At 39.9% G+C, this 126835-nt stretch overlaps 2 protein-coding genes across 2 annotated transcripts; both read left to right on the forward strand.

Annotated features, from left to right (window-relative positions):
- The first annotated feature begins 807 nt into the window (after nt 1–807).
- Nucleotides 808–13098, forward strand: LRIT3 (leucine rich repeat, Ig-like and transmembrane domains 3). The gene is made up of 4 exons (XM_053941345.1): nt 808–923; nt 2193–2671; nt 10736–11041; nt 12035–13098. Exons 1-4 carry the CDS (start codon nt 808–810, stop codon nt 13096–13098), a joined length of 1965 nt encoding a protein of 654 aa, XP_053797320.1.
- Nucleotides 13099–30855: 17757 nt separating this feature from the next.
- On the forward strand, nt 30856–89029 carry EGF (epidermal growth factor). Its single transcript, XM_053941852.1, has 25 exons — nt 30856–31278; nt 40643–40774; nt 44169–44368; nt 45332–45513; nt 46918–47148; nt 48736–48938; nt 53120–53245; nt 54251–54373; nt 56571–56693; nt 57834–57959; nt 58944–59080; nt 60969–61117; nt 62754–62858; nt 64562–64785; nt 68084–68251; nt 68968–69117; nt 69574–69720; nt 70367–70483; nt 71492–71617; nt 73782–73901; nt 76023–76173; nt 78732–78899; nt 81642–81744; nt 84684–84786; nt 86219–89029. The coding sequence occupies exons 1-25, from the start codon at nt 31152–31154 to the stop codon at nt 86440–86442; spliced, it is 3765 nt and encodes a 1254-aa protein (XP_053797827.1). The 5' UTR covers nt 30856–31151; the 3' UTR covers nt 86443–89029.
- Nucleotides 89030–126835: the final 37806 nt, after the last annotated feature.

Below are 126835 nucleotides of genomic sequence, written 5' to 3' on the forward strand. Positions count from 1 at the left end.
TAAAAACAGCTTTTTTTTTTTGTGAGTAGCATGTTTCTCGTGCTTGTGACTGCACAGCAGATCCTGAAAATGTGATAAAATGTACCCTAAAGCTTCACACTTGGAATGTGCATAAAACTGAGTAAATATTTATGGTAATTCCTCATAACTTCTAAGTTGATATTATGTTTATGTAGGTCTGATGTTTAATTTTCAAGAAGCACCTTTGTCAGTATGAGCAATGGATTTATTCAGGGTGAAAAAGATGACTGTATAGATTTAGCTTCAACTATTATGTGTGTGTGCATATGCAGTTTGGCTTTGCAGTGTAAAACTTAAACCATATTTGTATTTTTGGCAAAACCCTGTTTTTACGGGATTTTTTAAAAGCTCTGGAATCTAAGCTTCCTATTAATTTGCCATTTGCAGTATTAAAGAAAATGCCATGCAATATCCTCATGGTGTACTAGATTTCCTTCAGGAACCTTGGAACACTTCATAGAGAGTATAATATATGCACTGCCGCTTAAGAGAAAAAAAGAGATATTTTATTACACTAACTTTACAATCTACATATTAAAACAACCTTGGAACATGGTTGGATGTGATTTGAAGCAGAGTGTGTTCTGACAGACTAAAGAGTGAGCTGGTTTAACTGATGGCATTCAGGATACATTTGAAGGTTAAGCAACTACAGATCTGGGCTAATCTGTTGTAATCTGCTGTTACTAAATGGATGGCTACATTCACATTCGTAGCACACTGCTCATGAGTGCCTAGGAATAAAACTTTCACATTTCTTTATGTCAGTTCTTCTGGGAGGAAACAATGTATCTGTTTATTTGCTTTTACCTCCTTATGAGTTTTTTTGAAGAAGTTCATGGCTTTTGTCCTTCACAATGCACTTGCGTTTACCATGGCAGAAGTGATGGCACTGGAACAAGGTATATATTTTATTATTTGTTATATAGGGTGATTTATAAGGAAAAGGGTTGAAGAAATTGGAGATAACATTCTCAGTCATTGCAAATTATTTCTAGCATAGTTGCAATGAAGGCATATTTTACATTAGAGTTCTATGGCTAACAGCAATCCTGAACAGGAGCAGATGGTGATTATGGCTTTGTACTTAACAAATAGCTACTCTAAATCTTCATTTTATGCAGGAGGCCATTTCTTTCTGCTCTATGACATTCCTACTATTGCAATGTCCTTTCTATTTCTACAAACTAGTTAACTAGTGCAAGGTGGTCGTGGTTTAAATAAATACAGTAGTTTCTTTTTTTTTTTTTTTTTTTTAATCTGCAGTAAATAATGTAATTTTTGATAGTAAGGAGGCTAATTTGAAATGTGGTGACCTGATATTGTCATGTCAATTTTAGGAGATACTCTTTGTCATTCCTATTTTTATGTCACAGGCTATCTGGTATAAAGTTGCATAAGAATAAAGCAAAATAGAGGAATACTCTAGAGAAAAGGGGAGAAAATTAAGGAGAGATTTATTGAAGGCAGGGGAATCTTCAAGCTAGTATGTGCAAACAATATACCCCAAAGAAATTTTTTCCTGAAATCAAATAACTGAAAATGCTGAGAAATCCCATTTCAGTGAAATCATTGTAAGCAGAAAGTTCTTTTCATCTCTATAAAGCAAGTAATTTGTACATAGACATCAAAAAGAGGGACAGAAAGCTCTTCTTTACTGAATTTTCTTTGGTATATTTTAAATTTCCAGTCTATTCTGAAAAGTACAGAAAATACTTTGAATTTTCATCATACAGAAAAATTTGAGATTAGTGATCTTAATTTTGAATTTTAATAATTTTAATTAGGGGGTATGCATTTCCCACTTGAGATGCATGCATGTATTATCCCTTGTACAATGGCTTCTGTCTTTCAGTTGTCAGTAGAGTGAGGGGTGGATAGAGGGTGGTCCTTATATATTTTAGGATACAGCAATTCTAGGTTCCATGTGAAAGGATCAGTTCTGGTTTGTATTCTTTTTGTTGTTAGACACTCCATGTTTGTGGAGTTTGTTCAGCTTTTAAATGCAGAGGACTGTTCTTGATTTCCATGTTCTTTGTTCTGGTAGTAGTGTTGCAGAAAGTGACACTATCTGCATTTAAATCAGAAATTCAAATTTCTGGTAAATAAATGCAAATATGTGTCTCTCTCTCTTTTTTTTTTTCTTTTTTTTTTTTCTTCCCTGTTGCTAGGTCTGTACTCTGTAATGACCCTGACATGTATGAGATCCCTGTGAATGTTCCTGTGGATACTGTAAAACTTCGTATAGAGAAAACTGTCATACGAAGGATTCCGACTGAAGCCTTTTACTACCTGGTAGACCTCAAATACCTGTGGGTCACTTACAACTGTGTAGCCAACATTGATATCAGCAGCTTTTATAACTTGAAACAGCTGCATGAGCTGAGGCTGGATGGTAATCTGCTTTCAACTTTCCCTTGGGAATCCCTGGCAGAGATGCCCAATTTACGGACTCTTGATCTCCACAACAACAAGTTGACCAGCATTCCTGCTGATGCTGGCCGCTACCTGAGAAACCTCACCTACCTGGACCTATCCAGCAACAAGCTGACAACCTTGCCATCAGACCTCATGGACATTTGGCCCCCCTTCTCAGGAGCTATCGTGTCCAAGACCACAGACATTCTGGTGACACAGAGAGTAATCTTGGGTATGTGGAACAGCCTATCTCATTCCTTACTAAAATATACCTGAACATAAAATTGCGAGTGGGAACAGTTAGGGGACCAGCCTAGGATTCAGGAGAGGGGGTTTTACCCAGCTCACTATTGTGGTTTGCTCTGTGGTCATTTATATATTTTCTACTGGTAACAGAAAACTATAAAATGATGATAGTGACCTCCACGTGTGTTGTTACGTCAAAGCTATAAAACTGAAGTAAAAGCTATGAGAAGCCAGTTTGCAGGAATACAGGCCATTCAGTAGCTATATAAATACAGGACTTATACATTATGTTTCTGGTGACATTTCCCTCATCTTTGTATATGTTTGCAACTGTAAGCATGTCCATTTGCACCTGCTTTTTTCCAGAGTCTCCCAAGCCAAGGAAGCAGCTAGAGCTGATGCTCTTATAAATCCTGTCCTGTGACACAATGCTGCAGCTAGTGTTGTTGGTGGCTCAGAATAGGGCAGCTCTGGTCTCCCTGGGACCTCTGTTGACCTTGCATTACTCTAAAGCTGGCTGATCATCCTGAAGTTTTTAGTAATTTATGTATTGAATATGAGAGAGAATAGGAGTCTGATCCCTATATATTCACTTTTTATAGTGTTTAAGGTAAGTATTTAAGAATAATTTTGCCAGACTCTGATTTTTTTCATAATTTGATCCCCTTCTCTAGTATGCAATTGCATCAGTTCTGTTTGTGGCATTGTGCTTTATCTGACACTTTATCTCCACTTCCTAGTCTTGCCAGGGTAACCCCTTTCTCTTCTTCAGTCTCGAGCTGGAACAGTTCTATCAATACTGTTCTTTTCTATCCCTGTTTACAGAGAAATGCATATTTTGATGTGCATATTTCGATGTGTTTGTAGTGCAGCAGGTGGAAGGGAGGAAAACCAGCTGGCTGTATCTACTGCAGTAATTCTATAAGCAGTGGTAAAGATCTGTCCTGCATTGTACCGCCCAATATTTCCAATTTCTTGATCTAAACTCCCAGTATTCAGTGTCCATTTGTTCAGCTGCTTTGTTTCACAGCAGAAGCTGCAGCTTGAAACTCTCATTCTCTTATATTTTATATAAGCAACTTAATAGATGCAAGTAGGCTGCATGACTTCATAAGTATGGTTAGGCTTGCATCATTAAAGGTTTTTTGTTTATTCAGGACTAAAAACTGTAAAAGTCCATCTCAGTTCTCCTTTCCCTGTTCCCACACTGAAGACTACAGGAGGCTGTAAAATGGGAGCTGATTGTGCTAGATCCCTTCATGATCTTATGTGGGAGTTCCAGAGGTTAATTGGTTTCCTTGTCTTATATAGCCCTCACCACTTCAGGCAAAACAAAAGGAACTAAGAAAAAAAAATAACCCCCAACACAAAAAAAACACCAAAAAAATCTTAAACCCTCATACACTCTTCTCTCCCCTTAACTCTGGGAATCATCTGCAGGCTTCCTTGGTGCAGGCACTTTCCCAGCCTCCTGTAGTCCTGGCAAACCCTCTGGTGTCAGCATTGAGTTCTTTGAAGGCTTGAGATACAACCTTTGGACCATTTTCTATTATGAACTACAACTGGGTTTTAACACAGCCCTCAATAGAGGAACACACACAGGGTTGAAACAGAACCTTGCTTCTATTTTTTTTTTTAATGTTAGGTGCTAAGGGAGGCTCTGTGCAGCCATTATAGATTTGCACCTGAGAATACAGAATGCCAGGTGGTACTTTCCTTGTGTTATATTGAGTAAATTTACCTTGGGTAAGCTGTGAATGAATTAGCTGAATTCTTTTTTTATTCATGGACATCCTAGTTTTATGATGAGTTTATCCCAATGCAGACAGACAGTGCTTGCTATATGAAAAACTTTATAGTGAATAAGAAAACATCCCCTTTCTCTGGAGATTAGAAAGTGAAATGCTCTTTATGTCTTGGGTTATTTTGACAAGTTTATTTAGACTCCATTGGGTATTCGTGCTTCCTTTATGATGGCCCTCCTTTCTCCTGGGCTTGCTGGAGCCTGAGAAAGAAGTGCATCCCATAGATATTCTCCTCCTCCTCTGAGCTACAGATGGGGATCACAGAGATCTGTGGTCAGGAAGGACCTAGCCTGCAGGGACACAGATCCAGAGGGGCTGAGCCATTCTGGTAAAGTCAGTGCTGTTCTTAAATATGTGGCCAGACCACCCCAGAGCCTTCCATGGTCACCTCCTCCAGTGCTTATCTATCAGGGTAGTGAGAAAGTTTCTCCTAATATCTAACCTCAATCTCCCTTACTGCAAACTAAGCTGATTACCTCTTGTCCTACAGGACATGCACATACAGAAAAACTAATCACCATCTCTTATAGTAAGCTTTCATTGTCTTTCCTTCCCTGTTTGCCATCCTAACTAAGCACACAATTTCTTTCACCTGCTTCTAATATAATGTGAAGGTTTTTGTGGGGTTGTTTGGTTGATTTATGTTTGATTTGGGGTTTTTTGTTTGGTTTGGTTTTGTTGGGTTTTTCATTTGTTTGGTTTGGCATTTCTTTTTTTGCTGTGTGTGGTATTTTAATTTTCTTTTCATTTTCTACAGTAGTTACTGGTTCCCTTTGGACACCTTTAGGTTTAAAAAAATGTTTCACTTAAAATGTGATGCCCACAATTGCACACTTTGATGCTCAAGAGTGTCCTATGTGCTCCAGCCACTCTCTGTGGGAGCATTCAGCCTCACCTGTGTACCTACAGGGAACGATCACTGCAGCCAGAACTCTGCTGGAAGCTGAAACCCAGAGTAAATAAATGCTGGTTTTGTCTAGTCAGGAAAACAGTAGTCAGATTCTAATTAGTGTAATCAATTATGACTTGAGCTGTCTTCTCTCCTGGTTCTGGCAAAACAAGATTGTCATGTGTATGTAATTAACTAGATCAAAACCAGTAAGGTCTTAAACAAATATGTTTGTGCAAATGTATTTTTTAACACCAGGAGGCAATTTTATCTTCGGTGTCTTGACTGAGCATCAAGACAGTTGCTCGTATGAGAAAGTTCAGGTTCCCCATGTTTACTTTAAGGACTCTTGGAGGAGCCAAAGGCTACTTTTGCCAGAGGACTGGCATGTTAACATCTCCCTATTCCAGTTAGTAATCTCTGAAAAAGAGATTTGGGTTTTTTAACTACTTCCCACTGCATGATGTTCCTCTGTTTGTGCCCTATGCTAAATTAAAGAGGGTTAGGGAATGATTCTTGGCCCTTTGGCCACGTGGCTCACTCTGGCTCTCATCCACACAGTTTAGGGCCAGCTCTCTTTAAAGCTGACAGTCTGTTCCACACTTAGTAAGATTTAGCCCTTGGTTCTCTGTGGGCTCTACAGGATGCTACAGTGGCTGTTAAATGTAATTCTGGGAATGGAGGTGTTTTTTCTTCTGTCTAACCTTCCTGAAGTTATGTGAGAATTGCATTGGAAATCATTCATCTGTGCTTTTGCAATATGAAATATCAGGGGTATGTTGTATGCCTGAAGGGCTGACAGACATGCAGAATAATTTGGAGGTACAAAACCTGCTGTACTTGCTTCAGGGGAAACAACAGGCTAGAGAGCCATCCTTGGTGTGGTCTCATCCATAAGCCTTTCAGTGAGCGACCCCTGGAGTGCCAACTGTCCCTGGTCACATCTGGCTTTGTCTTGGAAAGCGGCCTTTGGATCAGCTCAGAACAAAGCTCTGGAGTGAGCTGAAAATTAAACAGTGCAAATGACTGGGGGACCAGTGTGTGAATTCATTGATTCACACACTGATTGATTACCTCTGGAGCCATAGCCTGATATTTCGATCCAAATCACAACTAAATTTCAGCACTGGCTGCTGTACAGAGATTTACATTTCTGGCAGGAATGATGGCAGTAGCATTTTCCATATGGTGGACTCTAGTGAGTCACTGACAGGAACAGAAGAGTCCAGTATTTGACAGAGTGGCAGTTGTGTGAGATCTTGCCTCTGTTGCATGCAGAGGTACCAAAAATTTGGAATACTGTAGGTTCATCAGGCTCCCACCTGTTATGCTGAGCCACTGGGTAGATATTGCTTTTTCTGAAACTGTGGTAGTCTGTTATTTTACAGTTGGTGCTTCTGTAGTAGGTTATAAGTTTGTAATGGTTCAGTCTCTGTACCCCATTTGGCTTCCCTAATGGTTCAGTCCTGAGTTGTTTACCACAGTTTTCCCTGCCAAAATGTGTGTCAATCCACATGTCAATCCACCTGTATACCTCCCTTGTTCCCTTGTCTCACCCTTGTCTGTCAAAGATAGCACACTCCTTTGGTTCTAGAGTGTTCCTGGTCTTTCATCCTTTCCTCAGCGCAGAATTGGGTTGTGGGGCTTGCTCCCTCCCTGTGTTGGCTTCTATTGGGGAGCCCTTACCCTGCACCCCTCCCCTAAAGCCGTTCTATTGGTCAAAGGCTGTGTCCTCCCCGTGTTCCCATCCCTATAAATGTAGCCCCTTCAGGTTCAGATTGGGTTCACTTGCTCTGCCCTGACTTCGACATCAAACGCTTGGAGACTCAGACAAGTGTCCTTCCCTTATTCCTCTGCCTCAGTTTCCTCGTGCCCTGTGCCTCTGCTGTGCTGCCCACACCGCAGCAATCACCGCCACCCACAACAGTCTCGGCAGAGACTCGGGGATGGCCACGTGCGTGTCTGCCCTGCGGCCACCAGCAGGACAGCGAGCTGGCCAACCTCCATCCCATGGCCACCGAGAGCCAGGCACATGAAACTACTCCCTTAGCAATTGCCATGTGGTGAAAATGCTATGACAGTGTTGGATATAGAATTTACCATTTAGAACCATGGGTCAAAATGTGTAGGTTCAGTTGGAAAGAGCCTGGGGTAGGCTGGCCCAAACTGTGGTGAATATTTCTATCAGCCCAAAACTTGAATATTTTACATCTTGCTGTTTTGCAGCAACTGAAAATCAGTGTGTTACATAAGCTATGGTCTGAGTCTGGTTACTGATTTACAAAGGAAATTTTGCTCATAGCTAAAGTTCATATTGACACAGCCTAGGGAGACCCGGCTTACTGAGGAGACTACAAAAATGTGTGTGCACAGACACACATATACATAAGTTTGCCATTGTATGTGCAAGCATACATATAAATGTGTGAGAGTAAATATAAAATATGCTAAATCTAGAAGAAAGGGTTTTAGAGCAATTTATAATTAATAATTTATATTAAAATAGCACTGCATTGGTATTTTACAATGCATAAATATTTATCAATGTTTGTTTTACCTTGGCTAGTATTTCTTTCTCAGATCAACAAGCTGCCTTGATGTTTCTACAAGAGAATCCAGGGTTTATAAAGACATTCTCTGTCCTTAGATACGTGTGCCATCAGAGATTTATCATTAGTTTCATTTTTGCTTCTTAAGAAATTATTTCTTCTATTAAAGTTCCCTAATCTTTTCCATTTTCTAATTTCCCCCTCCCTTTTTAACCTTTTCTTTATTCTTTCACATGTTTGTTTCATTTCTAACATCTTGTCAGCACAAACTCTTGAATGAAGTTCAAAATGTAGTTTGGAAACTAGGTTTACATTCACATTTCTGTTCTCTTCAACACTAACTGAAGTATAATGAAATTCAGTGTTTTATCTTGCTTCCAACTCAATAGCACTTTCATCTTTTCATTTTGAGAATTCACATAACTTGGTGATTTACAACGGCTAGAAAAAAATGTGAATACTGTCAGATATTGGCAAGACACAGATAAACTGAGGGGCTGTGCTGTGGGGACAAGGAAGGAACTCACATAGCTGTATCTATTATATATATTTGTATAAATCCTGCTTCTTCGGGCAGTTTCATTGGGAAACATGATGGATGGGGAAGATGAAGTGGCTGACTGACATAACTCTTCCTTTGCCCTGCACTCAGGTGGTCAAACCTGTGTCCCAGGCTGGACTAAACAACCATCCAATCTAAGTACTGTTCATTGTTGCTTCATCTTCCCTTTTATTTTGTCGATTTCTGGTACCTATTATAATGACTTTGGCTTTTCTTCAGGACACTGGGAGAATATGAAAGCTGTGTAGGTGTAGGTGTATATATATATATATATATATATATATATATGGCTCAGGAAAGTCGTGGAGTCACCATTCCTGGAGGTATTTAAAAGACATGTAAATGTGGCACTTGGGGTCAATGGTTTAGCGCTGGACTTGGCAGTGCTGGGTTAACAGTTGGACTAGATGGATTTAAGGGTCTTTTCTAAAGTTAAAACCAATAATAAACCCCTTCCTTTCCTCCAGTAAATTTCTTAACACAGTGAGGAAAATTGCGAGAAAGTGAGAAGAAAAAGAAAATTAACAGAGTATTGTGTCTGACTACAGAGCTTCCCTAATTGAAAATATGTGCACAAATAGTTACATAGATGTGCTTGATTGAGCAGAATTTTTATAAGCACAAGCAGTTGATGTACCTAGATATAGAAAACACTCGGATAGTACCTTTTCTCCTTAGCAATATGTGTGTGAAGTTCACAGGCAAAATTTTTGTGTTTTGGAAAATTTTTTGAGGAAAAGCAGTTGCTGATACACTTTCCTTTGACTTCTCCTCCTCTGTTCCCACAAACAATAAGTAGTGAATAGATGTGAAATCTCTTCTGTCTGGAAGGGGTGAAATTGGATTGTGATGTCAAAGTCATGGAATCTCTTCAGGTCAAGTCTTGTTTTAAAGAGCAGGGATTAATTGGGGTTTACCATAGTTAACCAATCACTACCATTGTGCTTAAAATAACCTAATCTTGGTCTGGTGATAAAAGGAAAAAGTTGTTAATTATTCATGTATTCTTTCATATGCGGGTTTTTTGAGAACAGCCCATCATTTTTTTCAATAGCTGTTTTGATGATTCTTAACAATACACTCTGAAAAATATTTGCAGGTGTTCAGGGCTCTTTTTTTCTTTCAGTACTGGTTTGAATTACATGACTTGTTTATTGTACTGATCAGTAAATTCAGTAGCAATGGGTCCTTGCATACCATCCCTTGTTTCAGACCATATTTTTTTTTACTTGTAGTACTTTGAGAAAATGAGAAAGGCATATTCAAAAGTATGAGTCCAATAAGAAAGTACTTGAACTCCTGAGTGACATGCTGTGTTGTATTTTACCTGGTGAAGCCACTGTTGCTCTATGAAAGTCAACATAGTGGGGTAATCAATACCAGCTGAAGATTCAGACTGATATTCCTCAGAAATGGCTATCTCTTCCAACATTATAAATTCACAAAGAGGTAAAAGCTTCTAATTCATAGACTGGAAGCAAGAAGCAAATGTTATTGGCTATGACAGAAGAGAGATAGGGTTCTTGTGTGCCATCATAAAAATATTGTAGTCATTATGCTGTTTTGTGGTCCTTCCTATTTTCTACTCTTCTGTTATTCTTCTTGAATATATTTCATAGGCTGTAGTAAAGCCAACTTCTAGCAATACTGGTGTAGTTCAGAGCCAGGTAAATTTTTTTTTGGCCTAAAGCTTTTTCTCCTTAGCCTTTATCCATTTTTCTCAAGGGACAGAGATGTCAGTGCAAGCTCTAAACCCTTAAATCATTGCATTCTCCTCAAGCATTGAAAAAAGGGTCAGGGAAGGTCAAGCTGTAAGAGCCCAAAGAAGGACTAAGAGCAGAGGAGAGTGACATGAAGCAAAGAGAAGCTGTCTTTCCAGGAGGCACAGACGGGTGAAAATGTATCATCAGTCATGGGACATCTTTTTGAAGAGGTTTTAAATGTGGTAGATAAATAGCAAAGTTAAGCACAGGTAATGCCAGCACATCACTATGCTTCCATAAACTTCTGTGAAGAAGTTTAGCTTAATAAACATTCATACTGTTCTCCCTAACCTCTGAAAATATTCCCCCACCAATCAGCTGAACAAAAAACACAAGTTGAAAGATAAAAGATTAACTCAGAATAGGTCCAGGATTGTTCTTGATTGTATTTGGTGTTAGTCATGTGTCATACTGTGACCACAATATCCATATATTGACTGACAACAATTTTTTTTCTTTCCCTGCTTCCTTCCTTGCCTCAGGTTTTCAGGACAACCCATGGTTTTGTGACTGTCGCATTTCAAAGCTGATTGAATTTTCCAAAATTGTGGACACCTCCGTTGTACTTCTTGATCCATTGGTTTCGTGTAGTGGACCTGAGAGCCTGGCAGGAATCTTGTTCCAGAGAGCTGAGTTAGAGCAGTGTCTTAAACCATCTGTGATGACCTCAGCAACAAAAATCACCTCCCCGCTGGGCAGCAACGTCCTGCTACGCTGTGACGCCACGGGGTACCCCACACCACAGCTCACTTGGAATAGGTCAGACAATATTCCAGTGAACTATACAGGTATAACTGCTCTTTTATAGGAAATGGGGGAACCAACAATTGTTGGGTTGCTTGTGCTTTGAGATCGTTGTAACGATTAACAATGGACCATGTGTTGTGTCAAGCTGGCAATCATATCTGTGCAACAGCTGTTATGAAATTCTCTAGTTCTTGGTCTTAACAGGTTCAGCAGACTGTTTTGGTTGTGGATGTGGTCTGTTACAAGAACAATGTGTGTGGAAGGGTGAAATGGATGCAGTGGGGGAAGGATAAAGGGAAATGGAGTTTGGTTAGTTGGACCCTAACTCAGGAGCTTGAAAGTAGAAAGGAGATTTTTTTTCTGAAACCTCTGTTCACAAATGTTCATGTTAAAAAAGCCAGTGAGGCCATAACTGAGCAACTTAAAACTCAGCACTGTAAACATAAAATTTTCCAAAATCATGTTTTCTGTGTGCAAATGATGCAAGGCATCATTGTCTGACATCATTCTAGCTGCTATGACAGATACTTATGTAGTAACTTAAGTGTAAAAAATGCTACTTGCTAATGCCAAGTAGTTGGCAGTTATCATAGGTCTGATGGAGGTAAGAGAACTGAAATATCTTAAGACAAAAGAAATTTCCAATAGCATTTTAAATGGGTAGCATGATAAGTGTCACAGGAAGTCAGTGGATCTTGTATTTAAGAGTCAATAGGAGCTTTAAGACATTCGATTTCAATTTATGTGGTTTTGTTTTTCTTAGTGCAAACTATATTCGAATTACTCTAGACATTTATTTCCATTTTGACCCAAGCTGAGCACTTTTATTTAATAATAGACTATGACTGGGAATTCCATAGTTTGTTTTGGAAATTTGATTTTTTTTTTGTGGTTTTTTGACTGCTTGTGTTTCATTTTTAAAATTTTTAAAACCTGTAATTCCTTCTTGCAGAAAGGTAAGAAGTATTCTCATAATGTTTACTTTCTCTTTACTTCCCATTCATTATGTTTTTACTCTTTGCATTTTCCCATAGTAATTCAAGAAACTCCTGGAGAGGGTGTCAGGTGGTCCATAATGAGCTTGACAGGAATTTCTTACAAGGATGCAGGAGAATACAGATGTAAAGCCAAGAACTTGGCAGGAATGTCAGAAGCTGCCGTGACTGTCACAGTGGTTGGTGTAGTCACTACAACTGTGTCACCGCAGAAGTTTGGGAGGAAGCCAGAGGCTGAGAGGCAGAATACGACTCAGGAGGAATCCAAGCAGGAACCCGAGAGGACAACCACGCCTCTTCCCATCAAACTGACCACCACAGCTCTGGTTAGCACTGAAAGATCAACCAGCATGACTTTTACTGACAGAAAGCAATCTAGGCTCATGTTAGATGGAAAGAAAGTTTCAAAGGCAGTGACAAATGGAAACAAAAAGCAGATTGGAGATTTAAGCAAAAAACGTGAGGATACTTCATTGAATACAGCAGGTACGGCTGAGCAAAATGTTACTGTGAAGAACCTAAGAGTGATCAGTGAATCTGATGAAAGAGTGACCTTAACTTGGAAAACTGTCAATGCCACAGGCAATTCTGCTGTGACTGTGTTATACTCCAAGTATGGTGAGAAAGATATGTTGCCTCTCAGCACTGATTCTAACAAAAACAAAGTCACAATCGATGGTCTGCAACCTAGTACTCAATATATGGCATGTGTCTCACCCAAAGGCGTGCCACCGACAAAAGAGCAGTGTGTTGTTTTCTCCACTGATGGGTTAAATGATGAAAGCAGCTCTGAGTTTTCTATTCTGATAGTGGCCAGCAGTGCAGCATGTGTGGTTGTTTTACCTTTGATATTTTTCTTACTCTACAAAGTTTTAAAACTTCATTTGAAACCAAAATCTGCAAAGGAAGCTGAACTTGCAAAAGAGACTTATGTGCAATTTGAAACACTGTCGCTGAAGCCTCGAACACTGGGTGCAGGAGATCAGCTCTGGGCACGAAGGTACACAGATGAGTCAGAAAGACTTCTCCTTTGCTCAAGGTCAAGCATGGATTCTCAAATGACCTTCAAAAGTGAGGGCTCCAGGTCTGAGTATCTGTGCTGAACATGGGTGAGGGTGGAGATGAAATAAATAATAGGTAAAATTAATGCAAAATGGTGATGCTGCATCTGGAAGCAGGTTGACACTAGATGTTGGTCAGAACACATTATCTGGTGTAATAGAGTCTTACTGGATGGTGGTGGATAGGAGGGAGAACAGAGGAAAAATGTTGCCTGTTTGTTTTCGTGATTTTGGATGTGAAGGAATGATGTTCTTCCAAAGAAAAATACAGCATGAAATGGCTGCATGGTTAAAGATATTTTTTGGTTTTACTAAAACATTCTGTTTTCTCTTCTCTCATTTTACCACATGATGTGCTAGTGGCATGTATCAAACATGAATCACAATCTCCTTGAAAGCCATGTAGTTCAATGTAATAGGAAAACAGTTTTAACTACTTCTATTGTGATCAAAACTTTATTTGAATATACAAGTTCTCTTCTGACATCAGCTTGTTCTTCAAGGTATCATACAGCTGTTTGTATAGTATCTTGGGTTGAAGTATTCTCAGGCCAGTCAAGACAAAAGTCACAGTTTATGGGCTCTGGAGAGGTACAATACACATCATACTGTCACTTTGCAGATGTTATTGCAAAGGGCAAAGAAGCTTCTTTAGTGTCCTAAAGCTCAGGTAAGCTGAGTAAATCTGAGAGACACTAGATAATTATATTAACTTAAATCACATGATCTTATTGCAAAATCTCAGCCTTAGAATTTACTTGGATATGTCTGTCTATATACCTCAATTTCAGAAATCTCTGTACAGAAAATTCTGGTACTGTGTAATACAACACACGCTCTTATATTTAAATATATTACACAGATGTTGCACAGTATTATGTACTACATTGCAGTAATATAATACCTTTTGATGTTGAGAGCATGTTGAATGTGAAGTTTAATGAGCATAGTGAAAGTTAATTGTGAGTGTGCTTCCCCATGTTTAAATATCAGGAATTAATATTAACAATGAATTCAGAATTGCCTGTTAATGGTAATAATGAATAGTCTATTTTGAGGCTGCTTTTTTTAATGCCTGAAGTAAATAAGAGAACTTTTATTGTTCTAGGTTCAGATATTATGTTTAGAAGTATGTATGAATTGTGAGCCACAGTTTTTCCTGAAAATTACAATTGTGTTGTTTTCTTGGACCCTTCTATACCTAGAGGAACTCTTTGTTTTGCTAGGAAATTGGGAATTGACATTTTCCAGAGGGAGAAATATTACTTAAAGCTGCAAACCAAAGCTTGGTTTGTCAACTTTAAAACAGTAGCAGTTCTCATTGTCACTAATGTAGGATGAAATTTTGCCTACATCAGCTGGAATGCTAATGAGCTTATCTTGTAAGGCATAGTTTGGTGAGAGGTGTCAAAAAGCCTCTGATGCAAAATCATGTCAGGAAATGAACTACACCATGGTGTCCAGTGGCCAGGATTAGTAGAGTGAGTATTTGAGACTATGGGAGCTGTAATAAAGAAGCAGGTGGGATGTTCAAAAGTGCAAAATTAGCTTGCCTGCTTAGAATTATCCTTGGTATTCTTTTCTGTGTTGCAAGTATGTGTGGCTAAAAATCAGTCTTCTTTTTCCATGAATAATTTTGATTGTAATGAAAATGGTTTTAGCTTTCTAAGCTATTTTACTTCAGCAGTTTTTTTTTTTTTTTTTTTTTTTTTTTTTTTTTTTTTAATTTTAGGATTTTTTAGGGAAAAAAGATTCTCTGTGTCTCAAAACCAAGGTTCATCTGACACATTAATAACAAACCAAGTCTGAGCAGGACCTGAAGTGTTACAATATTTGCCTTCTATTTTCCTGATAGACAGTGTAGTTGGTAGTTGTTTAAGGTGTTTCCAACTAAAAACACCATGTTTTTTGTTAATGAGAACAATTGTTTTAACTTTTCTTTTTTTGTGTGGAGAGTATTTGATTTCAGGTTTCAAAGCTCTAAATCTAGTTCTGGAGTTCAAAAGTGATATCACCTGACTTATAGGTGATATATCAATAGATTGAACTGAGGTGGTGCACAGCTCATTGAAGAGAGCTCACTTGTGAATGTTAAACCTTTGGGTTTGACTAATCCTTTTGGAATTAGCATGTCCTAAAGTTAGAAATTAATCTCTGGCCACATGGGCTATCAGTGTGTCAAAGATGAAATTTACTATCAAGAGCATGTTCTTTCAAGAAAACATGTTATACATTCTTTTTTCCATGATTCCTGACACAAAAGAGTTACATAATCCAGACATGCTTCTGTAACTCATGTCAAAACACCAAATGTGCTGGGGAATTTTGGCAGAAATTTCACACAAAGGGCAAATCACACAATAAAGACATTTGTATCACCCAGAATTGGTTTAATTAAAGTGCTGAAGAAATACTTTGCTAACAGATGTAATTTTTATATTGTCAATTGTTAATGATGGAACCACTGTAAGATAGATCTTGTCACCCATAATCATTTGTATAATGTCTTCTGAAATGCAGTACTGGATCAAGCATCGGTATGAACAGTGAGGATATAATCTGTGTAGGAAAATTCTGAGAGATTTTAGCCTGTGTTTATGTGTCGCCTTTCATACATTTTGCACTTTGTTTTCTGAATTCATCCTGCTTTTCTCAAAAAGGTTAGACATCTTTTTATACATTACCTACAATAGGTGTGTCCAAACTGGATGGTTAATGAAATAACTGAGTAATGTGAGATGAATTCTAAGTAAAGGTCATTTTTACTTAGAGTTTTAGTGAGCATGGTTCTTATCATAATACTTTTTCATACTTATCATATTAAACCATAATATTGGCTTCAATGTGCACTTACTAAGCCAAACTTAAGGCATCTGTGCACCTATTTTAGTCCTTGCCATTGCTCACAGTGGGCTTTATATTCCTTGCACCATCATCAGATCATCATACTTTTCTCAGGGAGGGAATTAAGAGAAAAAACACTTTAATGTGTAACATGAGAATGTCTGTAATAGCAAAAGCATTCACACTTGGACTATGCCTAGGGGGCTAAACGAAGGACATTTCAAACTCAATACCTTTTCAAAGAAGTAAGTAAAACAGAAGTTGTTTTCATGTGAAAATAAAAAATTGTTTTTATACAAGGCAGTGTGTTTGCCTGACCCTTTCGTCTTTGTTTATAGCTTTAGAAAACATGTGATGAGTGTAGCTGTGGGGACAAAAGGAAGTCTGAAAGGAAATGAGAGAAAGAAGGCTGAGAAACCACAGAAGAGTGATATCCTAGAGAATTCTGTGACTGTGTGCCACAATGTCCTTACTTGCAATTCTGCCACTTATGTGGCAAGCGTGCTGGGGCACCTGCAGACAGGTAAATGTAAAATGATGCATGAAGATACTGCTAGATTATTACAATATTTGGAGCTCTACATGTGCCCAGTTTTGACAAGGTGGGGGAGCTATAAAACTGGAGTGTGGAACAATGGAACTGGGGGAATTTGAAGAATGCACTTGAAGCTGGTCTTGTAGTCTGCTTGTGCCCCAGTGCAAGTTGTGAGAGGTTTTTGTAGACCACTGCCTTTAAACTGAAAAGGGATGAGCAGGTAGCTTATGAGTCTATTGCAAAAAAAGAGGGGTATGCATCAGCAACAGTTCTGGAGAGGCTCTGAAGCCAAGATATAATATATTACAATCATCCATCTTGATCTATGCTTTTTTAAAAAACAACCAGTTTGTTAGATTTGTGGCTGGGAGGTAAACACAAACTTGAATCTGCTTCATGGCCAGAGATGAAATTTCAAAATGAACCTTTTTAAAATTATCTGTGTGTAGATTGGAAACCTGCTGACCTGGATGCCTTCTCTCACGGAATTCATTACACTGTTCTAGGTGTTATAGGAAGCCACAGAAGCTCCAGGTCAGCATCGTCACGTTCCTTTGTTGAAAATGAGAAATTCTCCATAGAACAGTTGCTTTCTTCTTTATTTACAAATCACTGAAATTTTTTTACTCTGAATTTCAAGATATCAGAGTTCCCTTCAGAATGGAGGCACAAATAATGTGTCATTTTGATATATCTGAAAGATTCCCTTGATAAACAGAGGAAAATCAAGCTGAAATATCAGTCTGAAACAGCCGGTATGAAGGAGATTTTTTTTTTAACAAAGCTGTATTTTTCATAAGTGTTCAAGATGAGATACATTTCAAGCAAAAAGGCAGAAAGCAGCTATGAACAAAAGGATATAATATTTTCAAATATAGAAATAACTGCACTTTTCTCCATTTTCTGTTTTTTTATGAAATAACATCCTAACCTAATGTTTAAAAAAAAAAAGAATGTAGAATTGCTGCAGCAAGATCAATAGCACCTGCCAGGTATATATTTTAAGTATATTTGTTCTAACTTCAGGTCTGGTATTTCTGAAAGACCCTTGATTGACTTAAGAGTATTATGAAAGGAGCTGACTGTGCAAACAACTACAACTAACCTCTCATAATAATGGAATATCAGTTTACTGACAGTGTATGAATGTCTACATTTTGCAGAAGAGGCTCTGAGAAGAAAATACTTTATTCTAAAGCATGATGAGCTATCAAATATATCTTCTTTTTTAAGGAGGAGGCAAAGGAATTTAGTAGTGGTGTGGTTTCTTTTTTTTTTTTTGTGTCTTTTTTTTTTTTTTTTTATTTTCCTTATGATATTTGAAAAGTTCAGGCATTTTCTTCCAAGGCCTCTGGTATGGGCTGCTGGCACTTGAGAATGCTACTGGACTAGATGGAAAGTAAGAACAATCCAAAATGACAATTACTAGTCTATTTGGTGCAACTCTAGTTTAAATTCAATATGTTGCTTGTTTGGTCAAGTAAATGAATATTTTGTTGGCTTTATCTTTTTTTAGTATTTTTATTCCTTTAGACATACAGTTGAAGAAAACTCAAATAAATTTCTCTAATACTTCAAAAAGTAAATTCATGAACAAATCTCTAGATCAGGTTCTTGCTTGTCTCTCATTTATTCTTTCTAGTTTAGTATTGTTTTGGAAAAGAGGAACAAAACACTATGTATAGTCTACTTTGTATTATTTTCCAGTCTCTAAAACAGTCACACCTTTGTTGAAGAAAAAGGAAATTAAATCCAATACTCATAAGTACTAGTTTTTGTAAGAACCTGATTTAATTAATGATGATGAAATCTAATGCCATGGACTGATTGGATGGACTACTGAGTCATGTGTCTTGAATTTTTTCCTGCTAATATTTGGCCAAATGTTTGAGACTCCAAAAATAACTTGGACCAATTATATTTTTTGTTTTATAGCCCAGTTCCTTGTGTTTAAGATCATGTGGAAGTTAAATCACAGAGAGAGAAAGAAGACAATATAAGCGTACAGTAAACAGGCAGCTGCATAGCATGGCAAACTAAATTCAGAATAACATTACTCTCTTTTAATGTTATTTTTCTCTTTGCATAGAGCCTTCTTCAATGTTAACTAATCCTGCAGTGTATTGCTTGCTTCAGATTGCACATGAATGACATTACCTGTGGGTATTTTTCCACAGCATGCTCACAGGTCTTCAGTGACCTGTTCTGATTTCTCACTGATTCTCCAAAAAAGAATACTGCTTAGTGTTTCTTGTTCTCTGGCATAGAATGGTAGAGTAATTTCCTCCTATTGAAGCATGAATGTGAAAACAGGAATCATAACACTCCTGTTCTGAGCATCATGTTTCATAGCTGAGGATTAGAGAAAGTAATATTATTCTAAATTTAATTTGCCATTCTCTATAGCTGGCTGCTTACTGTACTATTATCTTGCCCTCTTTCTCCCTCTGTGATTTAACTTCCACATGAACTTAGGCACAGCACCTTGCAATTTTACTGTTTGATGTTGTGTCTGGATCAATATCTCCAAAGCTCTTGGTTCCTGGAGTTCTGTGTCAATCATTCTGGGTTCAGCCTAAAATCTGAGCATAGCATTTTTCAGTAGAAGATTGTGCTAAATTACTTCTCAACATGAGGAAAGGAACTCTCTAGAATGGCGGAGGCATATTTTCATACACAAAAGTGCTGTTTATTTTTTCCTTGCTTGAGCATTTTTTACTCTTTGACAGAGGAGCAGACATTCCCTTTGGATAGAGTAATCAGCAGCAAAAACAAGGAAAGACACATTTTTCACAAGCCAGAAAAATAATGGTCTTTGTTCTGGTCAGGAAAAATGATTGAATAGACATTATATCCAGTAGCTATATGAACTATTTCTTTCAAACTGTAACAGGAATTCATGAGGAGAGGTAAGTAATAAAGTCCCTTGTTTATTGATAGAAAAGTGACATTTTCTTGTGCCTTTGATAATGACCTAACACTAGAGAATGCCTGAATGTGGACTGGCAGAGACAAGAGTTTGGCTGGTCACAAGGTGATTAAGTTTTTTGTTTCTCACTACTGAAGATTCAGAGATTTAGAAATGAAATCTGAATCAAATTATATGAGAGGAAAAAAGGATGATTCTTAAAGCTCATTGAACTGCATAAAGAAGCTAAAAGAACAGTCATGAAAATTCTTTGAAGGGGTGATCAGCCTGAAGTTGTGCCAAAAAAAGGAATAATGTTAAATAATTGCTCTTTTTAAAATAAAAGACTGGACAAGCCCAGGAACATTTAGAAAGGTGATCAGTATAAGCAAAACACATAAATTATAATTTTGTGGCTGGAACAGGAAACAAGAATTTTTATTGTAACTATGTGCAAGTCTGCCTTGAAGTTGAGTACTAAATTGGCACCTGATCAAACACACATTCTAAAATAACAAAAAGGCCATGGTGAAGGGGAATGCATGAGAAGCAAGGGACAGTCCTACAGAAAACACACAAGTAAGATGGAATAAAGAATAAAAACACTCTGCTGAACAATATGCAGTTCCCTGAGTGGAAGGATCTCATCCTCCAATTGTTTGGCTTATAAAGACATGGGCAAGAACTGAGAGGAGAACAAATAATAACAATTCACCAGTTCCAGTAATGAATCCAGGAAAGATCTTCAGTAGAGTTTAGAGAAATCTGACCTGGGGGATAAAAGACTCTATTGTTGTACATGGTTTTTTCACTAAATTTGATGTCAATTCAGAAGCTGAGGTAACTGCTTTGCAACAAGACTTTTGATGGGGAAAAACCTAGGCTGAAGGACAGAAGAAGAGTCTGCATAGGAAAGGAACTGCGAGATTGACACCTTTGTCATCAGTAGAATCTAACTGAACTGTAAAAATTAGGTGGGCCACATGTTAAGTGGGAAAAGCTAGACCAGTATTTGATAACAGCTGGCAGCTAGAAAGATAGTTGAAGTGAACTTGGACAGTGCTTCCTGAATGATTGTCAGTCTCATTGTGTAGAATGCTGAAACTGAAGAGAGAAATAAGTTATGTAGGTGATGTACTTTTATTGGATCTGTTACACTCAAAACATACCTTGCATATCTTTCTAATCCTTCCCAGTTATAGTTCTGGGCAGAATGAATTGACAAAACTTTAACTATAGGAAACCCATTACAGTACAAATAACTTTTGATTCATGAAAAGGGCGGGGGACAGGCCTGGAGGAAGTTGAAATCAAATGTCACCACCTAAAAATATAGCTGAAATGATGAGATTTCTTCCTCTGATGAATGTTTGGAGTAAATTCCACAAAAGGTCATGTTCTTTGTGAACTTATGATGCCAGCCTTGTGTGGGCTGGGGAGAAAACATAGGAATAGGTTCTGAAAAGATGCTCTAAATGATTTATTGACAGCATCCTGGGAACTGACATTTGACAATGTTTCTGAGCCCACAGCCATTTCAGCAAATGCCAGTAGTGCAAGATTTAGGGGGGCGGTGCTCCAGTTACAGTGAGATGAATACTGTCCCACGTTGTTTCAGGCAGTGTTCAGACACCAAGAATAAGTAGGCATAAATAGCAGGAGTGTCTGGTGAGAGGTTGGGACGTGTGAGAAGTTCAGAATATGCTTCCGCATCTTGATAACTTCAGCCATGGGTCAGGTAGAGGGAAAGCCTCTTGCAGTATTGATAAAAAAGTAGCAGATAAAATGTTCTTTATTAATGTATTTTGAACCTATCCCAAAAAATGATATACCAAAAAAGTCTCTGAGGCTGACTGACTGTTTATTGAGGAGACCACAGATGCCTGGGATTTTGAGCAGGGTAAAGGAGCCCATGGAGGTGCAACTGAATGGTCTCCTTTTGTCACTGTATGAACCTGGTGTGGATAAATAATCACTGCTGACTGCAGACAAATGAAAATTCTCCATGATTTTTTGAATTGGCCTTACTAGCCATCAGCAACCTCTGTTCTGCCCAGCACGTTTCTGCAAGAGGGCTTTTTTTGTTTATGTGCAGATGTTTCATAGCAGTTCCACCATCCTCAAAGTTCAGCAGTTTATGAGAAACAGTGCTTCCAGCTGCCATTAAGTTGCCACTCACAGAATTTAGCACATCCACTGTGTAAGTAATGATGCTGCAGAAAGGAAAAGTGACTGCCAGTCACAATGTAGCACACCAAGTCCTGATTTAGTGTAGGCTGAATTCTCTTTCTAGTTGTGGAAATGCTGCTTCTCAGTAATTCTGCAATCCACCTGGGCACAGAAAACTGCTTTGAGTCCAGCACTGCAGTCTCCAGAGTATTATTTCAAGCCCTAACAACATTGCCTGAGCACTGACTGCCAAGAACTTTGCTGCATCAGGAAGACTTTACTTATTCAACTGCTGAATAGGTACTATGTTATTTCTATGAAGAATCCAGTTGGTTAGTGAAGAGAAATCCTGGCAATTTTGGAGGTAAGTTTTCATGGTAAATCTGTCTATGTTAAACACATGAAGCTAAGATATGGCAGTATTTTCCTCTCTGTACATTAGTCTGTACAACACGTTTAATCTGATGAGTCCTGGTAAAACCAGAGGGATGTGAAAGACAAAGATTGTCATTTATTCATTTGGGTGCAGCAGTAGCAAGAGTTCTCAATAGCCAAGTATCAGTACAGGCAAACCACTGAGCATTAAATGCTTGTAAGACTTCCCTCTATTGAAGGGTTCTGCACTCAATAGGTTGTTCTTCATCTTATTACAAAAGCATTAGTAGTAGCTACATGCTTGATCCACAGAACACTATGCCTTGAATAATCTTTAATAACTGATAATTTCTGAAGGTATTATTTTTTTATTGATATAAGTGAAGAGTTTTTGGCAGTAGAGGAAAAGGAATATTGATGCCAATTGCTAGCTAGTGTTTGTTGGTGGAATCTCCTATAAACTTTAGATTGGGAAAAGGAGGGTCCACGTTGTATTCTCATGCAGTGGCACCGTGTTATTTGGGACGGGTGTAAAAGGGATATGAAAACCATATCCTGAGGCCTAAATCAGATTGTCCTCTTTTTGCTGTTATGCTTGCTAATATTTTCCAATTTTTCACCTGTTTCTCAGTGTCAGGCCTAATTTAAACTATACATGTTCAATTAAAAAAAAAAAAAAATTAGGTGGGCTCTGGAGAGCACATGATAATGATATTCTCTTACCAAAGGACGTATTAGTTTTTGATTTCTGAGGGATAAAATAGAAATGTACTTCTTTAAGCTGTGTTGATGGTTAAGACAAGAACCAGTCAGTAGGTACAAGAACCAGTAAGGTAGGCCTGGTCCAATGTTTTTTATGTAATCAATGGGAATTTATCATCAATGAGATCAGGATCAATTTCTCCTTCATGTCTGAAAGCAAAGAGCTGTCACTCTGGGAATTTCATCCTGGAATGTTAAGGTAAGCCTGTGATCCAGCAACATTTGAGAAGAGTCCATACATTTTGCAGCTATGAATGGCTGTGAGCACAGGGAATGTAAGCAGGAATGAGTGTCAGTCTTTGACTTCTGTGCCAACACACACAAGGTAGGCCCTTCTATAAGTCTCTCAATATATAGATTGCAACAGAATTTTAGTGTTTGCCCCAGATATTTTAGGTGTGATTGGGTTTCTTCTGACACGTCTTGCCTTGCCTGCCAGCCCAGCTCTAAATAAGGCAGCCAAACGCAAACGCACAAATGGAGAAGTCTCTTCACTGCTGGGAACGCAGACTCCCAGAATAGATTTCCTGTGCCCCTCTCCGCTTACTGGAGTCTTATTTCATTTTGGAAAACTGGGCACCTATGGCTAATTTGCAAAGCACTGCCCAAGAGGTACACCAAACCTTCTCCATGCACATTGCTGAGGAGGATTTGAGTGGGGGCTCCTTTTTAGAGCCTTTTCCTAATGCCCACTTGTAATATGATACAGAATGACCTTGAAATACTCTATTTTAAAATAAAGATGCTTTGAATAAAGGTTGGGTTGCATCTTATAGATGGTGTTCTTGGGTTAGATACCATGTTCATTATTATAGCAATTTTTAGTTTGGTAGCTTGTAAAATGACTTGAGAGTGTGGAGCATTTTTTATATAGTGTATGGAGCAGTGGCCCTCAAAAATGCTTTCATAGCACTAATAGGAACTTTATTATAATAAACTTAGCTTGCACTTTGAAGAAGATAAGTTTCTATAATACACTGCAATGATTTTTGGTATAAAAGCACTACAAACATTAACATACCTTCTTTGAAGGAAACATATTTTTACTGTGCTTTTCCATATAGAAATAAACATATATTGCATTCTGAGAATAACAAGTGATATTTAGAAGTTTTCAGTGCTTTCCAATACCGTATTTCTGATACAACTCATGTACAAATCCAAGTAATTTTTCTCTTTTACCTTGTATTTTATGGCCTAATTTTTTCTTTGTATGTGATTTTAGCAGAAATAAATGAACAACTACTTTGCAATTTTGAGTACAACCTTACATGCAACAGTCTCAGTGTACTTTTTAACAGCTGTTAAATTAAATAACCTTTCTTCATGTAAAAGGAAGTATAGGACCATTTGCACAGTATGCCAGGATCACTCAGGAAGCCTGTGGCAAGGATGTAGGTGAAATGAAGGAACCTTTTAATATGCTGTGCATAGAGTTATAGCACATATCCACATCTCCATGCATCTATAGACATTTTATTTTGTAAAGCCTAACTATGATGGATTTCACTGTTGCTTTTCCTAGCCTGGTGTGAGGTAAAGGCTACGCCAGCCAACAGACACTGGGGATTCTAAAGGAGGTAGCTGTAGCTTCCAGGGATCTGTTCATTCAACCTTCAGCTAGACAGACATTGCTTGTTGTGTGAGCCAAGGAGACATTCTGTGAGTATGTGTGTGAATGTTAGTGAGCACTTTGCTTGCTGTTTATTTGTTGCTTACACAATTATTTTATGCTACTCTATTGCAAAATGATTTCTCCCCATTCCTAATACAGTTCTTAGTACTTGCCTGATCAGTCCTTGAGACCAAGCCTTTGTTGGGTCATTTCAATTTCTTCAAAACTACTGTAGAAATAATACAATTTCTGACTCCTGCAGGCAGTCTCCAGGGATTCCAGTAGTGCAGTAGTGTTTTATAGGACTCCAGAGGGAAAATGACTGCTGCAAGGAATGGTTTCTCCCATTTATGAAATCACCACTGTCAGCTGAGTCTGACCTGGAGCTTCCATATTCATGCTCCAACCAGCAATATGGAATCTGTTCAAAGCTTTGAAGTACAGAACCATTATCTAAAAGCTAAATATAATGTGGGTTTTGCTTGTGTTTAATGCCCCAGCTTTTTCCCCTATTGCTCTTCTCTCCTTGTCCCTGTTTAGATGGAGAGCTGGCAGCTGTGGCCTCAAGCAGGGTGTGTTTGGTAGCTGCAGGATTTGGATGCCAAGTCCTGGGATATCATGCTCACAGAGGCATTTGGGTCTGTGATAGGCTCTGGCACTGCACTGCCTGCAGCTGTGAGGCTCCCTGAGGTGGTGTCAGGTCAAGCTGTATCCCGCATGGCAGAGCCCTTGCTGATCACTCCGTGCCAACTGCTTCCCAATTTGGTATAAGAAATCCACTCTGGCCACTGTGGGTAAGGTCTGACCCCTATTTATTATTTTGCTTTTGTTCTATGTTGCACCTGTAAAATTGTCTGACACAAGAAATAACATTACATCAAAAACTTGTACTTCCAAGTGCAAGTTTACTTTCAGCAGGCTCTGAGCAAATATTTCAGGACATGCTCAATGCTCAAATATCTACTAATCAGGAAAAAGTTTCTTCCAGAGATCTCTTGAATCTATTCTGTGAATTGTAGGAAAACTGAACATTCCCAGCAGCTAGAAGTGTATTTTACTATACCTGCTCTTGGTTGCCCACCAATTCATCAGTGAATCCCTCTGACACCAGCTGCATGGACATTTGTAGGAAAATAATGAACTTCCACAAAGAGGATGTGGCTTGCAACGTGCTCAGGATGTCATTGCCTTCTTCAGGGTGTTTGAGTACGGCAGCAGCTGGGAGAATCCTGCAACCTGCTTGCAGGAGCTCAGTACTGGACACTGGCAAGGTCTCAATTCTCTCTTGAATTCCAGTTCAAGACTGGAATTGTCTTGAATCCAAGACAATTCCAGTCTTGGATTCACCTCAGGTGCTTTTGCTGTGGAAAGCTGACTACAACAATGCCTGTTTCTATGTCTACTCCTATTTATTGTCCATCTAGTTTGATTCTGTGTTTAAGGCATGCTAGACAGATGTAAGTTTATGCAGATGTGGGTTTGTGTAGATGTGCCAAACTGGTGTTATAGATGCACCAGGTGAAATGGAGTTAATTGGACAAAGTGAACTGGATTGGTAAGTGCAGTGATTCTGTTCCACATTGCCAGCATGGCAACTATGAAACAAAACTATAAAATATTCCCTGCTCTTTATTCTCAGTGGTCATAAGAAGAATAAACCATCTGAAAAGGTCTGTAATGAGGTGGGAAAAGTTGACTAAAAAAGTAAATTTAATTATTCACCTCCCCAGGCCAGAACTTATGGGATAAAAACCATAAAAGTAGCATTATCTGTGATAGATGGACTTCAAATAAGAGCCTATGGACTGACAGATAAATTCCTAATCTCTTACTGGTATCAGTGTAAATGGTGAGTCCTCAGGAACTCTAAAACTTAGTGAAATTAGACTTCAGCCAGTGCCTTTGTTCTGAGAGCTCTGTTCTGAGAACAGCTGTTCTAGTATGTGTACTAGAAATAATTTTGCTTTGAAGGAAACTGAGCTATCCTTGGGATGGAAATAGCAAAACACACAGAGAGGATACATTTTTTAGTCTGGTAGTGAACTAATGCCATACCTGTTACTAAGATCCTTTGTTCTCACATAGCAAGCTGCATAGATCTTATTCATGGTAAAAAATGACTTGCTTTATCTTCAGTTTTTTCCACCTCAGAGAGCCAGCTGACTGTTTCAACATGCTATTTTAACTACTCCTTCATGTCTGTTAACATAGAGGCCTGAATTAGTCAACTAACATTGATAAATGTCATAAGTCAGTAATGTGCTATGTGGCTTCCCCAGAATGTTTCACTCTTGTTCTGGCTGTCAGGATAGGAGAGAGAGCATATTTAACTTTCTGGATCCTTCTGTGATTTCCAGTGTGGTCTGCCTGATGAAATAAGTATTTACTATATAGCAGCTGGTGAAAGTTTAAATGAAACTGCTTTTAAAAAGATAGTATTGGCTATAGTTAACAGTATGCTTTAAACACAGATTATTTAAACTTTTTCTTTTGCTTAAGATCAGTTTGTAGTAGGAAAAAAATGTAACCATAGCAGAAAAATTATGGTACTCAAACTTCCAAAAAAATCCAGTGGATGTTTGTCATAATTGCTGCAGTGCAACAGACAACTGGAAAGAGATTACTTACAATAACACTTGGTTTTCAAAAAGCTTTCGTGATTTAAAGCCCCACTATTAATTAATTTTATCAGTAAATTAAATTAAAACATCCTGCCAGCCAAATATAATCTCCATACTGTTGAAGTGATGAGTGACATGCTTGAGGACAAAGCCAGGATGGCCATCATACCTCAGGAGGAGATTTCAGGCATTCTTGCTTTAGGAGATCGCTGGAATATGCCAATCTCTCATGCTGTGCCTCTCTCTGCTCGGACAGGCAATTTAGTATTGCATAATGTCCCTTTTGTCAGAATTATGGATGATGCAGGCTGAACCTGCTGAAATGACATTAACAGTACTGAATCAAGCACTGTCATGTCAGAGAAAATACAGTGATCAGTCAGCTAGCCCCACACTGACCCTCAGGTCAGGCTTCAGCAAGTAGGTGTAAGGCAGGCTTAGGCAATTGTTGGGTGTTTTTTTCTGAAGACTATGAGAAATCCCCAGTACCGTCATGAAAGTTGCTTGTGTCAATCAGCTGCTTCTCTGGTGGCAATACCTTTCCTGACAGAATGACACGCATGTGAGCATCTTGTCCCAGGGGCTGGCAGATTTTCTGGGGCCATTGGAGAGGTTCTGCAATCTGTTTTGTGGGATCTGAATGTTCCTCACTGCTCTGTGCTATTTGTACTAGAGATAGCTGCTACACATTTCCTATGATACATCAGTGAATTCATATTTAATAATTAACCTGTGTTCGTGGTAATTTGGATTATTTTGATTATAAAATATAACTTTAACAACATTGGAATATGCCTAAGGCCAGAATTAGCCTTTCAGAGGCTGACAGAAAAAGTCCAATTGCTGACAAGCTAGTGCAATGTGTAGAAAGAAAGAATAAAAGCCAATATATGATTTAAACTATGTGTTTATTAATACAATGGGAAGCTGAGGGAGGGCTGTTTCCTCCACAGTTTAGAAACAGTCAGAATATACTGTCCTTGAACTAGAGCAGCTGTTTGCCTAGAAGCCCCCCTGTATTTGAATTGCTAGCTGATCTTTCCCAACTTTGGTAAAAAAAGCCTTCCAAAGCCAAAAAAGATAGTAAGAATTCAAGAGAAAGGGTTAAAATATTTATTTGCTGTTAGTTCATAAATGTCTTGAGTCAGCAGGTCAAATTCAACTAAATTCTTCACATTTGATGAACGGGGATGATTTTAAGATCATTGGGACTGATTCTGCAGTGACCCCTGCAAATTAGACTGTTGAACTATTTTGGCCTCATTTATCATAAGAGTGCCAGACTAATGTAGATTGCTGTACTTAATACCTGAAGGTGAGCACTATAGTTGGCTTTTTAGAAACTCATTTGAACAACTTCTGAAATGCTAAATGACTTCAGGTGTAAAGGAATTATTGTGAGCAGTATGCTCAACCACTTGGTGAAAAAGAATATGTCTTAAAAGTGCAGGTGTGGCACAGCCTGATGCATTTAATACTTTATTGAGCACTTTCTGGTTTGTTTAAGGGGAGGTGATTGGTTCTATCTACTTCCGAATGGATAGTTACCTTCTTTGGCCTAGATCACATCATATAATACTGTGGGTTTGGTAGCTAGTTCTGGTCCAAGTTAAATTTGGGGTTTAAGGGTAAAAAAAAATATTTCCACTATTAAGATGTTTTTTCTTCCTGTTTTTAAGCCATTCCTATACTTCTAGGATGGTAAAATGAACAATTTTATTACCGGGTCTCTACCTGGCTAAAGTGAAGAGTTCTCTTCCTTCAAAAAGAGTTGTTGGAGTATTGACATGCCAGAGAATTCTACATTTACATTTGATTTAGAGGGGAAAAAAATGAAATTCTGGGATGTGCTGTGTTTTGTGTAAAGGCAAATGTGGAAATGGAGCAGTGGGGGAAGATTGAAGGAGATGTTCAGAAAAGACAATGTGTGTAAATGAGAGACAAAAAGAATGTGAGACAGAAATTGTTTCTGGGTTTTAAAAGGAAAGAGAGAGCTTATTCACTTTGTCTCCTTCAATAAGTTTGTCTGAGTCTGCCCTGGAAGAGGTCAGGGATGTGCTGGGACGACCACCCTCACTGTCTGGCAAATATTCTGCTGGTGGCTGCTCACAAAGAAGTGACACATTCCTTTTAAACTCTTACAGTTGCTTGCTCCTAGCTTGAACAGTGAAGAAAATTGTGTGAGGAAGAATTGATGACTGCAGAATTAGTAAAAGAGGTTCATGTGGAACATCCCACAGTTCCTGAGCAGGATCCTGTAATCCTAGATGGGATGGCATTATACTGTGCTTTCACATTGTTTGCCCTTTTGTATTCCTGGGTACTATTTGGAGAAGCAAATGCTCTTTGGCATGAGTCTGGTCCTGCATAATTTACATTACTGTTATTGTATTTTATAGCATAGCATGTGGGATAAAGACTGGCTTCTGAACAGAGTATATGGAAATGTGGCTGCCATTTGTCAGTCTAGATTTAATTGCAGTGGCTGTAGCAGTGAAGACTGAGAGACTGGAATGTGCCTGCACACAGACAGAAACATCAGGAAACAATTAACTTTTAATGGAGAGTGGCCCAATTTATAGTCAGGTTTTAATCCTGTTTTCTGACAGTACAAGTCTGGACTCTTATCGATTCGGACAAATTTGAGGAGAGGAGAGGAGAGGAGAGGAGAGGAGAGGAGAGGAGAGGAGAGGAGAGGAGAGGAGAGGAGAGGAGAGGAGAGGAGAGGAGAGGAAGAATTCCAAGAGACAGAGCTTTTACAGCTGTAGGTACCTTCTGATGCTGCAGCTCTATCCAGCTGTTGTGTTAGTATTCATTCCAGCACAACACTCCAGAAATAAAATTTTAAAAAATCAAAGGAAATAAAAAAAGTGACAGAACCAGATTGCCTCACAGTAGTCAGCTCAACAAAGCCTGGCACAGTCAACCATTTAAACGCATGCTTAAATCTCAGCACTTTCAAAATTCAGTAAATCTTAGAAGCACAAACTTATGCTTGTACTTTAGAGCTTTGCTGGTCTGGGCTGGACTGGGAAAAAGGAGGTTTTTTTCAATGCTGAAGAATTATGAGCATCTGGAATTTGTCTAGTTTTTATACCTCAGTGGAACAGGTGTAAATGAGCATTGCACCCAGCATCAGCCTTGTGCAGGATCAGTGTACATATAAATGTCTGCAACATCTCTGGGTGATGCAGGCTCAGAATGTGTTACCCCAGTATCTGACTACAGATATTCTTCTGGAAATGCAAAAGGGCCAAATTCAGACCTGAGAGAGAGAGTTTTAGTTCAAAATTGCAAACACAAACCCTGGATCTGAACTTGACCTTAAGCTGATTTGGATTTCCAGTAAAAATATATCAGAGAAACCAGAGGGATTTTCCCCCCTGATTTTTGCATGAAATGTTTTGGTGACAAAATTTGTTTCTGGTTGTAAAACACATGATGATATTAAGAGGAATGCAACTAATCATGACTGAACAGGAATTGAATAAATTTGCCTACAATCTCTGTGGAAAAAAACTTAGCTGGCAAGCTGCAGGTACTTCTCAAGCAGGAGGCGTTGCTTTTCTAAAGAGACTGTATTTATTATGGGTGGCTGGGTATCTGCATGCTGGCTCAGTTCCCTGTAGTAAGGAACTGACCACATTACTATGTGCAAACACAGTGTTCACTCAAGTGGTACTAAAAAGAGAAGAGGTGGGGCAAGCAGAGCTTTAAAAAGAAAAGGGGAGTCCATCCAAGTCTGGATGTAAAAAACAACTGCGTTTCGGAGAGGGACGGTACCTGGAGATTTTGCTCCCTGCACTCCACTGAGAGCTGTGCTGAAGAGTTTTCTGAATTCTCTGCTTTAAAGATTTAAACAGCAGCTTTGTTGCAAGGAAATTTGAAGAGATCCTTGTGAGCATGGCTTTTGAGCTGTGTTAAATTTGTGGCAAGAGTGTCAGGCATTTCATACTTGGCTTCTAAAAGAGGGAAAAAAAAAAAAAAAAACCAAACAAAAACGAAAGAGAGAGAGAAAAAAAGCCCTGATGTGTGTGGGGAAGAAATCTCCCAGGAATTTCTTCAAGGTTGTAGTCAGACACAGTAAGGTCTAAAGTGACAAGAAAAGCAAGGCAAAGATAAAACTTGAAATTGTGATAAGATGTCTGAGCCTAAAGTGACAGATTGCAGAAAACTTTTGGGATTACACATGCTCATCTTGTCCTGGATATGACTGAATACAAGCTAGTTTTTCTCTAGTGACAGCTCAAAAACCCCCTCAAGATTATGTTTCTCTTCCTTGTTGCTTTTTTGCCAGTGGTTTTTAAAATTGGTTTTGTCAGCCTCTCAGCTCTGCAGCACTGGAACTGTCCTAATGGATACAGATTAAAGCCTGAAAACTCTGCTTGTGTAGGTAAGTTGCTGAACATTCCCAGAAAGAAAAACTGCATTTATATTCTCTTAATTTAGCTTTATAATTTTTGAAAAGATTTTTTACAGATTGCTTGTGTGTTGTACTGGCAGATCTGGTAAAACAGCTTCTCAATATCTGTTGCATTTAAAAATGAATAGAACCTTTTTTTCTTTCAGAAATCAGCACTTGTCTGTTGGTTTAACTATCAGAAAGCAGAATAGGTTTTCATATGATCATTAAGAGATATGAACTGTTCTCCAGTTACCAAAAGTCCTTGCCATAGCTTTAGTGTCTCCATAGTTTCAGTACATGAGCATGCATGTATTCATGCTTCAATATATGTAAAGCTTGAGTACAGATGTATTTTTATATTTCTGTATACATATTGAAGACTGTTTTAATGATTCTGTATTAGTATTCATTTAGATGTGGGCTAGATAACTTTAAAAGCTATTTTTTCTATGCTCATTATTACAGGTAGATGTGTGTTTTCATGCTAATAATGCATCTCATGAATAGCAGGTGTCCTTAATACTGTGGTAGGGAGGTCTGGGAGAAATGTGCAACACTAACATTCCTGTAATAATCTCCAGTGATTTGGAGCATGTAAAACAGATTCCAATTATTTATGAAGTGTAAGACAAAGGAAGACAGAACCCTTCTCCCTCCCCTGCTACCATGAGGTCCAGTTTTTTCATGAAATCCAGAGCCAATAAAGTTGTGAGCTTTGCAGTTAGGAGATGAGGAAATGCTCTGAAAGGATTCAAGCAGCTCATCATACTTGGAGTTAATGCTTTTGCCTTAGATTCCTTGGGCTTCAGAGGCTCTGATTCAGTTCTTGTCATGATTCTACTGATGCAGTAACAGGTGCTTCCTCTGTGCTGTCTGCTAAGAAATACCATCTTGTAAGCACAAAATAGAAGCCTGCATGTTAAATGCTGTCAAATTGAGGGGAGAGGGACTGGGTATTTTTTATGTGTACAAATTGTGAACCTGACTGAAGGTTTATCTGAGAGCTAAACACACCTTGAGTGCTCCTACCCTGATGCTTCAGTTCAAACAACAAGCACACTTCTGAAATTAATCTCCATATTGCCACCTCTTACTATGTTTGCTTCAGCTTGAAAAGCACTCTCAAGGTGCACAGACTGGACTCCCTTTAGGCAGACTTAAACCAGAGGATGTCCCTGTAGGAATCATCTTCCCTCTCTGCTGTTGGTGGCCATTTGGTCCATGGGACCAACCAGCCTAGGCCTGGTTCTCTGTAAGCTCAGGCTGAAATACATGCAGTGGGTGTGCCATATCCTTAGCAGCTGTTGCTGTTTACACAGCCTTTCCTATAGATCCATACCATTTGCTAGCATGTACTTAGCTTCCAAGAGCTTATTAGGATGTCCATTAGCTATGGCTTTTGCATTACTGGTTTCCCAGTTAAGAGCTTGTGTATAATGGGAGAATCCTATTGAGAAGAAGGGAATTGCTTGGCTACTGTTCAATGAGTCAAAAACCCACTCTAAATATTAATATGTAAAAGGCTGCAAAGGCTTTTTTTTCCCCAGTGGACATATTTTGCACATTGACTCATATTGCTCTTCCATTAATGAAGACATAACCTGCTCCGCATAAAGTATCTTCTGTTGAAAATTACCTGCTGTATAAATGAAGAACTCTAGCACTGCAACAGATTGGCCAATAGCTCAGCAAACTCTCCAAGAAATAGCAGCAGAAGAAATCTCCTGCATAAGAGTTGATGTTACTGTGACATACTCTCAGCAATTCCATATGACACAGAGTAAGTGAAAAATGAGATACATTATGGTAATTTTCTACTTACAGGCCACTGGATTGCAGGGGATTAAGCAAAGGTGAAATTTTGACATGAAATGTAGGACTGCAGGATGCTTTGGTGTAAAGGATTTCCCTTTCTCTTTCCTCCGTGTCCCGGACACACAAGTGGTGCTCTGAGCAGAAGACCGGACGTGTGAGATTCTAGTTCAGTAATTATGTGAGATAGAGGGTGCAGTGGAAGCAAGTGGCAGGAAGCTGGAGGCAGGCTTTGAAGGTAATACTGGAGATAAAAGTGGTGAGTGGGAGATGTGATTCATACCACTGAACTGTGAACAATGACAGCGTGCTGAATTGTGGCTTGGCCGCCATTCTTAGCAAACTGTAATAGATACACCAATTGCAAAATGTTCGTAATCATCTGAGGCTGTGGTGGCAACCTGACAGCCATAAGGATTCCCCTGAACTGAGAAGGTGTCTGCTCTTTGTTAGTGAACTGTTACAAGTGATACTTGCCAGAATGTGTGTAGGCTTTTCTAGATCTGTTTTCCACACTGCGGCTTAAGACAAAGGTCTAGGTCATCTTCTTACATTGCTAAATAGCTCACTCCTTGGTTAGTTCCTTTAATTTCTACAGATACTCAAAGATCAAAGCCCGCCTCATCCTGTGGAAGTATGATGAAATCTAACCCTAAATGTCTCACATAATTTTATACAGTTATTTTAAGAGAGATTTTTTGGATCCTGACTTTTTATGACAAGAGAGAAGGGGCCTTTCTGAAGCGCTGTTTGTCCCAAACCAGCAAGGCTTATAGGAAAGAAAGTATGGGAGAAGAAATCACAAGGTCAGAGCAAAACTAGTCTGATGAATGAACGCATAAAGATATTGACAAGTTGCGGTAGCATTGGAAGCACTTGTGCAATTTTTGACATGCCATCTTGAATTAATAGCTTATTTTAAGATGCTATGAGGACTGTGGATCAGTCACCTTCAATAACTCCTGTTTTGTGGACCCCAATGGAAACACAGAACTTTCTACCTCTGCAAAAAATTAATCTGGCCTACAAAGGTACTATTATTGCGACAAAGAAAAAATATATGCATAGCTGGTCCCAGGTGTAAGCATAACACAGTGTACCAGAGGATGTGCCTATGCCTGCTGGAATCAGTTGCCTTGTGCCCTTCTGAAGAACCATGTTAACAACAGCATTTTTTATTCTCTCATGGTGCATAGATGCTTTCCCTACTCAAGACTGAAAACGTTTTCCACATGTTTGTCTGAGAAAGGCCCTAGAGAAGCCTCTTGCATTATTAATTTTAGAGTAGATATTAATGTCTGTTAGTCTGGGGCTACCCTAGGCAAATATATTATCTTCTGGATACTGCAAGACTGGAAGTGTACTTTGGTTTCAGGGCTGGCTTTAAATACTGTGTAAGTTTGAAAAATGAAGAAAGATAATAATTTTTAAGATACCAAACAGTATTGTAAAAAAATCTTGGAAGAAGGCAAAACAAAACCCATATTACTGAAGTTTTGACTAATCATAGCTTCTTAAACTCAGCACATCTCTACCAAATTCTGACATTAACTGCTGAGCCCTTGTCACTTCTACAGGGGTAACATGCTGCTCATTCCTACAGAGCTACCGCCTGCAATTGAAGGTGACAACTGCAGCTATCTAGGTCAGCTCTTTTGGTCAGCTGCTTCCTTCTGTGTGTCAAGCTTTACTCTTTTCTTTCTTCCTGTTCACCTCTCTCCTACCATAGAGATGAGGAACATTAAGTTATTACTTTTTGTTTTACATCTTTAAATTCCCCTAATTATCTAAATCCTGTCTTCACTTTACTCCATACTTCTGAAGACAAGCTGTTAAAATTTCTTGTGTGTATTCTGAGAAATATGAAATGCCAAAACTTTTTAAACTCTCCTTTCCTTCTATGCAAACATCTCATAAGGAGCAGTAAGAGCCAATGAAATGGGCAACTGTTCCATACCCCTGTCATGACGAGGATAAACCTGATAAGATGCCTCTGCTTCCCTCTGTATTTCAGAAGAGCTGCAGTGGAGGTGTGTTTTTTCCTTGTTTTCAGTAGCTGTCTTCCAGCTAGCTCACTTCTTATTATACGGAATTGGAGAAAGGAGCTTGTAAATATTTTTACCAAATAGCAGTCAGGAATTCTTGAACATGGGTCTGAACCACAGACCAATTAATGAGAAGATTCACATTCAGCTGGATCCAGCTGAATGTGGAGAAAAACTATCTTCAGCTGTAAAAACTTGGATCAAAATAGGAAAGAGGCAAATATGTTACAAGAAAAGACAGAAATGGCATCACACATCACATGACACCTAATACTAAAGAGGGCTAAGGGGCAGGCTCCCGACCCAGTGACTAATATTAAAAAAGTCATTGTTTTGCCCAGTGTAAAATAGCAGTTACTAATTTCATATTCTGTTCTAAAAAAAAAAAAAAAACCCACCTGACAACTTTTTAGTACTGAATTTGAAATCTGATTTTAAAGGGAGCTGGATGACAGTATTTGATGATGGCCTCCATCTTTGAAAGGCAAGCCAGTAATAATATGTTGGAATTTGCATGATCTGGGAAGTAGAGGTGTATTTTGTAGCTACTAATTTATACAGAGACTTTATTTCACACTTGAGATCGGAGTCCAAAAAAAAAAAAAAAAAAAAAAAAAAAAAAAAAGATGGGGTTCTTCCTGGGGATTTTTTGCTCTTTCTGTACAAGATGCCTACAACTTTTTTTTCATTTTATACTTGATAAATCATATGTTCTCACTTGCTGTCATATCTGTGACATGATCATCTCTGGGCTGCAAGACACCAGGAGTTGTAATGCCCTCATTGTGTTCATATTGTATTTCTCACCATCGTACGTGAGCATTTCACAACCTCTACCCTCTCAAAAATTGTGAGTGATCAGGTTGTATTTTAAGCCTCATTTAAAATTGGACATAAAAGATACTGAACTGTGCATAATCTGTTTCATTTTGACCTGCTGATAGCTGGAGTGTCTTCTTCCATTTCTAACTATCTTCTGTTCTTGGAGCTGGATGCTTTAATCACAATAGATAAAAGAGATGGGCTGCTTTCTTTGTCACCCAGATGAATGTTCATGTTCGGCCTTGTTGAAAAGATTATGGTGGTGGTTGGATACAGCGGATTGAATTAATCATGAGTCCAACTCACCAGGAACTAGATTTGCATGAGGTTATTTGAGTGTATGCATCTGCCTGTATACTTTATGTATATAACGTATGTGTTTGGGGCCATAATGAAATTCAAGTTCTGGCTCACTGTGGTTTCTCTGTGTCCTTGCCAGGCATACTAATACTTCAACCTTCTGCAACCAGAGTCTTTCTCAGGACTCTCAATAAAGTAGTATATTTGTATGCAAAGTCTTTGAGAGCTGCCAACATCGTGATGACATGATTCATCGTTTTTGCTGATTCTCAAGGCATTTTTTGCATAAAGAAGTCTTTGAGAACTAAGCAGAAACTCATTCTTCCTTTCAGGGCTGGCTGTCAGGGCACTGCAGACAGCTTTTGTGTTCACTAAGCCGATTTCTTTCACAGGGTAAAGTTCCCACTGGGGGATGTGGTTGCCAGGACACGTAAAACAGCTTCAACAGGATGCAACTCCATGCTCTCCTTTGGCTCTAAAAGTGCGGATGAAGGCACTGCTAGTTACACCTGATGGATGGTTTTGTGATTGAGTTCTCCTAAACCTTAAAAACCAACCTTTTTTTTGTTTATTTTGCTTTGGTTGATTGGTTGGTGGTTTGACTGGTTATTGGTTGGTTCAGTTTGGGTTTTTTGGTTGGATTTTTTTTTGTACTTTAAACAACAAAGAGAGGGTGTTAAGCATAGGATCCTCTTCCATTGTTAAAGCCATAAAAGCTAAACATTCACAGCTGTGGCCTGTTCCACAATAACACTTGGCTCTTCCCAGTTACCACTGGAAGGGCACTGTCCAGTGGCTAAGCTGCCTGTGGCCCTGTGCCCCAGCTCTTTTATTGGGCAGCTCTCCTTCCATGAGAGCCATTCTTCAGCTGGAGTCACGGCTTACTTTTCAGTATGTGTGGGATTTGCTTTTACTGTGTGAATTTTGGTGGTGATGAAAATGGACAGGCTGATAAACCTGAAATCTTCTCTTCCCATTTACTTGGGAAAGAGTGTAAATTCCTGTAGCCTGATCAATCAGTGTTCTCATTCTTGGACAGTCAGTTTTGTACACTCATATAAATCTGGAAAATCCCCCCTAGAAATAAAGGGTCATTGTCCTTTTACCTTGGTCTGTTGCTCAGTAACATGTATTTCGTAAAGCGTGTCTTCCCAGTCTGACCTTGATTTAGAATATTCACTACCTTCAGGGTTTTCCCTCATACCTAGTTCCCTTAGTGATTCACCCTTCCTGTTAAAATGTGAATTTAATGTCTGGATGTGAATTCCCTGGCTTTAGTTCTCAGCTATCAGTGCTTGATAAATTGTTCCTGAACGAGATTATAGTGTCTTTTAGAAAATCTGCTACATTTTTCTTTGTGAAGAAGTTAATTTGTGGTGCTTAATCCTTCTTCCAAACTTCTTTCTGATAATTTAAGCATTCTGAGCTCTTGAATTTCTCACAGAAAGGCACTTTTCTTTAGCTTTAAATCAGGCTTTCTATCCTTGTTGTATACAGTGTCTAATTTTTCATGATCCTTTAACAACCTTTATCAGAGAAATACAAACAGCATGCTGTGGCAAGCACATTTCTCTCTCGCTCAGGATTTTTCATAGAGGTGCACAAAGAGAAAGAAAGAGAAAACAATTTCTATTTCTGCTCATTGTTTTTCTCTTGTGGAATGTGTTTGGAGAATTGTTTACCCAGAGTGAGCGCTTGGTTGGATCATGGTGGATTGTTTGGGCCTGATGGCCAATCGGATCCACCTGTGTCTGGACTCTCGCGAGAAGGTCATGAGTTGTGAGTTAGATATAGTAGGTCGAAAAAGTAAGTATGTCATTTTAGTATCTCCTTTAAATAGTATATTAATGTATTATAGTATAGTTATAATAAAAAATCATTCAGCCTTCTTAACTGGAGTCAGACATCATCATTTCTTCCCACCGGGTTCACCTGCATTTACAACAGCATGCCAATATAGTCTGACTACTGCCGTATAGAAAAGCACTTTTTTTTCCTCACAGTCATTAATTTCTCCTGTGTTTATTTGTGTTGTGATTTGAATTTTCTTGCCCAGTAACATGCTAAGAGGTCAGCTTTTTGTCCATTATGAACACAAATCCTTCTCAGAGAAAGCAGTCTTTCAGATCCAATCTATAGGCCAGGCCTATTTTTTTTACTCTTAGTTAATGTGTTCTTTATTGTGATTGAATAATGGCTTATGAGATTAAGCTTCACATTGCTTAATCAAACAACCTCTCTCTTTAGCAATCCTATATCTACATGTTTGCCTTTTTCACCCATACTTGTAATTTCCACAGAGAAATAACTTCAGGCTCATTTAGAAAGCTATTACTGTCATAAAAGTTATTGACAAACATAAACTACATTATCAGCATTCTCACACCTGCTGTGGTGCTGGTGGCTGGATCATGTCAAGTGTCCAGCTTAGTCAGTTCCTTGATTTTATAAGCAGTGCATCAGAGAGAGAGTGGCAAACAGCGTTCATGTTTGACACTGACAGCAGCTGGACAAAGAGCTGAAGTCCTCAAAGCCCTCCCCCTTGGGCTATTGAAGAGCCCTTTAGCTTCAGTGACATCCAGGCAGTGTTTGCCAGGAGTATCTAGTTTTAGTGGTGACCTGGGGCCCATGGTGTCTGTAGCACATTAACACACTTCTAAGCCCATCAAACCTTCCTAGAGGGGATTTGGAAGAGTTTCTCTTTTAATGCCGTGGAGAATGGAATGTACAATCCTACAACATGTGGGAAAATATGCTCCTGAAAGCTGATTGTTTGGAGAAAATTGTGGGTTAGAATTAGAGTACTTTATGGAATTACATTGCTGAAAACACTTCTGCTTTATCTTTTTAATCAAACAGGAATCAGTTGCACGTGCTCTGATTACATTTCATATGTTGTCAAATGAGTTCATCTTCTGCTCTTCGGAGCACAAACTTGTGGGAAAACTCTGTAAACAATATGGAAGCTTTCCCTACTTGGTACAGACACATTAGGTGTCTGAAAAGCATTGACATTCTTTTTGAACACCTTTGATACTTGGGCATGGAAGAAAACCCTTTGAACACTTCTTTTTAATAGTTTCTTAAAGCAGCTAAGGAAACGGGTTTGCAGAGCCACAGGGTATCAGTGATCTGCTTGTTTAGGTCTCCCTGAGTTGCTGAGAAAACTTCTTTCAAAGTCTTTTGTGAGTTGGTTAAATTGCTGTTCCTTGTAACCAAGGTGCCATTCTTTAAGGGAATTCTCACATAACACTCACAGACCTAGTTTTGGTTGTGAATTCACAATCCCACTTATTTAAATGTATCTATTTAAAACAAAATGTGTTGATTCCTTTATTCCTGCATGTGCTGAGTCACATGGTAAAGTACAGAACAAAAGCCACCGATATCAATGAGAATTTGGGCAAGAAAAAAGCTGCTCCTTAGAGCAACCATCACACAGTAGTTGAAGAAGGAAAATATACAATAAATATAGCAGCATATGGTGCTGTCAGACGTCAAGTACCTTGGGAAGTTAATATTAGATGTGTTTGTTTTCAACAGGAAGTAAAACTTATCTCAGTTTTGTGGGACAATTATCCATGGTACTGTGGATTTCTTTTCCCCTTAGTATAAACTACAGTCCTCAGTGGTAATCTTTTTTTAAAATAGATTCCTTTGATTAGGACTTTCTTAATAGTCACTTCTTCAAGCCCTGATAAAACAACACAAATACTTCAAATATCTTTCAATTCCTAAAGGTTCTAGCCTAACCTACCAGTTAAAAGCCTAGTTTCTAATTAATTTGCTAAGTGCCTTGGTTTGGGCTTGTGTCTGACAGAATACAGTGGGAATTTTGTCTTTTGAAATTTGACTCAAACAAAAATGAGCTCAATGTTGAGCTCAGTGTTGTGACAGTCTGTTTTCTGCTTTTGTTTTGCAAAGTCTGTTAATTTGTTGGCAAAATTATTACTGTTGAAAAAGGGACAAAGATAGAAGCAAGCAGCTGCAAGCTGCATTTGTATAGCAAATAATAACACAAATCAAGACAAGTCTGTTCCCTGTGTTTGACCAAGTAGAGACCAGTGCTCAGACACCAGGGAGAAGGATAATTTCCCTTGACAGTCAAAAAAACCCCAAAATAAAAACCCAACACCCTCCAAAATCACTGTGAATGTGAAAATGATAAATTACCCACCCCCCCAATAATTTTGAAACCAATGCATGAAGGATTTATTCCTCCACAGCCATTCTCATTCCATTTTTTAATGATGGGATATTAAATTTTGTGACAATTTATTATTAGATAAGTTTGTCAAAGGTATTCTTTCTCCTTGTTCTTTACTGCTTTTGCTAGCTGAATTTTCCTGATCTTTTTCAAATACCTATTTCAGATATTGATGAATGCCTTGAAGGTGGTTTGGGAACCTGTGGCCAAACCTGTATCAATATTCCAGGGTCATACATCTGCTCCTGTTTGCCTGGCTACTCCTTGGGTGTTGACAAGCAGTCTTGCTATGTGAACGGTAAGGACATTTTCTTTTTTGATAAGTGAAAAAGGGCTTTAGAGATTCAGTTAGCATTCCTTTTCAAAGTGAGCCAGGCCTGCTGGTCCCTACTGGTCAGTGACTGGGGTTCTCTGGTTTGCTGACAAAAAAAAAGCTTCTGCTACTGTGTGGGTAATTGGCAAGGCCAAAAGTGGATGCCAGAGAAGAATGATGGTGAAGAATGTAAACTCTGGTGGTGGAAAGATGAATGAACATATGAAAACAAACCACTAGACTTAACAATTACTTCCTGTTTGCCCTCTTTGCCAGTTTAAAACTGTAGACTTTCTTATCCCATCCTTACTTCCAAGAAGTCATGGCAGTACACAAGATTCTGCTACCTTGGCTGCTTTCAGTCTGTTGGCCTTGTTGTCTTCCCAGTATGTTTAGGTTCTAGGGACAGTGCTGTAAGATTAGAAGCAGGAAGTCCTTATTTTTGCTTTCATCCATTGGCAGTTTAAACATGAGTGCTCCTGTGAGTTATTTCTCTCCCTTCCTCTGACATGAGTATATAAATTGATATTTAAATGTGGGAGATGCATTTAAATTTACAAGATTTTAGCTCTTCTAAGAGGAAAATATTTGCAGTTACAGCCTTTGATTAAGCCTCATTTTGTCCTCAACTACTGCTACCCAGGGAAAAAAAAATGAGTTGGATTTTATTGATTAGCTTAATCCTATATTGCATCTAGATTATGTGGTGGGAGCACTCTGAAGTTCATCTCTTACCTCTCCACTTTGACTTCCTGAATGCTTGGCTTTGGTTCCTGTCTCGGATACACCATAGCTCCCTTCTGATCCAGGACCCAAAGTTTTCTATTTTTTGGCTGTTTACCTGTGACTATCTTGCTAATGCAGAGATGGGATGTGACAAGGCATGTTTCTGACCTGAGAAGTGGGAGCTGTACTTGAGTACCTGTGTCGATTTTGGGATCACGAACATAACCAAAATTATTCTGTAGAGCTCCCAAACTGTCATCAACACAATTATTTTAGTCCAGGCCCTAGAATCATCATAATTATCAGCAACATGTAACTCACAAAGACCCAAACTGGATTTTTTGTGGTCCTGCCTAAACATCCATAATTCCTTTGCAAGCTCTCCACTTCTGAACTGAAGTGAAAACCAGCGTGTTGTTTCCCAGTGATATTTGTGCACAGGTATCTTTCAAAGAACAATCTTTCCTTCATATTGGAGTACTTCAATTTTTTAACATGCTATTACTAACATTTATAGTAACAGCAGAAAGTGACAGATGGAGCTACTGTGATGGATAAGGAACCCTTAAGTCAGGTATAAACCCTTCTGTGGGGGATACACCAGGTGAAATACCCTCATGTTATAAAGACAGGAAGATCTTTGGTGCAGATATGGTTTACCTGCTAATTAAACCCCTGATAAAATTGAGTCCTAAATCTGACTGGTGCCTCTGTAGCAAAAGTTAGATTTGTTCAGTTCTTGTTCCATGTGGAGCCCTCATTCACAGGTTCCTGGAAGGGAATTCAGAGAGTGGAAAGGACAAAACCAAAGTGTATAAATATTCTTGGTCAACTAATTGGCAAAACTGCAGGCAGTAGCTGTCAAATCCCTTAAATAAATCACCCTGGCCACTCTTCAACTTTCATTTAACATTCACATGAAGCAAGTCTTCATTGTTCAAATATGGGGTTGGTCAGTTCAAGTAGCAGCAGGAAAAGAAAGTAATTAAAATCTCGTAAGCAGCTGCTATAATTAGGTGATAGCTTTAAAAATTGATATACAAAACATTCTGCTAACATAGAAAAAGTGTACTGACCATCTTCCCTGTGAACAAGACAAAATTACATCTTGGATGCTCATTAGAACTTTCTTCACTTGGAGAAATCAAAATTTGTCTCTTTCCTCTGCTTTGAAAGGAGAATTAAACATCCTTGCAACTATGAAGGTGAAGCATCTGTCTCAATTTTGTAGAAGAGCTTTTTGTTGAGTTTAAAGCCTCGGTTTTCATGCTAATGGTAAAGATATTTAGTTAAAAAAAGATGTGAACCTTGTCAATAAAACCAGTTTAATTTTCAAAAGTGTATGTGTAAGAAAACTGGCGGTAGTGCATCTTTGATGGCATCTATTCCAAATAAATAGAGTTGCTTCTTCATTGTGGAATAATTCAGCAATTGATTTCAGAGGCTTGAAGACTGTCATTCTGTTGGATCTATAGCAATAATTGCATTTCAAAGTCAGTCAGGTTAAGGACTACTTGTATGCCAGTATCTGTTGTTTCAGGCAACTACGTTCTAAAATTCCAACATTACTGACACAATGGGATTTATGTTTTGTATGTTTTTTTAGTAGTAAATTAAAGAATAGACTCGATGCCCACAAATATTTGTATATATATGAACAAACAAAATAGCAAACAACATACCCATGTTTATTTTCAAAATTAAAGTTAAAATGTGTTGGTTACATAAGAGCTGCTTTGCTATATGCACTTGACAGAGAGCCTGAATGAAAATCCATGTGGTTTGGAAAGGTAGTTAAGGTTCCTTGTACAATCTTTATTGTGCTCTACAGTGATACCCTAAAAATAACAAAGAAGACTTGATAAAACTGGATCAGTTTATGCCATACCAATTGTACTTCCATACTTATAACCTTGTTTTAAGGTTGCACCAAGGCTATTGGAATCATCCTAGCTGCTCATCATTTTCAGCCTTAATTGGTTTTCTGGAGTATGGGGCATAAGTGGATAAAATAATAACATAACATAAAATATGTTAAGTTACTATTATACTCTTACCCTTTGCTCATTACAAATAGAGATTTTGTCTGGAAGAAGTTGTTGCTTTTGAGCTGTTAGAGTTTTAAGTATGGGTCTTTTGTTTTCCTTCAGCCTTCTGCAGCACAAGAAACCTCCCCAATCTTCAGTTTCTTCCTTTTTCCTGTCTTGGGATCTTTAATTTCCCTTTTTGTATAGTTAAAGGAAGGTTCCAGGCTACCTCTCTGTGATAAATTCTTGCTAAAGCACAATAGTTTGAGTGATCTTCAACTTGGAGGCACATCTATGGCAAACTTCTTTCAGCCTCAGTTGGCAAGCATGCAGCAGTTGTTCTGACCTCTGACTGGGCTGTAGGATTTGGGGTAAGTGGTAACAACCACTGTCGTTGCAGTTTCCTAACTCAGATTTTGCCATAATTTTCAGCATTGGATGTGAAAGGACCACTACATTTATATATTACTGGTTGTCTGTGATACACCTAGAAAGTTGCTATTAAGAAATGAGACATCTAAATCTTGAACTTCCTCTTTGACTAGTATGCGACTGATGGGAATTTAATGCAGCAAAAATGTAATTATTATCAATTAATTGGTCTCATTTTGTTTTCTCCACACCAGACCCAGCACCATTCCTGCTTTTTAGTCATGGAAATGCCATCTTTAGAATTGACACTGAAGGGACAAATCACGAAAGATTGGTTTCTGATACTGGCCCATCAACACTTATGGATTTTCATTATGTAGAAGAGAAAGTGTATTGGGTAGATTCTGAAAGGCGACTACTTCAAAGAATTAATCTAAATGGTACAAAACGAGAGGTAAAGTAATCAGTTCTTTGGAATTCTCCTAGTTAAAGGTGTAAACCCCTCTGTAGAAACCACCTGCTCTTAGGGTACAGTTCTGCCTTTACTGTTCATACATAAGCACTTTACTTTTGCTTTTTTAATAGTTCTGATCCTGAGCCCAGGCTGTTTTACTGGCATTCACATTCAGTACATATGGTATTTTCTGTGGATCAGGTGAATGCAGGAGAGAATTGAGTAAAAAATGCAGGAGAGGAAATTCAAACAAACTAAAGCTTTGTAGTCTTTAATGCTTCTATCAGTTATAGATTATTCTCTGGTATTAGGTTTTCTTCAAGATTATCGTAACACAAGCTGACACAAATGCTATGAGAAGAATGTGCTTGAATTCATACTCATTTTTTTCTCAAACCTTTTATTGGTTTCTATGGTTGCAAAAATGCTATTAGCATTTTATTCTTTGTTCAGAAAGAAACGGTGCAGTTCATTGCATCTGGCTGATTAAGAAGGGCAGACAGGCTGTTCTGGATGAACTTTATTGCTGTGAGAGTGTTCTTTTGTTTGAGAGAGATTGCCAGTATCATTTACCTATGTGAAGTTTTCACTCATGTATTTTCCCCTGATTTTTAAGGGATCAGGGTCCAGCAACAGTGTGTTAGAATACTTCCAACTGGGTGCTTTGTAGTGTGCCAAATGCAAAAAATTGTAGCTAAATATTAATCCAGTATATTTCTTGTGCAGAATAGTTTCTTTTTTCAGGGAGTCACTGAGCTCAGAGGGGGTACGTATAAGCACAAAGAACAAATGAAAGTGATGAAAGAGAAAGCAAGAGGAATAGCTACAGGTCAGAAAGAAAATGAAGCAGGCAAAGGAATGAACTGGAAAGTTCCATCTGGGTCTTCTATTCCCTGTAATGAAAGCCAAGTTTAGAGTAGTTATTAGGATTCCTCTTGTCAACTCATTTTTTCTTGTTTACAGAGACTGTGTTACATAGACAAAGGCATTTCAGGATTTGCTATTGACTGGATAAATCAAGACATTCTCTGGGCCAACAGACAGAAAGGAACCATAGAAGCAACTGACATGAATGGGAAGAAACGCCGCGTTCTTCTACGAGCTGTTGGTCGTCCCACAAGGATTACCATTGATGCTGAACAAAGGTAATTTTAAAGGAGTTAGTAATTTCATTGAAATGGACTCCAAATATGTAAAGTAGTATGATTGTGGTTTCATGGAATCATAGAAATGGATTAGAAGAGACCGTAAAGGTCACCTAGTTCCAACCCACTCACCTTGGATAGGGCATCTTCCACTAGACCAGGTTGCACAAAGTCCCATCTGACCTGCCTTGAACAATTCCAGGGGTAAGGCATCTACAACTTCTCTGGGCAACCTATTCCTCCGCCTCACAACCCTCACAGTAAAGAATTTCTTCCTAATATCCAATCTCAATCTACCCTCTTTCAGCAAAGTTTCTGGGTAGGAAAGCAGTATTGGAGAAACAAAGGGAATGATGCCTGCAACTGCTGGGAGTCACTTGTGCTCCAGACCCAGCACACTTAGAACAGAAATTGGTATGTTTTCTGAAAAAAGAAAGGTCAAAACTGACAGTTTGATGCTGTTTCCCTTGTTTCTTTATCAGCGTCTCTGAATGGTGGCTCTGAATCCACTGCTGCTGCTTAGCATCACTAGTAGTTTGTCCTTCATAGAGATGCTTCTTTCACCTTCAAGTAATTTACATGGAGAACCATGTTTACATGAAAGACCTGGCTCCTCAAGTTATACCAGTATGAATTACCACAGTGGTCTCTCCATGCTAATTTCCCCTTACACAAAAACCCAAAAACCTCTTGCATAAAAATTGCAAAAAAATTGGGGAAAAAAAAAAAAACCCAAACAAACAAACAAAAAAACCACACACACAAAAAAAAAAAAAACCAAAAAAAAAAACCAACAAAAAAACCCCAAAAAAAGCTTAAGCAGAATTGGAAATGCTTCTGTTTTGTTTAGCAAGAACATATCTTAGTTGCCACTTTTGATTTGCAGTAAAGCTGCTCAGCAGCGTGTGCAACTAATTTAATATTAAGGTTCATGTGTCTATTCCTACCACATTTGAACATAAACCAAACTTCTGATTATAGTAGCATTGCTAATACTCTTTGGAATTTTGCCATCTCAGAGGGCTTTAGGGTGTGGACATCAGACCTGCCTTTCCTCAAATTTGCAGGAGCTCCCCATAGATTTGAGAAGGAATTGCAGTTTCCTTGACTGCACGGCTGAACAAAGTAGAGAGACAGACAATAGTGCTTTGTGGTTAAGCTGGGCTGATTCCTGCTTGACCTACTTGAGGGAAATTGCTGCTACCTCTAGTAATACTAGCTTCTAGTATCTCCAGAAGTATTTGTAGTTCTAGTATCACACTGAGAAATTTTGTATACAGAAGCAACTAAATAACTTAATAAAGAGTATGTAGCTGTGATGTGATTTTGAAAATGTAGGGTTTGTTTGTTGTGGGTTTTTTTTGTTTTGTGTTGTTTTTTTAAACATGCCCCTCTTGCCTGCAGGCTGTTGTTTTTGTCTTCAGATGGTACAGTTTCCAGCATACACCGAGCGTCCCTCAGTGGAAGTGATATGATAAATATTTTAAAAACTACAGAAAAAATAAAGACCATCTCACTAGATTTGGTTGACACAAGGCTCTACTGGATCCAGCATGACCACGGAAAAGAGATTTCCCATATTGGATCATGTGACTATGATGGTGGAGGTGTTAGTTTCCTCAGAAATTCTGTCCGGTGAGTTTTCCTCAGCTTGTCAGAGATGAAACATTCATTTCAGGGATGCAATTAAGTTCCCTCCCTCATCCTCCCTTTTATTGGGTCAGTTCACAATATGAGGAGTATAAAGTGTAATGCACATGGCCTGTGACTGTAAATGTAATATTAATGATAGGAAATTGGAAAAATGTCACTGTTATAAGGATAATACTGCCACTCAGCACTCTCCATCTTCCAAGCTTTCAGCAAATTATAACTAATTAATCCGTAGAAATCCTCTCTGAGTGTTTATTAGTGGCCTTTTTCTGCAGATAGAGGAGCCAAAAGGAGAGATTAAATGATTTATCCAAGGTCACAGTGGGTGAGCTCAGGTGTCTGAGCTGTGCTCAGGAGACTGAAGTCCATCCTCATCTAAGCCTGTTGTCCTCCTTAGCTGCTGGCTGCGGAGGCTCGGCGCTGTGCTCAGCCTCCCATCAGAAGCATCAGCAGATGTGGTGAAAACTGCGCTGTGCAAGAGAATTGTCCTGCCCCAGTGCCAGTGCTAAGCATGGCTGAGGGGGCTCTTAGACCCATGTCCTTTTGATCTTCATGCTGTGCAGGGGTACAGGTGGCCAGTGGTGGCCATGGGGTCAGTGAGGGGATCAGGAAAAGTTATCACTGCAGTGTCTCAGTATGGTTGGGTCGCCATGTGTGGAAAAGGGATTTCTGACAGTAAACTGAGAAAAATACAGTTTTGCTGGCCTGCTTGTTTAAATATGTGGTCCACCCTTTTCATGTGGTGAACACAAAGTTGGATTCTTCCTGCATTTGCATTACCAGCAGTCAGTTTGGATTTTTCCTTACTTTTTTCTCCCTTTCTCCCTTGGGTTGGTTGCTGTTCACTGGGGTATTAATCCTTTAGCCTGGATGATCTGGATTCTGTTTTCCACCTGGATTATGTTTTCCTGGAAAGTAGAAGACAAAAATACCCTTTTCAGTATTTTTTCTGATTTCTCCCTTATTTAAAACTTGGCCCTTTTGTGATTTCTGCTAGCTGCTATAACTGACTAGTGAATGGAACCTACGTTCCTGAGATAGGAGAAGCAGCAGAAGATGGATTTTAGGAGTGCCCTACTCCTGCCACTCCATCTCCACCCTGATTTCCTCAGACAGTCAGAATTGTCAGAGCAGGCACTGGATATTGACAAACAGTGGGACTTATCTGACCTACATCCTTCAACAGACCAAGTTTCCATTTTGGTTGCTGGATTCACCAGAAGCAGGGTCACACCTAGGCTTTCTCTCCCAGTTACGTCAGTCCTGACCAATAGATCATTAAACCTGTGAGAAATGCAGGTTATCGATTTTGTGTCTATTTCTTAAAAAATTGCAGGATTGAGTGCTGAATTATTTTGGGAATGTCTCTGCACCTCTTTTGATTCTCTGATTCTCATATATAGAAGATACTATAGTGTGTGTATATACACACACACACACACACACACACACAATGTCAAAAGAAGGTAATTTTCAGTGAACTTGACTGAACTAGGCACTCAGAAAATGTTTAAGTGAGTAAATATGTAGGGATCAAGTAATGTGCCACTTTGCTCTCTTCTCTTGCAGACATCAGTTGCTTGGTATGTCTCTCTTTGCTGAGCACCTGTACTACTCAGACTTGAAGTCTGGCATGATATGGAGAGCCAACAAATATACTGGAAATGTTGTAGTCACAATTAGCCTGAAGCCATCATTTTTCCCACCAGTGGAGATAAAAATAGTACATCCATTTAAGCAGCCAGGTGCAAGGATTGATTCTCAGGATTTGGGTAAGTAAATGTAATGCTGCTATGTGTAAGAATAATAATGTCATACACTCTGGTTCTCTGCAGTAAGAATTTTCTTTGGCAAAATTCCAGGCCTTAGTAAAATAAAGGAAAAACTTTTTTTTTACTTCAGTGGTCCACAGTTCCACTTGGTGTGTGCAGCTCCAGCTGAGTATCGGGGTAGAAGCATACTGAGCATGAACTGCTTGTTTCATTAATTAATATACACATGCAGATAAATGTGACACTCTCATTCTCTTGCCTTTCTTTACACAATGATATTTTTATGCTTTCTTGCTAAATGCACAAAGCATACAGATTTTTAACCCTCTGCCTACGTTAGCCTCACCAAATGTCTGCTTCATTCTGGAAGTTTTAGTCTAAGGCGTATCTAAACAACTCTGATTATTACAGCAGCGAAGGATTTTAAGCACACAGTACTACAGTTCTACAAGTGGATGTCTCAGCTTTGCTGTGAAATGATTCAATTAAAAGTCAGCAGGTCTTAGACAGTCTTGAAGCTGCTATAACAACTATATGATAAGAGACTCCTGCCTCTTTAATTGATACCAATTGCAGCTCACAGTATGAATTGTCATCTCACTGCCTTTCACTGTGGATCCAAAAATGAAGGTAATTGACTTGCAATAGTTCACCTTCCTTGGGGATTCCTGCTGAGGCAGTAGGAAGTGGGGGATGTCCAGGGAAATAATGTCTTGTCCTCTAGTCTCTGGGGAACGGAGCATTCTTGCTTTAATGGAATAGCTTTTGTCACCAGTTTTTCTTGGATAAGAGCAATGGGGCAAAGAGCATGGAGGCATTTGTGTGCCAAGCTGTGGTTGCACAGCTCCCAAGGGAAAAAGGCCATTGATTCCCAGAGGTATAAAGACATGGGGAGAATGTAGTGTTTGTTTTAGTTCATATGAGCAAAAATCAAACTGTAAATATATCTTTGAACTATTCCTAAATAGCTACTATAAAATAGGCTTTGTCTTTCTTCATGACAACCAACAGCTCTACCATGCAGTCTGTGCCCTCTGAAGACTGGTCTGAGTGGGAAAATCAAAACCTTCAAAGGAACTTCCCCTTCAAATTCTTTGCTTACAGTGCCAAGATGTGTTGAGATGCAGAAGATAGTGTTCCTGGAAATCAAGCTTACCCTTGTAAGCACAGGGAGTCTCTATTCAGAGACAATGCTTGATCTGTCCTTACTTTGGGGAAAATGGTTGTCCTGGCAAATGGAAGCACTTTTTTCTACTGACACATTTGGTGCCCTCACATAGAGGAACTAGGGCAAGAATGTGCAGCTTAATTTCAGTGACCATGGGCCTTTAGCCTTTATTCTTCTCTCAGAAGATTTACTCCACTTCTTCCACCCAAGCATTCTGCTTTCTGGCATTTCTCTTTCCATGGAAAAGGGCTTTCCCTGCTTTTATTAATATATAACCTACCAATGTTTTCAAATGTATGTATATTTCCAACATATTTAGTAACTTTTTGTATGATAGTAAGTGCTGTCAGTAGTAGGCTTTAAAAAAAAAAAATTCCAAATAACTTCTTGTAAAATGTCTGGGACGTGATGGAGTAGAAAGAAGCTTAACAGGCTGAATCCAGATGAACCTTTTGGACTTTGTATGTGCATTGCTTGGCTTATCCAATGCAAGAACGGGGATGAAAGGAGGACTAATGAGCCTGGAGTTCAAATGAGATTTATAGCTGATCTTACAACAGAGAAACCTGAAGATAAAAGCATACCTAGACTAATTGCATGCTCTGTACAAGCTAAGAAAATGTACATTGCAATGCAGTGTCAGCTGTGAATTATCAAGCCTTATATAAAGCAGATAACTACTGAGTTCCTTCAGATGAAACTTAGGAGAAGTGTGCAACTGATATGATTTGATTTTTTACTGGAATTTGAATTACTTACTTTGTTAAATTCCTCAGGTTCCCTCTTCCCTTACTCTTTCAAATTACTTCCTTGGACTGGTCAGGGCCAATTAGTAGAGAGAAGAGCATTAATTCATCTACGGGTTTGTTGTAACCCCACAGAACAACTTTGGTGTGTCACTTTTAATAACAGCTCATAAAATATCTGAAATACCTTAAAATCTCAAATACTGCCTCTGGAATTCTTTGAAGGAATCTTTCCTAACATATTGATGATATACAGTACTCTTGTAATTTTTTAATTTTTTTTTTTTTTTGAGAAATTATGTTGTGTTTCTTTCCAGTGTAAGATACAAGCATCAGGCTAATATCTGAGTATATGTACTTCCATGTAAAACAGGTGATGGGAGGGCAAAAAACCCTGCAAAACACAAATAAGTTAGTAAGAGTGGTTTATAATGGTGCTCTTCTAGAAAATATTACATTATAAACTTTGTGATTCATAACTTAATCACCATTAAGCTTTGAAATGTGATTTGGGTTTTATGTATTGATATGGCTACATAGAGTTCTAATACTTATTCAGTTAAGAATTATTATCTTCTAGAGATTGTCCAGATGGCAAAACTATAGCTTCTATTATTTATTCTGTAACTCCCAGGTGTCTTGGTTCTTTTTAGACCACTTAGATCAATAATGGTACAACCATGTGGAGAAAAATCAGAAGCAATGATAAGCATATGATGCAGCCTTGAATGTGGTCTTGTTTTTGGATTCTGTTGTTTTGTGGTTCCATGCACTTGCAATTTTGTCATTCTAATGAGTTCTTTATTTGAAGATTAGACTCTCCACTACTGTATGTTCCTGATTCAGTTGCAATAGAAAAAGATTGTCTCCAATTCAAAATTAATTCTACAAAACAAGAGGCTCACCTAAACCCACACAAAATTCTAGTCTCTTAAAAGATAACATACTAAATAACATAGATAATCTCTACCTAGTCATCCATTCATAATTTTGCATTTACTGGTATGACCTTTGCTAGAGAAGACTTAACCTGTTAACCAAATATGTGCAAGGTGTCTGTGCCTGTAGCCAAGCTGCAGTGTCTGTCTGGGAAATTATATATTATTACTTTTATAGATGTGATCTGTCTTTCCACCAAGGGGCCAACGTTTTCTCTGTTGTAGCTGGCAGAAGAATAAATTTGGAGCTTAAATATTATGCAGTTATCCATCTCTTGGAGTTTATATTGTGAATGGGAAACAGCAGAAGAAAGTTGGTCACATATGTGTTTATTTGCCTGTATGAGCCCATGATGTCTTACACACACAGCCCAGGGCAAAGACAGCATTTTGTGTGGCTGCACACCCATATTCAGTAGCATCAGTTCAAATAAAAATAACCATTTTGGAGACAAAAATAAAATCATGAGTGCTACATATCTGTGAAAGCACCAGCTCTGAAAGATAGCTGAGCACAGACATGAGGCTCTGCAAATTCTTCCCATGAGAAAAGTTACTGGAGTAGCTTTTCCTGCGAAGCAGGAGAAATAGGAAGGCTCCTGGGGACCAATAAAAAATGTTGGGCATATTATTTCTTCTTTCTTTGAAGAAAGGTTCCGAGTTTGAAATTTGAGCTCAACATTTGTAATGCTGAATTTCTCATAGAGCTACACAGACACAAAGATTCTCTAGAATGCACTAATATCTTTTGCCCAAATGAAACACATGGTCATTATAACCTCCCGTTATATTTTTTGTTAAATAATATGAGCAGTAATGTGGTACTGATACTCCAACAACAACAACAACAACAGTCTTTGTATGCTGTGTCTTAAAAATGTCCCTTCTCTCTCTTTTTTGCATGCGTGCTCCCTCTCTGTTGCTCTTATTTCTGAGTGTTTTACAAAGTAATATATAATACTGTGCAGAACTGGGGGTGTAGGAAACTTGAATTTTCCCTTTCATAGTCACTCTAGGTATGGACCCAAACCAAACCATCCCCTAGTTCATGCTTTCTCTAAATCTTCTTGTGCTGGAATAGAGCTCGAAATGATTGTTTGCACACACCTACTCCTAGTATTCCAAGTACTTTAACTTTTACAGTGACTGTTTTTTTGCCTGATTTTACCAATGGAAAAAAAATATGAAGTTATTTTATATTAAAAAGAAATTCCTCAGCTTGGTTGAACAAGCAGATGTTGAGAAGAAAATACATCTCTTATCATCTTTCTACTGGAAGGTTAATATGATAAGAATTCCATTCTACTTACATTGTAATTGTTCTTTCAGAAAAAGGAATCTGTGATTTGAACAGAGAAAAGTGCAGAAGAAGAATCTGCAGGCCAGATTCAAGGATTCATCGGTGTAAATGTTCTAGTGGCTTTATTTTAAGTCGAAATAAACAGTTTTGTGAAGGTAATACGTTAATTTCTCATCAGCTTTATTCCATCACATGAAAAAATTAATCAGTTCTTTTACTTAGTATCTTGAGTTTGAAAAATTACTATGAGCTTTTAAAAATTTCAGTGTGCCATTTCAGTTTTGTGTCCTTCCAAGTCTGAAATAGTTTAAAAAGAGACCTATGAAAGTGTTATTGGTGCTATTCTTGTGACAAAATTTGGTCTTAGTCTGAGTAGATAAAGGAGCTTCAGATAGGTAGAAATGCTTATGTGTGCTAATTTAGTTTTAGTAATAAGGATGAAACTGGATATATCACCAAAGGTGAAACTTGCAATAATCCAGCAACAAGATGTCTGTCTGAAGTATCATTTCAAAAAAAGACAGAAATTCTTAACATGCTTCTAAATACTTTTATCTGGATTGTTTTATTAAAAATCTAAAATTGCTATTAATAACATAATACTTTTTAAAGCATCTCTTTCCCTACATGACCAGATTTTATAAGACATAATGGCATCAGATTTCCTAGACTGGAGGATTTACAAACTTGCCTGAGCATCAGTATTCCAATTCTCAGGAAATTCTCAGGTTTGATTCCTGAATTTCAACTTCTACTACACTTGTGTTTTGAGGCTTTTATTTAAGTCATGTTGAATCCAAATTTTAAAAAAGAATCTTTGTTTTAAGAAGGTGTCTAATGTATGTGTTTTGGTTGTGCACAGTATTTAAATGGCACTGGAATCTGTATGGAAAGGCATCTTTTTCAAAGTCCTCTAGGCACCTATGCTGGACATACAGATCACGAGTATGTTTTGCTAGAAGGTTTTTAACACTGATTTGAATGAGGTCCGCAAACTTGTTTTCTTATAGTTCATTAGGAAAAACACATTTTTGTGAAATGAATGCAAAAATGTATGTACTTTTTCAGACTGTTACTTTGTTCTATTAATCTATTCCCTAGCATTGGCTGATGAGGTTATTCTGACACAAGAAGTTCTTTTTTTTTTTTTTTTTTTGCAGATATTAATGAATGTGGCTTCTGGAATCATGGCTGCACTTTAGGCTGTGTGAACATCCCTGGTTCCTATTACTGCACCTGCCCGAGAGGCTTTGTTTTGCTGCCTGATAGGAAAACATGTCATGGTAAGGAGCTGTAATGGACAAACACTTGGAGTATCTTATTGGAGAGAGACCTCATTTCACACTGGAACTGCTGAAAGTTTTGTGGATTGCATTGCTTGCTTCCAATCCCATGTTATGTAAGCAGGATCGGCTTAAAGTGAGTGAACTGATTTCAGGTATCATGTTTAAGGAAGCGTAAGTTACACGTGAGAAATTGTATATGCTTCTTCAGAGGAGCAAAAAATAAACAAGTCATGTTTCCAGAGAGACCTCTTCTCAGATTGGGCCCGGTGACACATTCCAGGTGGATGTGCATTTATGTATTTTTAAATGTGGTCTCTGAATTTGGCTCACTTTCTAAGGATTTGCCCAGTCTCTGAAAGAGCAGCTCACAGCATCATGTATTTTCTTTTTAGATCAGGGCTGACAGCATTGCTAATATGTATGACATTAGTGAATTAAATGTGTATGCTCAGCCTACAAATGAATTAAGCCTTTCCGGAATAAGTCTAGAACATAAAATGTGAAAAGCTTCCAAGTTTTGAGGTCTTAGAATATTGTCAGTCACTTTTGAAGTGAAACTTATGCATAGACAAAGGTCCTTCTACTTTGTTTCTGTGGAAATAAAACACTGGTATAAGGCCCAAGCAGGAGTGCCAGTGCACACCTATGAATTTTGTGTGGATCATGGCAGGATAAGGATCTAGGGTATATTAAATATCACTACTGGAGGGTAAATATAGCCATAGAATCTAACAGACTCTAGCAGTTAGTCTATTTTAGACTCCAAGAGTCCTGGGCAGGGCCAGGAGCTGGACTCGATGATCTCTGTGGGTCCTTCCAACTCAGGATATTTTGTGATTCTGTAAGAGCCTCTTTATTAAGAGGGAGCCAGAAGCAGGACTCAGTGACCCCAGCGTGGGGGTCCAGGGTGTGTGTGACAGCTGCATAAGGCAGCCAACTGCAGCAGAAGAGATATGGGAGGGCTGCAGCCAGAGGTTACTGGGAGATGAGATGTCATTTTGCATCCAAAACAACATTTAGACACTGTGCAACTCAGTCCTACTTTGGATGACCAGCTTGAACTGTATGCCTGCATTTTGAGTGGCTCAAATTAGATAGAAAATAACGTTTTTCTAGCACAGGCTAGGAATGCAGGATGGACAGTGTGGCCTGCAGCACAAGGCAGATGCTCACCAACTATGCAGCTTGAGAGAGAGACACACAGAAGATGAGAAGTTCAAATGCTGGCCAGAGATTTTGATACTTTGTCTTCCAAGTCCTTTATGAAGCTCTTAATCTAAAGCCACAAGCTCTGGTCAGAAAGAATTTTCTGGACCCTATTCTCTGTGCTGAAGTGGTTAGCACAGTCCAGTCCAGAATGTTGTTGCCCTGCAGAGGCAATATTTGCAAGAGGTACGCACCATTTAGGCCAATGTGTGCAGCTGATTCATAGAAGAAGCTCTGGAAATCTTGCATTAGTTCCAGTCATATGGCACTAGAACTGGGACAAAGAGATGGAGTACTGCAATGCAGAACGTGGAAGGAGCACATCTTGTGAAACTGCACTAAAAAAAAAATATGTTGGCACTGCAATATTTCTAATAGCAAGTAAAGGAAAGATATTGCCAAGTCATCAGATAATTTTGCCCTTATAACTTCTAAAATTGACACTAAGGAACGTAGTTTTGTTTCTGGAAGGTTCATCTCCGGTTTTGATTGATCTTAAGTATACTCTTTTATACTTGGAGTAGTAGGAAAGTAGTTCTTCCTTATTCTCTTTGTCTTTTATATTTATTCTATCAGTATAGATTCCTTGTAGTTTTAAAACCTGATCTATTCTTGATGAAATATAAGAAAGAAAGATTTCAAAATTACTCCTATTTTGATAACATATCTTCAGAGAATTTTGGAAAACTTAAGGCTGGTAAGCATAATGGCTTCAGGACTCGGCAATTTTGGCTTTCTCCTTGGCTGTAATTAGGAGAAGGTGTGGAAAAAATTTGGAAAAGTAAAACAGAAACACAGTATAACAAACCACAGAAAGACTGCAGAAGTGTTTTACTCTAAATATCACACTTCCATTTATTGATATATTTATTTTCCCTATTTTTTTTTCTTCTTTTCTTATTTAAGAAGGTGTTAACATCTCTTACTGGGGGCTTAGTAAAAAATTTTATCATAATTTAGGATTTTTTTCCTCCTTAAATTACTGTAGAGCTAATTACCTGTACAAGTAATGACACTGGATGCAGTCACGGTTGCCTTCAGACATCTAAAGGCCCTGTTTGCTTTTGCCCTGAAGGATCTGTACTCAAAGTGGATGGCAAAACATGCACAGGTAAGTAACATTTTTCTTAGCTGAAGTGACTGCCAGGCTCTGTTTAGTCTTGGCACCAAGAGCCAGAAGAGCCAGAAGTGAATGAAGGTGTTTTACACTCGTTTTGAACAGCTGTAAATGATTGTACAATAGAATGTAAGGTGATTTGAGTGCCGACATGAGCAGTATTCATCTTCATTTTTTAATAGATTTTAGTAGCAGCAACATCCACTATTTGCTGGCCAAGTTCTTTCGTTGTCAGCACAGATCAAGGCATGTCTCAGATTTTTGCTGTGGGAGACATCTAAAATTTATATTTGAGAGGACATATATGTACAAAATTAAGGCTTGGGTGATAATTTTATTGGCATCATGCACTCCAGATTCAGACTCTAACTTACTCACAAATGGAATTTTTGCAGTCACAATACTTGAAGCTGCTACACTCAGTCTGTAATTCCCCACTTCAGCAATTTTCCAAATTCAGGGGACTGTAGCTTCTCAACTGCATCTTTTCAGTCTTAGGGGTCAAGATAGCTCCATTACTGACAGCCTTCTGCTGTGAAAAATCCTCTTTCACTTTTAATCCCTTTCATACTGTGGACTGTACTTTATACATAGATTCAGTCATTATTTCTGTTTTGCTAGCTCGTGTTGGTATTGAGAATATAACAGAAAAAATAACAAAAGAATGGTTTATTTTTACATGTAATCTTGTTTTTTCTTAGAAAGTATCAATTTGTCATCCTAGCTTAATTAACTTCTGGGGAGACAATGGCATTAATTTGCTGTTTCTTTGCATGGAGTGAAAAGTCTCATAAAATTTATTACTCTGATGTAGATGAGATTTGCATGGGAGAAGAGTTCTCTGAAACACATGAAAGACCCTCTCTCTTTATGTATCCCACCCTCCCACTTTGTGTTACAACACAACATCTTGTGTTGTAAGTTTTCAGGAAAACTCTGGAACAAGTTACTACTAATTTGCTTTCACTTCACTAGGCTTCTGCTTTCAGATTTTGGTAAATCTACCAGTCACTGAGATGATTTGCACTGTAGAAATCCTGAGCAGAGTGAACCATTCTCTTATACCTCTGATTTTGTTGTATTTTATTTTTTTTTAGAACGGCACAGTAAAATTTTACAAATGCTCTGTTTAAGGTTGCACATCTCCAGATAATGGTGGCTGCAGTCAGATATGCTCTTCTTTAAGCCCATCCTCCTGGGAGTGTGCTTGTTTTCCTGGATATAAGCTTCAGCGAGACAGAAAGCACTGCACTGCTATAGGTTGGTGTCTTGGTATGTTTGCATATTTTTGCCAATAAACGCAAACTTTTTTGAATTCTTTAAGGTGGATCAACTGGGATCCCTTTTGGCACTGATTTTAGGTTACTCTGTGAAACTTGGGAAGTATTAGATTTTAGGAAAGACAAGCTATTTTGGAAATAAACCAGAACAAGCGCCAGTATATGGTTCTGTCTCCTTCACAGAAAGTTCAATCTGCGACCCATCTTCAGCATTTCACTCCAGGCTGCCATATTGTGGATGCCTGTCCTGCAGTACACAAGGTTTTGTGCCTTCACATAAATATGGACATAGTTCCTGCCCAGTGTTACAGAACTGGGGCTGAAATCTCTGTATTTGGTGAATGGGATAGGGAATAGTCTGTTAAAGGACTTTCCATACAAGGACCACTCCCCCACTGGCCCCAGGAAGCTGAGATGTTTGATGTGCACTTTTGGATTCCAGACCCTTCTGTTCCTTCTGAGAAAAGGGCAGAGTCTGGTGATCAGCAAGGTATAAGCAATTGCCAAAGAGAGAGGAGGAAAAGAAGTTTTTGATTTGTGCCTGAAATAAGGGGAAAGCGGTGTATTTTTTTTTTTTTTTAATTTGGAGGACAGTATCTTTCTTGCTTTTATTACAAAATACTTCTCCATATGCAAAATTCAAGTTATTCTGGCATTTATGGTGATGCTGTGAAATGTAGGGAGATGATTGCCTCCAAGCTAAGGCACTCAGTTTGAAATGCAGCAGGACTAGTGACTCCTTTTGTCAAAAATGTCGAGGCTGATGCTGTAAACTTATATTCATATTTTTCTTTAATTTCTTAGGCAAGTGGAGTGTAGGAAAATTGTCGTAATTTCTTTTTGCCTTTGTTTCTCATTTTGTCTTTTACTGTTACTTATTTACAACGCTACTTATGTAGTAATGCAAGTTAGAGATCACTTTGAAATTAGTGCAACTAACATACTGGCAAATTTTAATTAACAGGTCCTAAGCCATTTCTGTTATTTGCAAATGGCCAAGATATCCGCCAGATCAGTTTTGATGGAACAGATTACACAAGTTTACTTGACTGGCAGATGGGAGTAGTCTTAGCACTGGACTCTGACCCAGTGGAAAATAAGGTAAGGCATTAAAAATGAGAGGATTCTGGAGTGTTGCAAGGACAAAAGGATTGAACTTTCATGTGCCTTAACCTTTCCTCTGTCAGTGATCTGGATTACGCATTATGCTGCTCGTTGTTCTGTCGCCTGTTTAGGAGCACAACTGGTATAGGCTGCCAAACATTAGCTGAAGAGTTTCATCCTTTAAGTATTCCTTTTTTGTACATTGAAAATGATAGTTCACAAAGAATTTGGATGTGTAAATTCACGTCAGGCATGATTTCAATTTCAAAGAACTTTTGTGTGAGTTTTCTCCATTAAGACTGCAGCGTTGTTTTCTGGGAATATATTGTGGGGTTTTCCCACTGTGTAGTGGTACAAGCAAAAGTATCTTTTTTCCTATCCAGCTAAATCTGTATGTTCCCTACTAAATGTTGGAGTAATCTTAACAAGAATTATTTCCCATGTCCTGATATTCTTGACCAAAACTGCTGAATGCTCACAGAGTCTATTGCTCTTCCAAAATTTGCTCATATCACATACTAGATAGTGCTGTTGGAAACAGGAATCTTCTCTGTATAAAGACCTGTTTGTCTGTGTGGCCACATCCTAATGTCCTACTCCTTGCCTGCAGAGTTGGGAAGAATAGGAGTTCAGCTGTGCTTTGCTAAACCTTCTGTGGCAGAAAGTTATCTTTTCCCATAGAGAGACTTATGTACACTGTAAAAGTGTTGCAAAGAAATACTGGATGGTACAGTGAAAGCTGATGAGGAGCTCAGTTAAGTTGTTGGAAGCATCTCAAGGCCCAGATGGATCCAGCTAAACAAATATGAATGTTACCAGATCTGCATTTACAGGAGGAGCACTTCAGGCACTTCTGGAACATCTCCACTTGCTCCCAAAATAGGGTTCTGCTGGAGAGGCAGCAGTTGCCCTGTACTGTGCCAAGTGTGAATCAGCTGTGCAGGTGACTCTGGTGTGCACCTGGGATCCCCTCCTGTGCTGTTAGGTAGCAGTACAGAGGTGGGGGGACATGCAGGGGGCCAGCCAGGCTGCAGGAGCCTGGTCGTGTCAGCTGAGTGGCAAGGCAGCACCCCTCTGTGCTCCCAGAGTGTTGAATTAGCTGGGCTAAGGCTAGAGGCTCCCTCCTGTTTTGTTTGACCTCATGGCCAGCATCAAGGCAAAGTCATTTGTTTTGCTGTTACAATTTCCAAAGAAAGCCTCAGCACTACTTTTGATATGGTTGTGCCATACTGTGTTTGTATCCTCTGGTATTGGGATGCAAGTCAAAGTTTACACATCCTTGGAAAATGCAAACCTAGTTTCCCTATCAGCAAAGAACTTTTCTTTTGACCCCAAACTAAGAAACCTCTTCTGGAAATGTTGGAGCCTTACAGAATAGACATCTAGTAAAAAATTAAGATAGCTGCACAATAAAAGAGTGGAAAGAAATACAAGTAAATTTTATAACTCCTTTTCCCCTTCCCAGCTCCTTGATATACATAAAGTGCTACTATCTTCTCCACACTTCTTCCTTTTCAATGTGAGCAGCCAGTGAAATGACAATGTGCTTTTTTCTGCCTGTTCCAACTTTTGATTCCTCAGCTGTGCTTCATGTGAAGTAGCTGCTGGCTGGAACAAAACTACAGGATATTCAGTGGGCTGTATGTAGGGCAACCAGGATTTACAGCTAAGCACAAGCTGCCTGTAGAAGTCATCCTGGTTGAAGGATAAGTGCCTTTTTATTTGATCAGGGATCACGGGTTACCTGTGCAGCCTTTTGTGAATAAGCAGTTTAGGGAATTTTCCAGATGAAAAAGGTGTTTTAGAAATGGAGTTACTAGACAGAGGAGGTAGAGTAGAAAGTGAGATGAGAACTAATGGCACCTTGCCTGTTATTTATTCACAGGTCTACTTTGCCCACACTGCCTTGAAATGGATAGAACGAGCTAATCTGGATGGTTCAGATCGTGAAAAGGTTGTTCATGGAGCTATAGATACACCCGAAGGCCTTGCTGTGGACTGGATTAACCGTAAATTGTACTGGACGGACAGAGGGTACATGCTCCACAGTACATTTATGTTGAAGCATGCCATAAAATATTTGGAATAAATGACTGGTGATGCAGAAATAGCTGAGATATCATTCTAATTCTGTAGTGCTTCACATTCTGATTGGGTAGTTTTAGTTTCAAGTATATATGTTGGAAGGTTCTTTAAAGCTAAAATGCTGGAAGTTCACTTGCAGTCTGATACTGTATTTTTATCTTTGTCTTTCCAAGAAGCAAGGGTTTGGACTCAGTTGCAAGGAATCTAAAGTATGCACTGCATATGTACATATAGGTATGTGCACATGTGCATGTGAATATATTTCCTTACACTGTTTATTACATACATACGCTGCATGTGAGTATGTGTGTATAGGTTTATCTTTGTGTATCTATATCTATATCTATATATACATACACACATATATACATATAAGAAAGAATATTACTGTATTGATTACATCATGGGCAGAAGTCAGTGCTGTTGGCAGCTAGAATCATGTTATTGGAGAGTCTTTGTCAATTATCTCTGATAAAAGAGGAATGACTACTGCCAGACAATGTGACCACCTTTCAGCTGATACCTAAGCTTATATGTAGAGGGAAACAAAACTGACCTTTGATGAAAAGGCAGTTTCAGATCACAACAGATAGCGAAGACTCCTTGAAGAGTGGTCATGAGCTTTCAATATGATCCATAATTCATTAGTAAATAGAAAGTAATTTTGAGTGTTTAGACCACCCTCCTTCTCCATTTAAAATATTCTGCTAGTCTACTTCCTTGCTTTTGGGTACAATATTGTCACATGATTGAGGTGCTGTAGAAATATGCCAGTGTTTCTTGTGAAATGGGAGATTATGGTACTTCTCTCCATAAGTCAGGAGATCCAGGGGGAATATGAGACTTTGAACCTGCAACTTCCTTCTCACCCACTGCATTTACCTGATTATATTTCACATTTGCAGGAATATATTTCTCCTTCCATCTCTGTGGGGCCTCTTTTTGAAGGTTCAAAGAGGCATGGAAGGCTGTAGGCTTGCTTGCAGGTAGAGGCTGATATTTGTTTGGCAAGATGAATATTGCAGCAATAAAATCAGTTTTCTGGAAAAAAGGTGAATTGAAAGATTGGCAATGTGGATTCTATACTTGACTTGGTCACAGATTTTATGAGTAATCTTTAGAACCCTAGCCTCAGTCTTTCCTGCAAAATAGATGTAATATGTAAAATGACCAGTGATTTCTGGATGAAAAATGCTATGTAAAAGTACTGTTTAAAAAAATTCTTTACACATTTGATAATGGTATTCAGTTAGGAGTGTTTTTCTCCTGACTCCTTTTAAAGCTAGCATTTATCTATTAGTGATCATACTTGCAATTCATTATTCACCCAAAGAAGGAGAACTTCATGTCTTCTGCAGACCAGCAGGTATTTTATCATCATGCCCTGGAGCAGATAATGAAGCTGTAACATGAATTACTTGTTGATAAAACAACTAGACATCCCACATCAGCAGGATTACTTCCTGTCACTGTGGAATTATTTATTACAGCTAAACTAAAGCAATGCAAAGTCATAGTACATTCAGCCCAAGAAGGTAATTAAAAAGATGGCAGGGAGGACCTAACAGTGCTCTGTGTGTTGCAGGAAGGTGTGCATTGAAAGGAGCAATCTGAATGGAATGCAAAGAAAAATGATCATCTGGGAGGATCTCTCCCAGCCCCGAGGGATTGCCATTCACCCATTTGCTAAGTAAGGAGTGATAAACACAATAAATCATGTAATTCTTGTGGATGATTTTTAAAAATGAGTGTGCAAGCTTTGCCCTTTTGGCAGTCAAAATATGCATTAGCCTTATGCTGGGTTAGTCATTGCCTTGCAGAGCTGTGTGAAGTGTAATGTTTTATTGCAAGGTTTCTTTCATGAGCTGGGTCATGTTCATTTCTCATATAGATTTTAGAAGAAAGTAATTGGAGCATTAATGATACTGTATGCAGTTTAAGCCAAAGATAAGCATGAGCAACTGAGGTCACTGACAGCTGTAGGTGCCACACTACAAATTTGGATGGTTCCATATCCAGTAGTGTGAAGAAGGTAATTACTTTTAACCAGCTGTGCTTACAAAACTGCCTTTTTTATTTTTGGTCCATGTTTCAGTTTCAGAGGAAACTAAACCTAATTTACTGTTCTGGAGATTTTTTGTTTTAAATGCACCTTGTAGCTTCCTAACTAGTGTTGAAATGATCCCATGTGTTTAAACTCTTGATGAAATTCTGGCTGTTTCAATCAATGGCAAAGTCTCATGGATTTTTAATCAATATGCTTGTAGCAGGAGCATTTTAAATCTGGTTCTTTAAATTTTGTTTTGATGCTTGTATCCTGCTATAACTAACTACTGATGAATAAGAAAGAAGCAGGTTTGGGGAGGGTGTTTTGCTAGCTTGCCTCTGCCCATAAAAGACCAGAAAGAATATTTCAGTAGAGCTTGAATGCTATAGAAACATTTTGCAGGAAAACTCTGAAGAAAGGTAGGTGCTGCCAGATTGTTTAGTAGCATTATTGGTAGAGGCAAAGCATGCAAGGGGAAAGGGAGGAGGAAAGATCATTAAAAGCTTCTTCCTTTTTAGAAAGTTAAGGGTGAAAGGATGAACAAACATTATGGCAATGTCCATTGTTGTAATATTAAAGAGGAATGTGAAACACATTCGTTAGAGCAAAACTGCTCTAGTTAGAGCAAAACTGCTTGTGTAACTAAAGCTAAGTGAATCCCTGGGTTATTTCAGTAAACCTGACAGAGGCAACTTATGCCTGGGAAGATGAGCCCAAACTTCAGACATTATTTGCAATTATAGCTATCCCTGTTTTGAGTTGCCTTCTAGCACTCTCTGTTCATTGAAAACTGCTAAACACTCAGTGAGTAACACACAGGACTCTAGAGGGAGACCCTGAGAATCATGATTTTATTAAAGGAAGAAGGATTCTGGACCTGATATTGGTGTATTTGTTTTAAACAACATGCCTACTCTTGCTTGTTTTCCATGGGTAATGGGTAATTTTAGTTTTGTTTATTGTTGTATCCCTCTTTAGACAAGGGTCTGGCTAATGCATCATTTTCTCTTGTCTGGATTTGCTAAAACACCATCAGTTGTCACATGGAAAATCAAAAAGCAGGTATGAAGAGCTGAGGCAGTTAACATAGTCAGGAGTAGTTTTCCAGAGGTTTCATGCCAGTGAACAGGGTGAGGATTCTGCATAAGTCCCAGTGCAATCACCTGGAGTCTTATGGCAGGCGTGAAAAGATCAGCAGCCAATATGTTTGCTTGAAGCGTGCACTTTTTCTCCTATGGGCCAGGGCTCTATTGCTCTGATCTGACCTTTCTGCTTTGAAATAACTTCATGCAGAGAAGAACAAACATTTACTTACTGACTTCCTGTATTCATTTTGTTTTCTGAAGGAGATTATTCTGGACTGAGATGGGGGTCAATCCACGGATTGACAGCTCTTCATTAGATGGCTTCGATCGCCGGGTCGTAGCCAGCACTGGCCTGGTGTGGCCCAGTGGGATAGCTCTCGACTACTTGGCTGACAAGTTGTACTGGTGTGATGCTAAACAGGCTGTGGTTGAGAGTGCAAACCTGGATGGTTCTGGTCGTCGAATTCTTGCACAGAATGATGTAGGTGAGGCTTTGGGGTTGATAATTACCTGCCGCTGTTGGTCCATGTGTATGTGTATCTGCGTATGTGCATGAAAACTACCGGCCAGCTGCTGTGCTATATATCCCATGCTATGTTCAGGTTAATGACAGCACTTAAGTTCTTCATTCTATTACCCAGCTGACTTTTATTCGTTTTAGCAAAAGCACGTCTTTCTAACACTCTCTGCTTTTACGAAATAATCACTTTGCATTGCACAGAGAACTTCTCTGCCTTCACAAAAAAATGAAAAGAATCAAAAAAATTTAAAATGTGGTTTGCTTTTCCCATGCATGGCTGCTTAGTTAATTCAGGTTTTGCAGTGTTGATTGCATCAGTGAGTTATACTGACATAAGAAGAAAGGGAATTAATCTGGGTTTTTAAGGTCCTTGAAGAGCAAACCTGTATCTGCAATGTTGAGCACCAGAAGGATTCTAAACACACAACAGATACCAAATGAAAAATGATTTTACAATGTGCTGGTAGTTTTTATGGCTAAGATTTCTACTGCTTGACACATAACTGTGTTGTTCTGGAGCAAGAGAACAGAGGTGTTAGCAACAAGGAACTGATGATGTACCACGTCCAAAGTAAACCATGTGTTTAAGAATCTTGTACATGGCAAATTAGTTTCTGGAGAGGACAATTCCTTTTGATCATGGGATCTCTCTGGGGACCATTTTGTAGGTGAGCATACAAGACATGGGCAGAGTGAGGACTCATAGCTCAATACCATGACTGCTGTGGGTAACTTTAAGGTTACTCTGTTGAGCAGCCTCTGTTCTAGTCTGCGCTCTGGGAAGGCTTGTGTTCATCACCTAAGCCAGATACCCTCCCAGTCCTTTGGAGGTGAGTGAAGTGAGGTCCTGGAGGAATCAGTGTTCTTCAGTTTATAAGACATCAAAAGGCCCAAGGAGAGACACTTTCCAGCCTTCTCTCTTCCCTTTGCTCCCGTGGCAACTGCTCCACCAGGAATGGGGCAGATCTGCAAAGGAGGACCTTGAAATCTGATCAAAGTTTCATTTTGCTTCTCCACAAGGAGTAAGACAGTGCCTTACAGGGAGAAAACAGAGAAGGAGAGCTAGGGGCACTATAGGAACATGGATTATGAGAAAGGAGCAGTGATACAGCTGTTTGGAGGTGAGAGAAAAGGATATGAACATCTGTATTTGAGAAGGTGAAAGAGCTGAAGACCTGTAGGGGGATGAATTTAGAGAAGCATGTTCTGATAATTTGCTAATGCTGTTAGTGAAGACTGGAATTCAGTTTTTGTTGTTGAACAGCTGTACACTGGAGGACGGGAAGGTGGCACCTCTTCATAGGTGCTCTGCTGTAACATGAATTTTTATAACAGCAGCTCCCTCTAGTGCCCCTGTACTGAGAGCTCATTCAGTAGAGCTGCGTGCCAAACAGGTAAATTATTTCTGCTCTTCCACCTAATCCCATTTTCAGCTGTAAGTAACACAGCCCATAATAAGCTGCCTAAGGCAACGAAGAACACAACTATCCCTTTTGTTTAGGCACTGGGTCGCATTTATACTGTTCCTGCTGTCTCCATTGACTGACACTATGCTTCTGATTTTAATCCTTAATGTATTTGCAAAATAAGAGGTGAATAAATTGCTGGTCAAAGCAGAATGCTGTTTATGAATAGAGCAAACTACAGATCCTAAAACTGTGAGGAAATGTTTGGTTGGGGACAGTATCTAGATCTTGGTCTAGTAGTTCAAATTTAATGGAAAGAAAAGGTAAGAATCAAGATCAGTGATTAAGCATGGGTCAGTGGAGGTAGTTAGCTGCCAATAATACACTCTTCAAATAACACTAAAGAACACTTACACAGTGTCTTAGAATTTTTTTTTTTGTCCAGGACTGTTTTTTTTCAGTTTATTTGTGAGGTGAATTTATCCATACATACTCCTTTCCCAAGGTTCTAATTGTTATCTGTATTGGTTATCTGCTGTTTTATTTTCTTGCCTTTGATTTTTAACTTTTTTTTTTAAGAAAATACATGTTGAGATCCCAATTTCATTACTGAAATCAAACACTACCTAGTTGAGGTCTACACCAAGAAGCAAAAGCACAGACCATAAAAATCATGTGCTTAAAATAACATACTTTCTGAGGGGCTCAGACTGCAGTAGTAGAGTGCAGTGCCACAGAGGCTCTAAGGATCACAGCAAAGCAAACCTTCTTCAGCCAGGAAGCATCCACTCTGAAGCCAGGTGTACATCCATGGAAGAATAGCGTCCATGGAAGAATAGCACCTTCCATTGATTGCAAAAAGCTTGCCCAAAGGCTACCTTGAAAGCAGGAAATTCCTATGCATAGTCCCATATGGACTAATGACAATTTTCTATCATGAGAGATTAGAAAGAGTCAGAATCATTTTGTAAAGATCTTTATGTCTGCCATTATTTATATGAAATTGTCCTTTGGATTCTGAATTGCTGAGCTTATCTCTGAAAGTCAAACGAGGGATCTGAGTTTTCCTAGTGCAGATAATGTTATGCTACCAAGGAAAAGTTCCTGTGCTCTGAACTTGGGGTGGAATTTCTTGCAGCTACTGTTAGTCCTGTAATTGTTAGGTGCCTGGTTGAAGCTGATGTCTAGGATCCTGTTGTCATCAGTGAAAAGAGAAGAAGTTACCTGGATGACCTATTGCCTCCTGTGGTTTATGTTAGCTGGTCATATGCCCCTCTGCATTGCACTTGCACGTACTCTGGGCACATGCAGAGGCTGCACACTGGCTTTGGGGCCCTACCAGGAGTCAGTGGCTGCAGGGTCTGTAGCTCCCAGGCTGCCCCGTGCCAGGATGCTTATGCAGGATGACACATGCCATGAGCTCCTTTCCTCCTTTTATTGTGAAGACTGCAAAAGGGGCTGTGGCACCTCAGCAGCTCTCTGCCCAGGCCATGCAGTGGCAGAGGAGGGAGGTACTCTAATTCTGAAAGGCTGGTCCCAAGGTTGCCTCAAGAAATGATGATGTGTGAGGTAGAAGCATCTTGTGAGCTAGATCTGGTTGGAAGTCACCAGAAGTATAGAGTGTGTACTGAGCCAGGCAAGTGTCACAGCCTCCTTTGCTAAGAGCACAAGTAACCTGTGCCCTTGGTCCATTGTCCACAGACACAAATCCCTCTCCGTGGGAAATCAAAGTGGTGTGCTGGCTATGGTTAGGCCCCTGTGTTAGAAGTTGATCTATGTGCAGACAATGCTTTCCTTTACAGGGTTTCTTGTGTGTGTTCTACAGATGTGGAAATGATAAACCTAATGTCTTTGTAGGCCACCCTTTTGCTGTAACGGTGTTTGAGGACCACCTGTGGTTTTCTGACTGGGCTAGGCCATCACTAGTGAGGGTGGACAAGAAGACCGGCCAAAACAGGGTACGTCTTCGAGGCAGCATGCTGAGACCCTCATCAGTGGTTGTAGTTCATCCTTTGGCGAAACCAGGTACACTGCAAAAAATCAAGCAGTCATTCCCTTCCAGCCTCCTCTTGTTCACTGATACCAGTAGAATAGATGTCCTTGGATAGAAGATTATCTTCTCAGAAATAGGCTCTTTAAAAAGCCTTGCATAGTCAGACTGGCATTTATTGAAAACATCATCTGGGCATGTGTCCCAGGAATGCTGACAGATTTATGTTCATGCTCAGGAATAGATGCTGATCAATTGCCATGAGGCTACCACAGTCTTCTAATTCCTATTTATCCTAGTCTATTAGCACCCCATACACACCAATAATAACAAATGACATGAGGAAAGATTTTTTGAGATTTTTTAGTTTTTGATCAAATAATTTGATTTTCTGTTGGGAACAATCTCCCTGTAAGCATAAATGAATAATGCAATAGACCAGGATTGAGAGAAGGTAATCACAGGTTCCTTATGTCCTTGAAATATTAGGACTCTAAATATCAAAGGAGAAACAATAAAGGAAATTAAAAAATCCGGTACCTGCGTTAAATACATAGTACATGAATCTCTTTTCCTGACAGGGGCTAGGTAATAATATCTATGCTTTACTATATGCATTTGTTGTTACAAAAAAAAAAATCCTAGTTTTTGTCAGTCCTTATTCTTTCTCCAGCTGCTTCAACTCTGCATGTCTAAACAGAGATGTTGACTGAAGGAGCAGCTTGTTAATTTTCCTATTTTTCTTCATTAGGGGCAAATCCTTGCCTTTATGAGAATGGAGGCTGTGATCAGATCTGTGAAAACAGTTTTGGAATTGTCCACTGCAAATGCCATCCAGGATTTGGGAAAACTCAAGATGGAAAATCCTGTCATGCTCTGGATTCTTCCAACTCAACAGCAGGTACAGTCCTCCAGTTCCCAAAAAGACTCCCCTCAAACCCTCGAGGATCGTGAGAGGTAGCACTGGAAAAATTCACCTTGCTCTAACATAGAAATTATGATTTCTCTGAAGAATGAAAATGCTGGAATGCTGTCCTTGGGACAACAAGACAACAGACATGTTGTCTGACCACTGTAATTTTTCCCTTGGCATTTTAGCAGTGAAAAAAGAGTGCGCAGTGCTGATAAGTATTGTGAGCAACAAGTCACATTCTTTGTCTTCTGTATTTGAGAAAACTCACCAGTGAGTGCTTTTAGGAATAATTTGATGTCAGAAACAGGTTCGTCTGGGAGGATACTGATTGTTATTTTAAAAGGAAACCACCATGATTATTGGAAAATAGACAAGTATTTGAAAATCAGATGGCTATTTCAGTAGATTTAAATAGTCCATGTCATTTTTTCTTGTCTTTTTCAGGAAGTGTCTCTGTGCACAAGGAGGTAATGCCAATGCCACCACCAGAGACTGTACTCCAGAGCACACGGAGCACTGGGATTTTTAAGGGTGCAGACAGTGGGGAAAAGCAGAAAATAATTTTTTTTACATCTGAAATCATGGTATCAGGTATAGTCTGATGGTTATCTCCCTTATGCTTACTCTGAGGCTCTGAACAGCCTCAGAGCCTCAGGTTTATAGAGCAGAAAGAAGTAACAGACCTTAAAGAAAGAGAGGTTCATTGTTGAGACTGGTGGTATTCATGCTCTTAATCTTCTAACAAGAACTTGGGTCTGTGCAATTATTCCAGGTAGGACTGCTTGTTTTGTTTGTGTCTATATTCCTTGGCTACATCAACAAAAATTGATAATCTTATCCTGGTCTAGAGAACAAGCATTTCTAATTTGGAACACTTGAGAAAGTCTCTCCTTTAGGTCTTTAAGTATATTGCATTCCTCTAAAAAAAGTTAAAACAAACCCATTGAATTCTACATATGTCTGATGACATTAGAGCATTAACTTTTGCAATAGGTTTTGAATAAAATATTCAGAAATCCTGAGACTGAATGAAATGTCAACTCCATCTAGACAAGGAACAGCTGCACTGATTGTATTGGCTTGTCATTATTAATCCTGGAGAGCTGTTTCAAACTTTGACTGTATGTTCTGGTTTTCTTATTTTGTTTATCTGTAATATAGATATACACTACCTCCTTTGATATTTGCAAATACATCTACTGGTTTGTTTTTTGTTTTTGTTTTGCTTATGCTATAGATGAAGATGACTGCACTGCACTAGAATGTTATGTCAATGCAGAGTGTGTTTTACTGGAAGATGGTGCTATGTGCCAGTGTTTGAAAGGATTTACCAGGAAGGGGAAATCATGCTATGGTAATAAAAACCATTATTATAACTTTTGAAAAATTGTAGACTGGGAGGGAGGGTGAAAATCGATCTCCTTTCATATTGGCAGCTCTGCTGTGTGAGGCATCAGAGAAGGGTCAATAGTATGAAAGGAATAATGATCTGAACGCATGTGAGATGAAATGGCTAATTATCACATGCCTTTTTTTCCCCCTTGAGCCATGAGTGTTAATCCTATTAACAAGCAATAACATGGATAATAGACATATAATGTATTTATTTGTAAAAATTGGCTAATTATAAAAGCTCAGTCCATAGACATGATAGTTAGTGTATAATTTAGACATAAGGAATCTCTTCAACATTAGTATTCCTGATGTAATATTTATATAAAAATGCTGCTCTAGATTCTTTCAAGCACTAGAAAGACTCTAACAGCCATGCAAAACATTGCTAAGGATGCTCTTAAGTTTCTGGACTTGTTTGCAACATAAATGGATTAACTGTTTTGCTCTCAGAAAGGTCAAGAGAGTTAGAAACAGAAAAAGAATACCATTTGGTGGCTAAACATGAAGAGACTCAGAAGAATCTGTGTTACTATGGAAAGGGAAAAAATTGTAAGCTGAATTGGGCATACATTTTTTCCACTGTAGTACTTTTTCTTTTTTTAAGCCTGTGTGTTCTTTTATAAAACCAAGTTGCTAAATGCTCTTAGAGGTCTTCTTCAACTTAATGGATTATCTGATTCTATAACATAAAGCTATTTTTGAATCAGATCATTTCCTCTGAACAGGTTTTTTTTAAGCAAATGATATTTGTGATATCATTTTGTTGATTCTCTTGGATTTTAGAACACCCCCGTCAAATTTCATACCAAAAAAGACCGCAAAGTCCTCCTCTTCCCATTTGCTTCACACGCACAAATGCCAAGTGACTGCAGAGTCTGAGGGAGATCCATGGTGCAGGTGTCTCAGGGTATCGACTGAGGCAATGGTTTCGTGACCCAAGTGTCCTGTCCCTTGCTGTGTCCCACAGACGTGGACGAGTGCGCTGTGCACATGGACCGCTGCAATCGAAGCGTGTCCGACTGCATCAACACGGAAGGGGGCTACGTCTGCCAGTGCCTGCAAGGCTACGCTGGAGATGGAGTCCATTGCTATGGTATGGGCATGTGTGAGGGCTCGGCCCGGGCTGGAAGGCTGGGGCATTTCTGCCTTTGTGGTTCCTTCTCCCTGTTTGAAATGCGGTAACCTCAGCAATTGATCAATATGCAAAGCTTGTAGTTGTCAGGGAATATCTCCTCTCAGTGTTTGCACTCTTTTTAGTGGCTATAAAAGGAGAGAGAGGAAGAGTGAAGGGGAGGAGGGAAGGGGAGGTGAAGCAGTAGAGCTCTATTGGAAATCGTTGCCATGAATATAAACGAAAGCAGGTATTGAGTGTGTCATAATACTCATCAAATAATTCCAGGTCTGTTTAATAGGCATGAGGATCAAGGTGTGACACTGACAACTTGAGTACATTTACAGTCTTGTTAATAATCAGACCCACTGATTTTCCCATTCAGCTGTAATGCCAGGTCTTTAGTTCATTCCCTACATCTCCTAAATTCTTAATCTATTTTAGTGGTAAACATGAACAGGAAGCTTTTCCTCTCCAGTATTTGACTAGCACACAGTTTTTTTCAGAGCTTTATGAGAGTCTTGCCTTCTCTTTTGTCCTTTTCTTTTACTTTTTTCCTTTCTAGCCTAATTCAAAGCCCAATAAGTTTGAACCAATTCTTACATAATCCTTACTGGACTTGGTTCTTCAACACTGATTAGGATGACTGAAAAATTAAGAACAATATAATTGTTATGGGTACAGCGTGAAAAGTATCAGAGGCAGAAGAATCTAGAAGGTCTTTTGCCTGCAGGGGTGAGAGACAGAGATCATGTCTTTGAGGGTGTTTGGAAGTGCAGATGGAAGTGCACACAGAAGTGCCAAGGTCCTCTTGCTGACCCAGCACAATGTAGAAGGCAAGTCCTCAAGCAGCCCTAGGCTCTTACTGTCTTACTTACCACTATACTGTGGTATAGTTGTTCAGGATGTAGTACCTTCCACTGTCATTGAAAAACAGTCCATTATCTTCCTGAAGTCTTTAAGTCCAGAAAACAGATTCTCAGCATTTTATAAATGATGTAGTATTATTAAGATGTAAACATAACTGAATCTAATTTTGTGTTCAATTACTTGAAATGTACTATGAAAGCCAGAAACTGGTAAGTGATTTTGTGCTTCAGTTGTAAGCGCCTGCATGCATGCACAGTGTCCAGGAATGTGATGGTATGTTCAGTGATAGCACACAATGAGTTCATGTGGTGTTGGTGAAATCACATTTCATGAAATATGCTGCAGCAGTTGTGTTCCCCTCCCCCCCATTTTTTTTTAAGTGCTCTGAATTTTCTATACTGTTTTGAGCTAGATCCAGTTAATTTTACTGTAGAAAAATTCCCAGCAGTTTAAGCAATCATTTCACAAAAATTGGAGTAGCAGATCTGTGATTCCCCAAAGCAGACCCAGCACATGCATTCTGCTGACAGTTCATAAAGTGAATCAGAGGCTCCCAAACTCTGCAGTGTGAACCAAAGTTTTCACCTTTGTGGGGGGGTGCTTTGGCGCTTAGCAAGGTGGAGGTGGCCAGCCTGGCAGGGGCTGCTGCCATGGGCTTTGGAGAGAAGGTGTGGGGGTGGGAGGAGGGTGTGCAGCAGAATGGGGATGAGAAATGTGTATGAACCTAACACGGTCTCTGGGCCTGGAAACTCTTGTAGTCAGGGAGCCTCTTCACAGTCCTTCAAAACCTCACAGGTGTTTGAGGTGTTTGCACAAACTGAATAATCCTAGACACTTTTCTTCTGCCTAAACTCTTGTTGGGCTGAACTAGGTGGGTGGTACAGGGGTGGGCAGCTCTCCGCTCCCAACTCTTCTGCTGTGTTACTGCAAGAATGCCGGCGTATGGATCCAGGCTGCAAGCTAGGACTAGCAATGCCAGGACAATACATCTGATACAAACAAGTCTCCTCTTCAACTCTGCTGTACTTGTTACATTTCATGGGGAAGCCTTGCCCTCCCTCTCCCTGTGGAGAGTTTCTGCAGCACAGCATGCTCTTGCTATAGGAAGTGTGCTGGTTGCTTTTCCATTAGGCTTTCCATGAAGGCATATTTGCAGAGGAAGAGGTCTCTGGTGTTTTTCCCCACTGCCTGGGGAGCGCAGTGCTGCTACTGCTGCCCTTTTAGCAGGTGCTCTCAGGCATTTCATTCCTCTAACTGCAGCCTGTTTGGGTGACAGATATTGATGAGTGCAAGACGGGGTCCCACACCTGTGGAGAAAACATGACCTGCACAAATACAGAAGGAAACTTCACTTGCTCGTGTGCTGATCATGCTTCTGGAACTGGCGTCGGTTGCAGTGAGTAAACGGAGTGAGCAAATAAAACAAAGTGGCCCTAAATTAAGAGCTGTGTCCTTGGATAAATTGTTATGCCTGGAAACTAAAGGATTCCTGTATAGTAACATCCTGAGCAGATTGTGGATCCATTTAGCATTGCCTTTAGGAGGCTGTTTTGTGGTGGACTAAGGAGAACCAATCCAAATTTAGTAAGGAAATATCTACATTAAGGTTCAATGTAAATTTTTTACTGTCTAAATGTACCAACAAATTTATCAAATGTCATTTACAATCTACAGCAGAAGTAAATGCTCCTTGAAAGTAACATTTTTTGAGGGTAATTTCAGTCTGTGCCATTTTCCAAACTTCCTGTGCCTTCTGTTACTTTGCAGAAGGCTAGCACAGGAAATGTACATGATTTAAGTGCCATTTGATTCTTCAGTACAAGCTTGTCTTTCAGTTCCAGTCACTAATTGTTCAAAAGGGCTCTGAAAATCCTTAGAAAATCTGATTATCAATTTACTGAAGGGAACTGCTAAAAGTTCAGCACTAGTGACTATCTGACCTTCATTTTGGTGCCTCAATGAGGTAGCAGCATTCTCTGGAAATGAGAGTGACTCATTCTTTTACTCTGTGTCAACCCTGTTGGTCAGGGTGAATTTTACTCCAGATTGAGTGATTTTCTGATGATGGAGGGACATTGTGTGATTGTCACAGAGCTGTTTCTTCAGAAAAACAAGGAAATTACAGCTTTCTTAAATAGAGCACCTATCAGGATTCCCACTCCCATTTCAGTCACTTAATCTTTCAGTAGTTTCAGGTGTCACTCAGGAAATGATGATTTTAAATGATGCATGACTTGGAAATAATGTTTCCTAGGTCCCTCATGTGTCAGTCTGATCCCATGTCTTTATAGATGTTAACACACTGTTTTAGCTCTTTGCCTAATAAGTTCTTTTAGCAAGATGATTTTCTTTGCTGAATGCATGCACACCTGGGGTTCACTATAATCACTCATCCCTTTCCATTCAGGCTCTTTGCCATGGCAGTTCTCCTGCAAATGAAATTTTAAAACCCAAATGTCATTGAAGGTCATGTTGCAATAAAACTGGTGTGAGTCATAGAACTGACCCCATAATTGTATGAGAATGATTAGGCGTGTCTCTGCTAATCCATACTGCCAGATATTCTTTGCCATGATGCTGTTTTGTTCTGACCTATAGATTTGTTGTAGCATCAAAGTAGGCATGAAAACACTCTTTTTCTTTAAGGGCATGTCTGCACTGTGGTCACGCTGTGCAGAGATATCAGTGCTACCTTTAAAACTAGCTAGTTTGGATAGGTGTGTAGGTGGCAGCATGTGTGATTCAGAGCAGGCTGCAGAGCCCTTAACCATAGGGCTCCCTGCTCCCCCAGTGATGCTCTTATCTGTACCTGAACTAACCTGAAAAAGTAAAAAATGTGATCTGCCATCTCACATAGAGGCAATTAATTGAATGGCAGCAGAGTAGAAACAATCTGCATAAGAATGACATATTGCTTGTGAAAGCTTCTGAGTCTGAGGTCCAAGTGCATGAAATACAGTCATCCTTCACCTCTGCCTTTCACCCTGGTAATTTATGCATGGTAGAGATGTACCATATATCAAAGCTGCGTAAGTTGCAAAAATAATTTCAGACTAAGCACCTAGAAAGTTGGTGCAGTTTTTTTTCAGGGCTGGGCTCATACATCTAAACACACAGAACTCAGTCAATCACTGTAGGTCTTTCACTGTAAATTGAAAATATTTAGATATTTAAATATTATATTAATATATGAATATATTATTGTATCACACTAATAATAGGATATATTTATATTTGTATATTTTTGACTAGTATTTATAAATAATAAATTATAATAAATAAAAATATATTGAGACATAATATTTACATATCAACATATCATATTTAGTAATTTTATCTATATTTCTGCTTGCCTAAATTTGATAACAACATAAGAAAATAGGTGAAACCAAGTCATTAATAGAAATTGGATATTTTTATCTAGTTTAGTACCTTGAAGTTCTGGAACTCTTTCATAAGATTATGTTGCCAATGAGGCCAAAGGTTTGAGATGTCCTTGTGAAACCATCTGTTTCAGAATCTACCGTTCCCCCAGCTGCTGCCAGCAATGAGTACACTACAAAGGCTGTGCAAGGTGATGTTGTAGGATGTCCTCCTTCGTACGAGTCATACTGCCTCCATGGTGGAGTGTGCAATTATGTTTCTGACCTACAAGACTATGCCTGCAAGTAAGTACAGAAATTTGTATTTTCTCTGCTGAAGAATGGCACCCTTGGAATGGTACCTTCAGTTTACTGCAGGCAGTGAAGATTTTGTCCATGAATGATCTGTTCATCCCTCATGTCACACATTAGCATTCTTATTTCCTCTTTCCTGTAAGTGATCAGTGTAATTTTCGGTGCATGGTCACTCCAGTCACACATGTTGCAATTAATGGTAGGATTGGATTTGTTCCCTGAGCACTTGATTCTTTGGAAATGGGAGGTAAGTTGTTAAATGACTTGAAAGAGGTGCCTTCTCTCTCTCCTGTACATGTTCTGCTGACTTGCACCTCCCTCTTGGCCTTGCTGTTCATGTGTAGCATTCACTGGGATGGAAGAGGACACCTCTGTCTTGTCTTCTCTTACTGGGGCCAGGGAGTATTCTTCCGGTGTCAGCATCTCCCATTACAGAAAGGCAGAAATGGGTAGGATATAATTGCCCTCTTAAAAACAGGGAGAGTTACAATAGGACCTCAAAATTGAGACCTACTTCCCCTGTTGATATTTTTAACCCTGTCAATATTTTTGTGAAGCCTAATTCTGGGTTCCCCAAATGCAGGTACTGATAAAAACAAGGAGACTCTCATCTCCCAAGAAGTCAGCCTTGGCTTGATCAATGTGACAACCTAGTCCCCTGGGGTAATCATTTCTTCAAAACATTTAGTGCTGGCATTTAAGTGTGTAACCTGATTATATTTGAAGCTGTACTCAAAATCTTTCTTCAAAATCAAGCATAAAATCTTCGCAATGGGACAAATCCAATGCCTGCCTCCTCCCCCAGGGTCATAGGTGGTAAGTGAGGACCTGTACAGGGGGTGGATGCTGTCCCAGGGTAGGCAAATCTCTCTCTGTGTCTCAGGCTTTCTTATTTCGAAATGTGAGAGGTCTCCCCTGCCTAAAGACCTCTGTACCTGTAAGAATAGGAAAGGAATGTGTCTCGTGTGCATATATGGGAATGAAGTTGATGCTTTGTGCTGTGGATCTCCTGAGCTCAGCAAAGCTCTTGGGCAAAGACATTATGGGAGACAGACTCATGGTCATCTCTGGTACTTGTTTTGAATTTTTAGTGTAACTTTTAGAGGGACAGTAAGCTATCTATTTTCACCTCAGAAATTTCTTCTCTCAAAACTGAAGAGTCTAAACCTGCAGAACTTTCAAATTGGATCAGATTTTTTTTTCTTTTAATTGTTAGGTGTTAGTGCATAATGAGAATTCAAATCTACATATTTTTCAGTTTTGGAAGTGGAAGCAGTTAAAAAATTTAAGAGCAGCCATGCTGTTGGGGTTTGTGTGTGGGCGTTGCTGGATTCTGTCCCCGCTGAATCCTCACTAGATGGCAGCATTCATTCACGTAGGCTCTAATGTATTAACTACCGAAGGGAAGGAATGGAAAAACGTTATCCAGCAAAAATCACATACCAAATGTGATTTGTATTTTAATTAGTGAAAGATCATATACTAGAAAGTAGATCTGCCAGAATGTTTGAAATTCATTGTAATTTAACCTTTAAAAATTAGCATTTTTTCCGCCTTCCAGCACACACACATTCTAAATTTTAACAGAATGAGAGTGCTTGTGCCTGACTAAATAATGAATGCTGATATAACGTTTTCATGACATTAAGTAAAAGCTGCTGCAGTTCAAATCCTGCTTCTTTTTCTCATTTGACTAGCTCTTGGACTTGAATAAAATTAGACCAGTTAGAATTGTGATGAATTGAGCCTACATTGCTGAGGGATTGTTATAAACTGAGCAAACTTTTCATTTTTTTCCATTTATTATTTATGTCTTGCCTTGCATAGTAAAACCAGTCTGGGATTATTTCTTGATGTATTTTTCACTTTCTAGTAATTTTGATTTGAGGGTTTCATGCATTGATGGAATATTTCTATATTGGGTTTTACAATGGTAAAACCAAACAAATAAACAAAAACTGGCTACAGAAGAAGATTATATTAAAAGTATTAAAAGTTTTGAAGATATTTCTAAATCTTATGCATGGTTTTTAAATACACTTTAATTAATCTTTAATTTTACAGTAAATATTCAGATTTAAATTTGATTCTCTTAATCAACTCAGTCTGAAAATATGAGTCAGTCCTGTCCTGCCTACTTTAAAGAAAGGGAAGCTTGCTGCTGAAAGAAGTTAAGTGGAAAATCCTAGGGAAACACTAATCACACAGCAGGATTTACAGGACTTAAGAAACTTTTTTCCCTACTTTTTAATCCATTGGAATCTGGTAATGACAACCTCTCTGTATAATTCTATAGGCGATTCAATACCAGTAAAAAAATAACAGTACAGAAAAAAAAAAAGAAAAGAAAAGAAAAGAAAAATACTTTTAGTACTGGATTCTACAGGTTTCAGCAGCATACCATGAAAATTATTTTGTCTTCCCCACTGCTAAAGTGAACCGGATGCTTCTGTAGCGGCGACCACTGGTCAATCAATGCAAGGTGGCGGAGGTGGCGGTCTGGGGCTGTGCCCTCCGCCGCTGCAGCGTGTGCCCTCTTTCCTTGGCAGCTGTGTGACGGGCTACGTGGGGGAGCGCTGCCAGTTCAGCGACCTGGAGTGGTGGGAGCAGCAGCGCGCCGGGCGGGCGAAGGTGCGGAGCATCGCCATCACCGCGGGCGCCGCCGGGCTGGCCCTACTGCTGCTGCTGCTGGGCGTCCTGGCTGCCTACTGCCGCAGGTACTGCTGCCAAACACGGGCCCAGCTGCTGCTGCTGCTTTCACAGGGTGTTTGGGGCTGAGAACGTGAGCTGCTCCTCAGCTGATGGGAGTTCCTGTTCTTTTGCTTTTCAGTAACTGGATCTGTGAATAATACAGAAAGTTCTGGCGTGTCCCTTGCCTGCAGAGCTCACATTGGTGCTAGGGAGCAAACATATCTGGAGGGAAGGAGAACAGACCTTTTAGAGCTCAGGAACATGCCATTTACTTCTTCCTGCGTTTCCCTTCACAGCTCTAGATGTCTGAAATTCATGGTAGGGGTTGGCTCTTCTCTGCCAGCTATTCAATGAGTTGGCTTTTGTTTCCCATTGAGTGTAGAATTCCACCTGAAAATTTCTTTGCCTACTAACCTTCCCAAGGCAAATTTACAGAGTGATGCTTCCAGCAATGAACATGGAAACCGCTTTCCTGGCAGTAGAGAGAGTAAAATCAGGGAAGTGAGTCTAAGCACATCTGCTGTAAAAGTACTCCCTGGCATTTTCTGTGGCTATAATGAATTGCGCAGATTTGGGATTCTTCCTGTGGCAAAAAGAATTCCAAGGGTCACTATTTAAGAACCCAGTCTGATGTGAAATTAAATGTCATTGGTGTCCCTTAGACTGGAAAGTATTAAGCATTTAAGCTAGAGTCTTTTGGCCATGACCTTGGCAGACAGCTGTTCTCAGAGGCTGATTTAAATGCAGGATTTTTGTTTGTGGTTTAGGTTAATTTTAAAATTAGACTCTCCTAGATATAAAAAGTTAAGCTACAAAAGAAGTTAACTATGCAAGCTAGCATTTTTCATTCTTATTTAATGGTTCTTGGCATATTTAGTCTACAAGAGTAGGGGAGCAGCAACATTTCTTATTTTTAATTAATAGTAATAGGAGTCCAGAATTAAAGCTAAGTGCAGCCTGTTTTTTTCTCATAACCTGGGGTTCAGATTTTGATCAGTGGATATAAAAAGAACAGAAAAATTGTGAGATTCTTATATTTCTTATATATTTCGTATGTTCTCTTATGAAAAATAGACAGAATACAATTTGTTTAAAGGTATGAAAGCATTCAATTTCTTCCCTTCCTCTCTCTTTTGTAATTTCTCCCAGATTTATGTTTCTTTCTTGCCAAATGCTTTTGATCAATATAACTATTTACCACAACAACAGGTTTTCAATTACACACTTGACTGAATTTGAACTGCAGCAATTACTAGAATAACTAGATCAAAATTAAACCGCTGATCTAAAATCCCTATTTAACTGGAGTCTGGGAACCAGTATTTGGGTTGAAATTGCTATACCACTTTTTCAGATAATCTGCTGTATTTCAAAATGTACCGATTAAGTCTTTGATAGTCCTGTTCCTTCCCCTGCAAAATGGAGATGCCAATCTCCTTTTAATTGAAGGAAATGAAGCTGTAGGTCTACACCTGTCAATTTGAAAATGTGTCAACTGAAGGCCGAGCATGCTGAAATATTGTGTTGGTTTGTTCAATGACGGTTCAATGATCTGTTCAATGGTTTGTCTGCTGAAGAGCACTGTGTTATTCTTAATGTTAGGTTTATGCAGTCTGACTGTATAGTATGCCAAGTTTCTTATCTTTCTTGGAAAGAAAAGAAATAACTCTTTTCCACAAAAAAAAAAGACAAACCTGAATCATAGATTCAACACCAACCATTCCTCCACCTCAATTGGCCAAAGCCACACAGAGCAAAATTCATTTACATTGTATTTTCATGAAGGGAGCAATATATGATAATTATGCCATGTGACCTTTCTCAGTTAGTATATAAAAGCTATGTAGAAATAAAAGGAAAGTTCCTAAATAAAAGGAAAATTCCTATTTTCATTGGTAAATATCTACTGAATTTTATTTAAAATAGATCAAGCAAAAAGATGTTATAACCTCAGACTTCCAGAATTTGAAGACTATAACATTTATTTTTTTAGTTTTTTAGAAGGGCAAAAATGTATTTGTAAAGTGAATAAAGATGTACTGATTTCGATCTCAAGAGAAGTAAAATAAAATGTTTTCTTTGGGCCTATATGGGCTTTTAATACTGCTCTTTAACTGCAAAAGTAAGTCTTTGAATTTATGGAACTAGCTTCTTAGAACTGATTATTCATACCTTTTCTAGCTCCAGATTGTACTCATAGCTTTTTCCCCTAAAGCCAGTTCTGTGGGTCATGCATTTTTCCTGGAAGATCTTATTTCTAAGCTTTTTGAGACTGTCAGTTCGTTTATTTCATAGTAACTTCTGAAACTGTTGCTTTGCAAAAATGATGCAGATGAATACAAAAGTGACTTTCATAATTGCAGCTACCAACAGTGTACAAAAATATAGTCAGCTTTTTATTTCTGAGCTTCACCCATAAACGCTCTTCATTGCATTGGCTGAAATAAATCTTTGTAAGATAAATGTATTATAACTAGAATAATGTAAGAAAATGGAAGGGTCTAGTTAAAATTATGAGGCCTATTGTTCATTCCAATGAATGACCCTTTACAGATGGCACATTGGAACAAGTATTTGTACACTTACTGACTTCTTTTTCTGACAAGCTATTTGTTTTAACTGCTGTGTGGTGATGGATAGCAATACACAAACCAGTGAGAGAAAACAAAATATATGTACTTCTGAAAATACTGATAGAATAATATGTGAAAAAAGCATCTGTTCCTCTCAAAGCAAAATAATTTGCTTCAGCTTTTGTTCTGTTGCAGAAGTCAGAATTTGTATAAGAAGAATCTCTGTGCAGAAGCGATAAGAGCTGCCAGCAGCCGCGCTGACAACGAGAGCGTAACACCTACTGGCAACAAGTCTCTGGTAACCATATTAATGTGGAGTGGAGAGGGAATCAAGAAGGATCAAAGAGTGTTAGGGATCCACTTGAGATTATCCATCAAATAATTCACATCTTAAATGCATTAAATAACTGCTAGAGTCATCAAGTGCTTTGCTATGAACCCTAGTTCATCTTACCTCATTGTTATCCCTCAAAGTTCACAGCTGCCTGGATGTATTGCAACCATTAGCCAGTGTTATTGTTAGCTTTGAACACAACAGTTGGGGAACTGTGTTCTAAATTAAGGAAATGGCAATGTGATGACATGGCATATCACACAGTTATTTTCACAGGAAAGTATGCCCTCTGTAAAAAAGCCTTCTTGGAAGCCAAGTATTGTGTGTGCTACATGAGATGTTGAACTCTATTTTGAGGCTTGATGAAATTAAATGTCTTGTATTAGAAGCTGCTGCCTTGTAAAGAAAAACAACCAGGATTTTATCAGGCAGCTTGGTAGGATATATAAAGTTCCGGTTTTACACTGGTGTAGGTAAGAATGCCAACATGGTCTGGTTGTATAGGCCTGTGGCTGTTGTCATTTTTGAAGCTGTATTTAGCCCTATAAAATCAGGTTTAAGGATCTGGTTCTGATTGGCATTAGAATAACATTACACTGCTGGGTGATTGCAATTGGAACTTGAAGTTGTCAAGTAACATAATTGGCATTCGTGGCTGCTTCTGTGCTCAGTCTGGGACTCTTAGAATGGCCTTGCAAATGATTTAGTGAGAGTGGCTGGCAGGACTTGTGAGTGGGTAGCCACTGAAACACACTGTCAAACATACGTTGGTAGTACTGAATCAACTTGACCCTGGTTATGGCATATTGTTCCTTAGCTGGTCAACTGCATGCTCTTATGCATGTTTAATTATCAGCACCTTTCCTTCAGGTATTGGACAGCAAATGAGCTGTCATGTCAATGCCATAATTTGTCCACAGCAGAAATAAAATCCACAGTTTGTAAAATACCCGAAGTTGAGAAAAGCAGAAACATTTGTTGGGACTGAGAGCAGTTCACTGCTTGGGAGCGGTGCTCAAGGAGGCCTGCAGCCCATCAGCTCTGTTCCCACCTTCTGCTGACCCTGCAGTTAATGCTGGTCACCAGTGACATTTTTGCTGAATATAAGGTAACTAAGCAGCTAAGCAATGGACTGGATCAACAAAAATAAATCACGCTTTTACACCTATTATACATTTGTGTTATGTTTCACTATGCACCAGGAGACATTGAATACATTAATAAAGTAGTTTATTGCAATGGCTTGTTGCACACTGGAAGAGGAAATCACTGACCCTTTGCTAATTACTGGTGCTTACTCAGTAACGATTGCTGTGGTTTCATGCGTGTGATTTCCTCTGTGCTGATGTAGCCATTGATCGTTAAGTTCACCAGGGCTTCCTGTATGCATGCACTCAGGCTAGAACATCTAGAGTTGCCAAAAAGCTGTGGGAAGTTGTCCATTTGTACTATTCACTTCAAGTAGGTTATTGGAGAGCTTTCTGTAAAAAAAAAGGTTATACTACATCAGGGACAGAAAACTACAGCTGCTCAACTTGTAAGGTTTTTGGCTACTATTGATCTACACAATGTTAATGATCTTAACAAAGGACTTCATATTGGGACTGTTTCTTGTATATGCAGTAACTGTAAGGAGCTCATGAATTTCACTCATTTGGTAGTCCTCACTGCCACTGCTCATTTGTGAGGCTGATGAGAGAGTGCAAAGACTTGCTTGTTCTTGCCTGTCTGGGTTGATGCAGAGGATAACAAGATTTTGTGCTATCACACACATCAAAAGTTAGGTATCATGATACTGAAACTATACCTACCAATTGACCAAGCATCATTCACTTTTCCCTTTACTTATTTTCTGCCAGGCAAGGGTGCAATTAGTTGAGGGTACATTAGCTGAGGGTATGCCTGCATATTTTTTTACATTCATATTAGAGTTCCATAAGTCAGCCTGGGTTAGTCCTACTGATATGTAAGCCTTGGTAAACTTCTGCATGTGCCTGCATTTTGATGCTATTCAGAGACTTCTCATCCACCAAGTGTTTTACTTTGCACAGTCAAATATATTTTGCAGAACTGTGTGTAGCCGAAAATCTACTGGGGGTCGGTCACGTGTAGGGTAGCAGCTGTAAGAGTACAGATTTTATATAAATGAATGGATACCTAAATAGGTGCACCTGCTACATGTGTATTCTATCCACATAAATTCACCAGTTATCCACCTGGACCCCTGAATCTGTCAGTCCTTTGGCTGGAACATCTTATTTACAGATGTTTTCTCTTCTTCCCTGTCTCTGCTCTTTAAACCTCCCGCCTTTAAGGGCTTTTCGTCTTTCCCTCTGTACAACTTCATCATAGTGCTTCACATTGCTTTCCTCTGCCCCTGTTTTTTCTGTTTTCCCCCTGGTGCTTTTAGCATGTTCCCCCAGAGGGTCTCATCTTCTGACTTCCACTGTCACTGTGGCATGATGGAGCCACATCCTGCAGGAGATGCTGAGAGCCAGGAAGGGAGGTTTGTTTTCTTCTTTGTGTTTGACAGTTTCCTGCTGTCTGGATTCCTACAGAGATCCTTAATACTTTAAAAATGGCCCTCAGTACTATGGAGAGGGTTGATTTTCATGAACTTTTGTCCTTGCCATTGGAAATGTTGATTTGCAAAGCAAGAGAGTTGGTAGTTCTTAGCTGGACTGAGACTGCACTTTCCAAAGAAAAGACTGGGGCTGTCATCAACTCAAATGTTTAATTACCTGCAGGGGGAAGGGTCATCCCAGAAGCCAGAACGACCTTTTTCCCTATTCTGTGGTTGGTGTGTGTGGCCCTTTTAGTTTGCCTCTTGGGTTTCAGAAAACCAATTCATTTTTTATTAATTTGGACTCTGCATATTTTGTGCATATTGTATCTATTTGCAGTTTGCGGTTTTTAAGGAGGGTAACAGTTCTCTGGAGACTAAAGCAGTTGATCTAATTGAATGTGAGGCAGCAGATCCTCATCTTGCCGTTCCATCAGAATTGGGTGAGTAGGATGTCCTTCCTTATTAGATCTCTCTTCACTTTGTACCAGCAGGAGCAGTGGCTGGTAGAGGAGACAGAGAAATCCTGATTTTATTTCTGGCAGATCTCATGTTTGTATTGATGTGAAGAGACCATTCAGTCTTACATTTTGCAGATTAGTCAGGAGAAACTACCCTACAACAGTGCTTTCACACAGAACAAGCCAGAGGCTTCTTGTGATAGAATAATATGAGATGTTTGCATTAATATAGACCTTATACTGTTGGGGAATGGATGTCCATGGAGCAGTACACTTTGACAGTCCTTATTCGTTCAGGCAGGATAACTGGAAAGGTGTGAGGAGTCCGGGTTTCACACCGTGGCAGCAACTGCAGTTCTGCTTTTTGTGTTAAACAAGATGTTTGACTGCTTGAGGAGTGTTTGGTGCTTAATCAAAGATGAGGTGAATGGAGGAGATGCACCTCTCATCACTGGTCCAAAGGCAGCAGGTGGCACAGAAGCACAGAATGGGCTTCCGAGGCCCTCAAATTACAAGCTGAACCACTCTGAATTTTAGGAAATACTGCCTTCTAGGTGGCAACTGGATCTGTTAATTGCTCAGATGGTGAGAACTGATGGAGAAAGACTAATACCCTAAGACATTCGTTTTATTTACCATATATACTTCCTAACTGCAGAAGTTACTAGAGAAGCCAGTTTGCCCCAGCCACTTAGAAATATGCAAATACAAATGTTTGAGGATACAAACATCCAGGCATCTTGCAAGATTTTCAAAATTGCCAGTCCTGTCCTTAGATATACACTGAGTAGTCACTTTATTCATCAGTAGAAAATGTGCCTCACATTTATTTAGATGCACTAATATTGGGAGCATGTGTAGAACCTCACTGTCCAGCAAAGGAAGACTGATGTTTCCCATTAGGAGACTCTGTTTCCATTTACAGCTTTATCAGATGCAGGTATTGGATCAGAAATTTCCTATGACAAGTGTCTGATTTTTTCATAAAAATTTTAGCAGAAGTGGTTCCACCCTCTTAGACAACAAGATCAGTAAATAATCTGGTATTTTTTTTAACATGTTAAAGGAAGTTCTTATGCCATGCCAGTGAATTTGAACTTTTGACTTTAAAGCAGAGACTTTAATTTTGCCAGGCAGGTAATCTTGGCATGCCTTTCTTTATTATGTATTAAAAGAGAAAACCATGAATCTAGCCTAGGACAAGTAATTTCTTAAAATCTGAAGCAGTTCTTGACTTTACCTGTTGTTTTTTTTTTTTTTTTTTTGTTCTTTTGTCATGCACTGGTATTGAATCTGATTCCGTGCATTCTTTCACAGCTTTCTTCTCTCAAAGCTGCCATTACATTTCTTTTACCTTAGCTGCTGTGAATCTTTTCACATGTAATTTTCAGTAATACATATCTGTTTTCTCCAGAGGAAGAGAAGCCTGTAACATATGACAAAGCAGCAGAGACTTTGGCAAAAGAGGAGAAAGAACAAGGCCACCAAAAAGAGGGTCCTGTTGGTGAGAAATCGCGCCAGTCCACGGCAGCAGTGAAGGTCCCTCCCCAGGCTCCCTGGAGCATCCATCCCAATCCCCTGCCAGAAAGGGAGCCTTGCAATCTTGCCCCAGCTAGCTTGCTGATGCAGCCAGACTAGAAGCAGTCTGTGTTTGAATGGGAAAAGGAGGAAGTCAGCAACGGATGGGAACTCACAAACACTGAAGCAACACTCTTTTTTTTTTTTTTTTTTTTTTCATTAAAGTCTGCTTTAGAAAAAACCCACCATTGTTCAGAACAAAACAGTCCTTGCCACTCTTTCCCTGTCATCTCTGCTTGGAAGAATTAGTGTGAGCAAAGTGTTGGCAGTGAGTACTTTATAAGTTTCACTGCTGCTAACTTCATTAAGTGCCCACTAAAAGGTCACTGGGAGGAAGATAGTCAAGTGGGTGATTTATCAGTGATAAGTATTTTCTAAGGAAGCTTGTTGCAAGTAGTGATCTTTATACACACAGGGTTTAGAAACTGCCTAGAAAATGGAACACAAGGACAGCTGCAGAGAAATAGAAATGGAGGATAGCGCAGAAAAATCAATTCAAAATGCTCTTACTATTAAAAGATTTTTATGTAAAGTGTAAAGTTACACTGAAAGACCAGTGTAACTTCTTGGATTCCACTTGAGATGTTCTTGTGTCTAGCAAGCACCAAATAGGATCTTGCATTTCTCAGGTTTTGTGTACAGGAGGATGGTTTGCAGGCATATGTTATTAATGATGGGCAGCATTTGAGGGGAAAGGTGATACCTCCATTTTTTTTTTTTTTCCTAGCCTACACTGGTCCTTCAGAGCATAGCAGGATTATTTTTGGGCTGAGGAAGTGGGACTGTGTCTGCTTTCAGCCCTGCAGAGAGGCGTGTGCTGGAGCTGTCCTTGTCTTACAGAGGTGTGCCTGGCACCAAAACCTGGTCCATTATATAGGACTCAGTGTGAGGACAGAAGTTCAGCCAATTGCTGTTCCAAAAGACCAGGAGGAGTGGGACAAAAACACAAAAAAGCCACCTCAGTTTGGACTGACTTCCACTCAACTGATTTGTGCTGCCTGTTGAATGTGAGGGAACAATTGGAAAACGGAACCAATTTTTCTTGTAACTGGATTTCTAACACCTATCAGGTTATTTACTCTCTTGTAAAGCAAGATGCAGACATGAGGTCAGTTGATGAGAGCATGGTGCTGGTAACACCAAGGTTGTGGGTTCAACCCTGTGCGGGCCTTTCACTTTAGAGTTAACTTGATGATCCTTGTGTGTCGCTTCCAACTCAGAACTTTCTGTGATATCAAGTGATTTTCACCAACTTGTCTTGACTTCCTTTTCTTTTCAGAATGTTTTAGAAGATACCTGAACATCAGCTAAAATACTAATAATGATTTTATTATTTGTATGGGATCTCTCAGACCTCTGTTTTTGAAGCCTGCTGTTGTAACCTTTAAACTCTGCTATGGTGCCCACCACTTATGTTCCTTGTAATTCATAAGATGGATAATAGTGGCAAATATTACTAATTTGTGCGTTTACTATTCTGCTTTTCTGGGTTCTTTTGAATCCTGCCAGAAAGGTATGGAATGTTGTCTTTTTTTTTTTTTTTTTTTTTTACCTGCTCTGTAGGCCAATATGGGTAAGAGTATTGAAAGGCTCTTACCTCTTATCCAAAATAGTTACACACTGGAGTAACTTTGTGAAGTCAGTTTTGTTTTATGTTATTGAAACAGTAATGACACTGAGTCCTGGTTTTGTAAAGGGTTGTCACTTATTTAACTTCTAAAGTGATTTGGAATTGTTGAGTCTGTTTTCTAACCATATCAATTCTGGATTCAGAACAAACTTGTAAAATACTCATTTCCAAAGCTTAGTTGGAACTACTAGCAGTGAAGACTCATTCTCTTGTGTGAATGGTAACAAGATTACTTACACAGAAAGAGAAATAGTTGAGAGGTGTTGGCATATTAAACTGTGTTCAGGAGCAGGCAACAACTGTGTTGAATCATTAAGATTTGATAGATTTGATTTTAAGTTCAGTATTGTTTAATTTCACTAACATTGTTCAAAGCATCTAGTTTGGACTCCCTGGTCTTTCAGTCACTTATCTTCTGTATTTTAACGTAAAGAGAGTCCAGGTCTAAAGGCCCCAGCTCAAAAAAGCATTTTGTTACCCATGAGAGCTACCCAGTAAAAAGACTTTGATCCCTGCACTTTGAGTTTCTGTGGTGAACTATGTTTGTGTACTTGAAATGCAAGTGTTGTGTCAAATGACAGTCAACATTTCATTGGAAGCTTCCCCAGTCAAAAGAAATAAAGATTTGTAATTTTGAATCTTGCCTGAATAAAGATGTTTCAGACTCCTTAAAAATTAGTTTGCTATTCTATCCTTTCTATCCTGGTTTTTTTTTTTTTGTTTGGTTTTTTTTTTTTTTTGGTTTTTTTTTTTTTTGTTTGTTTGTTTACTTTGCTTTCCTTCCAAGGATCTAACTTTAAATTTGATAGTATCCTTTACAGAATAAGATAGGGAAACCAAGCTGATATGGTTTTGTAATTAGAGTGTTTGGAGTTTTAAATGTTTCCTAAACTCCGCTCTAAACTCAAAATAATCTTTAGTGTAAAAACTTGAAATGATGTTTCGATACAAATATAATATATTTGGTTTATTTGTATGTTTATAAAGTTATTGATTTATAAAATAAAATTTAAAAAATGCCAGACAAAAATCCCTGGTGTCCCTCTTGTTTGAAGAGATGAGAGTGCACAATTCTGGTTTCAGTTGACTCACGTCAGGTAAACTGAAAGCTCCACTGGTTTCATGCAGCCACAGTCTATAACGTGTTGGTGCAGCACGTGCAGGTATCGTGGGTTTCTTGCTCTCTGCTCAGAGAATCTAGACTAATGAGGATTATCTGCTGGAGCTCACACCTTGATCCCACCTTGAATATGGTAAGTTTTCATTTATATTTTATTTATATCTTCCCATAAACCAATAAAATCCATATAATCCTTTTTGTTCACATCTAAATGACTCTTAGGAATGCTGCTACTTATTCATCTGGAAATATTATCCATGGCTTCAGCATATGTTTTCAAATTGGTTGCCAAGATGTCCTTTTCAGGCTTTACATGCAGGTCAGTTGAAGTAAAATAGTTGAATCCTGGAGGTTGCTCAGTTTTTTTGGCTAAACTTTCTTCATCGAAAATGCTTCTTAAAATTATTAGAATTTCTGTGTATGTAAAAAACTTAGTATTGATCTTAAATCCTACTGGTGTACTCTGAGTTTTTAAAATGAAATTACCCTGTGTACAGCTTACATTAAGCTGTAAAAGAGGAATTTAGAAGCACATTGGATTAAAAGCTTGGCAAGTCCAAAGTGAGAAATCCATGGGCCATTTTAAAGAACAAAGTGACTCTGCTTAGTTCAGTAAATCTTGACTTTATTGAAATTAGCATTTCAATCCTCTAAAGCTATATTTTCATTATAAGCAAGCGAGGAATGATTCATTCATAAGGGACAGAGGAGATGCAATGGTTCCTAGTCATGGAGTCATAGAACTGCATGACACATCTACTTTTACATCCCTTTTTCAGTCACTTGCAGGTTTGTGGAGGTTTATCTGTTCAGGCAAAAATTTTTCATCTTCCTGATCTCTTCCAGAATGAAAACCCCTCAACATCCCCCCTGCCCCCCCCCCCAAAAAAAAGAAAAATCCATGGAAAAAGTAGAAATTTATTCAGAATGGGATTAATTAGGGGAAGCATATATACCTTCTCAATACATATAGTGTTTTTGTCATATTGAGAGTAATTTTATCTCATGTTACTTCAGGGTGATGCCTGCAGAGTTCCATTAGTCTTCAGGACACACTTGGTGTTATTGCTTCACTCTCTGATAACTGGCCATCTTTATCTCTGTGCATGTGAAAAGGAAAGAAGTTAGTGGCATTAGAAGCCTCCCCCAGAGCCCAGGAATGCACCCCAAACACAATCTGCAAGGATGATAACCTAATTTGGCTTAAGTTTCTCTGATCTTTTATTGAGACTGCTGTTTAATGCCAGTTTTGATGTGGACCAGAACCAGCTAACTTTGTGAAGACCATTCATCATGGGATTAACTTTCAGACACTCCTCAGTACCGAGGTGGACTAGGTTCAGACCGGTGGAAAGCCTTAGTCCCTTCTAACCAGACCTAGGGATCCTTAATACCCTGCAACTCCAAGACTTTGGAACTTGACTTTTGAGGCAACTGCTGCAATAAACATGTATAAAGGTGCAGAAGTCCTTTTGTAGTGGGTCTGTGGCCACTGCCACCTCTTCCTCCTCAAGGTTAACACTTGTAGGTGTTACAACCAAAATGTCTTCTCCTTGCCCATTTTCTCTTTGGAGAGGATGGTTGTAGCTCTTCCATTCTTTTAGGTGCAAGCTGAAGCTAGTCCAAAGCCTAGAAGGAATATCTACACTTCATAGATCAAGACCCTGTAGTCTGGCAGCTGTCTGTTTTCCAGGTGAGAAGTTAGGATACAATCTCCAAGAATAATTTTAAGAACATCTGAGTGCTAGAACTGTTTTTGCTCACACTCACTGCTGCATACACTGTTACCTTTCCAAGTACCCAGTTTTATACCACATACATTGCTGGAGCTTCAGTTCACAGAGAATCTTGTCCGTGTTACCCCTAATCTGTCCCTATCAACCTGACCCTCACTGTATGCTCACTGTGAATTTTGGGATCCTGTCTGACAGCCAGTTTTCAGTCCACGTTAAAATATTGACCTCACCCATGTGGTCTTTATCCAAACCAATTTGGATTGGTTATAAAAGAAAGTCAAAAGACACCATGTAAGGGAATTACTCACTTTTAAGTGAGCAGATGCTGGAAACAGAACAGCTGGAGTCCTGGTCCAGTAATAAGTTCCCTAGGTATTATTGGGATGCAGAAAATGAAAAGAATACTTAATAATTTATAGAACAATTAGCTGCTCTGGGATTTCTATTGATTAAAGACAACAAGTTTTATGTGCTACATTCAGTCTACAAAACAGTGTGCACACATAAGTGGGCATGATCTTTGTTAATATCGATTGCACAAAATAATACATTTGATTGTGATGTAATAAACTGAAAGAATGCACAGTTGATATTTCATGAGTCTATTAACAGCAGTTAACCATAATGTAGTAAATGTAGTGGAAGTGTACTATGTGTAAATTTATAATTTCTTCACTAAAGAAAGAAATAGAAATATTTACACTAAGATTATAAAGACCATTTTGCTGTTTACTTCTTCTTTACAAAAGAAAGTTGGACCTGGTTCTGTGCAGCCTTTGTTCAGTGCGTGTGCCTGTAAATAAGTTAAGAAGAAACGTGTATTTTAAATGGCTCTTAAAAGACAACCATTTAAATAAAGAAATCAATAAACTAATACAGCCAGATGCCGAACATCTCACTGGAGACCAAAATAACTAATAACTGTGGGAGATTCAGGGATCCCTACAGCATTTGTATGAAATAATAATAAAGTTCAAACATTTCCGCTGACCTCAGTGTTGCTCATTAAAGCTTTTAGCAGAAACCTGGATACAGTTGCATTTAAGCGAGGTGTTTGGAATTAAAATACAGATAAAAGGAAAAAGGTTAATCCAGGTCAAGGGAACAGACCAAAACTGGGATTGCATAAGATTATAGTATCTTTCCTCATTTCTTCAGTGGTCAACAGCAGTTAGTTTTAAGTAACACTCTTCTCTGCAAAATCTCTTAAATGAGAGCTTAAACATGGTATTAACTGTCCATTTTTCTGGGAGTTGTCAATGTCTTCAATCACTGTACAATGGTTTTTTACCTCTAAGAGAGTTTTGTTGGCCTAAACACAGAAATGTTCTAAACACCACCTTCAGCAGACAGAGATATATAAAAAAACACCCCTTACTGCTTGTTATATGTTGTAATCATAATAGTTCTTTTCTCTTTTCTCATACCTAATAATCTGTATGAATTGTAGGAAGTACATCAAAACACACTCTGAGCCCACGTTCATAATAGAGAGGCAACCTTGACCCCAGAGCTGAACACTACCAAATGCTGAGGCAGCTGGATCTGGATCTTGCCTTGTGGCTGAATGTAAAATTAAACCAAGCCTAAAGTCTTCGTCCAGCCAGTGGTTCACTACTCTTCTTCTGCATCCCATATAATGTTCCCTCAAAATGCAAATGCAGGGCTGTGTGGCTGAGGATACTGCTGCCTTAGAGAGTGGTTGTGGGCACTCAGGAGCTCTTAGTTCTCTTCCTTGCTCCACTGCTCATGGGATGACATCAGACAAACAACTCAGCAGGTCCTTGCAAGCTTCCATGAGAAGAAAAAATGGCATGGGAGGAGAAAGAGACAGAAAGAGAGGGGAGGGAGGGATGGATGGAGGGAGAGAAAGCAGGATACAAGAATTGTTGCCTATATTGTAATAGCTCTTGGTATGATAGTTGTTTTTTTTTTTATCTTCGAAAGAAATTCCAACAGAAGGACTGCTCTTATAAACAAAGCTAACATTCAAATCAGTGTACTTGGAATCAAGCTGACTGAGGATTACATTTCTTTCTTCTCCAGGAACAGACTAAAATGTGTTTGAAGTGGATGCAGCTTTGGCAATGTTGTGTTGACACATTTTACATCAGATTCGAATCTTACCCCTTCCCACATTATTATGTGCAAAGAGAGAGTACTGTACACCCTAACCTACTCAATATTTTATTTTTTAATTATGTTAATTAATCTCTCTTGGTAAAAACTCAGCCCTTTGTTTAGAGCCTTAGAGTCCAAGTCAAATCTTAAAACTGTGCTAAACTGTAGTGTAGGGGTGAATTCAGCCTCTGTTTATATATGTAATGCTAAGCAGATCCAGGTCTAAGATTTTAGAAATGCTTTACAGAACAGAAGTCCTGGAGGCCTGCACGAGCAGCTTCAATAAGCAAAGCACAGGTATGTTTCCCTCAGTGTGTCCTTTGGGACAAAGGGAGCCTTAGAAGAATTTGGATGTATTGGTGAGAGGTCTTCTGATCTCTGGTGACACAAGGCACACACTGCGGAGTCTGGGTCAGGAGCCTTTCCAGTCGAGGTCCCAGCCAGACCCAAGCATGTCAGCTGGGGGATGTGCATGCCTGTGAACCACCCAGCTTGCTCCAAGCAGAGGAGGGAAGGGCAGCTGGGTCCTTTAAACAATTGCACCTAACAAATGGCTCATTTTTGAAGCCTTAGGAAAGAATGTGTGCTACAGTGCACTAATACTGGCAAACAACAGAGGAGAACCAGATATGGCCAGAATTTGGCAGATCTTCTCTTGGAATGTAAAGGAGGTGGTGGGGGGAAGCCAAGAATAAAAAAGGCTAGGTGTTATTCTTTCCACATGTGTTTATAGAAAAGGGATAGATTTCACATTTCACCTTTTTCCCGTTTAATGTGTATTTTTTCTTCTGGTTTGGTTTTTGTTACTATTTTTTCACCACTTATTGTTCTGTTACAGGTCACTCAGCCTTACATTTAGATGGCTTAGGAACTCGGGTAGTATTCCTCTGCTTCCCATCTGCAAAATCAAAGGGTCATATTTGGTACACCGCTAAGTATTTGCATTTATCCTGCATGTTGTGCACAGATAACAGGCGTCCACAGTCTGCTTCTCCAAAAACATAAAAGCCAAACAAATGCCCACAAGGACTGGAAACAAATAACCATGACTAGCAGGTTTTGAATCTCCTCACCATAAAAATTAAACAGGAGGTTTTTTTTTATTCTGTAAATGCTCTCAAAGAGACAGAGGGGATGAAGAAACAGTAGTTAAAGGCAGTGGTTAATCAAAACAGACTTTCCTGAGGCAAACCTAGATCATATCTCATGTGACATAAATTAATGTAAACTTTCCTTTACAGGTCTTTCCTGTTATCTCCATTTGTGAAACTACCATTTCTAGTACAATGTTTTGAGGCTCTTCTGTATGTTTGTGTGTTTCTATGTTTACATTACCACACTGTGAGTTAGTTTAAATGTGTAACTTACTATTTTCTGTCCTATCAGGTGAAAGGGGCACAGCAGTGTATTGCTTCAGTGTTTGAGATGTTAGATGAAAGCATCATCCAACTTACCAGTGTTCTGAGCAGTATGATACATATTTCTTTAAAACTCTAAGAAGTAAATATAATTGTGAGTGTATGACTTGCCTTCTTGGCTGCTGGACTGAGGAGTGATAGTGAGCTTGAGGTAGCATCTCCGTCTTGATAAACAACTATAATCAAAAAAAATGGAGAGGCTAGCTAATTCTCTGCAAGATTTCCAGTCACAGCTCCAGTCCTGCAGCATATGAGATGTTCAGGGGGGTTTGCAGGGGTTTTTTTGGCCCTTCAGGCTTTTCCAAAAAGTTTTTTCTCTCAAGAGTTTGGCTAAGCTTCAGAGAAGAGTTATGTGAATGTGTAGCATCACAGCTGAAAGGAACCTTTGAAGGTTCAACTACACTTAGATGCTCCATTTATTTTCTTAGGAAGTTTTTGGGGCCCAATTTTTAATCAAATGTGTAGCTGACAGCATGACTTAGCTGTAGGAGAAGAGAAAGCCTCAAGAACAAGGACTGAAATGAATGAGAGAATGCCAGATATATTGCAGGACACTTACAAAAACCCCATAAATGAAAATTCATTTATTCACTAGAAAAGCTGATCAATTGAAAATTATTAAATGGTGCAGTCAAAACTCTTTGCCCAACATTATTTCTACCACTTTATTTATGGGCATTGGACTCTTTATTTTCTTTCCGTCTATGGATTTTTGAGTCACTCATGAACAAAATGATTTAGAATAGATTTGTATTAAAAAAAGATTATTTTGGTTCTCAATCCTGATTGTATTTTATTGGGAAAATCCCTAATGAGATTTCAGAGAAAGGAAGCATTAAATTAATTTAAGCAGAATCTTTAAAAGTAATAAACCATTTTCAGATAGTGTTTAGATTTGAAAGTTGACTTCAAATGTGCCTGCTTCACAACATTAACACGTGTAGACTATTAGCAATGATGTTCCATGTGGTCTTTTTGTTCTGCTTTACTACCACTGTTCAAGCTGCTCCATCAGAAAGACCCAGAAAGCAGAAATGTCCCTGATAGTGTAATTTCATTCCAAAACCTTATGCCTGTTGTGCTTATCTTTCTTTAGGGGCAGCGAGACTTTTAAAGAACCTGTTCACATCTGAGTTGCAGAAGTTAAATACAACGAGTTGGAGTTCCAGCTAGAACAGTGAATTTCCTGACTTCTGATTCAAACCAGATGCTCAATACTGTTATAACATAGAGTTTTATGGGTGAGTACAGAAATATTTTGTTTCATAAATGTGTGCTTTACACCAAATCTAATGGGAATTGTAAAGTAGTGCCTCACAATGTCAATGTTTAAATGTCCCAGCATAGCATATTGAAACAATTGCAATTTTTGCTCATGACACAGCTGAGGTGCAAATCCCTAGGCTGATACCCTCTGTAAAATGTGTCAAATGGAAGACAGAAACACAGTCTCCCAGGACAGTATTTCAGGGCCAAATGCAGTCTCTCGTGGGATGTCCTTAGAGATCGATTTCTTTGGCCTATGAAAAATAAATGTAAACATTCTTGCAAATGTCTGTCAGCATTTAGGGATTTACATTATGTATAACTTCTGTCCATTCATGTCAGAAAGAAACACCACAGTGTGTCATTCAGACTTTCCTATATTGCATGCTCAGTGTTGTGTTGGTGTTTTAATGGGGTTTAGAATAAAGTCTTGTCTATCTCAGCGTTTGCCTTCTTGGAAAGAACTAGTTGTACATCCACATCCTTCTCCAATGAAAAAAATCTCATGTAAAGCACTCTTTTTCCCCCTTTATTTTTTTCTCCCACTATTTCCTTGTTCTGGAAACCTGTCCAGTCATGTAGCAATAAAAACAAAGGTATTGAGAGATGCACTCCCAGCCAGTGAGTGGTGGAGCCAGCTGGGCAGCTGTCAATCCAGCTGCTCCTTGCCCCGCCTCACCTGTCCATGCCAGTGCCAGACCCAATAGCTCATACTGGAAACAAGGAGACTTTGGTTGCTTCCAGACTGCCTGAGCTTGCTGCTTCAAGTTTTAACCCTGTTATATTTTATAGCACAGGAAACTTTTGCCTCTGGGGTAAGGCAAAGGCTGGACCTACTGTATGAACAGTGGCCAGAGTGCCAAAAGATGTGATTTGTGACTGAAACAGCCCTACAAGTAAAAATTCCAGAAGTGAAGACTAAGCTTTCCTTTAACTGGGGATGGAGGTGTGGTATGGTGCAAACATGGCTTTCTATGTCCACCTTTTCTTTTTACCTTTTTGCTGGAGCCACTCCCTTTGCTTTCATGGATATTGCCCCAAATCCAGTGGGAACATGAGCACATGAAGGCAGATTTCAAACCCACAAGGTTAATGTGAGCAGGAGATGTTAGAGCTATAGTGTTTATTCTGTAGTGCTTTCTCCAAAATATTGGAGGAAGAGAGCTGGCACAAAACATTTAGCACCGTTTTTCTCTAGGGATGAGAGTCAGGACAAAACAACAACAACAATTAAGTGTCTACCTCATTTTAGAGTTACAGTGATCAAAATGTTGCAGTGGTTCACCTGTAAGGATCAATTCCTAAATTTGGCATAATGCTTTTGTTCCAGTAATTGCTGATATGGCTGAGGTCAGTAGTGCTGGAATGGTTGGTATCTTCAATCTTTCTCCTAATTTCTGTTCCAGGGAGTCTATATTTCTATAGGGAGTGAAAATTGAGGCATTATTTGGAAGAAAGTCTGGATCATCCTGGGCGAGGTCCATCACTTTAACCTTTTGATCTGTGGAGGGAAAAACCTGTCCTTTTACTTTAGATCGATTTGGTGTTTGTGAAGACATATGGAGTGAGAACAGTGGAAACCACATGCCCACATTTATCTGAAGGTTGGGGATTACCTTCCTGACAGGTGAGAAAGAAGTTGTCTCAAATCTCATTCAAATGTTTCCTTTGTTTCAGTAAGTCTTGGAAGAATGACAAAGTATAGCAAACATGTAATTTTGACGTGAAAAACAGTCCAAAAGGGCCTGAAATGAAACCACAAATTCCTCTCAGCTAGGCACAGAGATTGAGTGTGACTCTTTTGCAAATTATCATTTCTCATATGTTGAAATTCCAGAGATTGGTTTCTCTTCTTATTTTTCTCTTTTTAATTGAAAAAAAGGATCATTGCTCCTCCATCTCATTCACTCTGCTAGTCTCTAAGGGTATTAAGTCTCTCCTCCTAGTAATTTAAAGCAACCTTTTTACATTAACTTAAACATATACCGCTGTCAGCTTTTTGAGGGTCTTGTATCCAGGTATCAAGTTGAGGTGGTCTTAAGAGCAGGACCTCAAGGAGAGGATCTTCATGTTCTGTCAAATTCTTTCTGACTTTGACCTTAACAGTGCAAAAATGACCTGAGGGACTGCATGAATCAATGTGATCTAGCAACTCTCTGTTTTGGTTCCAGGTTCACCTCTTGACTGCTCTTTGATGTTGGTCAATGAGGTGTTTTATTTCTGTGTCTCTTGTTTGTACCTCTCAAGATGATCAGCTCTGGTGCAAAGTCTGCCTATGCCATGCCCTGCAGTCCTGTGCCCAGAGACTTGCCCATGTCAACCAAAGCCAGGGTTGGAGGGAAATCACCCAGCTGCTGTAGCAAGCAGGGCATGAGGCTGGACCATGCCTTTTCTGGGCTGAAAGCAGAACAGAAGGATCTGAATGCAAGAGGGTACGGCCTAATAATTCCCTTGCTGATCCACAAATGGTAATAATAAAAATTATTGCTGTAGGATGGGCACAGGAGGGGTTGCTGTAGGATGCAGCACGAATGTTTATGTAGAAAAGAGATCATGTGGGGTTTTTTATCTCTCACTGAAACTGACAGATATGTTCTTGCTAGGAAAGAAGTGTACCACTGAAATACCTACAAAATGATCATTTGCACCAGCTCACCAGTCATTTTGCAAGTTCTAATGTTAAACATTAATATATTTCAGAGAGTGTCAGCTGTCAGCATATTTTTCATTAGTTTATAGGCTGTCACATTATTGCACTCAACACTAGAAAGTGATGGCATTCTGAGACCCATGGAAAGCTGTCATCCTGTCCTTCCCCACAGAAGGTCCTTTTCCATTACATTGTACCATTTGAACTTGGGAGCAGTGTTTTACCTTGCTATGGATTTACTTAAGGCAGACATTGGTGTGATGGGCATAAGTGACAGACTCTGCTCATAACTGTGATGTCACAGCAACTTTGTCACCACTTCACTTCTCTTTTCAACTTCTCTGGTATCACCCTTTAGGATATACTGGGGAACAATAAACCAAATCCAACCACAAAGTTATTGTGTAAGCAAAATAAGATGCTGGGTTAAACTGTCTGCTAGAGCTGACTGAAAGCTTTGAGTAAGGGGCAAGCTGCTTGTTAGAGGAGGTTGGAAATGGTGCGAGGAGGAATTTGCAGAATGAGACTGTACATCTGTGAGCTCTGTGCAGGCCTCTGGAGGGAGGGAAGGAGGGAAGTCTCCTCTTTTATTATCTGATGAACATCAGTCCCTTTGGTCAGACTGCTAGGCGCCTCCTGGAGCTTAACCTCAGATTAGCATCTGCTTCATTTCAGTGTCTGCCTGATAGTGATATCAATAAACATCATCATCTTACAGTAAAAACTGATAATTAAATCTGTGCCTGCTGACTCACTATCTATTGTACCCTGAGGAATAATTACAGATAGTGAAGATTTAATAGATAAAGAAATGTATTTTATATATCACTGAGTAATGAATATGAAGCTCTTGTAAGCATGATTAACTGCATATAATGTGTATCTATAGATCATACGAAATACAGCCAGAGGCAGGCTGAATATCCTTGTGCTGGTGTAGACCTGCGGTAAGCGGGTAATTCCTGTTAACCAGATTTGGACCGGTTACACCAGGATGGTACCTTCAGGTCTGATCCAGATCCTTCCTGCTTTGCAAAGATCCATGGTAACTAAAAGCAGTATTGGAGGAAAACCACAGGTGAACCCCCTGTCACATTGCATGTACATTTGCAATGATGGGCTCTTGCCCTCTCTAGTAGGGCAAATCTACCATCAGGCTTTAGTTGGACAGACCTGCTCTTGAGCTACAAAAATCAAATTTTCATGATTTTCCTCTAGCCTGCCCCATGGTGTCTGGTAAACAGTCTCTTGAAGTGATGCAGCTGCACCTCCCACCAGTGACGAGGAGTAAGAAACATCCTGAAGGAAAGTGTGAGGCATGAAATGCTGTGAGCAAGGAGAGGGCTGACCAGCACTTTCTAGGGTTACATGTGAGGCCCTGTTAAAAACTGAGCATGGTTCAGCTGGGAGACTCCTGGCTGGCAGAAACAGCTCTCCAAGGGCCTCGTGCACAGTAGTGCTGAGCATCCTGCTGAAAGCAGGGCTCAGCCCCCACGAGAGTGACGGGGCCGTGCTGCTGTCAGCCTCCATCCATCACTCGCCGTCTCCTACGGCCAGTGCTAGGCTGAACTGAGGAAGACAGGAGCTGGAGAGTGCTCAGCCCCCAGCCTTGCAGAGATGGGTGTTCAGCTCTGTGTGCTGCCAGCAACTTCTTCAGTGGTGCTGCAGGCAGGTTCGGGGTCTTAAGTTGAGGGTTTTGGTCAGCCTATTGAGACGAAAGAACAGGAAAAAGAGAGAGAAAGGCAAAAACTGATTCAAACTCAGTTTATTCTATGATTCTTTGATTTTGTTTCTCTAAACAGACATATTTGTACCTTCAGAAAATGCCACTCTCAAGAAATTAAAAATTGAAGAATGAATTGGAAGGAGAATAAAACAATATAACTCTGCCATAAACAAAAGAAAATGAAACCTCTTTCTTGTGTTTCAAATCAAGTTCTTCCCTGCTGGTTTGGAGAGAAAAAAAAAAAGAGCAGGGAATGTAAAACTTTTTGCATAAACACTAATTTAGAAAGAAATTTTTAGTAAGTAAAAGAGTAAAAACCAGTTAAAATATTTCAATAGTGTGAACATTTATCTTCAGTCTATCTGTTCAAAAGCAGTCGGTGTAACCCACCTAAGGTCATTTCTTCTGGAGATGGACCAAAGGACACAGTTTAATCTTTCTGTGATTGGGCACCATGTCATCAAACCTACATGAGGATTTGGCTCACTTCTGAAATAGTGTGTGCAAGGTATTTGGGGTGTTGCTACCAGCTGGTGTACTGGGGAACACAGAACCTGTACCTCTGAGTTTGGGATCCGCTCTGCAGAATAGGTCACAGAGCCAGTCAGAACTGAAACTCTCCCTGGAATCTTCCAGGATTTAATCTGAAGGTCTGAATTCAGTGCAGCTTGAGTTGTTTATGAACAAGGATATTTAAATAACTTTTCTAGACATTCCTAGATTGCAATACATTAAAAGCTTATTTATATTTAATTAAAAAGCCCAAACACTGACAACCCCTTCACCCCAAAACCTCACAGTACTACATTACACTGACTGTCAGAAGATTAAAACAGAGGGAGGTGAAATAGCACAGTGCTCTTTATGTGAGAACACATAAAATAGGGATCTAGGGACCCATATTTAAGGAATCTTCAGAGAGCAGAGATAAGCTGTTACTACTTTAGCTGATCTCTTTCATTAAAACATGCACCTTTATCACAGATTAACACATATCATCATATCATGAAGCCACAATCCTGTTAATATCAAAGGTTGGCCCTTGATGGCTATCAATTCAGTTGTTGAAATAATTTGTATTAAAAAAAATTCTGCAGCTCTTTGTGTGTATTTAATGCAGAGATACAGAGATCAGTGACTTGCACCAGTATTTTATGCAGTGCTTCAAACTGATGCTAATTTGGCAGTGAAATGAGGGACTGAGAAAAGACAGTAGGACACACTCAAAGTTTTCACTGGCAGGAAAAAACCTCCTTTGCCAAGGTTTATGCTAAAAGCTTTTGCTTTCACTTTTCCCACGTGGATGGTCCCTGTGGTTCAGCCATGTGCATTAACCCACTTAGCAGTCCAAAGGTGTCTGCTTGATGAAAGAAGGGAGAACCTTGTACCCTCTCCACAGAGGACAGGAGGGGCACTTGAGCTTTGTTTGGCTTAACCTCTTTATCACACTATTTTGCATTAGGAAAAGAAACTTTGTGTTCAGTGGTAGGTGACAGTGGCAAAAGCTTTGGGGAGACTGTGGGTGGTCTCAGAGGGTCTGAATTTCGAATTGTGCCTTACTGCAGGTTCATCCCACAGCGAGGTCCTGGGTCACTTGGAGGGAACCAAGAGTTCCTCCAGTGTTTTGAGCACATGGAGGTACCTTCAGTGCTGGCTGTCACGAGCATCCTCACCTATAATCTGGGGTTAGGGCACCAGGGGATACAAGACCCCATCCTGCCCTATTTGCTTTCTCTTTGATGCTTGGACAAGGGTTTGCCCTTTCTCTGGGTCCTGCAAACTGATGTTGAGTTTTGCTACAGAGCTGCTTTGCAGCCCAGAGAGGGGCAGCTTCTGGTAAGTGGCCATGCTTGGAGAAACCTGCTAGGAAAGGTGGTCTTGACATGGTGGAACACCATGGGGGACCAGGTGGGCTCGAGGCAGCTGGGCAGCATAGTCAGGGTTGTACCATCCATCCTCTTCTTGGCAGGCATGGCTGAGCCATGCAGGCAGGCATGGAGCTGGCCAGTGCAGTGGGGCAAGAGAATCCCAAGGAGCTGGGATTAATTGGGTAACTTGTGCAAATTGCTTTGAACATAAGAAGACATGTAAAATGGTAATTATTTTTATGAGGTCTCTAAGAACCCTTTTTAATTTGCTGGTTGTTGTTTTCTATACAATGCAATAATAAAGGAGCTTCAGGCAAAAGGGACTGTTATTGTTAAAATTCAGAAAGTAAAATCTTGGGTTGTCCAGTGCTATCTTGGAAAAATTATATAATTGCCCAACAAAAGTGAGACCAAAATTAACGGAGCAGGACTTACATGAATGGAGCAGAGCCATCTCATAGCCTTTGCTCTCTGAGCCATTCTGAAGTTCCTGGAGATATACAGATCATCCAGAAGCCTTTCTACATCACTAAATGTATTTCAGATGTGTTTCTTAGAAGAACAATAGCCCAGTGTGTAACATTATTTGCCATATTTATAGAGAAAGACTTCCACCCAAATCCTTAAGCGTTTCACTGATCTTAATTAATCCTGGCTGGAGAGAAACATTATTTGTATTTTTGAACAGGGCACCTGAGGCATTTGGAGAGTGAGTAATTTTTGACGGATGCAGAAAGTCACTTACATCCATCTGTGCAACCTGCTCTTCTCTGTGGCTGCATTTACTAAAGCTGGGTGGATTCTGACACTTGGGGCTTGGTAGCACCCTTGTGGATGGTGCCAGCATCAGCCCTCCTCTGTCCTTCTCTCCTTGTCCTCAGCGTCCTCCACCTAAAGCTAAAATGCCAAACACTTTCAAAGATCTGGCTGCTTCTGCTGACTTCCTGGTGCACTTTTTCATTGCTTTCAGTATTTTCCGGTTGTGCAGGAGCTTCCACAAATTGACACAGTGGAAAAAAATAACGCATGATACCAGGATTTGTATCTAAATCAATCAAAACCTGGGATCAATTCCCAGGTCCCAGGTCACCTGCTTGCCTTGGCCAAACGTGTCACCATCACTCAATGACACCTGCACCTATTGCTACTGCTGGCACCTCGTTTCCAAGTGATGGAAACCTCAATGCACAGGAGAGAAAGGAGCTGTGACAGCCTCCACCAGGTCACTGCATGAATCACCAGGACAACACGATCCTGGACTGTGCCAGGGGATGTGTGCCAGAGAGCATGAGCAAAGTCGGAGTTCAGCAGCAGCTCCCTGAATCTGAGTGGAGCCCACCTGGTCTCCAACTCTTTTCAACTTCTCAAAGCGTACAAAGGAGCTGACTGGGGCAGGATCGCAGCCTATGGAACTGTTGGGCAAGGGAACGGTACAGGCTCTCTGCCAGCAGGTGGTTTTCCATGTGGGGAATCAGAAAGAAAATAATTTGTAAACCACTGTTATTGAGATGATGTCTATTTGTTTTCTAGCTCCTGGTAGACAGCTTGAGCATGAGAAACTTTGTGCCAAGGCAGCAGATGGATGGATCATCATAAAATCTGGGGCATCTCAGGTGAGCTCCCCATTGGCTTTACACTACACACTGTTTTGTCCCTTATTTTCACTTTCACTTTTCCTAATTCCTGGTGTTGGCAACAATCATGTCAAAATGCACAAGTGCAAGTTGCCAACCCAGGGAGCTTATATTTCCTTTGGAACTGTAAAATAAGACATTATTAAAAGCCCAACCTCTACTGCTGCCTGACAGTGCCACTAAACAAAGATGTGAACTGATTTTTTTGTACTTAAAAACCTGTTCGGTGTTTCTCCTAAAGGTCATATCAAACCTTTCTGGGGACATGTTGGGAAAATTTGACAATAACGACTATATATTAGAGAAAATGCATAGCAACAGCATTGAATATGTTAGGGGATTTGAGCATTTTTTTTTTTCCTTTTTGGGAAAGGAAGTATCTGCAGTACATTGCTTTGCTTTATATTCCCCCCAAACTATCAATTGGGAAGAAGTTTCCCAAAATATGCATTTAAGGAATGGAAACGAGAACTATTATTTTAATATGGCAGGCATGAAGGTAAAGAGATAAAGAACTGATTTAATTTCTGTACAGGAATGTGTAACTGGAGGAAAAAAAAGGGAATTTGGAGAGTTTGATTCAGAAAGAGGTTCTTTTTCCTGCAGGAAAAGTTGAAGATTCGTGCTGGGCTCTGTGTGGCAGCCAAAGAACTTTTTCAGGAAAGCAGGAGCCCACTGAGCTGCAACCTGGATAATCTGTCCATGAACAACCAGAAGCTAACTGTAACTCTGATAAAACAAGCTTTAAATTGCCAAGGGGTTCAGTGTCTCTGGGTTTCAGAATATCTTGCAGGAAGATCAGGAACGAGGCTCTAAACTCCACTGGAGGCTTGTCATATAGTTTTTATTTGTAAGATAATTGTGTGCTGGAGTCTGGTTATAGGCGTTTGTACTCAGTATTAACATCGCCTTTCATTTTATTGTCCAACCCTTTTAGATGAGAGGTTTTACATGGATTAAATTAGGATATAACAGCTGTTTAGTCTTCTGTTCAAAGTAAGTGCATTTAAAGAAAAGAAGCTGTAGCATTTAAATGAAGGGCAGCAAGGAGAGCATACCCAGAGGGGCTGCCACTTCAGGTAAGTGTGAAGGCAAGTTCTGTAGCAAGCTAACACAGAGAGCTGGTTTCTTCATGTGTTAGTTCTGCTCACCACTCAGTATAATCAGGAATCCAGGAACTGTTCAACCTGACCCAGAAGCTTTTATTCTTCTGAAGCTTTTCAGGATTTTTTATACATCCCGTAATATAAAGGGAAAAGATTACTCCAATTTGCATTCAGCACATAGCAGTAAGCACTAATGTTGTTATTTGCCATCTTCCAAAAACATATACATTCAGTAATGACATATAGGCCTGGATGACTGGGTTAATCTTTACACCTGGATTTATGAACCTGTTAATAAGCTTTCCTACTCTCTCTGAAGGAGGGGGACATAAACACTGTAATTTAATCATAAAGCTTTTGACCTTAGCACTATCTATGGGATTCCTTGTTGCTTGCTGAGGGTGTATAGGAGTATGCTTGAAAGTCAGTATTGCAAAAATATGTTTGCTATGAATGAACATTTGAGTGAATTTTGGCAGCTACTTTATGTCTGGTTTTGTCTGTTCTCTGGTACAAAACTTTATCTGGAGTATCTGAGAGGAGCTACATTCAAACTCTAATTGCAAAAGCATTCCATGAAACAGAAATACATATAAGCTACACAGTTATTTTTGCTCTCTCAGCCAAGGGCTGGAAGCAGTCCCAAACATGGCCAATAACAGCTGAGCAAACCTCTGTCTGGAACATTAAGTATTTCTTTGCACTCTGACTTGGTAGATAATTGTAAATTTACTTATTGAAGTAATTGGTTAATTAAACAGTTGCATAGATGTTTGCAGAATGCTGTTTGCAACTAGAGTTTTACAGAACAAAATAATTCTTTTGGTAGATGCAGAAAACAAAATATATTTGAGAAAATTACAATTGGTCTCAGATATTCTGCAGAGGAAAAGAGACTCTTACATCATGGGATGTGTTATTTGTTGAGAATCAGTTTTTCCCAGTTGTGGATGAAAGAGAAAATTTAAACTGATCAAAAATTACACAGAGCTGTAACTGTGAGGTTTAAACCTCAAGTAGGTGGAAGCTCAGGAATCAAAAAGCCATTTCCCTTGGCTGAATTGAGGTAATGACTAGGGAGGAGATCCCTTTGACACAACCTTGGTCCAAGCAAGGAATTGCTTGGAGGAGTTGAAAGAGCCAAATTTGTGGAGTGCATAGGGAGAAGGAGAAGACAAAAGGGTAAAGTTAACTGCACTGTTTCAGACCTTAGCAAAACCTCTGGATGTCAAGGAGATGTGTTGTGAAAGCTTTGGTCATACCCTTTTCTGCCAGACATTTCTATTGTCTCCTGTTTCAAGAGATTTAAAGAGGAAACTTTGGAAATACTGTGTTAGCTAGCACTGCTGACCAAGAGTTGGGGGACTTTTTTTTTTCTGTCAAAAATTTGGTGAACTTTAAAAGTGAACTTTGAAGTGGGTTTTACTGACCTGTTTGATTTCCAGATGAGTTCAAAGACTGGCCATCAGGGACAGACTGTGACTACACCACCAAAGCAGCAAACACTGCCTCTTTTTTTGTCTCAGAGGGGTAAGATATTCATGTTTGGAGCAGAAGACTGCTCTGTGTTCATCTCTTTCAGGACACCACTGTACCTGAGCCCTTGCAATAGCAGAGTATTTATCTTTGAGAAGGTCTGATAGAGCAGGATAGTACTACTATTCTCATTTTACAGGTGGTGGAATCAGGAAGAGAATGTACTATGGCAGAAGCGTGTTTGAGGCAGGAAGGTGAGTGTCATAATCTCACCGTTTGCCCACATGGAACACATGTTCCAGACAATAAGTCATTTGGTGGCTCAGATTAATATACTGATTTAAAATGTGTTTTCCAAAAGAAATGAACATTATTTATTTTCATTGCTTTCCAGGTGTGCTGATTCACAGTGAGTAGTTTGGACAGCTTTATGGACTGCTCCTTCTCCTGCCCTGTGATACTCTTCCATGAAACTATGCCACCTCACCCACACTTATGTCACTCTCTTCTACCACCTCTTAATGTCTCTCTGCCATTTTTATCTGCACTGAAAATGTTGGTTACATTTATTGCTCTATTGATTACTCCACTTGGAAAAATTTAATTGTGAGCCTTTCCTTGAGTATCTTGCCTCACATGCTTTTCACTTGAGTCCTCACAAAATTACAGGGCTTCTTTCCCCTCAGTCACGTGCTTCAGCTGCTTTTTACTCTCACCTCTCAGTGGTTTATGGACCTTTCCCCTCCAGTTCTTCCTTCTGCTCACTGGGATGCTTTCTCTTTGTCTTTGTGAGATGCTGTCACACCACCCCAGCAAGCCATGTGTGAGAGAGATTCATTGCAAACTGGTGATAGTTCCCCTGTTTATTTGAGTTGCTGTCATGTTTAGTCTCCATCAAGGCAGAGCGAGTGGCTGCATCACTGCCTCTCACTTACAAGCTTGTGTTAAATGTCATTTTCAGCATGTGTTATAAAACACCACATGGTGAAGATAATCCATTTTGTTAGTTCTGAAACTTGAAACCCCTGTCACCAGACACCAGAAGGAACCCCACATAGGTTGTATAAATGACTTTGTTATAGCCAGGCTAGATGTTGAACCCACAGATTTGTGCTGTTGTTAACTGCTTAAGCAGAAGTGCCTGGCAGGAAAATTCATGCTGACAGTACAGCATAACTTGGTTTATTATGAGGTCAGGTGGTAACAGCGTCCAATTTTGTCCAGCAAGCACTCACAGCTCTTTGCCCTTCTGCATGTTAAAAGGCACTCCTGCTGCAGACAGCAGCTCATTGACAAAAGCCATATTGACTGATGTCCTAATGCATTATTGACCCTGGATAGGGTCATCGCTGTGTGCAGCTCAGATATAGGGTGTGGCAATAGTAAGGAGAAGGGGCAGTTGGGAAGCTTTTGTTGGAGTCAAGATCAAGCTGAAAGTGGACAGCTCGTAAAGATGGTGCTTGTCCAAAGAATCAGATAGTCATGAGAATATATCAGAGGTAGCTGTGGAGTTCCTTTGACTTCAGTGGCTCATGAGTGAAGGGGACATAGACAACAGTCAGCTAAATTAGAGCAGGGAAGCTGGAGTGTGACACATTCATTTCTTTGTTGCTCTCTCTGTACAGAGTAAATAACTCTTTAACACCATGTTCAGGAAAATAAAAATCTTTACTTTTGCTCCAGGACTTCTCTGATGCTGAGTGATTTCAAGGTGTCAGAGTAGCCTGCTCAACTCAGTGGGACACTTTGGTTTCACTCTTCAACCTTCTGACATCTCTCCCAGTTTAGACGTTCCTCAGTATTAAGAGGACTCTCTCCATAAAGATGAAAGGATTGGCAGCCCAAAATATCTCTTGGGGAATGGCATTGCCCTCTACCAGGTAAGAACTACCTTGACAGGATATCAGGAAACAGCCTGCCGCTTAGGAGTCCTCCATGCTTGGGACAAAAGGCCTTCTGTGCACCTCACATGTGGGACAGGTATGGTGTGTGTTCATCCAAGCACGCTGTATTTTAGAAAACCAGTCCTGTGACTCGCATGGCATCAGTCAGGGAAAGGGTTCCCCACAGAAGGGACAGCTGATGGAGAATTGCTTTGCTGACTTGTCCATTTTTGGGGAGAAAGTAGAATGATCTGCTGGTTTAATGTTGCATTGTTTCCATGTCCGGCTGGTCCAGCAGAGGGGGCTTTTACACAGAGGACAGGCAGCCTGGCGTGTGCAGTTCCCAACACGCAGGTGCGAGTGCTGCTGCAGCAGGAAACAGCAGTCTGACCGGAATCCACTCACAGATCTCGTATGTAAACACAGGCCTGGGCTTGGCGCATTGAATTTGCCACGCAGGAGTCATTTCCCATTTTTATTTGTGCCTGGACCAGTCACTTGGTGCAGTATTGTTATGTCTGTTGCCTAAATATTCCCCTGTCATCACTCTGCCTTCCCAGTCATAGGATGTTTAAAAAATTGCTATAAAGTATGCTCACACTAATGAAAAGTAGGAGCAGTGATATGATCTTAGAAAAAGTAATTATATAAAACCTCAAAATGTTTTAGAATTACATTTATGCAGCACCTAGAATTGGCCCATTATAACAAAGCAAAAGCTCTATTTGTGGCTCTGACATGTCTTGTTTGATTGTTAAGTTAGATTCCTACACATGGAAATTGAAACCCCATGAAATAAAAATTGGTCATTTGTGCAAGCAGGGCTTCAGTGAATAAACAAAGCTTATGGCCTCATTTTTGACCTCTAAGCCCCAGTCCTTGCTATTGAAAATCCATGTAAATTCTGCCACCATCACTGGCCAAGGGTGACCACTGGGAAAAAAGCAGTTGATTTTTAGAGAGTTACAGTTTTTCTATAATTTGCTGTATATGACAGAAAGATTGATTATGCTTTTAATACCATTTTGCCTAGTAGCTGCTTGAGGACTTCTTTTGGCCGTTTTCTGCAAGTTAAGTACACTTTCTTGGTCATATATAATCCTCTGGAATAAAACCCATCTGTTCCTGTTTAGAAAGTGAACTCTTACAGCTTTACTACTGACCATACAACTTGGTAATTGTGAGTTTTATGTTTCTTAGCAAATACTTTGTACAGCTCTAGCTTGGGAAAAATAATTGAGGAAAACCCATTGAGGGTTGCAATAAAAATCATAGCAGAACAGGGTTGAAAAGAAATCTAGCAGCTTGCCTAATTCTTTCTGCTTGAGAAAGAATCTTTATAGAACCTTTATAGAAATATTGTATTCTGTTCTCATATTGTATCTTCTTAATACACTCTTCAATACTTCCAGTGATGGAAACACCACACCACAGTACACACTGCAGTACTTGTCTCTTCTTCCCACTACCCTATGTCTCACCTTGAGACAGTGTAAGCTGTAAATCCTTCGCTCAGTCTGTGGATGCTTTGAAATATTCTAGATAAGCCCCAAAAGTCAAGCCACACATCTGTTTTTGAACAAAATTTTCTGACTGACCTTCCTCAAAATGGTGGCTGGGCAAACCAGCATCACTGAAACTATGGGACTTTCTGATTTATGAAGAATCAGGAGTCTGATCAAGAAACATTATTTCATTTTAGCTTATGAGGGTGAGTGGAGAAAAATGTCTCCCCCCCAAAAGCCTTTGTACATGCCATGAAATTAATAGCAAAATGGCAACTTGTGTATATGTTCATGTTTGTGTCTGAAAACAGGTTTAGTTTCCTCCAGAGAAGGAGAGGCTCTGTGGTTTGCATGCTTCAGAAAAAGCTCTGTGAGTGATATTTCACAAAGTTTTGAAATTACGTTACAGCACAGAACAAGATGTTCTGCTGTGCCCAATCATTTTGAGTGAAAGACACTGGAATATTAAAAGTTATTGCTACCCCTGAAAATTCCTGCCTATCCCCAGAACGAGTATGTAAAGAATTAAAGGAAGTGGTTCACTATTAAAAAAAAAAAAAAAAAAAAACCAAAAAAACCAACAAAATTCAAATCTCAGCTGATACATAAATAGTTAATCATACAGAGTTAATCTGTAACCTAGGGAGAGCAACAAACCACTGATCCTTGTTTGGTCTTTATCACATTGAGTAGTGACTGCCTTTGGACAAATAACTATGCCAAGATTTCCTATAAGCTGTTTTTGTGGTTTGATACTCTAAGTGAAAAATTATACAGTGAATTAAGAGAAGAGCTCAGGCTGTGTTATGTCTTGGTGTGCTGACAAGGGGTAAAAAAAAAAAAAAAGTGTTGAAAGGATGCAACTGTGAGAATGGCCTACCCTCAAAGTTTTATGTAAAACCAGACAGCCTACATTTGGGCAACTAAAGACCTCACCACCTTGTAGCAAAGCCCAACCAGCCCTACATCTTAGATGAGGCTTGCAAATGCTACTTCAATGCAGTCACAAGGCATCTTCAGCAACTCAAGGTGGTGCAGAAATGGGCAGAGTGTGCCTAGGGCCAGAAAGTCCCTGCTAACTAATCCACCCCAGCCTGGCACTGAGAGCAAAGACACTGGCAGAGGAAGAACTGAGGAATACATGCCCAGAGCCTGGCTGAGCTGGTGCAGCCCTGTAGTATGGTGTTGCTGTGTGCTGCCTGGCTGGATTAAAATTGAAGCCCCATTACCACTGCCCCAGATTACCCACCAAACTCCCACACCAGTGTGCTGCAATACCCATCTGCTAGGAGTAATAGCAGGGGAGTGAACAGGCCTAGGAATCAGATCTCCTCCTCTTTCTCACTCTTCCTTTCTGGATTAAAAATAAAAGGATAACAAACCATCTAATTTGCTGTGATTTACACATAGATACTCTAGTTTATGCTGTGAATTTAATTCTAGCGATGCTCTTTGATCTTTCTCCGTTGGCAAGATTTTTACAGTCTAAACTGCCATTGAGTGAATTGGCATAGAATAAGGATTCTTTTGACACTTTTTAGCATTGCCATTTAAAGCAATTTTTTTTGGATCAATAATATAGTGCTTTGGTGTTTTTTGTTTTTTTTTTTTTTTAGTGTAGCTGCTGAAAATCTCTGTGATAGTCAGGCTGTTAGGAAAGATATATTTGCTTCAATATACTTTATGTCAGATTCCTGGAAAATAAGTAACTGCATCATAAGAAAGAAAAAAGTGGCTTCTATTCCCAAACAAGAGTCTGTCTTGTTGAAAGCTCTGAGCATCCACTTTGGTTTGATTGTGTATGTTCATTCTTCTTTGATCACCTCATTAAAGATGAAGAAATGATTGATTTGCTCTACTTTGTTCTGGCCTTAACAACACTGCAAGATGTGTGAGACAAACAAAGACTCCTCAGAAAGGAGAAGAAGGAAAATGAGAAGGAAAGAAAACTCTGAAAGGTCTCCTGGCTTTGTGAGTTGAAGCAAAAAAAATTGATACTGACAGTTCTTCTTGTGGCAAAGCATAGACCTTCAGAAATTAAGTGTTTAACTTCTCAGGAGGTTGGTCTCCTGGCTGATGTATTGCCTAACAGCAATGCAAGCCATTCATATTAGTCCACGTGCTCACCATGCTTGTACAGATCCTTTCTGCAGAGGGAAAGATCAAAGATCACTCTCTCAATTAAAAAAAAAATTACTTAATCCTGCTAAAATTCCTTACATCATTGCATAACTGCTTGCCTCTGCTATGGAAAGCAATGGAAACATGGGACAGCAATTTGTGCTAGTTGGTTCCCTGCTGTGAGATGAACTCATGCTCACTTGGAGGCCAAGTTCTAGTCAGAGCCGATGTTTGCTCCTCACCCTGCCCATCCCCACATTTATTCCCATCTCAGTGTATCTGTCTTCCCACTGGGTGTGCAGGATAACAGTCCTAGAGGATTAGACCACTTCTGTCTTCACCATTTCCTAAGGGCTGGTCTGTCCTTTTGGGCTGCTGACTTTCTGTGTGGCTCCTTCAAGGACAAAGTTTCACAAGGCCTTATTAACAGCTGTATGTAACATTGATTGATGAAATATCAAGAAGTCTTTAAAATTTTCTTAAGAGAGGAAGTGACACTGGAGCACTTAGTCCTAGAGAATGGAAACAAGATTGGCTTTTTGCCTCAATTTAATTTTCTGAGTCTTCTCAAGGGGATGCTGCCATCTTTGCCAATTTGCATTGGTAATTATTTCCCCACTGACTTTCTGGCTGGCTTGTATTATTTATGTGAACACCTTCTACTCTGTCAAATATTCCCCCAAATCACATAAGCACTGCATTTAATGTAGAGAAAACCCTGGGGCTAATTCATGGTTTGCAGGTTTGGAAGATTAACTCAAAAGCATGAGTGATGTCTGAAATGTTGTTTCATACATCTGATGAAAGAAGAGAACTGCTGGGTTGACCCATCTTCCATCCACATGCAATCATCCCCTGCCCTGCTTGCCTGGACCAATGGCTAGGAGGAGTGAGAAGGGAGTTAGGAGGAAAGGCATAACAGGTGGGAGTAAGAATGTGCATCTGAAATGCACAGATTTAGTAGGAGTCATGGAGGGACCTGACTGACACACCTGAGAATGTTTCACCATCCCCTTATGGGCAATCAGGTCACACTTTTTCCATATCCCACTGCCCTTCTCCTTAATGGGCCAAGGATGCTGGTCGGGGCAGCATCAGGCATGTTTCCCACTGCCAGAGCTCTGCCAGGTGATCCAGCTCCTCAGGGGCACCAGCAGAGAGGAATTGTTGGTACTCCCACCTGTCTGATCTGTCTGTCAAAGAAAGGCAACACTGGGCTGTTGGTGTGAATGAGCAGGGTGAGAGCGTGACTGTTGGGCGGAGCTTTCCCAAAGTTGTGGGAAGTGCTGCTTCCACACCCTGCTCTGCTTGATTTATATCAGGATTGATAAGGGAAGGCATCTCTTATCATCTGTTCATCAATCAGACAAGGTCTACTACTTGAAGAGACAGTGAACAGAGCAGGTTTTCTTCACAGCTCCTGCATTCCCTTTTATATACAAAATATTTTTATGGGAGCAGGAATGTGAACTATGGCCATTTACACAGGAAAACCAGATCCACCAGACTACTGAGTGAGGTTCTCCATTGCAAATTCTCTCTGGTTTTCCTAGAAGCAAATTAAACTATCCAGCAGGAAGCAGTTAGTTAATGTGTGTAAAAGAATGGAAATCCAAAGTGCTTAGGGAAACTGTGGGACAAGTAGCACTGAACCAGCCCTTACCTGGTTCTGTTCTCTGAATTTGCCATGTTCAGCGCTTGTCACCTTGAACTGTTACATGAGGATTTAGAGAGGGAAATCAGTTTAGTTAGCCATTTTTTTCCAGCAGAAATCTGAAAACTCCATTAAAAGAAGTGTGCAAAAAGGAGGAGTAACATGACTTTTTTAAAAATTTGAAGGCTGTAAATTTTTATTCAAGGGACTGATGTTTTACTAGGTAGTGAAGCAGCCTGATTAGCAATCTCAGGAATCTTGCACTTGTGGAAAACAAAAACAGTGCAGCTGTCATTTTTCAGACCCACGTTACTTTTAACAGGATCTCTACACTCAGGCTGGTGTCCCACAGAGTATCCAAATTGCTTTTGTGCTTTCTTTTGCATTTCAGACAGGTCAGACATGGCATGACTGATAGTGCTGCTATAACAGAGCAGGACTGTGGCTGCACTGCAGCTCAGATAGATGCTTCCTACCTTTCCTGGGGAGAGCCTTCAGGTGGCTACCAGGCTGTGTAAGGCAGGAGTCCACAACTGCAGCATACATCATCTACTGGTTTTCAATTTTAATTTCCATGGCAGAGTAAAATAAAGATTCCTTCACCTGAAATGTCCCCTGTGCTCCTCTTGAGGGCTACCTATGTGGATGATTAAAGAAAGTCCCAGAGACATTCACTTTCTTCCCATGATATATGTCTTGGCAGAGATATTTGTTATTCACTCATTTGCAGTCACTTTCTAGTTCCTGCCTGATCTCAGCTCTCTTGTTTAGAAAGCAGGAGTTTTTGGGAATGGAAGGTTTTTCCCCTTATTAGAGCAACTGAGAGAGTTGTCAAACAGGTATTTTTCCCCTGGAAGCTATGCAGCATTAAGCAGTCAGGTACACTGCCAGTCATGTTCTCTCCCAGTTTTTGCACATGCCTTACAGTGAGCTTTACTCATGGGTCACAGAGAGCCGTGGCTGCATGGTGGACATGTGCTCAGAATTACATCTCACCCACACCCTCACAGGACAGCTTCATCAAGACACAGTCCTGGTGGAAACTTGTTTCTTTTCCTTTCCTTCAGATTCTCTCCAGAAAACCTCAGATAGGCTTACATGTGAAGGAAGAAAAGGAACATATGAGAGAAAACAGTCCTTCTTCCCTGCTCTGCTCCCAGGGAATATCCATATTTTCTTCCATCAGGACTGACTTTTCACATGAATATTCCTTTGCCTACTTGAAAGCTTGTACAAATGCAAACATACAATCCCTTTCCAGATCCCGAGGAAGTCTTCTTTCCTCCACCCTGTAACTGAGTATGATGAGACAAGAGTAAGAAATTACATCAGGGCAGGCAAACGAAAGCCCATTTGATACCTACTCCAGAGGCTTCTGCACAGGCTTGCTTATCTCCCCTTGCAAGGCTGGCCTGCCCAAGCTACTCAATTTCCCTCTCTATCTACAAACCCTGGCCTCCTGACTCCTCCACAGTAACTACCTCCAGAGCTTGGCTGGAGCACTCACTTCCTCTTCTCCTGAGCTGCAATAGCAAAAGCCCAGGCACAATTTGATTTTAGGATTGGTGCTCTCTGCTTTTAGCCTGGAGTTTAGTAGCAAAATGTATTTATAGGGAGAAAAAGTACTGGCTGGTAAAACCAAGGGCTGCTGGTCCAGCCCACGGTGATCTTCACAGCTGTGAGGTGCCCAGCTGCTGCTGCTCCTGCCCTCCCTGCCCAGGGACTTGGTGACACAGGCTCTGCTTGCAGGCAGTGCACCAAGAAGCAAAGCTTTCCAAGCACCAAGGCACATACTCATGTTGACCTGCTCATCCAGGTCAACACAATCCATGTGCTGCCAGCTGATGATGGAAGGCTGGCCCAGAGGCTGCACCTTCATGCTGTGTGCCAAAAAGGAAGCTGAAGTTGGGAAGAGCATGGCATTTCTCAGCTGGAAAGCAACTCAGGGAAAAAAAAATCTTGGAGGCCAACTTCTTCCACATACTTTATGTTTGAAGTGAGTCCTTTGTCTACAGATCTGTCACCCCTCTGGTTAGCTGATCACCCAGTCATGCTCTTTTGGCAAGGAAATCCCAGGAGCTACTTGATGACTTCCTTCATAGGAATAAAGTTTGTTCCAAGCAGGAGTAGAGACAGTTTTTCCTTGAATTTTAAGCAAAGATAATTTTTTTTTAAGTTTCCTTTAAATCCGGGTGCCAGAGGAAGGGGAAGAAGAGTTACCACAAGGACAAAACTAAGCTTCTCATAAAATTCAAGCTGAGAAAGTTGAAAACCTACTAGCTTAGGATCCAAGCTTGTGATGAAAGCTGGGAAGTATTTTTTCTGAAATGGCAGATTCCAAGAAATTTTAAGGTGAAAAAAAAATTCCTTTATATTTTCCAGGTCCAGCTGGTAGAAGGAAAGCAAATAATCTCTCATCCCTCAAAACACCATCTCTGGAGAGAAGGAACTTGTGAAGAGCAACAGTCACTGGTCAGCCAGGTGCAATCCAAATGTAGGATCACAGGCCATCACTGCACCCACTGCCCTCTTGTCTAAACATGTGAACAGGCAGATTGTAACAGGCACAGTGCCTTTGATCCTCAAATCCTATCTTTGGGAGGAGTGGAAGAAACAGAGAAAGGCAGAGCAGTAGAGGGTCTGCAGATGGACAGTGCACCTGTGGTAATTTTGTACTGCAGAGCAGAGACTGGTAACACCAGCACGGCCTCTCATAAATCAGGAGAGGTTCTTTGAGGCATTTTTTGTGCACATCTTCTAACTCATCTCCAAATGGAGAGCTGTCAGGCTAAGTGAGGGCATCTGTATCTATGTGAAACATGAGTAAAGTAGTGAGTACCAAGAACTTTGTTAAAAGATGGTTCATGCCTAGAGAGTAGGTCACACAAATCTCCTGTCCTCTAATTATGACAAGATTTTCATTTTGTGTCTTTGAAAATGTTTTCAAGGCTCAAGGGTCCTGATGCAATAATTACCCAAAAGCATAGAATTTATAACAGTCCTGTTGGTGAAATATCTATTTTTAAGAAAAACACTGGCTCCCATTCTACCATTGACATGACCAATGAAGAGATTAGCTTTAGCTAAAATACAAAAAATATGTTTGTCTGGATCTTTATATTTGTTTTGGAAGCTTTCCTGTTTAATTATAGCAGTATTTAGCTCAAGCTGTAAATGTGGACATAAAGAAAGACTGATGAGTCACTCTTTACTGCATGCTACTTTCTAAAGTTAAAGATCTATAGTTTAACTTGATTTTTTTTATTCTAACTATTCCACCTTCTACAGAGCTGTAATCCCTGTAAAGTATACATTGCTCAACAGCATAAATAGTCTTTGTGAATTCAAGAAGAACTATTTGTATTCCTCTTGCACAATTTATGACTATTGCTACGGAACAGCTCAACCAAATAGCAAGCAGGCCTGGAAGTTTCACGTTTGCAGCCCTTGTAAAGAATTTTGAAAGGCGGTGGATAATATTATCTTATTTTCTGGAACCAGAGAAGGGCATCTAATTGGAGCATGCCAACAAAAAGAGTAAGAAATGATGAAACAAAGAAATGTCTTGTAGATACCTGACCAGAATTTTGAGGAAGTTAAATAAGTAGCTTAAACTCTGGAGACACGTAGAATGACTACTACTGCCTTACCCAGATAGTGTCTATCTTATCTAGGCAATCTTAGTAAAAAATAGAAGTTTTACCTGTCTAATTAACACTGATTGGGAGGGTAAAGATTGGGTTCAGTACACAAACAGGACCATCAATGTTGAGAGCTCATCAGTAGCTGCGCTTAAGCCCAGTGTTATCAGGGGCAGAAATAGAAAGAAGAGAACTTATCAACAAACCTATTGTGGCTAACAGCAGGTTCACAACTGACCAGCCACAAGCACTTATAGGCATCTCACCAAGCAGTCAGTCTTTAAGTAATGGATATAAATAATCCCAAAGGGAGAGTTTGGTAAAGGAATTGGTTCAGTACATCTCAATACCACAGTCATATCTCTGTAGGCCACTGCATGTGCAAAGTCTTTCCTTGTTGTTGCTCTTAGTGCTTCCATTTCTGTGGTTTGTTTGTTTTCTAACTCTTGCAGCTGAGAGGACACAAGTGCCCAGCCATCCTGAGCTTTTGGCAGTCCTGGCTTGGTAGCAACAAAGTGGCTGTGTCTCCTCAGACGTGTGGTGAGTTAAAGGGACTCTATCACCAAGCAGCATTCTGGAAAAATAATTCATGTCCTTTCCCTCTTTTCTCCTACTTTAGGCTTGCCAGTGTATTCGAGAGGAACTACTCAAGGAGAAGGATTTGCCCAGAGTAGTGGCCACAAAGCCAGAGGTACCCTGTGTGATTCACTCCAATCCAGAAGGGGATGACTCAGGAACAGGTGGCTGTGTGTAGAATTACAGCAGGTAAGAATTAACCAAAAAAAGGTTCACAAAAACACATTACAGATCTTAAACCCAGAGTGTCTGCCACACTGAAGGATTAAGCTTATCAATACAAATAAAGAACAGTTTGCTTCAAGCATCATTGCTTAATTACAAAATTAAAAAGTGTCAGCTGCAGAATTACCAACTTGTTGGCGTCTGATATACACACTTCACTCTGCAGGCAGCTGACCAGCACTGTGGGGTTTTGACTGCTGAGAACTTTCCCACTGAGGAATGAATTCATGAAGGACTGGCAAGTGCATGCTGCATACAGAGTTATCCAAGTCCTTTTTGAAGGCAGAATCAGGAACAAAACTGTATTCTCTAAACTTGCTTTATAGTTGGTTGCCATTTCACAGCACTGCTTGTAACACTGCAAGTTCAAAGTTTGCATGGGATACTTTCAAGCAATGAGCTGTTATTCAAAATGAAAGTTATATGTTCTTTTAAAAATCTCCCGATTTTAAGAAAAAACTATCTTGCTGCCTTTTAAGAAAATGACTCCAGGAAGTTCTATACATCAAATATTCACCTGTGAGACCTTTGCAGTTAAAATGTAGGTATTTTATATATATAAATGCACACATACTTTTGATGAGTTTTCTAGATTTCCACAGAATTTGAGCAGCAAAGTTAACTCCTGGTTCCTCTTACTGCCACTATTATACACAAAGGGGTTTGAGAAAGAAAAAAAAAAAAAAGAAAAAAAAAGAAAATTAAAAAGACTCCACACAGTTGAGAGCAATTGAATTTTCAAGTGTCTCTACACTTGTATAATTTGGACTTCAGCCCAGCTCAGGGGCTGCTCAGCCTCTCTGGGACTCGGGGGTGAGCAGGTAGCTCTGGCTGTGCTGATTACAAGAGACATCACAGCATGTCCTGGATTGCCAAGCTGTGGCAGAGGCTTTTGGTCAGATGTGCAGTGTCTGCAGTTATAAAAAAGACAGGCTTGGGGAAGTCTGGCTGGGTAATGATGGCAACCAGTTTGTCCTCTTTCAAATACCAGCAACTTTATCTTTCTGTTTTACATCTAAAGTTAATTTTTTAGAAGTTAAGTGCTTTTATTTTCCAGCCTCAAGTTCATTAGCATTACCCTACTGAGGGAGGTGGAAGGGAAAGGAGGCCTTTTGTTGTCCAGTTTTTGCTGGCTCCTTCACTCAATCCTCCCTGTGGTGTTGTATGATTTTAGAAGACAGATATGTCTTTGTTCCTGAGGCTCCCATGCAGTGTTGCCTTGCCAAGCTTGCTCTCTCTGAGCCATGCCATTTTGTGTGGTGGCCTGGAGCTCATACCAGTCCCATGGGCACCACGCAGGACCTGCCAGTAGCATTTCTGCTGCCCTCCAGGACAGTACACAGCCTTAAAACAGCAACTACCTCCTTCCCTGCTACAAATGAATCATTTCCTTTGCTCAGGGAAGAGCCCTTTGCCTCATGGTGTGACTGAGGCCACACCATGGGGTGGCAGAGCAGGGAGTAAGAAGTATTTTGTCAAAGCAGTGCAAGAAGTGAGCAGCCCCTGAGTGCCAGGGAGCTGCTGCGTGTTGCCCACCACCTCCTACAGCACCAGGGAGGGGCAATTAGGTGAAGGGAGGTCAGAAGTGCTTACAGCTGCATGGAAGAGAGCAACCCAGTGCCAAGGCTGTGTAAGTCCATGGCAGTTTCTATTTGGGATTTCTGCATGGTTTCCCCACACTGAGCAAGCCAGGTGTTCCCAGCCTCTGGATGCAGATCCATACAAGCCACCAACATTATACATGCATGCAATGGTCCTGGCCAGCTGCCACATCTCATTTCTTGTGTTCTTCTTTTGCTTGAAGGAACAGGTGTCCTGATTTAATTCAAACAAGTCTGGGATAAAGCAGGGAAAATAGCAGCTCAAAAGTGTTCTCTTGAAGAGATATGTATTGCATAGGAGCAGATATTCTGAAATTTTGTTCCCTGGGTGTAGTTCATGCTTAAAACTCTTTAAGTAATGCTAATTTTTCTCCTGGCCCACATGATGTATTGCACTGGATGGTTTTGTACTGACAGGGCTGTCCGCAAAACCAGGGTGGAAGTTCACAGAGGACTTCAGGTAAGACCAAAACTTTAAGCTAGAGTCTTTGAGATTTTTCCCAGTTTTCTCTTGAATGTTCCATCAGCTAAAAGCAGCAGATGTTTTCATGTAATTTCCTTTACAGGAAGCCAAGTTTCCTGTATGTTTTGTCCTTTTCTGTTTTAAATTAGTCCTGTGAAGTTATTAGCACTATCCTTGTATGACTTTCATTAACAACCACATCCCCCAAAATGCATCTACTAGCTCCAGGCACTCTGCATGGCTGGGCCAAGGTCCTCTCCTGCCAACCTAAAACAGCAGCTGCCTGGGGCAAGCCAAGGGGCAGAAACCCCATGAAGAGTAGCTGACAGACACCTCTTGTGGTCAGCCCATGGTCCAAGGCTGACTAGACCTTCTCCAAGCTCCCTGGGAGCACTGGCATCCCCTCTGTGGGAGACACTGCCCACAGACAGGGCCAGGGACTCCCCAAGATGGGTGTTTCTCACAGGCCCAGCACACCTGCAGATGCTCTCTCCAGCTTCTGTTTGTGGGTTCAAACCCAATGCCTGCATCATGCTGATTGCTATGTGGGACCAAGGAGTTCATATCTGCTTGGGGCTTGCAAAAACTCCTCCTGAAGCAACAGTTTCACGAGATATGCTTGTAGTGATTTAACATCCTTGAAGTGATTTAACATCTTTCCAGCCTAAAACTCTATGGACATATGTGAACTCTATTCACATCAATAGCTGTGAATTAAATACTGAAATGGTACAGAGTTGCCATCATGAAATGCATAAGTGATGAGTGTTACCCCTCTTAAGTGATAACAGGCCTGAACAGCTTTTATCTCGCTAGACAAAGACTCCATTACAGAACAGAAAAAACATTCCCAAGCAGACAGTACTCCCCCAAATAGCCATGATCTTACCTGTCCTAGGATAGATACCCTTAATGCTCCTCAGCCTCTGTGGGCTCAGCTTATCTTATACAGATAAAGCCACGTTGAAAGAAAAGCTGTAGTGAGAAAGCAGAAGAGGTGAACAGCAAAGTCTTTGTTAACTGTATTTTGCTGTCTGTCTAACAAATACTTAGGAAAAAGGATTTAAATGCTCTTAGCAGTTCCAGTGGCACCATTTGTATCCAAGTGCCAGCATTGCATTGGACAAACCTCAGATGCTTGGCATTTCTAGTAAAATTTTAAAGGAAAAAAAAAAGGACCAAAAAAAAAAATCCTTTATATGTGACCTTTAAGGTCCTTTCAACAAAAGCAAATTATTCTAATGTTCAAAAACCAGTATTTTCTATTACTGTTTCCTTTATTGTAACTTTGCCTCCTGCCGTTTCTGTGGTTAGATTTTCTTCATCACCCGCCCTGTGGAGGTGCCAGCCGTGCTGGGGGGCAGCAGCTGAGATGTGATGCATGAAGAATTACAGTGACCACAGCAGCAGAAAGGATTCGAGCACTGAATTGCAAACTGCAGCAGGCAACAGTGGGATAGTGGGATGGGGACTGGAGCAGGTGGACAGAAAAGTTGTCCTCTGTTACACAAAGCAGTTTCATCCTGGGCTGAACAGACTGTCAAAATCCTTGAAGGAGTGGGGCCTGGGGCTGTGTAAAGCAGAGAGGAAATGTGAAGAGCAGTGTAGATGAGAGGCAAGACAGAGCACTGTGCCCCAGCAGAATTAATCTGGCTTCATCTTCTCCCCCAGATCAGTAATTTAGGCTACAGACCCTGCTCAATTGCTGTGAAAGTCATTATAAATAACCCCCTTTTAAGCCTTCTCTGGTGAGCTTCTGACAGAGCAGCAGCAAGGGTTTGTGGCTGACAAGTTCTCAGGCCTCCAAAGGGCTGGAAGGTGGCAGAGCAGGCACAGCTGAAGGCGTTTATGTGGGGGTTTTTGGCAGGGATTTTGTGGGCACATCACTCTGAGGGAGCACAGAGGTCACCAAGCTACTTGGAGGAGAATGGATGAAGAATGTTTATTCAGTATTTTGACAATAAGCAATGTGGCAAAGACTCAAGAAACTTCTTGGCCAAGTCCAGCATTGCTGTAGAATCTGTGTTTGTTTGCATGAACTCAGTGTGAACTTTGTGAAGTGCTTCAGCTTTGTGTTCGAGGCAGTAGCTGTGCATGAGGGACAGAGTAAGGCTGAAGGTGGGGCTGTACCCTATTCCCTGTACCAGCTGGCAGGAGAGCATCAGCTACAGCTCCACTGCTCCCCTCCACTGTGGCTGGGTTCCTGCATGCGCTCAGCTTAGGAAAATGTTTCTTCTTGCTGGGATGGCAATAAACAGAGCTAGAGCTAGAGCCACGTGGTGATGGACGCCTGCGTGTCCACTCAGTGCTGAAGGACAAGCACGACACAATTTCTTTCATCCCGATATCATCTTTCTGGGTAAGCAGCAGCCCATGTTTAGTGGGATGCCAGGATGACTAATTCTGCTGGGGACTTCCAAGCACAAGCTCACTGCAAGCCACAGCAGCTTGACAGAAGAAACTAGAAAGAAGAGCTGACTTTTGTGCTTGGGGGCATAGACAGTGTCACAGGTACCTGTCAGAACCATAGAGAGCTGGAGGAAAGAAAATGTAGTTTCTGCCATAAGCCTGAAACAATCCTATACTGCCTACATCCTGGGGTTTTTGTGCTTGGTTATTGAACCAGTTATTGAGCTGCACCTACCTTGGAAACACCTGTCTGCTTTGCTACATTATTCACTCTTTCACTCTCCCTGTGATAATACTGAAGATGGTAGGCAGCACTTCCCAGCCCATATGTGCAATTCCCTCTTGCTGTTTCATTTTCAGATTGCTCCTTGGGCTGATTCCCAAGGCAATCCTCAGGAAGGTCACCAGAGTCTCTCACATCCCCATGTGTCCCCACTGTGGGCTTCCCACTCCGCCCTCCTCCCTCTGCCTCCAGCTTCTGCTGTCTTTGCTCAGAAAGCTGTTGTGCGGCTGGAAGCCAGCAGGGAGTAGCGAGGGTTCAGCAGGGTGATGATGCAGCCCAAACATTTTTCCCTTTGGATCTTGCCTCAGATTTTGGTTAGTCCTGCAATAGATGCCAAGTCACTTCACTGATTTGTGTATATAGGGCAACAAAGCTTTTCCTTTATAGCCTGCTTTAGGTTAACTCCAGAAGAGTAAGAGCAAAACCAGCCATGAACTGCTATTGCTGTGCAGAGCGGGGCCGGCTGCGTCCATCACTCAGCAGGGCTGCTTGTCTGCACAAGCCGTGCTGCCGGCAGAGGGACGGGTAAGTGGGATGTTCAGGGAACAATAGGCGAAGGATTATGCAGAAAATGGCTGGGGAGAGGCGCTGCAGAGCAGTCAGGGCCATCGGTATGGCAGCGACAGCACAGTGCTGGCAGGGCTCACTGGCAAGTGCTGCTCTGTTCTCATGGTCTCCCTGCGCAGATGGTACCACGGTGGACAGAGATTCTGTTTCTTACCACAGATGCAAAGATTAGGATTTCCAAAATGTAAGCATGTACAGTCAGGACATTTAAGCACCTGTATGATATGCACTCTCATCACACGGATGCATGTGATGTACACAAAAAGAAAAAAAAAAAGTGATACTTCTGTGTGGTGCACAAAAATATGAACTTGGTAGAGATCTGCTGGGAAGTGACAGAGTAATCATGCTGCAGTCTCATATCTGGAGAACCACTTCTCTTTTTCAATAGATGGCTTTGGTGCCAGTAGAGAAAAAATGGATGTTACCAATTAATAAGACACAGAGACAGATTTTATTTTGAACCAAAAGTTAAAATTTATTTGGAATATCAATATACCCCCAAAAAATAAAAATAAAAACTTCCTTTTATGTAATGAAATAGCCATTTGAAAATGGTAAAATAAAGTTATTTATCATACTACTCTTTCTAGTTATTGTACACATATTAAGGTTGTTTTTCTTTTTCTGAATATAAATCTAGCTTGAGCTTTAAGGCTCCAAAAAGCCTAAAGCATGTAGTGGCCCTTTTGAGAAAGCAGATAAGTCAATCAGAGCTGCATTTTTTCAGCAGACAGGCCTGTTTGAAGCTGTCCAGGACTGGACAGAAGGGAGATTTCTCAGGAAGGTCACTGTTTCAGGGAAGTATTATTTTATACCCATTGGGAAATACACTCTAACCCTTCTTCATGCAGCATTTTATATTATGATGTCCTGGGGAGGGCCCTGGTTCCCCTTAGCTGTCAAGTTAATGCGCAGATCCAATCTTATTTGTGTTGGTACAGTTGATTCAATTTAAGAAATCAAATCCTACCCTGTGGTGTTTGCTCTGCTAGAAATTAAGTCAGTAACAAGACCCTGGTCCTGCCTTTATCCCTGTAAGCAAAAGCCTGTGTATGGTGCACTGGCTGCAATGGAGCGTTCATGATAGCAGTATCAGGGACTTGTCCTTTAGTTTGCTTTTAATAAAATAAATGGAATGGAAAATGTATTGAAATAAAACCGACAGTTCTGAGTTACAATTCTTCCCTTGTAGAAGGCTCACTGATGCTAGGCTGGAAAATATGACTGAAGACCCACGTCAGAGCTGAGTAATGCCCCAGATGGTTCATGTCATCACTAAGCAAAAAGGGAATTTATGTCTTACATCATCCTCTGCAACTGGACTCCACTGGGCTGAAGCAAAGCTACCTGAAGTCACTGGACATCTCACCAACAATCTCACTTTAAGCAGGCGATGGAACAAGTCCTGAACTTATGCAGTATGGTCTGAAATTGGCTTTGACTTCTTCCTTGATCAAAGCCATATTCATTACTTTATGCCTGTGTTTATGGTTTCTACACAAATATGTTATACTTCTGCTTCTGAAGTACACGACAAGCTACGACTACTAGAGATATTACAGCACTACTGCCTTATACGTGGCACTGCTTACAAAGGCTGCTGTTTCATGGTCACAATAATTGGTCTCTTATGCTCTTTGTTGCCTGAAACCACCTGAATGTTGCCTGAACCCTGAGGTACCATTGTTTTCAACTAAAATATCCCAAGTTTTTACTTTCAGGAGAAAAACATAAAGTACACCCAGGACTTGAACAAGCTACCAGACCATTGATGTTCCTCCAAACAAATCCACAGACCCACCCTTGCACTCAGGGAGTGACTGCCAAATTAACTTCTGCAGCAGGGACCCCTACATGGAAGCTTTATTCCACCAGGCACTCCATCCTGAGCACCTGGCACTGTGCAGCGCCCCCTCCTTCCACAGTGCTTTTCCTTATCTTGGAAAGGAGTGAGTGTTTACCCCGGAAATATTTTGTCCTGGGATATAGAATAGATCTCCCTCTGTGTCTCTCCTGCAACTTGTGCCCAATATTTTATTCTTGCTACCTTGCCTGACTCTTTTGAGCGATTCCTCTTGCACACTTCAGCCCTTATCTTGCAAGTAAAACTTGTATCATTTTACTGTGAGAAGCTGGTGAGAGGTCTCTTTTGGAGCCTGCTGCTCCTAGTTGGGTGTTATTGGCGAGCTCAGACATAAGTAATTTGTGACTCTGAGTTACAGAGGGTCTGTAAGAATGAGGGGTTTCCTTCTCATCACAGGCACAATTTAAGGAGGCTGCAGAACTACCCAAGCTTTTGTTCTTTCACTAACTAGTTTAAAATATTTTCCTTTAAGTGTTCACTACACAGAAGTAGTTTTGAGGAAGAGCCAAATTCTGCTGGCAGCTGCCTAAGCATAAACCCGTATCGACCTTTCTGGTTTTATTTCAATACATTGGATTAATGCATCAAAACATAGAACACAGACTTTGAGAGTGGCCTCATCACCAGTGGAACTTTCCTGACTTTAACATTGGATCCCATAACAGCATTTCTAGCATCTCTCACGGCTGTCACAGGTCCTATAATCCTTGGTAAATTTATATAAAGTTTGAGTTCCCCGTGGCATGTGTGAATGCAATAGAATTACAGGTTTCTTTAAAATAATTAGGGAAAAAAGAGTTCTGGTACTGGACAGAAAAATCTGAAAATATGACTCCAAGACTCAAGCCAGGTAATAAATAAGTAGGACCCAATTAGCTCTGTTTGTATCTTCTGGCTCAAAGGTTGGAACAGCAGGAGTACTGTTGATGTGTCATTACATTAGGGTTGACAAGATCAGTGTTTTAGCATATGCAAGTGGATTAAACGTGATATCTAAAAATGATGCATGTATGTTTCAGGGGAAGAAAAGTAAGAAAAACAGTGTCAACTGTTTTTTGTCTTTTTGTCAAATTCATTAATGCCAGTAAGCCCATTTGGCTCCAGTGGAAAACCTCACAGGAAAAGCCCAACGGTACAGTAGGGCCATAGGACCTGTGTAAATGCTTGTGTGATGTTATAATTCCCTGAAGCAAATGGCAGTGTCACAGCCAGTTCCCAGTGTGACAACAAACGTTCCCTAGTTTGTCGCTGTACCTTACATGTCTGATCTTGCTGCCACATCCCTACAAGCGCACTTGTCTGCAGCCCAGTCACCTGCCAGGATGCCTCCTGCATTTGGTGCTCAGCTTCCCCTGCACACCAGGGGTGCTTCTTGCACTGCCTGCTGAGGAGGTCACTCGGGCTGGTGACTGCACTGAAGCTGCTTCCCAGGCAGCAGGAAAGCTGCCTCTCCCACAGCCAGCCTTGTCTGGGAGGGCAGTGGGCATGGTGAGGAGCAGGTGCTGGTAACCGTGCAGAGGTACCCATGAGGGCTTTGGGAGATGGGGAAAGAGAAGGTGAATTTCTTGCTCTGCTGAAATCAGTGTTGGCATTGCCAGCATTGCCATCCAGGACCTAGAAATGTGGGGGTTTAATCCTCTGCAATTAAGGAAAACAGCATATGAAACAGGGTAGATTGTTGTTTGCAACCCTGTTTCATCCCTGTGTTAAAGTTGGGCTGCAAGTCCTTGCCATGGTGTGATGTCACTTGCCATCAAAAAAGGTTTTGAGTCATGAGCCATAAGCCTCAAATTCGCAGGAGATACGCAGAGCTCCTTCCTCCTTCCCCTCTGCTTAGATAAAGGCAGTCAGGCACACTGGCTCTGTTCAAAGCATAGCTAAGCCTCCACTGACTTCAGAGAGTCCAA

The sequence above is a fragment of the Vidua chalybeata genome, chromosome 4 (genome assembly GCF_026979565.1).
Source record: "Vidua chalybeata isolate OUT-0048 chromosome 4, bVidCha1 merged haplotype, whole genome shotgun sequence".
NCBI lineage: Eukaryota > Metazoa > Chordata > Aves > Passeriformes > Viduidae > Vidua > Vidua chalybeata.

Bases quoted from the DNA above. Each gene is read 5' to 3' on its own strand.
- LRIT3 (XM_053941345.1), top strand. From the start codon at position 808: ATGTATCTGTTTATTTGCTTTTACCTCCTTATGAGTTTTTTTGAAGAA. The intron at 924-2,192 runs GTATATATTTTA...CCCTGTTGCTAG, and splicing joins AGTGATGGCACTGGAACAAG to GTCTGTACTCTGTAATGACC. The intron at 11,042-12,034 runs GTATAACTGCTC...ATTTTCCCATAG, and splicing joins TATTCCAGTGAACTATACAG to TAATTCAAGAAACTCCTGGA.
- EGF (XM_053941852.1), top strand. From the start codon at position 31,152: ATGTTTCTCTTCCTTGTTGCTTTTTTGCCAGTGGTTTTTAAAATTGGT. The intron at 54,374-56,570 runs GTAAGGAGCTGT...AAATTACTGTAG, and splicing joins TGATAGGAAAACATGTCATG to AGCTAATTACCTGTACAAGT. The intron at 71,618-73,781 runs GTATGGGCATGT...TTTGGGTGACAG, and splicing joins AGATGGAGTCCATTGCTATG to ATATTGATGAGTGCAAGACG.